Source organism: Mya arenaria, chromosome 4 (assembly GCF_026914265.1).
Source record: "Mya arenaria isolate MELC-2E11 chromosome 4, ASM2691426v1".
Lineage (NCBI taxonomy): Eukaryota > Metazoa > Mollusca > Bivalvia > Myida > Myidae > Mya > Mya arenaria.
This window is the reverse complement of record NC_069125.1, coordinates 6,778,872-6,911,927: the sequence shown is the minus strand read 5'-3', so window position 1 is coordinate 6,911,927 and position 133,056 is coordinate 6,778,872. Positions and strand designations below refer to the sequence as shown.

General features: G+C 35.6%; 8 protein-coding genes and 1 long non-coding RNA gene across 14 annotated transcripts; 5 read left to right on the top strand and 4 right to left on the bottom strand.

The window, feature by feature from the left end:
- Window positions 1-11,432: 11,432 nt before the first annotated feature.
- Window positions 11,433-26,530, top strand: LOC128230130 (DNA damage-regulated autophagy modulator protein 1-like). 4 transcript variants are annotated; one of them, XM_052942159.1, is made up of 7 exons: window positions 11,433-11,833; window positions 17,491-17,599; window positions 19,645-19,766; window positions 22,431-22,579; window positions 24,187-24,373; window positions 24,796-24,875; window positions 25,818-26,530. In XM_052942159.1, exons 2-7 carry the CDS (start codon window positions 17,529-17,531, stop codon window positions 25,995-25,997), a joined length of 789 nt encoding a protein of 262 aa, XP_052798119.1. In that variant the 5' UTR covers window positions 11,433-11,833; window positions 17,491-17,528; the 3' UTR covers window positions 25,998-26,530. The 4 variants fall into 4 exon arrangements, with proteins under 4 accessions (XP_052798119.1, XP_052798122.1, XP_052798121.1 ...); XM_052942162.1 differs by lacking the exon at window positions 11,433-11,833 and adding an exon at window positions 13,344-13,808; XM_052942161.1 differs by lacking the exon at window positions 11,433-11,833 and adding an exon at window positions 15,068-16,006.
- A 2,276-nt stretch (window positions 26,531-28,806) lies between these two features.
- Window positions 28,807-37,067, top strand: LOC128229911 (uncharacterized). Its single transcript, XM_052941815.1, has 5 exons — window positions 28,807-28,915; window positions 31,293-31,524; window positions 31,830-31,942; window positions 35,540-35,774; window positions 36,911-37,067. Exons 1-5 carry the CDS (start codon window positions 28,858-28,860, stop codon window positions 36,984-36,986), a joined length of 714 nt encoding a protein of 237 aa, XP_052797775.1. The 5' UTR covers window positions 28,807-28,857; the 3' UTR covers window positions 36,987-37,067.
- A 1,244-nt stretch (window positions 37,068-38,311) lies between these two features.
- Window positions 38,312-46,050, top strand: LOC128232424 (uncharacterized). Its single transcript, XM_052945964.1, has 2 exons — window positions 38,312-38,668; window positions 41,024-46,050. Exons 1-2 carry the CDS (start codon window positions 38,385-38,387, stop codon window positions 41,325-41,327), a joined length of 588 nt encoding a protein of 195 aa, XP_052801924.1. The 5' UTR covers window positions 38,312-38,384; the 3' UTR covers window positions 41,328-46,050.
- Window positions 46,051-49,469: 3,419 nt separating this feature from the next.
- LOC128232009 (mitochondrial ubiquitin ligase activator of nfkb 1-A-like) lies at window positions 49,470-58,530 on the bottom strand. Its single transcript, XM_052945337.1, has 4 exons — window positions 58,340-58,530; window positions 57,113-57,205; window positions 52,105-52,214; window positions 49,470-51,695 (listed from the first exon to the last, which is right to left on the bottom strand). The coding sequence occupies exons 1-4, from the start codon at window positions 58,445-58,447 to the stop codon at window positions 50,951-50,953; spliced, it is 1,056 nt and encodes a 351-aa protein (XP_052801297.1). The 5' UTR covers window positions 58,448-58,530; the 3' UTR covers window positions 49,470-50,950.
- A 4,471-nt stretch (window positions 58,531-63,001) lies between these two features.
- On the top strand, window positions 63,002-81,278 carry LOC128232361 (uncharacterized). 2 transcript variants are annotated; one of them, XM_052945870.1, is made up of 6 exons: window positions 63,002-63,162; window positions 72,218-72,472; window positions 73,091-73,238; window positions 74,132-74,277; window positions 75,042-75,221; window positions 78,519-81,278. In XM_052945870.1, the coding sequence occupies exons 2-6, from the start codon at window positions 72,280-72,282 to the stop codon at window positions 78,698-78,700; spliced, it is 849 nt and encodes a 282-aa protein (XP_052801830.1). In that variant the 5' UTR covers window positions 63,002-63,162; window positions 72,218-72,279; the 3' UTR covers window positions 78,701-81,278. The 2 variants fall into 2 exon arrangements, with proteins under 2 accessions (XP_052801830.1, XP_052801831.1); XM_052945871.1 differs by having other exon boundaries at window positions 63,002-63,261.
- LOC128229742 (beta-1,3-galactosyltransferase 1-like) lies at window positions 64,900-69,216 on the bottom strand. Its single transcript, XM_052941557.1, has 2 exons — window positions 68,976-69,216; window positions 64,900-66,255 (listed from the first exon to the last, which is right to left on the bottom strand). The coding sequence occupies exons 1-2, from the start codon at window positions 68,994-68,996 to the stop codon at window positions 65,140-65,142; spliced, it is 1,137 nt and encodes a 378-aa protein (XP_052797517.1). The 5' UTR covers window positions 68,997-69,216; the 3' UTR covers window positions 64,900-65,139.
- Window positions 81,279-84,156: 2,878 nt separating the features above from the next.
- Window positions 84,157-93,083, bottom strand: LOC128232060 (exonuclease V-like). 2 transcript variants are annotated; one of them, XM_052945399.1, is made up of 3 exons: window positions 92,952-93,083; window positions 87,605-88,336; window positions 84,157-86,555 (listed from the first exon to the last, which is right to left on the bottom strand). In XM_052945399.1, the coding sequence occupies exons 1-3, from the start codon at window positions 93,022-93,024 to the stop codon at window positions 85,816-85,818; spliced, it is 1,545 nt and encodes a 514-aa protein (XP_052801359.1). In that variant the 5' UTR covers window positions 93,025-93,083; the 3' UTR covers window positions 84,157-85,815. The 2 variants fall into 2 exon arrangements, with proteins under 2 accessions (XP_052801359.1, XP_052801360.1); XM_052945400.1 differs by having other exon boundaries at window positions 92,886-92,981.
- Window positions 93,084-102,450: 9,367 nt separating this feature from the next.
- Window positions 102,451-105,269, top strand: LOC128229938 (serine protease inhibitor Cvsi-2-like). The gene is made up of 3 exons (XM_052941857.1): window positions 102,451-102,549; window positions 103,729-103,836; window positions 105,137-105,269. Exons 1-3 carry the CDS (start codon window positions 102,507-102,509, stop codon window positions 105,232-105,234), a joined length of 249 nt encoding a protein of 82 aa, XP_052797817.1. The 5' UTR covers window positions 102,451-102,506; the 3' UTR covers window positions 105,235-105,269.
- Window positions 105,270-126,034: 20,765 nt separating this feature from the next.
- On the bottom strand, window positions 126,035-126,825 carry LOC128230559 (uncharacterized). Its single transcript, XR_008260258.1, has 2 exons — window positions 126,712-126,825; window positions 126,035-126,185 (listed from the first exon to the last, which is right to left on the bottom strand). It is a non-coding gene; the product is annotated as an uncharacterized LOC128230559 (long non-coding RNA).
- Between the last annotated feature and the right edge of the window lie 6,231 nt (window positions 126,826-133,056).

Genomic DNA, 133,056 nt, shown 5'->3' with positions numbered 1-133,056 from the left:
AAGTTCAACTAATGAGAACGAAACACCTTATGACACAATTGATGAAAATGTCGAAAGCCTTGTTTTGAGTCCTGTACAGACCGGTTTGTATTCAGCAGCTTAAATAATAATCATTAAACTGCACCTGAAATAACAAATTGATCTCGGCTAATGCTCGTTCAATGTATTTATTTTTCTGTGCGATAACACACTATGCTACTCAACTTAAAAGTCGTGCGTGTATAATATTCATCTTTTGTGTACTAAAGGTAGAAATGGTATAATATATCCATATTTTTAAGCAATCAAGAGAATAAAACTTGGTCATTCTCTGGTTAGAATAAGTTGGCCAAAATGTTTATTTATTGAATAATAGATACCCAATATATAGTTTTAACAAATCAACATAATTGTATACGTAAACTAGCCAAAACATAACATAGAACATTAAAATCAATAACTACCACTTATAACTACCGTCAACTTAGTTATTACTATTAGTAACGGGTGAATAAGCATTCAATGAAAAATGTTTAAGCTACAGTCTTATTAGGAAATGCCAACGCAGAGTCAGTCGACGTGGCTTTAGCAGAAACAGATGACAGAAGTGCCCAGTCAGGTAAATGGCGTTTACTCCATTAATTAGTTAAAGTGACACTCTAATTCAAAGTTCATACATACACATGTATAACAAACATCAATTTTGATTGATTAACCTTTTATAACTAATTACAAAATAATGCATTTATGGAAAATATTAATTACTGATAACAAGATTTTAACTGTGTATTTAATAGCAGAAAGCGAAAAAATATAAAATGATTGGTGAATGCCAAAAGATTTACTGTGGTCTACTATAGTTTTATAAGGTAGAAATACCGTGTTTTATGCTCATTTACTTCAAATTCAACTTGGTATCCTTCACAAGAACCATTGTTTTCGAGATTTATTCACCCTTTATGGAATATTAAAACAGTATTATTAATTGTGGTAAATCTTATTTGGGAGTAAGAGTGCATCTTTAATAGTATGTTGAAGAGATCCTCGGATTCACAGCTAATCAACGTATAGCAGCAACAGTCTCAGTTAGATTGAGCGTAATGCCATGTACAACATTGCCAACACCCTTTGACACCGACTCTTCAAAGAGTTATTCTATTTTTCAAGAATCCGTAAGACATATTCAGTGATCCTGGAGGATCAGCGTTGGTATTCAATATGCAAATTAAGTCAATTTCCAGGTCATGCATCATTCACTCCATTCATTGTATTGGTTGGTTATGTATCCATCGCAATCAGATACACTACACCATTCTGAGATAGAATTCATTGTTAACATTATTTTGCTTTATTCTCATTAGAACATACACACACAGAGTCAGTCAACACGAATTTAGAAGAAACGGATGATAGAAGTCAACATTCTACAAGTGTTCAGTCCGGTAATGAAGCGTCAGGTAATGAAGAGATCGCACCGTTTAATACATTAATACTCTCTTTATGAGATCCTTCAAGAAACCAACTACATTATTGTATAAAAGCAACAGTCTCAAGTTAAATGAAACTATAAATTGCGAAATTAATGCTAAGTAAAACATTGTCAACGCCACCTAGCACACACTTTTAAAAGCATTGGTCTATTTCGAAGATTCACAAATATATAACCAATGATCATTGAGACCAGATATCAGTGTTAAATTGTTTTAGCTATATGTTTATTAGGAATTACCATCGCAGAATCATTCGACTTGGCTTTAGATGAAACGTTTGATAAAAGTCGACACACTACAAGAGTTCAGTCCGGTAAAGAGGCTTCAGGTAATGAAGTGTTTGCTTAGTTTAATATACTAAGACTATCTTGAAGAGATCCTTCGGAATCACAACTACATCAACGTTTCAAAGTGGTCCATATAAACAGCCGCTTCAGAGTCTTTGACGATTTTGTTTTTGCGGCTCTTTGCGTCCATATCCCACTTGTCGGAATGACAGATTCCAGCGCTAAGTATATTGAGCGGAAAAATAACGGGCATCTGCTAGACAGACGCAAAATGGCAATGCCTTGTTGACAGAAGTCGAACTGAATTAGTATTTCATGAAAGTGTATTAAGAGAAAGGTATTTGCTAAAAACAGTGTTTGTGTAACTTTTGTGGTTTTATTTAATGCAATACAGTGTTAATTATTGTGGAGTAACACTTGAAGAATATATTTTACATTGGTCTGGATAAGTCGACTTGTAGCGTTTAGGGAAAAAATGAAAATACAAATGTTAAAAATAGTTCCCTAAGCGTTCATTATTGTAGCTTCGTTTAAAATCCACAGCCTCAATTTGATTAAATCTGTACTTTGAACGTTAGAACAGCATTGTCAACGCCCCCTAGCACCGGGCTTTAAAACGTTATTTTATTTCCAAGAATTTATCATTAAAATATAAACAATGAGCCTGGTTGACCATATAGCATTCAAAGTTAAATCGTTTTAGCTTCAGTCTTTTTAGATAATACCAACAAAGAGCTAGTCTGCTTCTCAGTCATGTTATGAATTCGTCGTCAATGTACAACATTGTAAACGTCCTCAAGCAACGGTTTCTAAAAGCGTTGGTCTATTTCTAAGAATCAATAATACATAATTATACATAATTCAGATAATGGAGACAAGATTCCATTCAGTATTAAATTTTTGTAGCTATTAACCTTTTAGGCAATACCAACGCAGAATCGGTCGACACGGCTGTAGAAGAAACGGTTGTAACAAGTACTCAGTCTGGTAATGAAGAGTTCTCTCCATGATAAGGTCCCTCTAGAACCGGCTTTTAATACATTATTCAAATTCCAAGAATAATTAACTTAAAAAACAATTATATTGGAGATAATATAACATTTAGTGTTAAATTGATTTAGCTTTATTGTTTTTAGGAAATACCCACGAAGAGTCAGTCGACACGGGTCTAGCAGAAACGGATGATGCAAGTCAACCCTCTTCCAGTGTTCTGTCCGGTAATGAGGTGTTTTTTTCTTTTAATACGCTAATACCCTCTTGAACAGATTCTTCGGAATTACAACTAAACTTAAAATTAAAATTGTACAATGAAATGTTTTACAATATAAAATATTTCTTCAGTTTCGTCCTTTGACTAGAACATGTATATTATAATATACATGTTTAAGGCGTCTGCTACAAAAAATAAAAAGTTGACGAAATTTTGTTTTCAAGAAACATCATTAAAATTGAAATGAATCACAAACTTATTGGCTGCTTCTCTGCAATAATTGTCACACCTTTAAGTAGAGCTCGTTCAGGGGTCAATATCATTATCAATCCAGGTTAAACTGCTCGAAACACGCAAATATTTATGTGCATGATTTTGCTACATACAAACCAATTATTTCACAATAATTCGAGCAGCTGGATATTATTAACAACATCAACAATTACTCCAAAATTAATAATCAGCAAAGCAAACAAATTTTCCGGTCAACAGGAATTCGCCATTCTCTCGAAATCACTCGATCACTCCGCAAAATACATTGAATCAGCATGATTTCCCACAACAGTAACAGTGATAAGTAAAGGCTTGTTTACTTCCACGTTTATGATTAGAAAACTTTGACAAGTTGATGTAATGTATTTAATTTTCTTAGTTTTTTGGTATAAACACATGTTGAAAGTTTATCCGTGACTCACTGAATGCAATATTGTTTTATGTATTCAAAAGCAATCAAATTTTTGAGTTGAAGTTTTGTGCAAAAACAGTTTGTTCTTTGAAGATCAATATGTACAGTTTTATTTAATTGTCTGTAAATTGTGTGTTCATAAAAATGGGATGCTACGAATACCTTTTTATTCCGGCATGCACTTTAATAATTATGTTATGCTGTCAAAATATTCGGGACTCAACGGGGTGCGTAGGTCAAAGGTCGTGGTGATTAGATAGGGAAAAAACGCTAAAACCTTCGTTTTAAGCATAACAGAAAAGGAAAAAAAATGTTGTTTCAGTGTTTTTCTCGTGATAACCAAAAGTTCGTATTTTCAGTCGGGATTTGCCACCCGTGAAAAAATGACTTTTGGTGCTCACCCAATAAAATAAAATCGCTATCCCACTGATATTTTTTATCCTCTACACAATATATATGACCCTGGAGAACAAGATAGCATTCATCATTAAATCGGTTCGCTATATTCTTATTAGGAAATACCAACGCAGAATCAGCCTACACGACAATAGATGGAACGGATGACGGGACTGTTCAGTCAGGTAATTAAGAGTTAGCTCACTTTACTACATTATTTCCTCTCTTGAAGAGGGATTCCGTCGGAACCACAACGATTAAAAGCAACACCGTGAGTTTGATTGTAACATTAAAAGGAATGCCCAATACAACATTGGCAACGTCCTTAGTTCCGGATAAAGAGCTATTATATGTACAATAGATCATTGAGAAAATGGACCCATTTCTTTCGGGATACACATTTTGGTATAGTCACCCTCTACATGCGGGATACACCAAAAGGTGTAGTTTTTGACATACTGGACTTTCACTTTATTTACTTTCGTTTTGGCTCTATTGTTACCGGTTGATATGTTTTCCGGTACGACCGGATGTCATACGCTGATAGATGCGCAGATAATTTTAATGCAGAAGTGATTTTAAAAATCAAAAATCGAGGTAAATTGAAGCTTTTTATTGCGATTTTGATGCGAATTTTGGATCAAATGGATGGGACTTCCGACTTGATTGACGATAGTATTATTGGGATGGTTAATGACGAAGTTTATGTGAATGTGTTTTGATACAAACATAGAAGATATAAAACATCGATAGAAGTCACAAATTATTACATTAACATGATTTGGTCGAGTTTTTGGTACTATCTCGAGGCGTTCGATTGGGCTAGGGGAGGATCACCCCAAGGTTTTCAAGTTTGAATACAAAGAATGGTGGCCCTAGAGAATAATATAACCTCAGGAAGCCAGGCCGATGCACTACTGTCTTTAATCAATAAAACTGTGATGGTGACACGATTTTTGGGACAAAAATGGTTGTGAACACAAACTGCTATGACAACCAACATCGCGATGAACATCTACCGGCCTATTTGCTCCGAAGCGGACTAAGATGATATAAAAGAGTTATTAGTGTTTATACAACACAAGTGTCAAATAAAGTCAGATGGCTTATTAGTTATTGGAAAATGCCCAGATATTCAAGGTAAACTCCCAGTAAATTTACATTTTACTGGCCGTTCCAAGGCGGAACCTAACAATCCTTGATAAACAAACCTAGTTTTTTTATATAGAATATATCCACTGTTCTGTTTGTGGAGTTTTAGGCAGTGCTGTGGATCTCAGAATGAAATGGGTACACTTTGAAACGTTGATGTAGCGTTTTGAATTTCCGAGTATTTTCCGGCATAAAACATGTTAAAAGTTCGTCCGTGAATACAGAAGTATTGGTGTATGTATTCATACGCAATCAAATTGTCAAAAGTTTTTTGAGCAATTGCAAAAACAGCTTGTTGTTTAACAATCAGTGTGTACAGTTTATGTTCATTGTCTGTTAATTGTGTGTTTTTAAAATGGGATGCTACTAATACCTGTGTATTTCAATTTAGCCCTATTTTATTCCGGCATGCACATTAATAATTCAATGATCCTGTCAAAATATAAGGCACTCACAGGGTTGTTAGGTCAGGATCCTGGAGAACCAGATAGCATTCACCATTAAATTGTTTCGCTCTATTTTAATTAGGAAATACCAACGTAGAATCAGCTCTCTCTCTCTCTCTCTCTCTCTCTCTCTCTCTCTCTCTCTCTCTCGAAAAGATTCATCGGAATCACATCAACGTTTACAAGCAACAGTCTCACTTTCTTTGAAACTATACATTAAAGGTAATGCTCAGTACTCCATTGGCAATGGTCCTAGCTACGGCCAAAGAGCTATTATATGTACAAGAATCATTAAGACATTGGACTTATCTTGAAGGACCAGATAAAAGAAGATAACTCAACTATGGAAGACGAATGTAACATATTTAGTTTTCAAATTTCACAAAAACATAATACTGCTTAGTGTTTGAATTCGATCAGTTAAAAAAGTATTATACATGTGTATGTTCTTCTTCAGGTGCACAAGAGCATTATACGAGCTTAAACGATCGCAACGGGCCTGACAGAACCTATTCGACATTGCCCCATACAGGTAATATACATAACTGTACAAGGAACTATGTGAAAATGTATACGCCTTTGAAATAAGTGTGACACAATGTGCAGTATTTTACGTTACAATATGTGCGTAATGAAATAAAAAGGTGTTGGTAGCTTCTTGCATTAACAACAGTTGTGATTTTCTTCAGGTGCACAAGAGCATTATACGAGCTTAAACAATCGCAACGGCCCTGACAGAACCTACTCGACATTGCCCCATACAGGTTATATACATAACTCTACCAGGAACGATCTGAAAATATATAATCCTTTAAAATAAGTTTGAAACAAAGTGTAGTATTTTATGTTACAATATGTGCGCAATGAAACTAAATGACTTTTAACTAGATGAAGTCCTTGGTACACGTTTTTTTAAAGTGTTGATGTTTGTCTTCAAAGTGCAAGATCGGCATAATCTAGCGAAAGAACCACATATATTAGTAATGAACCGCACACCAAGCTCAAAACCGCACAAACTAGTGAAAGAACCACATATTTTAGTTATGAAACGCACAACCAAGCTCAAAACCGCATAAACTAGTAAAAGAACCACCCAAACTAGTAAAGAACCGCATAAGCAAACAGAAGTAGCTTTATGCTAACAATATATATAAGAAATTTTACCAACCCCGATAATTATCTTTTCAGAGAATGGTACCGAAAATCCTATATCAACGATGAATAGCGCGAACTACACCGATTTGGAACTGGAGGCCAATTCGAGATTGTAGTACTATGAAAAAATACATGGACAACCCATACAGTAAAAACAATCATATATTAACAGAATAGAACAGAACATTTATTTAGATAGAAGCATACACAGCTTATGATCATCATGATAACAAGCACAACAGAATAGAAATTAACATGATTACAAACAAATAACAACAAAAGAGCAATAACATCCTGTTTAAGTTAGATTGTAATGATACCTATATAGTATCTTATCTGATTTGCCTTTATATTATAAAAGTTGATAGTAAATATAACCAGTTTGTGTAAAATGGCTTCTTTTAAGAGTTAAGAAGAGTAATAAATTTAGCAAACTCGGTCCGGTGAGATAATAACTAGGTATAATATGATCTCTATCACATATTAATACAAAATGAGACTCATCTTCAATGTAATTCAATGAGCACAATTAATCCTGTTTTGATGCACAAGGACCCATTCGACACTGAACGAAACACACAAAAATACAACACCACACACAGACCACACTAGCATCAAAACATTGAAATGTTTTTAAAAATGAGCAGCATTGAGATTTGCGCCTTGTGCCATGATTGTAAAATACTTATTATGATGATTTATTGATTTGCAATATGTTTGATGTAACGTCAAAAGGTCAGGATAACTCGTAAACCGTCACACATAAATGTGTTAATCTTTGCATATGTTTCTTATTGTTTATCTCAGTTAAATGATTTTCATATTAATGCAAGCAGTAATCAAATGCGCGTCCTCCCATATATTTCCAAAACATTAATTTTGAACGACCCTTTATATACAAAAAATAATAAAAATATTTGGATAGACGAATGTGACGTGTAACATAAACATGCGATGAAAAAGACAAAACGCGGTTAAAACCAAAATTAGCAAAATTTTAGCTGATCATTACGTCTGTTTTCCTCGGCAAATGCTATGAACCATATGCCATATGTTTTCATATGTCTTAAAAATGTACAATAACGTTATGTCTGACGTTACGACTTTTTACTATTTTTTTGCAAACAAACTTTAATTATCTTTTTGCCTTTTTAAAAGTATTATACATTATTTTTTTAAACATTAAAAATTGTACTACAAGCTCAGCATTTCGAAAGGATTTACTGACAACTATCGCCTGAACAGTACAAGCGATGTTTTAAGTAACAGTTAAGAAAAGAAATAAACAAAACCTATTGGTTTATGAATATCAGTATGGGATTTGTTCATTTTTATGATCAAAATTGTAAAGATTTGAACCACTTTTTTGGGTCTGTCATATCTTTTTCAATTGAACTACATTAACAAATAAGCAATCCTGGCGTTATTATTACAAAACGACATATTGACGTCATTTTTGGTGTTACATTTATTAGCCTAGCATTTTGACGTTACGTCTTTATGTTTTATATTGTTTTAGAGTGATTTGAACATATTTATCAGTGAAATAAAATAGAAAAAAGAATTCGCCTTCAAAAAGTCGTGTTATGCTCCCTAATTGACCGGCTATATCATTACGTCATTAATTAACAATGAGGTGCCTAACACGGAACCTTGGCGAATCAGATGTTTTAAGGTAATCGTGCCATGCTTGTTAGATGGAAGGGAAACCTAACCAGCTCATGCACAGCTTATTCCTGCATTTGATGAGCCTTTTAACAAGATCATTTTAGTCTGTGCTTGTCCTTTACCTAGAATAAGTCGGGTTCTGACAACCAAGTGTGCTTCAACAGACTTCCCTTAAGCTCTTCTTTTCAGGAATTCTATAACAAAGACAATTTTAAGGCTGTAGTGATTTTTTCACATCTGCTGGTCTTCTGAAATCAGATCAGAGGTCAAACTTTATGTCTGGCATTTTCCAAAAGGTCATCAATGAGCTAGGGATCAGACAATATAGATCACCAGCCTTTAATATTGCAAGTCAAGGTGCATTGGAAGGATCATACTGTTTTGGCAATGCGAAACATTGGGACAAGGGCGTCCATTTGCTATTATTTACAGCAAGAAAATATGAACAAAGGTATCTTGGTTTCATGCGTTTTGAGCTTGTTTTTAAATAAACTATATGTGGATCATTAATATTTCTGAAAGAGAAGTTCCAGTAAGAAAATGATTAGACTTCGGTAGATTCGCTTCAGCAGCAAATTGTCAAAGGCATGTGAAGTTGCATGGTCCGATCTCAAAATATCACAGAGCAAGGCGAAAACAGAGATATGACGAGCCTGCTTTAAAGATGAGTTTTAAACAGGGAGATACTGTCCATGCTCTTCTACCTATACCTGGCAAAATATTACTGGCTATATATCTCGGTCCATACGCTGTTGACATGAAAGTCAGTGATCTTAATTGTGTTGTTAACATTAATGTAAGGCGTAACCAAAATCAAATGTTAAAATAATACATAGACAGTTATAGCTTTGGTAATAATCCAGTGTCAGATGTAAACTCTGTCCTACAGGAAACATGTATGATTGAGTCAGAATACAAGTGTGATACAAATGATAAGTCTGATCCTGATCCAGTTCAGGTTGAACACACATTCTGAATAATTTATAAACTTGATCACAGGGAATCACCGGGGACTATCACAAAGGGATTTAACGCTTGGTAATTGATACGCCTAGTAATCTTTTACAATATTGCATATGTACTCGTTCCATGGAATTTCCTCTAACAACTCCCCAGACTTCACTGCCATAATTAAAATATGGGGGAAATAAGTTTATCAAATAATTCTAACTTATGTCTAACAGTAATCTTAGTAAATTTATACAGGTATTTATTCATTGTAAAAATTGCCTTTAAGGTTCGGCCTGCAATAAGAGGTTGTGCTTCTGAGAAAGATGTAAAATCTGTAAAAACTACTCCAATGTAATTAAACTTATTAACAATATTAATTTCGTTACCATTATAGTAGAAAGCAGTATTGACCGGAAGACATCCTCCCTTGTAAATATCATCATTTTTTGTTTTGTCAGTATTTACTACCAATTTCCAACATTCGAAATACTCTGTTAATAAATTACGACTATCTTGTAATTTAACAGCATTATTTGCAAACACAATAATATCATCTGTATGGAGTATAAGATAAAGTTTAAATAAATTATTATCAATACCATTAACACCCCTTTCACAGTAAAAAAACCTCTAGATCATATAAAAACAAAAAAGGTGATAAGCATTCGCCCTGTCTCATGCCTTGTAAAATTCATTTGCTACACTCAACTGGTTACAATAGTTTACTCTTGACTTAACCGAAGAACACATAGACTTAATAACGTTTAATATTTAACCACGAAATCCCAATTTCATAAGTTTGGACCACAAATTATCCCTGACACCATAATGAAAGGCTTTGGTAAAATAGCATCTTAGTGAATTAACGTGTGTCTACTTATTTTCCGGGGATGTCTACCTATTTCTCGGGTGTGGCATACCATTTTTCCTCTCCAATAATGGAGGAAACGCAATATACTAGTATTGCTTCAGACCAACCAAATGTAATAAAAATCTCAACTTCAAAAACTGGGAACTAATATTACCATAACCGTTTTTTTACTATCTATCCATGGTTTGTCTACTTATTTGACGTTGTTGTTGTTGTTGTTTTCATTGTGTGTCAACTTATTTCCCGGATGCGTCTTCTTATTTCCCGACTAAGCTTGCTTTCTTACCCGGGGTAGCAACAACAGCAACAACTACAGCAGCTACTTCTGCTAATAATAATAGTAATACTACTTCTAATATTGATGATAATTTAACTGCTGCTGCTGCTGTTTCTTCGTACTCATATCATTACTTATATGTTTGCTACATATTTATATATGTATAGTGCTTTCATTTTCAAACAGGGGCATAACGTTTTATAAAATTGGAGTGCGGTCACTTTTCTACATTACACCGGTCTAATACCGGGTCATATTAACCGCGGCACCTGTATATATATATACAGGAAGAACGCATTTTGTTGGCAGGTGTAAGACACTACTGGATTGCAAGTGATCCCAGTGTCGACAACATATCACGTCCTCTTCCAGCTCCTTTGGTGCTGAGGTTCTATAAGTATTAGAATGGTAAGTCAACACTATCACATACTGAAGTGGACCACCACAAAATAGGTCGGTGGATATTTTTATTATTTATATTTTTTATTTATTTTTGTAAATTTATACAACGGGTGAAGGTTGGTAATAATTATTTGTGCCATTTTCATCATTGTCACATTCATAACATGCCATTACCCCCCCCCACACACACACACACACACACACACACACATATTTTGCTAGTAATATACACGGCGTATATTGCTATTATTTTAGAAAGTTATGCTAATACTTTTCCATTCGCTCAACATTTTGCCGACATATTAAAATTACCACTAGTGATACTTAACATGACTTTGACCCTATTGCTTGGCAAACACTGTTATCTTGTAGGCCTAAGACATCTACTTTAACATACCATATCAATAATTTGAATGTCCTTCCGTGTTCGTTCGTGATAAGGTAATACGCTGTGCATGTTTGACCCAAGAAAAAGGTGAAACTTTATTATGAAATGTTTGCTTAAATTAAAACATGAAAGATTAAGGAAAACTTCAAGTCGTATGTATCATAAAGCTTTATACAGCGTATTACGAGCGAGATTGTAGAAAGGTGGTGGTCTTTATCATTGCGTAAACATTACAAAAGAACGGGTCAGTACTTGGTGAAATGACTGTTTTACTGAATTTGGGAATTTTAAAATGACATAGAGCGAAAATTGGGATAACGTCTGTCGGCAGTTTTAACCGGGTAGCACTAGACACGAGTGCACATAGCGTTTTCCATATCTATACATTTGACTTTAAGATTTTGAAATATGTAACAGTTAGTGTGTAAATAATTTGATGTGAACAGAAATATAACCAGATAGTAAAAAAATCTCAGGTATGTACTTTTTTTCTTCTTTTCTTTTTACATTATAAGAGATATTCCATTGTAAATACATACATGGACGTTCCGATCTATTCTTGAAGCAGTATAATAAATTGTAACCTGTAACCTGTATACTAGTGTTGGGAATCGGACAGAAAAATAACTATCGATAATCGGTTTATGAAACCGATCAATGATCGATTATTAATCGATTTAATCATTATTTAATTATCTTTGGCCAACAGATACAGTAAATGCATCAGTTTTAAGAACCAATGTTCCCCTACAATATTGAATGTACATTTATTTGTATAAATTACATTATTTATTCAGAACGCAACTATCCTTTAGTGTGTAAAAGATACTATTACAGAACATAAGACCACAGACGCTATTTTTTGTCTTACATTTAGTATTGTATACATCTGTAAAATAAACACAGAGAAAGATTTCAATTTCTTTTTAATAAACAGTCAGTTACAAATACATCAAGCAGTTAAACAATCTGTTTGTTTTAAAAGAACAATTTCTTTCAGAAAACTGAGAAAACCAAATTCTGACATGGTTAGAAGTAAACGGTAACATGTTTTAAAAATCACTTTTAAACCATAAACATGAAAAGTTAGGAACCAATCCTTTAGCAGTTAAATTACAAAGAAAATTTGTAATAAGTTACTGTATTGACTTACTGAGTTGAGAAGTATATGAGCAGGTAACTTCATATATTACCACCTTCACATTTTACATTAACTAGCATTAACCAGAAACAAAACATATTTTCATGACATTAATTTTACTGGTTACAAAGTCGGTAGTGGTTACGTCCCTTGTTTCTATAATCGATTTTTTAAATTTCACTATCGATTGTCGCCGACGTAGGCCTTTCCGATCAATTGTCGATTATAATCGATCATCGGCACATCACTACTGTATACCCTTATGATTATATTGTAACCTGTAACCTGTATACATTTCTGATATATTGTAACCTATAACATGTATACATTTCGGATATATTTTAACCTGTAACCTGTATACATTTCGGATATATTGTAACCTGTATATATTTCTGATATATTGTTACCTGTAACCTGTATACATTTCATATATATTGCAACCTGTAACCTGTATACATTTATGATATATTGTAGAGTAATGTCCCTTGAATTAGCAAAATAATTCTGGACATGTGTCGCTCAAGACTCCAATATGACCAAGAGTCATGAAAGCTTTAGGGATTGTGTTGGGGTGACGAAGTTGCACACCTTGGGTTTCGTTTCCCGCTGTACTTAGTAAAACCAGAGTTATGGTCCTTGAATTGGCCAAATTGGCATTGACAAGTGTCGATAAAAACATTAAACTATTTCACCTAGAATCATAAAATTGGGGGAGGGGGGGGGGGGATATTGTTCAGGTAATGAAGTTGTGCACCTGGGTTTTGTTTGCCGCTGCACATAATATTTACCGAGTTATGGCCCTTTAATAAGCAAAAATTGGCATTTGTGGACTTGAGTAGCTGAGAACAACACATTATTTCACCTAGAGTCATATAACCTTGGGGAATGTTGTCCAGGCGATGAAGTTGTGCATCTAGGGTTTTGTTTTCCGCTGCACATAGTACAAACAGAGTTTTGCCCCTTGAACAAGCAAAAAATGGCATTTTTGAACTTGTTGAACTTGTGTCGCTCATAACTTTATAATTATTAGTCAAACCCTCATGAGATCTTTCGGGAAGGTATATGATGTTAGTAAGTTGAGGAACTCATAATTTTAATGCACATTTATGGAATATTGACAAAATAATGACCCTTGCTTTTGTGACAAACATGTTCATATTTCTACTTGATTTTATATCAGCGCGTCCTTCTCTTTGGAGGGGTTACAAATGTTTGCCAATGTAGTTTTTTATCAGATTCGAACTGTTAAAACCGGTTTAATGGCGACAAACCATTGGACAAAATAAACTGAGGTTGAGATTGAGATTATGGTGAGTAAACGTAAAAAAAAGACTTAATCAATAATTACAATGTATATATTAAGCATTATTCCTGTGAACTAAATCTTAACAGTGTTTCTACTGCTTTTAGATATACCGAATTTGTATCTGATGCTGCTGTTGTTGTTGTGGCCCGGCTGTTGTTTTCATTTTTAATATGTATGTGTTTCCTTCTTGGAATATGCGCCAATGGTTAACAGATTAAAAAAAATCATCCATTACAGGGGCGGTTCCAGGATATGACCTCAAACTTGCGCCCCTCCCTCAGAACCAAAATTTATTTGGTTAAAGTGATGGCAGGGGTTTGTGGGTACTCCCCCAAGAAAATATTTACAATTTCTTGTCCGAAATGGTGCATTTTGGGCGTATTTTATTATTTTTTATCTCCTACATTAAACTAAAAAGTAAACTTGGACGATTTTAGGGGGATGCACCGTGTGCCCCCCCCCCCCCGATCCACTCGTGCATTATTACACAGTGAACAGTGTTCGCACTCGGGCTATAATAAGGTAAAGTGTATTTGTAATTTTAAAAGACATGAAATAACAAAGCGGAAAAGGTACATGATGGCACGTGTTTGTATTTTGTTATCAACGTATAAACACAATTTGTTTAAAACACTATATTATTTTGTACGTAAAGCTATTGCGTTTGTTTGAATGAAAATGACAAAACTAACATTTTGAAAAAGCCTTCTAGCAGTTGCTTGAAAACACTTGCGCAGGTTAACAGGATTTTAAAACGGCTCGAAAAAAAGAACATGTAGTATTGATTATTCAAAATAATTGGATTTTTGCACACCCAAAGTTCCTTTCATTACTAAATCAGAGAACGCTGATGCGCGCGTGTGTAGTATGGAGGGGTGGGTGGGTGGCGATAGAATTAAAAAAATATGCTTGAGTACTATCTAGATCATGTTTTACCTTTTTCATAGCACGACACTATTTCTTTTCTTGATTGACATTATCAGCAAGAAATCGAAGCACACTCTCATAATCTGAAAACTCGGATCATAATACTTAAAACAGGATTTATCTTTCAATTTTGTCAACGTATTACGCATGTCATTTTATCGACGGAAGAAATTTGTTATTTAAGTGTATACATTATGAAGCAATTAACCTACATCAAATCTAATTGTCTTCCTAGCTTATATGTAATGCCTGAAGATTTGCTTTTGATAATAAAAGTCTAATGCTTTTGCCTTATGATTGTGCTAATGATTTTACATAGAGTCGAACCCCATTTGCTCGAAATCGCTTGGCTCGAATTCCTCGTTGGCTCGAACTGAATGTAAAGGGCCGATTTCTTTATCCTGAAGGTAAATGGTTCCGCTTGACTCGATTTTTCCGAGGCTCGAGGTATTTTCGCCGGTCCCTGGGAGTTCAAGCGAACGGGTGTCGACTGCATTTCTTTATTGCAATGTTATGGGCTGCTGTATAAAAGAAATAACATTAGTAAAATGTGCATTATATTGTTATTATGTGAGGTTTATATGATAGTGAGTGATCAAACCAGGGTACGTTGACAGATATATCCCAAGGTATCACAAGGAAGCGTATATTTCATATACTGGTGATGCGTTCATGTAGTATGGAAGCGTATATGGTAAATACTAATGATGTGATCACAGAGGATGGAAGCGTATATGGTAAATACTAATGATGTGATCACAGAGGATGGAAGCGTATATGGTAAATACTAATGATGTGATCATAGACATGGAAGCGTATACAGGATATATAGCCCGGGTGTGTCGTTTCTCCGAATTGCGCTACATACAATTTTAGCCTACAGTAAAAGGACCAATTAGAACACCTCGGCCGTTATCCAACATATATGACATCGGAAATAATATAGGTCTTTAAAAATAGTCCCTCATGGTGGGGCTGAAAACTTTTATGTGTTTTCAATCTTCAAGGGACATATTTGATATTTTAGGATAGAGAATATCAAGCTGTTTTTCTTTTAATTTAAAATTTATTTCAAGTTTCTCCAAAGCGTAATTGATACACGGATCAAAAACAACACTTAAGTTCATTGTTTACGTTATGGAGTGGGTCTACTTAGCGTAATGATAACTGAGTTAATCGCCCTGAAGCCTATTTATGAGGTAAATCCCAAAGCTTGCCGGAGATGGCCGAGTTGTTACGATTATAAAAGTACCAGGAAGTAGAAGCGCGGTTAAGGTAGAATTCCTACGGTATTCATTTTTTTTTTTTTGAAGAGATGTGTTTACAATGTACATAGTTTAAAATTAAACATTATTTTGAGTTGAATTCATCAGATTTCATTTTAATGTTCAATATACTTGACAAGCGGCGGTTCCTAGATTTGGAGGTGTGGGTCGAAGGATTTGTGAACATGTGAAAATGTGCTATGGATGATTCAAGGACTGTCCCTCCCTTGTTGTTGTTGTTTTTCAATCCTAAGTCAGTTTGTTATATCTATAGAATACGGCGTACCTATAAACAAGCTCTCCAGCCGTTTCTAGTTTTTCCTAGGTTTTGGAACTGCTCCTAGTATTCCTAGATTTTCATTAGCAGCATTATGTCTGAAAGTTTCAATTTTCTGTTTTCATCGCGTTTTGAAGATTTTCTTGCAGAAAACAATGTAGAGATGTTCAGCTGAATTGCCCATGCTTCTGGCAATAGTGGTTTCGTGTCACCGATACATAGTTTGGCCTTCATCCATTCTGATTTAAGTTGGACTATGCTGTGAAGTGAAGCCAAACAAGCAAATTTACAGTCAGCTGAACACTTATATGTAAGGTAATTGGACAGTAAAGCAGTAATAAGGTAATACTTTATCTGATAATATCTGCTAGTTTTTGTCTCAGTATTTCTAGATTTTCCCTAGTTTTCTGCTTGAAAATTTCCTAGTTTTCTCCTAGTACTTTCAGATGTATTGCTGGAGAGCCTGTTTAAACCTCGGTATCGGGAATATGGCCCAAAACGGCCCTGAATCCGGCGTACAAAAACAGTGGGAGCGGGGGGAAGTGACCCCCTTTAGTTATATCACGACATATTGTAATACACCAGTCAATTGTAGCCACCCCCCCCCCCCAGGTCCAGGGTATACCGGGGATAGTGGGGGATAAGGGCCGTGTTTTTAACTTCCAGGTGGCCCCACAGTGCCGAGTAAATGCGGTGGTTTTGCTTTCACGCCGAAAATAGCGGGGAATGTATCTTACCTAGTTATCCCGGAGTACAGAGGCATTTGGTGGGGATTTATCTGCAGTTTGTTACCACAGGGCGGGGATTTTACCTGGGATTGGCTGGACCGAAATTCAAAGTCCCCGCTATTCCACGGACCGTGGAGACGTGGTTACAATCGACTGGTGCATAAAATATTTATATCGACTTGTTTACCTATTAATTGGAATCGCCGCCTTTATTTTTTCGACAAAACTAGTTTGAACAAGCTTTGTTACGGACTTGACTAAAATGTTGTCAATATCACGTTTTTAACCTTATTTGTCGTAAACAGTTGAGTTAACATTTAACCAGGAAATAAGTGAACAAATTTCTCCAATATCAGGTGTGATGTCTTTCTTCATGATAGCTAGAAATGTTTTCAGATCGAGGTATAAACGTGGAAATAAGGTCGAAGCCTAATGCAAAAGAAAATATATTCTAATGTTTCACTATAAATAATTATCACATCATAACAGTTGGTGCGTCATATCCGGAAGTGGTCTAGAGTCCCGGAATGCCTGAGAGGTTGCACAAATGGCTTCCCGTGACCATAGCCATCTACCTTCCAGTCTCCTTCATCATCACGTGAGTTGACCGGAAGTGCAAATATACAATAAATAGACAGAAGAGAATGAATAGAAAGAAGGTACTGATGGAAGGGCTCGAATAAAATGACAGGACTAGAAAGGACGTATTAAAAATGAAAAAATAACATGCTATGACAGCAAATGACATGAAAGGCCAGTAAATGGTACGATAGGACATGACAAAACATGCTTGGGTATTAGAAGAACAAAAAGGGCATGATAAAACAGGAAAGGACATGATAAGGCAGGAACGGAAACGAACGGGCAGAAAAGGTTATGCAAGTACCAGAAAGGAAATTGCAAGACTGGACTGGAAGGATAAGGTAGGGCGGGAAAAGATTCAATAGAACTTACAAGGACAAGAAAAGGCATACTAAGACAAGGAAAGAACATGCTATGGCGGGAAAAGACACTATTTGACATGGAAAGGACATGTTAGTACAGGAAATGACATAACAGGAAAGGGAAAGGACATGCTAGTACAATAAATGACATAACAGGAAAGGTAAATGACATGCTAGGACAATATATGACATAGTATGACAGGGAAAGGACATGCTAGTACAGGAAATGACATAACAGAAAAGGGAAAGGACATGCTAGTACAATAAATGACATAACAGGAAAGGTAAATGACAGGCTTGGACAATATATGACATAGTATGACAGAGAAAGACCATGCTACGACAAAATATGACATTATAGGACAGGGAAGGGGCATGCTAGAACAATAGATGTTGATAATATGATAGGGAAAGGATATGCTACGACAAAATATGATATAATAGGACAGGGAAAGGACATGCTAGGACGACATATTAGGACTGGGAAATGACATGCTAGGACGACATATTAGGACAGGGAAATGACATGCTAGGACGACATATTAGGACAGGGAAAGGACATGCTAGGACGACATATTAGGACAGGGAAAGGACATGCTAGGACGACATAACATATTAAGGCAGGGAAATGACATGCTAGGACGACATATTAGGACAGGGAAATGACATGCTAGGACGACATATTAGGACAGGGAAATGTAATATTATGACAGGAAATGGACACGCTAGTACAGGAAATGACATAATTGGACAGGGAAAGAATATGCTAGAACGACATGTTAGGACAAAGAAAATACATTGTAGAGAATAAAATGACAAAGAAGGATACAGAAAAAAAACATGCTAGGATAGGAAATGACATACTAAGACAGGGACAGGACATGGTAGGACAAGAAATGACATAATAGGATAGGGAAAGGACATGCTTGGATAGGAAATGACATTATATGAATAGGAAGAACAATTCATGTACGACTGTTAGGACAGGACAGGTAATGTACATGAAAGGACATGATCGGATAAGGCAGTTAGTGGCAGGACAAAAAGTGGCACATGTTGCCTTTTAATTTCTTTCAGGACGTTTTTATACCACGCCATATAATACAAACGATAATTCGAATAAAATCATAGTAATTCTAAGACATTTGTAATAAGCGGAATTCTTTTCTCTACACATGACTTATAATAAAACGGTATGCTGTCAGTCAATTAAGTGAAATATTATACGTAATATATGATGTTTATTTTACTATTATGTTTTACATATACATATAACACTTGCTTTATGGTGGTTAGGGAATGCTTAATGCCTCAAAGTCATGCTGCTTATTCGAATAAAACCATAAACAGATCGTCCCAAACAGCTCACTCACATGTCTGTTTAAGAGCCGCGTTTTTCTTGAATGACAAAAACGAAACATAACAACACAATTTTGAGGCATATACATTCCAGTTGGAAGGTCTGTTCTAGCATCGTTCTGGATTTAAAGTTTTACAGCGCTTTAAAATATAACTATTAACTACATGTAAAGCTTTAAATGAGCATAGCTATGACGCCCTTATATTAGCGACACGAAGACCATATCGTGATATATATGACCCCAGGTAAATCCTAACTTGCTGCAGAATGAGAAATTAAAGCGCCCAATTTCCCCGCTTTGAACTATTTATGTTAAAAACATACCAACTCTGTTTATAGATATTCAATAGCAGTGGCCAATGGAAACGTTGCGGCCGGCTTTCCGTACATTAGCGACACAGGAACCACACCACCGGAAAGTTGCGTCTTTGGGCAGCTCATGAATATTGGGGCCGTTCTTGGTAAGTGGTCTCTTACTGGAAACCCGATGGCTTGAAAGGTTCGATTATGAATACCAGTTCATTCGTTCATATCATTCGGTACATAAGAACGTTATATGTAAAAATGGTATATTTTGCGAGATATATTGCTATGGAGAAATTGTAACTAGGTTTATAAATGCCCTCTGGGAACTGTTATGAGGTTCATAAATGGCCATTGGTCAACTTTAACTATGTTTGTAAATGACCATAGGGACACTGTAACTAAGTTTATAAATGACCATGGGGAAACTGTTACTAGGTTTATAAATGGCCGTTGGGAAACGTTTACTAGGTGTAAAAATGGTCATTGGAAAACTGTAACTAGGTTAAAAAATGGCCATGGCGAAATTGTTACTAGGTTTATAAATGGCCATTGGGGAAATTTAACTAGGTTTATAAAATAAATGGTCATAGGGAAATTGTAGCCAGGTTTATAAATGGACAATGGGAAACTGTCGGTTGGTTTATAAATGGCGATGGGAATACTGTTATTATGTTTATAAATGACCATGGGGAAACTGTGACTAGGTTTATAAATGGTCATAGGGACATTGTAACTATGTTTATAAATGGCCATGGGGAAACCATTACTAGGTTTATAAATGGCCGCTGGGAAACAGTTACTTGGTGTACAAATGGCCATTGGGAAACTGTAAATAGGTTTATCAATGTCCATGGGGAAGTTGATACTAGGTTTATGAATGGCCATTTAATTAGGTTTATAAAATAAATGGAAATTGGGAAATTGTAACCAGGTTTATAAATGACCCTTATGGAACTGATAGTTGGTTTATAAATGGCCATGGGGAAACTGTAACTAGGTTTATAAATGGCCATGAGAAAACTGTAACTATGTTTAAATGGCCATGGGGAAACTGTAATAAGGTTTGTAACTGACCATTGCAAAACTGTATCTAGGTTTATATATGACCATAGGGAAACTGTAACTAGGTTTATAAATGACCATGGGGGAACCGTAACTTGGTTTATCAATGGCCATTTGGAAACTGTAACTAGGTTTATAAATGACCGTAGGGAAACTGTAACTAGGTTTATAAATGACCATAGGGAAACTGTTAATGGGTTTATAAATGGCCATCGGGAAACTGTTAGTTGGTTTATCAATGGCCATTTGGAAACTGTAACTAGGTTTATAAATGGCCGTTGGGAAACTGTTATTAACTTATTATGTTTTTAAATGGCCATTGGGAAACTGTAACTAGGTTTATAAATGGCCTTTGGGAAACTGTAACTAGATTTATAAATGACCATAGGGAAACTGTTACTGGGTTCATAAATGAACATAGGGAAACTGTAAGTTGGTTTATCAATGGCCATTTGGAAACTGTAACTAAGTTTATAAATGGCCGTTGGGAAACTGTTGTTATGTTTTTAAATGGCCATAGGGACACTGTAACTAGGTTTATAAATGGTCATGAGGAAACTGTTACTAGGTTTATATATGGCCGTTGGGAAACTGTTACTAGGCGTATACAAGGCCATTGGGAAACTGCAACTAGGTTTATAAATGGCAATGGGGAAATGGTTTCTAGCTTTATTAATGGCCATTGAGAAAATTTACTTAGTTTTATAAAATAAATGGTCATGGGGAAATTGTTACCAGGTTTATAAATGGCTATTAGGAAACTGTTAGATTGTTTATAAATGGCCATGGTTTCTGTAACTAGGTTTATAAATGACCATAGAGAAACTGTAACTAGGTTTATAAATAACCATTTCGAAACTGTTGCTAGGTTTATAAATGTTCATGGGGAAAATATTACTAGGTTTATAAATGGCCATTGGAAAACTGTAACCGGATTTATAAATGGTCATGGGGAAACTGCTACCGGTTTATAAATGGCCATGGGGAAATTGTTGATTGGTTTATAAATTGCCGTTGGAAAACTGTTACTAGGTGTAATAATGGCCATTTGGAAACTGTAACCAGGTTTATAAATGACCATGGGGAAACTGTTACTAGGTTTATAAACGGCCGCTGGGAAACAGTTACTAGGTGTATAAATGGCCATTGGGAAACTGTAAATAGGTTTATGAATGTCCATGGGGAAGTTGATACTAGGTTTATGAATGGCCATTTAACTAGGTTTATAAAATAAATGGAAATTGGAAAATTGTAAGCAGGTTTATAAATGACCATTTCAAAACTGTTACTAGGTTTATAAACGGCCATTTGGAAAATGTTACTAGGTTTATAAATGGCTATTGGGAAACCGTTAAGTTTTAGGTTTATAAATGACCATTGGGAAACTGTTACTGGGTTTATAAATTACCATGGGGAAACTGTAACTAGGTTTATAAATGACCATTGGAAAACTGTTACTAGGTATATAAGTGGCAATTGGGAAACTATAACCAGGTTCATAAATGGCCATGGGGAAACTGTAACCAGGTTTATAAATGGCCATGGGGAAATTGTTGATTGATTTATAGATGGCCATGGGAAAATTGTTACTAGGTTTATAAATGACCATGGGGAAACTGTTACTAGGTTTATAAATCGCAATGGGGAGACTTATTTATACTATAATATTGTGTACGACATCTGTTAATGCAACCCCATTTTGTTGTGTAACAGGTCTCTTAATTATTAACATAAATTGCTTCCCATGTCTTGTGCAGATGGCGTTATAATCTACATCCGGTACCGTCAAATCCAGCACTTCTACGAGGAACCACAATGTCCCAAGGGCATGAAACGCCTCAACACCACCGCCTACGTCATTGGCATTCTTACGGTCATTGGCGTTAGTGTAGTTGGAAATTTTCAGGTAAATCAACCGTCGAACACAGATCGCCGGCTCGACAGTTTTCATAAACTTTTTCGTAAATTTAAGTAGAAAGAAACATTACACATTTTTTAATTGTACCTCATGTAGCAGTGGTACATTTAATGTCGACTTCTTCTTTGGCAAATGTTAATTTAATGTGTCCGTTATTTTAAAGCTGCAGTCTCACAGATTGAACGTTTTGACAACTTTGTTCCTTTGAATGATCTAATATTTGCGAAAATGCATGGAATCCAGTGATATAAAACTGCTGACAAAAATCAGATTGCAGGTTTTAAAATGTATGTTCATAAATTGATGTTTTATGCAATTTTCTTAAAACTTTTAGCCATAAAGCATTCATTTTCAAATGTAAAAAAAAACAGCCATCTGATCTTGTGTCAGCCATCTTTTTCCACTGGTTGTTATATATTTATGCAGAAATTGGCTCATTCCAAGACAAAAAATATAACAAAATGTCAAAACGGTAAATCTGTGCAGCTTTAACCTCGACAATTCGCGTGCTTAAAACATGCCCATAATGTCAACTGTCACTTTTGTTTTCCCAGCAGACCAACGGTGCTTAAAGTATGCCCATAATGTCAACTGTCACTCTTGTTTTCCCAGCAGACCAACGGTGCTTAAAACATACCCATAATGTCAACTGTCACTTTTGTTTTCCCAGTAGACCAACGGTGCTTAAAGTATGCCCATAATGTCAACTGTCACTTTTGTTTTCCCAGCAGACCAACGGTGCTTAAAGTATGCCCATAATGTCAACTGTCACTCTTGTTTTCCCAGCAGACCAACGGTGCTTAAAACATGCCCATAATGTCAACTGTCACTTTTGTTTTCCCAGCAGACCAACGGTGCTTAAAACATGTCCATAATGTCAACTGTCACTTTTGTTTTCCCAGTAGACCAACGGTTCTTAAAACATGCCCATAATGTCAACTGTCACTTTTGTTTTATAAGCAGACCAACGGTGCTTAAAACATGCCCATAATGTCAACTGTCACTCTTGTTTTACAAGCAGACCAACGGTGCTTAAAGTATGTCCATAATGTCAACTGTCACTTTTGTTTTCCCAGCAGACCAACGGTGCTTAAAACATGCCCATAATGTCAACTGTCACTTTTGTTTTCCCAGCAGACCAACGGTGCTTAAAACATGCCCATAATGTCAACTGTCACTTTTGTTTTCCCAGTAGACCAACGGTGCTTAAAACATGCCCATTATGTCAACTGTCACTTTTGTTTTCCCAGCAGACCAACGGTGCTTAAAACATGCCCATAATGTCAACTGTCACTTTTGTTTTTCAAGCAGACCAACGGTGCTTAAAACATGTCCATTATGTCAACTGTCATTTTTTCCCCAGCAGACCAACGGTGCTTTAAATATGCCCATAATGTCAACTGTCACTTTTGTTTTCCCAGTAGACCAACGGTGCTTAAAACATGCCCATAATGTCAACTGTCACTTTTGTTTTCCCAGAAGACCAACGGTGCTTAAAACATGCCCATAATGTCAACTGTCACTCTTGTTTTCCCAGCAGACCAACTGTGCTTAAAACATGTCCATAATGTCAGCTGTCACTCTTGTTTTTCCAGGAGACCAACGTGAGAGTCGTCCATCTACTCGGTGCTTCATTGGCGTTTGTCGTCGGCTTTGTTTACTTTTTGCTTCAAACTGTCATCAGCTTTAAAGTTAAAGGTCTGAAAATATCCGGAAATACCGACAACCTTCGGCGCTTGCGGGTTTTGCTGATCGTCTTAGACATCATCTTTTTGCTGCTAGGTATCCTTTGAATTCAAGTTAGACTTTCTATATGAGTTTCGCGCATGCTTGACTTAGTAATTGGTACAAACGCGATTGTTCTTGTATTTTAAAAGTAAATCATAAAGCATATTTGTACTTTTAAAGCAAATCATAAAGTCTTTGCACATAAAAAACGGACACTTTTGCATATGTTTTTACATCAACAGTATTAAAATTATATAGTAAAGTAGTTATTACTCAAAGCCAGAACATTCTACTTATACAAAAAAGTAGAAACATTAAATAGTAAATGTAGTATTTACGGATACGTATAAACATACATTAAAGAACGTCTTACTAACGTGCTAACACAATGAGATTTAGAAACAGAATGTAATCTTTGTTTATGCTTTCTACATGTAAATATGATAACTTACACCGACTAAACTTAACACAACAAGTTGGAATATTTGCGGTACTGGTTAAAATGAAGGCGGCAGGGCAAAACATGCCAAGCAGGAAATGGTCAACAAATAACCCAGTGAGTATTTCAAATGCTGTATTTTTACAAAATATTAATACTAAAAACATACTATGAAATCATCCATTTTCGAAATGTCTGTTGATTTGTAAATTTGACAAATATATAGTGTCTAGAGTTGCATTATTTTGATTGTCGTAAACAATAATAAATCAAATACCAACTATACAGTGTCTAGAATTGCATTATTTTGATTGTCGTAAACAATAATAAATCAAGTATACAGTGTCTACAGTTGCATTATTTTGATTGTCGTAAACAATAATAAATCAAGTACCAACTATACAGGGTCTAGAGTTGCATTATTTGATTGTCGTAAACAATAATAAATCAAGTACCAACTATACAGTGTCTAGAATTGTATTATTTTGATTATCGTAAACAATAATAAATCAAGTATACAGTGTCTAGAATTGCATTATTTTGAGTGTCGTAAACAATAATAAATCAAATATACAGTGTCTAGAGTTGCATTATTTTGATTTTCGTAAACAATAATAAATCAAGTACTGGAGGCTTGTAGATCAGCGTGGTTGTGCGGGTCAATAGTTTTATAGTTTTGTTAAGATTTAGATTTCTTAAAAATGGGGCCGGTGACAATATTCCGGTTTACAAATGGACCTCAGATAAACTGGTTAAAATACATTTCATTCTGAAGAAAAAGGTATTACTTGTCGTGATGACATAATATACGCAGTACGATGGCACAGCGCAAAAGTGGCTTAACACATTATAAAAGTAGCAATTACAGAGTTATGCGATTAGCCCTCAAACAGCGCCAGATGAAGAGTTTGCCTTTGTATCAGTCGACGGCCATTGCACTGAATCTTGTGCAGGTCTATTTAGTTGAGTGGTAACACAACACATCTACTGTCATAATTGGCCTTAATCTGCTTTAAAAGTAAATTATCTTTGCAGGTAATATTATTGTTCTATTTTCAGGGTTATAGTGAACATCTAGTGACTACAATATCAGAATGGCTGGTCGCGTTCGTGTCTGTGATATATTTTTCAACATTTTACACAGAATTCAAACATTTTAGTTGGAGGCCGCCGAAAGTGGAGTACGATAATACCACCGACACCACCTTAAACGCTATAAATGTTAGCACACTTACTTGAGTCTTTCTCACATATTTTAAGTGTTGTTCACGTATAATTGTCTAATTTTGCAGTATGCTATAAACTATAAGTGTAAAGCATAATGTTCAAAACTAAAGTTTAGTTTGTACCTTGTTTAATAATAGCAAGGCTGATCATGAGGTGGAGTGTATGCATAACCTTGAAAGTTGTGTATATAATCAATGAATATTTTACATATTTTTTTATTTTACGTTTTATTTTACATAAGTTGACATGGACGTGTTTTCAAGAAATACCTAAGGTTTTGTAGTTACATGTAGAGTGCGTGATGCAATAACATTGGGAAAAGGCATGCTCTCAAATATCATTCGGGTTTCATGTTATGCTTTGTCCAATTTTTTGTCCAAACAGTTTAAAACAGAATTGACATAGTAATATTCAAAACGATTTTCTATTTAGTTCGAATATTTTGTTATATAATACCATCGTTAAACAATTGTATAAATCTGCTTTGACTTGTGTTATCATTGAAGGAGTTCATAAACCAACAACCTAAGTGTTATATGATAATAAAAAATAACAAGGTAAAGTTTGTGCATCTTTTTTTAACCTCCAACGAGCAGATCCCAGCAAATAAATGATATTAATTCAGTTAATTGTTAATTTGCATGTTATGAAATTGCTTCAGTTTTTTTCACAATTCGTTTCCTACTAAATTACTATTCATGAGCACCACAACCTATTCATTGGCACCACAACGTTCAGAAAATCGAGCGAAGTGAAGTAAGTATAACAAATAAAGTTCTAAAATGTGTAACGCGGCAACCTTTTGTCAATAAAAAAAAGCCATACATATGTTAAGAAAATGCTTAAACCTAAGGTACGAGAACAATTCTCACGAAAATCCAGATTTTTACGTTGTCAACACTAACGTCTAGCAAGTTATGCAATTCTAGACGATCAGATATTAAATTTTATTCAGAACTTTTACCTTTAGAACAACTCATGGCCATTCCTATGTGGAACTACATTCTCCATTTTTTTTAAATTTACTCGTATAAACCTCTAAAAATGAAAAACAAGAAACCATACTCACTGTTTACGTCCATATTTCACTCATTGGCACTATAACGGAAGACGCGTTGGAGCATTTTCAACACATAACAAAATGTTATGGCTCCAATGATTACCCGGCGTGAATATAGCACATGCAATATCATAATAATTTATGTTACGCAGAGAATACACTGACATTGTCAATACATACACACAAACACTTACACGCACACACGCGCACACACACACGCGCGCGCGCATGAATGCCCCCGACGATACACACACGCATGAATGCCCCCGACGATTCACACACGCATGGATGCCCCCAACGATTCACACACGCATGAATGTCCCCCGACGATACACACACGCATGAATGCTCCCGACGATTCACACACGCATGAATGCCCCCGATGATTCACACACGCTTGAATGCCCCCGACGATTCACACACGAATGAATGCCCCCGACGAATCACACAACGCGCATGAATGCCCCCGACGATTCACACACGCATGGATGCCCCCGACGATTTACACACGCTCGAATGCCCCCGACGATTCACACACGAATGAATGCCCCCCGACGATTCACACAACACGCATGAATGCCCCCGACGATTCACACACGCATGAATGCCCCCGACAATACAAACACGCATGAATGCCCCCGACGATTCACCGGCGTAGTAACTTATGGGCGCCCAAATTGTGCCAATAACAATGGGGGAGGGTGCGTTGTGTAGCTAATGTTTCCGCACTGCAGTGCCAATACGTGAGCCGATACATAAGGATGGTGTGTTGTGAAGCTATGGTTGCCGCCCTGTTGTGCCATTTAATGAAGTAGGTGTGTTGTTTAGCTCTTGTTTCCGCCCTGCAGTGTCAAAATATGAAGATGTTGTGTTCTGTAGATCTTGTTTCCTGCCTGACGTGCCAATCAATATAAAGAAGGTGTGTTATGTCGAATTATCCCGAGTTGTTTTATATTAGGCATGTATAACATTCCTTGTTTGTTTGTGTGTTTTTTTGTATACATTGTAAAGAGTTTAACTCTTTAAGCAAATAATGGTAGCAGCCCTTTAAATATTTGTATGTTCATTATCATATCAGAAACATATTATTTTATAGAAGTAAATTTGACAGAATGAAAATTAATTTCATCATAAATTAAGGCATTAACACATTTTTTCTCATATTTAGAACTGTGACTCACTGGTTTTCATAGGTGACCTTGTTCGATGCACAGATGATCTCATCTCCCTGAGTCACGTGGTTAGTACAATCAATCAGTAATATTTCCAGACATAAGTCTAGGTTGTAATGAAGGTTGAGGTTGACCATGGCGCTGTTGACATCCGAGGTTGACACGCCTCCGGTCAGACAATCCTGATGTACGGAACCATGGCAACAGCTTGGTCCATGGCAGACCGCGCGCACATGTATAACATTCCTTGTTTGTTTGTTTTTTTGTAATGACGTCTTAGAAAGTGTAATAATAATTTAATGAGAGTTTTGCGTTTTCCACGAAACTGCTACTCTTTCAGACCAAATTAATTCATATGTCGTCTGTTCGCCCTCGCTTTGGCGGCTTCTCGCTTCAATATTGCGCAAAGCCAAAACGCACAACATTCTACTTTGTCGCGTGTTTGCGAGACGTTCCCGTACATGACAGAAATCCCCTGCCAACACGAAATGGCAGAAATAAGATACCATTAAAATAGTGTTGGAACGCAAAAAAATTTAAGGCATGCCTATTTGTTTATCTCAAGTGTGTAAACTTTTCAGCTGTGGGCATCACGATCTTTGTTAATACGATAAGAGTAGTCCATGTAGGACACTTGTAAATGAAACAAGTGACCATGATCCTACAGTTAATTCTTCTAGTTACCGGTGTTTTTTATGGTAAATATACTCTTTTATGTATCAAAATAAGTTGAATTAATGCAGTCAAATAATGTAAAATTAAATTAGATTTAGCCATGTTTATCCATTGTGCGTTTAAATTAAGAAAATTAATTAATGTATTATATTACTAATATGAATAGACTAAAATATGTACACCCACAAAAAAAAACTTTTTAACACACTGTTCTCTCGCTATCGCATACTTTATTAGTATGGATAAATATATCTATCTATCTTTAATAACATTTTGATTTAGTAATCTAGCTGTCCAATGATATTAGAAATATTGTGATTTTTGTTTTGATTTTTTGTCCACTTGTGAATGTATAAATTTTGATATATGTATACTCATGGACAGAATGTCTATATTTAATTATTTATTGATAATAAACTGTCTTTGTATATACTAGTTAAGTCAAATGGCAAGCATTGATGGTCAAAGTATATCGTTATATTTTAAAATATGTCATCTATCTGATTCCGATTTCTCAAAATACATGTATCTATCTTAAAGCTGAACTCTCACAGATAAACCATTTTTGCAATTCTTTTTTTTATTTTTTGTCTTGGAAAGAGCAAATTTTTGCGTAAATATCTGCAAAAAAATGATAAAAGATCAGATCGCAGATTTTCATTTTTTCCGTTCGAAAATAAATGTTTTATGGTTACTAACGGTTTAAGAAAAATGCATAAAACATAAATTTTTGAACTTAAATATAAAAATCTTAAATAATTTTGCCGGCAGTCTTATGTAACTGTTTTCCATGGATTTTCGCAAAAATTGGCTCGTTCCAAGACAAAAAGTAACAAAGTTGTCCAAACGTTCAATCTGTGAGAGTGCAGCTTTAAAAGACTGTCAGGATTTCGTATCATTTTTGATCTAACCAATTAATTTCTAGCTCAAATTTGATTTTATAAAGCAAAACTTTGCTTATCCTGATAATCTTGAAAACAGTTCCCTTCAAAGTCTAAAACACGTTTAAAGGGAAACAAAACACATGATATACCACAACAAAATCATCAGCTCAATAAGAATGATCGAGAAATTCGAGCCAGAATTACTTTTTGTCTGTGTAAGTGTCTGTGTTTGTTAAACTTTTTATACGTACATATAACACGGTGCATATCCATATCGGTACCCTCTTTGCGAAATCTACTGAAACGGTACCCTCTTTGCGCATGCCCCCGGTCATTCTCTGCTGAAAACAAATCGGCGATGGACAACCCTCTCTCTCAATTTTTAAAGCAATGGAGAATGTTTGACTTTTCAATTTTGATCTATATATATTTCGGCGTTCTCTTTCACATATTAAACGATCAATGCAAAAATACGATAACAAAGTAAAAACATATTACTTAACTCGATACAGTGCTACGAGGGTACCCGGGAGAGAGGGTACTTGTGATATAAACAATCAATAGCAAAGAGGTATCCCGTGCCGCTGCAAAACCGAAAGTAGGGTGTTTTTATGAATTTACCGCATATTTTAGACTGTTAATTGCCATTTGTATGAATATGATATATAAATGAATACATGTAATATGTATGGGGTGTACATAATCAAACCAGTGGTTCATTTAAGCCCGCAGAACATGCAGAGGCGGTGGGCGAGGCAAGGTATATCGATATTGTGTAGCTGATTGTGGAGTTGTAGTAATTGAAAAATGGACACATTACTAAAACAGACATAGCTATAACATTCTAGTGTTCCGTGGTATACTTCTTTTGCACACGACATACCTCCTTTCATCAGTTGAATGCACATTTACTGGTTTGTTGTCCATCGCCGATTTGTTTTCAGCAGAGACGGACCGGTGCATGTGCAAAGAGGGTACCGTTTCAGTAGATTTCGCAAAGAGGGTACCGATATGGATATGCACCGTGTATAAGTTAAAAGGACAAGCCGACATATGCAAAAACGAAAACACAGACAACGCTCTTGAATATTGTATTGAAAATCCAATAAAATATTTTAACAACATTCTCCTATTATGAATTTCAACCAGGGCAGTGGCGTAGCTACATATAGGCATTGTAGACCTTGGCCTACAACATTTTTGAGATATCACAAAATTTAAATAACCCCAAAATGCAATAAAAACTAATAGCTACTCAAACACTTTGAACAACTCAAAAGTGTGTTTTATGTTATGTTTACCAAAGTTTGGTGTTTATTTTTACTACATGCAGGGTGTATTGCTTATTGCAATCATTGCAGATATAATTAAGTGTGTGTAATGTGCATATAGAAGTCCCCAATCTCACAGAGAACCATCGGGCCTACAAGTGTTTTAGGCCTAGATACGCCCTTGTCAACCAGTGTCATACTCCAATGGGTATACATTCACTCGTATTATATTTACATGTATTTAGTATCATGTGTGAACACGGCCTGCCATGGACCGAGCTGTTGCCATGGTATCGTACATCAGGACTGTCTGACCGGAGGCGTGTCAACCTCGGAGGTCAACAGCGCCATGGTCAACCTCAACCTTCATTACAACCTAGACTTATGTCTGGAAATACTACTGATTAAGTGCGCTAACCACGTGACTAAGGGAGATGAGGTCATCTGTGCATCGAACAACGTCACATATGAAAATCAGTGAGTCAAAGGTTTTAAATATGAGAAAACATGTGTTAATGGCTTTAACTTCTATATGAGAATACCCTAAATGATGAAATTAATATTCGTTCTGTCAAATTAAATCTAAAAAATAAAATGTTTAAGATATGAAAATAAACATACATGTACCAATATTTAAAGGGTTACTACCATTATTTGCTTAGAGAGGTAAATTCTTTACAAAACAGAACAAATACCGTGTTTGGTTGAAAATTATTTAACTTACTGCTTCAGCAAACTAGAATCTTATATCATTGTCAAATCATTCTAATTGTGGATTTCAGTTGTCACTTTGCTCATGCCAAATGTGAGTTTCACGTGCTCCATCAGAGAGATCTTCAAGTAATACATGCAGGACAATGTTTCGCCTCAACCACTGCTCCAACAGTCCGCACGTGTATGTTTTCTTTATGTTTCTCAACATCTTCTCCTTCAATTTGCAGGTGCATGTGACCTTTATGTCACGCAAGAACCCTTCCTTAAATTCACACTTTTATGTCACTAAACAACTCTTCATTTAATTTGCTCGTTGAAGTGATATTCAAGTCCCATAACACATCCTCCTTCAATTCGAATGAATATGGTATCCATGATTGGCCACTTCAATAACACAACTCCTCTCTGAACTAACCCGTGAAATGAACCACCATGTCCCTAGAAAATAACTCTTCCAACAACTGACATGTTAAGTGGGCTCCAAGCCATTCCACAACAACTCCTATGTGCCTCTACAACAGGTCCATCTTCACTGTCACTTGTAAGTGGCCTCTAAGTGCCTCCACAACAACTCCTCCTCAAATGGCAATTGTAAATGCCTCCGTGTCCCTCCAAAACATCTCCTCCTTAAATGACACTTGCAAGAGGCCTCCAAAGGCCTCCGCAACTCCTCCGCATAAATTAACACTTGTAAGTGGTCGCCATGACCCTACGCAACAACTCCTCCTCAAATGACTCTTGCAATAGAGTAGCCTCCGTGTCTCTCCGTTACAACACCTCAAATGGCGCTTTTAAGTGGCCTCCGTGTCACTCCAAAACAACCTATCCTTAAATGACCCTTGTAAAACGCCTCCAAGTCGCATCGTAAATACTCCTCCTTAAATGACACTTGTTAGAGGCCTCCAAGTCCCTCTGAAACAGCTCCTCCTCAATGATACATGTAAAAGGCCCGCAAGCCCATACGCAACTACTTCTCCTAAAATGGCACATGCAAAAGGCCTCAAAGTCCGTCCGCAACTACTCCTCCTCAAACAACACATGTAAAAGGCCTCCAAGTCCCTCTGCAAATACTCCTCCTCAAATGATTACATGTAAAAGGCCTCCAAGTCCTTAGGCAACTACTCCTCCTCAAATGACACATGAAAGAGGCCCCCATGTCCCTCCGCAACAACTCCTCCTCAAATGACACATGTAAAAGGCCTCCAAGTCCTTCGGCAAATACTCCCCCTCAAATGACACATGTAAGAGGCATCCAAGCCCAAACGCAAAAACTCCTCCTCAAATGACACATGTAAAAGGCCTCCAAGTCCTTCCACAAATACCCCTCCTAAAATAACACATATAAGAGGCCTTCAAGTCCCTCCACAACTACTCCTCGTCAAATGGCACTTGTAAGAGGCTTCCAAGTCCTTCCGCAAATACTCCTCCTCAAATGGCACTTGTAAAAGGCCTCCAAGTCCCTCGCAACAACTTCTCCTTAAATGACAGGTGTAGGAGGCCTCCAAATCCCTCCACAATCACTGTTCCTCAAATGACACGTGTAAGAGGCCTCCAAATCCCTCCACAACTACTTTTCCTCAAATGACACGTGTAAGAGGCTATCAAGTCCCTCCGCAACAACTTCTCCTTAAATGCAATTGTAAGAGGCTTTCAAGTTCCTCCACAACTACTCCTCCTCAAATTGCACTTGTAAGAGGCTTCCCAGTCCCTCCGCAACAACTCCTCCTTAAATGACACTTGTAAGAGACCTCCAAGTCCCTCCACAACTACTCCTCCTCAGATGACACTTGTAAGAGGCCCCTATGTCCCTCCGCAACTACTCCTCCTCAGATGACACTTGTAAGAGGCCTCCAAGTCCCTCCGCAACTACTCCTCCTCAGATGACACTTGTAAGAGGCCTCCAAGTCTCTCCGCAACTACTCCTCCTCATATGACACTTGAAAGAGGCCTCCAAGTCTCTCCGCAACTACTCCTCCTCAGATGACACTTGTAAAAGGCCTCCAAGTCTCTCCGAAACTACTTTTCCTCAGATGACACTTGTAAGAGGCCTCCAAGTCCCTCCACAATAACTCCTCCTCAGATGACACTTGTAAGAGGCCTCCAAGTCTCTCCGCAACTATTCCTCCTCAGATGACACTTGTAAGAGGCCTCCAAGTCCCTCCGCAACTACTACTCCTCAGATGACACTTGTAAGAGGCCTCCAAGTCTCCAAGTCCCTCCGCAACTACTCCTCCTCAGATGGCACTTGTAAGAGGCCTCCAAGTCTCTCCGCAACTACTTCTCATCAAATGACACTTGTAAGAGGCCTCCAAGTCTCTCCGCAACTACTACTCCTCAGATGACACTTGTAAGAGGCCTCCAAGTCTCCAAGTCTCCAAGTCTCCCCGCAACTACTCCTCTTCAGATGACACTTGTAAGAGGCCCCATATGTCCCTCCGCAACTACTCCTCCTCAGATGACACTTGTAAGAGGCCTCTAAGTCCCTCCGCAACTACTCCTCCTCAGATGACACTTGTAAGAGGCCTCCAAGTCCCTCCGCAACTACTCCTCCTCAGATGACACTTGTAAGAGGCCTCCAAGTCTCTCCGCAACTACTCCTCCTCAAATGACACTTGTAAGAGGCCTCCAAGTCTCTCCGCAACTAATCCTCCTCAGATGACACTTGTAAGAGGCCTCCAAGTCTCTCCGAAACTACTTTTCCTCAGATGACACTTGTAAGAGGCCTCCAAGTCCCTCCGCAATTACTCCTCCTCAGATTACACTTGTAAGAGGCCTCCAAGTCTCTCCGCAACTACTACTCCTCAGATGACACTTGTAAGAGGCCTCCAAGTCTCCAAGTCTCTCCGCAACTACTCCTCCTCAGATGACACTTGTAAGAGGCCTCCAAGTCTCTCCGCAACTACTTCTCATCAAATGACACTTGTAAGAGGCCTCCAAGTCTCTCCGCAACTACTCCTTCTCAGATGACATTTGAAAGAGGCCTCCAAGTCCCTCCGCAACAATCCCTCCTCAAATGACACTTGTTAGAGGCCTCCAAATCCCTCCGCAACTACTTCTCCTCAAATGACACTTGTAAGAGGCCTCCAAGTCCCTCCGCAACTACTTCTCCTCAAATGACAGGTGTAAGAGGCCCCCAAGTTCCACCGCAACAACTACTCCTCAAATGACACTTGAAAGAGGCCTCCAAGTCCCCCCATCAACTCCTCCTCAAATGACACTTGTAAGAAGCCCCCATGTCCCACCGCAACAACTCCTCCTCAAATGACACTTGCAAGAGGCCACCGAGGGCCTCCGTAACTACTCCTCCTCAAATGACACTTGTAAGAGGCCTCCAAGTCCCTCCTCAAATTCTACTTATCCTCCTTTTCATTTCCCTAAAGAAATCCTATATCGCTCGCTGTGTTATATATCTAGAGTATGCTCAATTCCAAACTACATTTCGGGTTTTAGCTGAATGATGGTCTCTGCATTCTTCCAATTACTACCCTTTTGATCGCATATATAGAACAGAAAGGGCCTTTATATAATTTAATGCTTGCGATAATCATATCTTTATTTTTGTTAAAGTGCATTCAAACTTTACATACATATAAATTTTAGTACTTTAATTAAACACGATTTCTGATATTCTCTGTCTAATACATGATGTTCAAAGATCTTCACAATCAAAAATCCTTTGCTTTTCAATCCCTTAGCGCACACTGTCCCTCACCTGCAGCCCCCTCCCCCCATCTTTTACAAACATAAATAAAAACGTGTGTTTGCAAATCATTTCTAGCTGCGCCAAGTACACCAGATTCTACCACGACAGGACTCGGAGTGACCCCCGAACCAACGACAGACAAGCACACAGCTTCAATATCACCATCGACAACAACAAGCCCAGATGGAACTACCTCTGACCCCATCAACAGCATCATAGCCAGTGTGTTTTGTCAGCACGTCGCTTCCATTGACTGCAGCGGATCTTATCAGATTATCTGTGGCACTGACGGGCAATTCTATCCTAACACGTATGTATGTTTCCTACTCACGTATTTATAAATAGATGCACACTCCAGACAATTTGCCTGTGGCGAATCAGTGGTATTATGGTACTACGACACTTGACCCAGGCGTCGCAAAATCGAACCTCCGCCCAACCATGACAGAAAATAATCTACTACCGGGAGTGAAATTGAACAAGTGTCTCATTTGACTGTGTTATATGCTGACACATATTAAAGAATCAAGATACCTTTAACCAGGGTTACATTATATTCTACCTGTGCATTTTACCCCACAGCCTAACAGAACTAAATTCCATTTGGAACTCCTCGGCCATTTTTATCGAAACAACCTCGGATGTATTTGGAAGGTTTACATACTCAAAAAGCGGTACGTTTAAGTCCGCTGCAAGTAGATCGCGTAGTTATTTTATTTAGCAGGTAAACTTTATGACTTAACCCTTGAGAATCTTAATTATGTTTGCAATAATACACTTAACTGGCAATCATTTTAAACCAAGATCAATACATACAACTCTATTACACTACAATTAATTAACGATATAATTAAAAAAACGAACTATTTCAAATGATGTACCGGCATACATCCAAGGTTGTTTTCGATAAAAATGGCCGAGGAGTTCCGAATGGACTGAATTAGGGAATTCATTATTCAATATCATTTTTTTAGTTCATTGCAATGCGGATAAAGGACGAAATACGCTTATCTACCGAAATACGAAGACTATTGCCGAAATTGCTTTGTACTAGCTTTAATTGAAGCCATTAATTGAAAACATTGTGGCTTACATATCTATGGTGGCATATAACTTTCGGAAGATAACCTGTTAACGTGCGCGAATTGGTTCGTGTTAATCACTTAATTTTTGCGATAATTGTTTAGTTTATAATCTAGTTAATATTCGCGAAACATTTTCGCAGTAAGATAAATACCCTAAGACTAAAAAGTGGTTTTAAACATTACTGGTTATCTAGTTATGATTTGCGAATTCCATTTAGTAAGTAACTTACCAACTGGTTAACTAGATAAGATTAAGTGGTTAACACGAAACAATTAGCAAACGGGTTTTCGGCAGTAATATGCCACTATACATATCATATATATTTACAAAGATTTTAATTTTAAATACTATTATTGTCAGATGCGCGTTGTCCAAGGAGAAATGCAATCAACCCTATTTGACAGTAGCAGCGGACGCAACAGGATGTGTGCCTTGATCGCAAACATGCTGGACATTTCAAGTCAAATGGTGTCTTTGAATTTGTCGTTACGTATTTGGTATTGTTTGAAAATAATAAAGTCATAAAAAAATCATTGATTTGAAAAAATATGTTTCATGTAATGTACATTAATAATAGGATAAATCAATGTCCAAGGGAAGTTTTTGTTAACATTGCCATGTACCTACATGTAGGAGTAGGATTTCTTATTGGTTCCACCAGGTACCGACTGTATATAAAATATTAGGGAGAACATTGGTGCTAACCTTCCAAAAAAATAAAAGGTTTTATCTCACTTTCTCCTAAAGCTGTTAAATGAGTATATATGATTTCAATGGTCAAACAGACAAGTTTGTATTCATGGCACTGCCGGTGTCTGGGAGCATGGTCTCAATTGATACGGATCGACTTATAGGAATGACGTCACCATTACGTGATATGTACTTCCGTTGTGTGGAAAATTCTCAATAAAAAAAAATGTTCTTATGATTGATAGACATGTTTTCACATGCTCAATACACTGTAAATCAAAACTATCATTATTCCTGAAACTTGTATACCTTAAGTATCTATTCTTGTTTGATTTATCATTAAGAGTAGAGATTAAAGCATAAACCGCTGCCCTATAGTTGAAAGGTCATTTTGGAAGATCTGTCATGGCGGACGGTGCAATTTTTAGAGTTTGTTTTTCAAGTGGAGTGATTTTTCTTAGGAATAACTTGACCCCCCTTTTTATTGGCTTAAAAGGTAATTTAAAGCTTGTACTTTAAGAATATATGTGGTTATCATAGCCTGCATTCGCTCGAAATGCCTTTAAATGTTGTCTGAAAATTATAATTTTACATTGAATTATATAGGGAATAACAATGGTGGTGTGTAACCTATAGACGCGCTGAATATCTATTGACAAACATGGGTAGCCCGATTTGTAAAAACAAAACAAAAACAAAACTGGCGCACACTACAGCTGGGTGAATGCTGTATTTTGTTATTGGTCGAAGGCTACAGCAAAAATCACATAATTATCTTCTCTTTTTTCTTGGGGTAGTGACAGAAAATGGAAACGCGCCTATATAATCTTTCCTGTAATATTTTCTTGCTTGTAATTATTCTTGATGTTTCTAGAAGTGTGCTTTATTTTTTATTGATTTAATGGATTAAATAAGTTATTGCTGGTTTCAAAACATTTCCTTTCTTACATACATGTATGTATAATTTTAAGCTTGTTTGTCATTTAAATTGAAATAAAATCATTTTCAACACGTGTTCTGACCCTTTTGAACAATGTTTACCTGCATCACTGGAGGTTAATCAAGCCGATCATTAATGTCAAAACAAAACTTAAAACTGAAGTAATTTCAATTTTTATAATATAATTATGCTTCAGAACCAAATATGAGTCGGCGGAGACATCACAGTGAAGTTGGGGTTGCACTGTTAGTGTCAAGTTTACAGAAAAAAGGCATACAACTGGTTGCCGTTGACTTTGACCAAACATTGATATCATTTCACTCTGGCGGAATGTGGAAGGACGATGTTGGAAAGCTTGTTGCTAAAGTGAGACCTGCTATAAGAGATCTAATACAGACAAGCCTTGATCGTGATATTAATGTCTGCATTGTGACATATTTTATGCAACCTTGGGTCATCAAAGATCTACTTCAAAGAATATTTCGAAGGTGCGTGCCAAGATGTTGAAGACTGTCAAAGCCTTAAGGAATAGTGGAAAAACCTTCCCATCCCTAATATGGCCCACTTATCCTAGTGAAATGAAATATTAGCCACATTGCCTGATTTTGGGCCTTCGGTCATTTGTTGGCTGTTATTATCTGATTGTTTTTTTTTAATTAAATGACATTTAAGGAAGCATTTAGTCCAAATAATTGTACGTTGACAGATTTTTTTTTAGATTTTTGATATGGCCAATCCTTCACGTACAAATTGTTTAGTATCAAAAGTGGGTAGTTGTTCCGATCAGGATTCCGGGTTAAAGCATATAGCGTCTATAAAATATCATAAAAACAAAAAATATTACCAGATAATGTTGTTTTATATTAGTTCCGTACACAAAAAAAAAATATCCAACTTATAATTATGAGTTTGACGGCTTTTCTTCATTTCATTCTGTCAAAACATAATGATATATACATGAAGGGCACCTGCAAGGCTTTAGGGCACAGTTTTAAATCGCTCGGAACATTTCGGCCATGGCCGAGTTGTTACGATTGTATAAAAGAGGTCTATCTCGAAGCTTTGTCGGAGGAGGCCGAGCTATTACGATTGTATCGAGTTGTTCCCCTTCGCATAATTGTTGTCTGTGTCAGTCAACTTTCGTTTTATTGGAAAGGTAAACAACTTGCTTTAATGCATTAAATGCGTGTTTAGTGCAAAATAACATTTCACTTGCATGGTAAAATATGAATATAACTCTTTATGATCAATTTCAACCATAAAATACTTCACTTAAAACAATTTCAATATTTTTAAAACACCCCCTGTTTTTCGCACATTCTCGTTTAGACATTAGGGATTGGAAGATTCCCGTATAACACGTCTATTATTTTAGACTAAGGAAGCATTATACTGAAAATCTCATGATGATATCACTCATATTGCGAAAGATATGTGTTTTAAAGTAAGACCATGTATTCAACATTTAGAAAACTACATTTGACGTCATGCACTTGAGATTCTTACAAAAATACATAATTGAAATGATGTGCAACATTAATGTATCAATATTACAATAAGCTTATAAATAATCTTAGTTTTTTATTAATACGGAATCTTTCTGGATCATAAATAAAGAAACATTTGATGATTCACTTTTGTATAGATAATCCATAGGGATGTTTAAGAAACAGAAAATGAATTCAGTCAAAATAAGTTGGGACGAAATCTGTGGTTGCTATGGAAACAAGAGTTAATTAATGGTCATAACTCGTCAAGAAATTGATGCATCGATGACAATCCGTTAAAGGAAAGAAGTTTAGAAGAAATTAATTTACAAAGAGAAATAATTTGTTTTGGCTTTTTTTATTGATGATTAATTCATTTGTATTAATTTTGTCCAAAGGCCTATAATAGCGCGATGCGGCTCATATAATACATCCTTGCTGGGAAAATAGCATGGCCCTGATTGAAAGACTGAATGGCGCAGATTGGTTGTCCATCTGAAATATATTGTTTACCTTTCTTGTCCAAAAAGTCTCCAGGTCTATCATCCGGGCCCTTATGTTTTTTTAAGAAGGGCTTTAAGTTCTTTATATTTTAGCCATACAAGAAGTGGGCCATATCATACTTGTACATAATGAAATTATGTAGATTCACACATGTCGGACAGATGCACTTACCAGTATTTTTCTCCACTAGGTCATGGTTGACTTTAGATAGCTATTCCCAAATAGTAAGGTATAATAAAGGGGACAATTATAAATGAAAGCAGACAATGGATGATATGTGACATTCAGGATCTTTGACAAACTTGGATCAACATGCTGGAAATGTGTTTTTTTATATCTAGAACTGGATGATCTTCTTCTTGGGGATGTAATTTTAACATGGAATTTGTACTCGCTGCTGGACCCCTAATAGTGGAGCAAAATACCTGTGCACTAATCAAGTTGAACAGGCTCGACCTGTAGTTCTAGAGTTCAGTTTTGGATAAAAATTATGCCTGTAGCATTGAATAATATATTTCAAAAGTTAATTGAAGATCTACATGTAGGAAAAAACAACATGGCTTCAATGAATGTTTACAGCAGTCCAAGTTGAGAAGGGACATGCATTTTAATCTCTCCTGTTGCATATATAATATGAGAGTCAAACCATAAATAAAGACTCAGTGAAATGGCATTGCAGATAGAGAAATTATATAAAAAAAATATACTAGTATGTAAATTGTTTAAGCGCATGCATAACAAGCAACTTCTACTTTATTTATTGTTTTTACTTTACTTTCAAATGTTCACCTGTCCATGCATAATCGTACAGGTCTGTCGCAATGTTGTCTCAGTCATAACATTTTCTTGCAGATCTGATGCAGAAAAAATCCTTGTTCAAGCAAACACGGCTTCATTCAGAGAAAAACACAACAATGAGTTTCTGGGAAAAGAGGCCCATATTGCATCTATACTGACTGAACTGTACAAGAAGGCTCACTTGAAGATTCGTCCCGAGCAAGTGATATTATTTGATGATGACAAGGACAACACAGATACTGCAGTGAGATTTGGACACATGGCTTTCCTGGTCAGAGATGATGTGTGTGAAGAACAATTTGAAGATTTTGCAAAAACCTTAGAATCAGTAGATTTACGGAAATCTTGGGTAAGATAAGGACAATGTTCAGTGATAATTATTAATATTGATAAGCTGTAATCAAAAAGTTGGAAGTAATGTTTGCTATTAACAGCAGAAAAATGAGTTGTGAATGTTGGACATTTTTTCTTATCTAACAGTTTCATTTTAGTTTTTAATTCAAAGATTTCTTCATCAAGTTTGAAGTTTGGGCTTTCAATGTCACAGGTATTGATAATAAAGGCTTTATCTTGCCAGTAAGTTCTAGTACTCATTGTTTATTATCTCTTACTATGTATTTTAACAGTTTATTGTGTTATCCTTTGTTAAAACGAGTTGTGAATATCTTTTATAAGCTATTTAGTTTTTCGAAGGAAGAATCAAGGTTATAATTGTCATTGCTTTGGTTTTAGCATTGTGCAAAAACTTAAACCATAGCCATTTCTCAAAAACATTGGAGTTTTTGTAGTGAAATTTAGCACTCATGTTGCCCAAGATGATACACATGTGAGGAGGAAGGCCCATACCTCTGGCTTTAATCATTGTTGAGTTATGCCCCTTGTTCAACTGGAAAAAAACGGACAAGTTTTGCGTTCCTCCCGCAGCACTCTTGTTTTAACTTTATCATCTGATGTTGTGAGGGTTTGTTGTTTTTATCTTGTATTTTTGTTTATAATTTGCTTGCTACTAGTTATACATGTTATTAAAAACATACATGCATTGCAATAAAGCATATTATATGTACAAGACTCCCATAATAAATTTTGTATAAACAGATTGTGTTAACAAGTAGTGTATCATATTTGTTTTTGTACATCTACATGTCGGGTTTAAGCCAGGTTTATAAATGGACAGGGTGTTAAGGGAGAAATTGCACATTGAGTCAGGCTATGAAAAACTTAAACATTATGAATTTGACAGAAAATGTTAGGAATTGTGCTTAATTACCATAAAGTAAAATTAAGTATCAACTTCCAACTATGTGAAGTTTGTTTGTATATTTTTAATCAAAATATGAGCACAAATCATAGAAAAAGAACTATTTGATCATTTTAAGCATTAAATACTATGAAGGCAGGGGTACAAATGCTGGTCTCAATGAGGGTAGAAGGTTGCTACCAAAAACAACTGGGTACAGCACCCTTCCAGAACTCTGGCTTAAACTCTACTACATGTATATTTAATATTTGTCCCTACAAGGTTTTGCTCAAGTGAAATATGTCTCATTATTTGTTGAATATTTATTGATAAGAAGCATTATTTTATAACACATCAACATGTAATTACACTAATATACATTTTGTAGATTAATAAAGATGAACACATATTCCTTTTTGAAATTGTTATGTGTTCTTTTATCACAATGCAATAACTTTAATTGTAGATTTCTTAAATGATTTACAAATCAATACATATGAATCTCATATCCAGTAATTCAAACACGAGTTGTAAAATCGTGTAATATGAGGGTTTAACCGGGTACTTTATTGTTTTTGATAACTTGTCCTATATGTAAGATTTCAAACAGGGTTTACCTACAAATAATTTTAAATGTATGCAAGTTAAATGGTTTTGCATGGTTTCTATCACATGTGTTTGTTTAGAAGGCATCTTATTTACCTTATGAAAAGTGTATACATGTAAAGTCATATTATTGTTAGTGAGTTAAGCAGTGACTGGCCTGTTATACATTCATGTTTGTCTCAATATTAAGTATCAGTCTTTCATTATTTACAATCAAGGCATTAAGAAAATGTAAACTCGCTGGTAGCAATATTTAAATTTCATTTTTTAGATAATACATAAATGTTCGATATTATATTTTGTGCAATGGGGTGGCAGTATTTTTTCGAATTTTACCTACATTGTACAACTTGGCATAATTATCATTGAAGGGACTGTACACCAGATTGACACCAAAAAAAGTTTTTTTCTGTAACTAATCTCAGGACAATTATTTAATAAAACGTTTTACTCTTTGATATCATAATTGTAAAAAAATACCAAAATGTAAAAAAAAATCGAGTCGGAGACCAGTGTCGCCAAAATTGCAGTCCAGAGTTGTATCCACTCTGTTACGAAGGCTTACCCTGAAAGGTTGGAATATTTAAGCCATATACCTAACTTGGTTATATCACGTGATAACATCGACTAGCCAATCACGCATAAGGAATGAATTCTACTGGGTAGACATACTTAGTAATCTTTTTTAATGGAAAAATACGAAAAAACTGCGAAAAATAAATTAATTGTAAACTATGTAGTACTTCAGTTAGTAAGTTTCAATGTATTGTACTCATCGATACCAAGTTTATGTCAGTTTTCGACAAAAAATTTTTTATCACTATTTCATCATCATCGGAGTACAGCCCCTTTAACCAGATAACTCATCAGTTTAATTGTGTGATTAAAATTGATTCACTATAAATCGCATGCAAAAAGCTTTGCTATTCAAAACAACACCATGTAAATGAAAGGTTCTTGTGGGTAGACTCTGTTGTAATTTTGAACAATTTAATTCCAACCACTAAACAGTAAGACGTTATTAGTATGTATTTGCTGAAGGGTTCCAGCTGTCACCATAATCTCAGCTTTAACACACCTAATGATTTGCCACACATTTTCTTCATTAATAAGGGCCATTTTACAAAACAGTGTGAGTGAGTCCCTTTAATTTATTTGGTTGAAAGTCTGTTTTTCCACTGATGAAAAGACAAGGTATTGTCGGAGCCTTTGAGTCTTTGCAGCATCAGCCTCGACGGGGCTGTTGTGCAAAAACTCATACTCATGCCCGTTTCTCAGACGCTTTAAGATATTCAATTGAAACTATGTAGACAATAATCACATGTAAAGCAATTTCCTTAGTTAACTATGGCTTTAATTATTGTGAACTGTGCCTCATAAAAAACTTAGACAAGGATTTGTGTTTGCTTTAAGGCACTCGTGTTATTGCTTTAGTTGCCATGGTAATGGATTGTTGATATTGGTGTTTGGTTGTGGATTGTCTATTTTTTTTTATATATATTTATAAGTGTTCATGTTAACCTTTGTGTTGGAATGTATTAATTTATAGGTTATTATAAGCTTATATATGGAATGATACCAATAACCTTCCAGTATTCAGATCATGATAACAAACATGGAAGATGTTAAAGCTGCACTCTCACAGAATGATTGTTTTGACAACTTATTTTATTTTTTGTTTTGGAATGAGCAAATTTTGGCGTAAATGTCTGGAAACTAGTGTTATAAGACTGCTGACATAAGAGCAGATCGCCGTTTTGATATTTACGTTTGGAAATTGATGTTTTATAGCTTAAAGCGTTACATTTTTTTTAGGAAAAATGAAAGATGGCACTTTACCAAACAATTGAGATCGGCATGTTCTATTGCCAGTTATCTTATATGACTGAATTGAAGGCACTGATGCAAAAATGAGCTGATTCCGAGACAATCAAATTTAAAAAGGTCAAAACTGCCAATTTGTGAGAATGCAACTTTAATACTATACCCATTAATGCGAATTCTGGATGTATGGTGACCCCATAATATTTTGGTATCATTTTAAAGGGTTTTTTATGTGTAAAGAAAGAATGTGTAAAGAAAGAATGTGTTAAAAAAATATGCTGAAAATACTGTTGCAATCACATTTTTTCAGACTAAGAAGATTGCAACATAATTTTAAGCAATGTCATGTCAGGATTCAGTTGAAATGAAGAAAGAAACTTCAAACAGTAATAATTCTATTTTTAGTGTATTTTCAGACCATTATTCAACATAATTTAAATCAGCAAACTATACCATTTCATCCATACAGTTAATACATACGGTCACCAGGAATCGTCCAAGTTTGGCATTAATGTGAACAGATTGCGAACTGACAAAGCTTTATTGTATATAATGCACCAGTCAATTGTAACCACGCCCCCCCCCCCCCCCCGGTCCGGGAGTATACAGGGGATAGCCGGGGAAATGGGCTGGGCTTTTACCTTTCAGGTGGCCCCGCAGTGCCGGGTGAATGCAGTGGTTTTGTCTTCGCTCAAAATATAGCGGGGAATGGGCCTAACCTAAGGTCCCTTGGGTGCGGGGGCATTTTGCGGGGATTTTACCATCAGTTCATCCCCGCTGGACCGAAAGTCAAAGTCCCCGCTATTCCCTGGACCTGGGGGGGGCCGTGGTTACAATTGACTGGTGCATAATGTATTTACCTTCAGTATGACTTTTCCAATGTTTTCAGCAAAGTTTACATTATGTAGTATATGTTGGTGATCCATTTACTTTTTTTGTCACCTGCGAAGTATGGGAGACACTTGGGTATGTCTTTGTTCAGCTGTGTCGTAGATAGTCCCTATTGAATTAAGAGAAGAATTAACTAGTAGAATAAAGGGTGCTTCCAAAAGGCATCACATTTGGTCGCAGATTTCTAGTTATTTATAAGTATAAATGCATGGTAGAAAAACAATCCAGTGCATTTGTATACTTTACACTTAATAAAAAAATTTTTTATTAAAGCAATACTTGTGATGCTAATGCAATAGTCATAATAATTTATTATAGTGATAATTGATTAACATAAAAGAGTCTTTTATTTTTTAAATAGTTAGTGCCTTCACCAAAGTTTTCTAATGTATAAACATGTATAAAGCAATTCTTTTGAAGAAAAATTCTGTATCAATGAATCTTATTTATTTTGATAACTTGTACATCCCAATAGAAACTGTTGATGTTAAATCCTGATTGTGTATTAAATGTTGATTTTGTGCACTGATTAGTCTTTATTATTTTATTTTATCACTATGTATCTCCAGCATTTTACAACTAGGGATAATTTGTTTTTTTATGCTCTGAAGGGAGAAGCATTTAGTCCCCCTTTTGTCTGTCCGTCCGTTTACCTGATTTTTTTTAAATACTGGCTGCTTGTCTGGGTCATATCTTGGAAAATACTAAATGGATTGAAATGAAACTTTAGATGCAGATATTATGACAATAAGAGGAAGTGCTTTACCAAAAAACCATCATCCTGCCCTGCATTTTTTAGTTATTTCCCCTGAAACTCCCCTTACCTAATAGCTTTTGAAAATCAAGTTTTTCTGGGCCATTATACTTGGATATTTGTGAATTTCAATTGCTGCTTTTTAGCTCACCTGAGCACAAAGTGCTCAAGGTTGAGCTATTGTGATCGGTCTATGTCCGGCCTTCGGCGTCAACAATTGGCTATATATAATCATCTTCTTCTCCTAAACCGCTTAGACAATTTTGATGAAACTTCATAGGAATGATCCTTGGTTTGTGCTTTTTCAAAATTGTTCAAAGAAATTAATTCCATGCAGAACTCTGGTTGCCATGTTAACCTAAAGAAAAATGTCAACAATAGGTTATAATCATCATCTTCTCCTAAACCCCTTGGACAATTTTGATGAAACTTCATAGGAATGATCCTTGGTTGGTGCTTTTTCAAAATTGTTCAAAAAAATGAATTCCATGCAAAACTCTGGTTGCCATGGCAACCTAAAGGAAATGTCAACAATAGGTTATAATCATCTTCTCCTAAACCGCTTGGACAATTTTGATGAAACCTGATAGGAATGATCCTTGTTTGGTTCTTTTTCAAATTTGTTCAAAGAAATTAATTCCATGCAGAACTCTGGTTGCCATGGCAACCTAAAGGAAAATGTCAACAATAGGTTATAATCATCTTCTTCTCCTAAACCCCTTGGACAATTTTGATGAAACTTCATATGAATGATCCTTGGTTGGTGCTTTTGTTCAAAGAAATTAATTCCATGCAGAACTCAGGTTGCCATGGCAACCTAAAGGACAAAATTACATAACCTTTTTTGGCAAATACTATTAGGCCTAGGGCTTAAATATTTGGTGTGTTACATTGTCTATTGGTTACCTACCATGTTTATTTATATTATACCCCTGAAGAAAAATTGGCCTCCTCAATGGGTTACAAGTTCATTATAAATACATTTTGTTAAAATTTGATAGTTATGTAAAGTTTACCCTTGAAACAAGGGCAGCAAGTCTAGCTATATGGTCTCCCTTTTTGTAGGAGATTCCACTACTTTCTATTTTTAGTAACAAGGGAATAGATTTTAAAGTCTATTAAGTCTTCAACATAGTCACTTATAAGGTAATTATTGTTCTTTTTTAAGGATCATAGATTAAAATAATTATTATACACTCTATTTCTTTGAAGAAATTTCATTTTTACTTAATGATAAATTTAATAATCAGACTTTTCCATTGAACTTCATGTATATTATTGTAAACTTCATGGAGATTATTCAAAACAACAAATCTTATCTTCTGTGTGGATAGTGAATAAGCCTTACACAGAAAAAAAAATGATTAACATTATTTGAATAATGTCCGCCCGGTTAGCTCAATCGGTAGAGCATTGGACTCTGAATCGGACAACCCAGGTTCGATTCCCGGGCGGGCCAGGTCACTTCTGTTGTGATTGGTTATGAAATCCTTTCTACGACCATTCGCACTGTACCACTGCCCATGGCATGTACAGAAGATGTCAGTTCCTTGCAGAGGTGAAGGCACCTAGTACTGGTTCTGCCCAGGATAGGTGTGCGGTGGTCGAACTGTCACTCTGGTACCCTTCAATGTGCTCACGCCGGGACCCGGAGTATAAACTACTAACACCACCACCACATTATTTGAAGGATGGTGATGTTGTCTTAGATGGAAGAAGCAATAATAGAAAATATGAATGTGTACTGCTCATTGATTTTTAGAGCTTAAGGCAGTTTATTGATTTTATTGGATGGTGCAATGTTTGTTGTTTGTGTATCTTTACTAAAAGTTATTTTAGTGTGCAAGCATTTGAACATAGTTTTGTCAGTGTACAGGCAATTGAATGAAATCCTGTCAGTGTGCAGGCAAATGAACAAGTCCTGTCAGTGGGAAGGCAACTGAAAAAAGTCCTGTCAGTGTGCAGGTATCTGTATCAAGTGCTGTCAGTGTGCAGTCAATTATCAAGTCCTGTCAGTGTGCAGGCAACTGAACAAAGTCCTGTCAGTGTGCAGGTATGAGAATCAAATTCTGTCAGTGTGCAGTCAATCATCAAGTCCTGTCAGTGTGCAGGCAACTATACAAAATCCTGTCCGTGTGCAGTCAAACACCAAGTCCTGTCAGTGTGCAGGAAACTGTGACAAGACCTGTCAGTGTGCAGGGAACTCTAACAAGTCCTGTCAGTGATTATCCTGGCAATATGTTTGACCAGTATGTTTTTCAATATTCTTTGAGAACAAATATCAGCTATATTGATTACAAAGGTTAAACTCTTTTACTCAGGTGAGCGATTTAGGGCCACCATGGCCCTCTTGTTTATTTCATTTCTTGGAATTTACTTTAGAATTTAATTCTCAATCTGCCCATATCTTTCCATTTTTAGATATTTTCCAACTTGTGTATAAAAATACTACAATCACTTACCTTCTACCAGCACATTGTGTAACAGTTTTTGCCTTATTTCATAGAAAATGGGTATATTAGGAGCATCTTCAAGCGATATTCTTCTTAAAAAAAGGGTGGTCTCCCCCCATGTCGTGGTCATTGCCGAGATATAATGACTTGTGAACATGAAATTTGTACTTTTGGACTGCAGACAAACCAAGAGTGACCTTGAAGTTTAGCCTTACCGTTATTCAACTGTAACTATAACAGTGAACATCTATTGCATAAGATCAGTGAACCTAATAAAAAATTCACCTCAAAGTCACCATGACCTTTTGATTTTAAAATCAATAGGTGTCTTCTTCTAGTCATGACCAACTGGCATACCAAGTATGAAGTTCCTGGGTGCAAACTTTCTCTAGTTATTGAGCGGAAACCATTTTTACAGCTTAAGATCATCGCCAACATCATTTTTCACCTGAAGGTTACTGCGACCTTGACTGATGACCTCCCGACATTTGACAACACTCCATCATACATGTAGTCTTATCCCTAATTGCATTGCCATAAACCAATAAAAGTATTCATTCTCATAAAAAAACAAAGGTTTAAAACTTTGATTTCGAGCCATCAAGGCCCTCTTGTTTCAGCTTTGCCCATGGGCAAGATAAGAATTTCCACCATGGCAAAATAATTTGATCTACATATCTGGGGTGGGAGAAAATGTATTCCACTAAAGTAACAAAAAGTAAGACATTCTTATTCTTATAAAACATTTACTTTTCAGTTTTCATACAAGTATTATGTGTTCATGTATGGATATGGTACTCATAAAAGACACCAAAAAAAGGCTTGAAAAGCAAGCTTCGGCTACTTCTAACAATGATTGTGCACATAATGGCTATGCAATGTATATAAAAGATAATACGAAAGGCACATCTTTGTTTGATTTAAATGTAAAATAATTTATTTGTGTGTTTCACATCTGTAGAACAACGGTCATGGTTCATCAGTTTTGTTTTTCAATTAATTTATTAATTTTTTGTTTTTCAGTTAATTTTTTATGTTATCAAGTTGATCTTAATGTCACAAACCTGATCTAACCGTATGGCAAAAACATTTTCTTGTTACCGGTAACAGTAAAAAACTGCAGTTTTTTTTTAATTTACTTGAATTTCCGTAAAAATGTGAATTTTAAAAAAAAATCATTATCAGTGGCAACACATTTCTTTGTAAATAAAAGAGTATATATATAAAAGCAATAAAAACCAAGGTTCTAAAGAATGTGAAACACTATTAAAATAATTTTCTAAATACACTAAATACATGTTTCCTTGGCAACAATCAAGCCTTGTAGCTTTGAGTTAAACATCAAAAACTTCAAAACTGGGCACTTAATAACGGGTTTTACTACAAACAAAAACAACAAGTTTTACGAAAGCTTCAGTTCCTTTTGAAATACTTATAATTAATCTATTAAAACATTTAAGTGGTGTACTTTTCGTACAATACCCAAATTTATAAATGTGTCTTGTTAACCTACACCCGACTTTTAATAAAGATTCATAATTGTATCTTGTAAAGAAGGGTAAAAACGATACAAAATTACAGTAATTTTCCTTTCAATCAACCTTCAAGATCTATAAGCGTCATTTTGAGGCTTCAAATACATGTGGCTAGATTCATGTTTCGTTCTGTCCTGTCTTTTGTCTTTTACAAGATTCAAGAAAACCAGACTTTAAACACTGTTTTGTAGGTAACATTTCCTTCAAAAGTGGAAACAAAATCACAGGAGGTAAAATAGATCTCCATCTGAAGAAGTTCATTTTCTTAAAGCTGCACTCTCACAGATTTACCATTTTTACAACTTTTTTATTTTTTGTCTTGGAAAGAGAAAATTTTTGCGAAAATATCTGCAAACCAATGATATAAGATTGCTGACAAAAGATAAGATGGCAGATTTTTATATTTCCGTTCGAAAATTAATGTTTTATGGCTTAAACCGTTAGGCGTTACTAACGGTTTAAGAAATATGCATAAAACATCAAATTTTGAACTTAATTCTAAAAACCTGCGATCTTATTTTTTGTCAGCAGTCTTATATAACTAGTTTCTATGCATTTTCGCAAAAAATGGCTCGTTTTAAGACAAAAAAAAAAAAGTTGTCAAAACGTTCAATCTGTGAGAGTGCAGCTTTATACTTAAAAGTAGTGTTTAATATCTTTAAAAAATTGAAGTTTTGACTCCTATGGGCGATACGTGGTAATATATCTCTCAACAGACTGCCGACATACTGGACATGTCAGAGGCTCTGGAAGTTCACTGACACAGTCAACACAGAGACAAATATGTCCACAGTTGAGCAGCACTATTTCACGTGGATTGGACAGACAGACAACACACAATTCAATGTCTTCATCCCTCTCTCCACCCCTCTCATCCCTCTCAGTCACCGCCCTCTGACGGAGTTCTCGCATTTCAGCCAAAGTCCGTTCTTTTGCTCTATCGGCTTGATTTTTCTTGTATGTCTTGTACAAAATATGACAAAAAATGCTAACACCAACTACACCTGTTCCTACAGCAAATACTTTTATCCAAAATGATTTACTCTCAAGTGATTTGATCACTTCAGCTTTGGATTTGGTGGTGAGTATGAAGCGGGAACCATTGATTGGCGGTTTTAAAACAAGCCTCTCATCCAAATAACGAATTTCACCAATCCCTAGTAGGAATGTATTTGTTAACAGCATTTTTTCCGTCTCATGGTACCCTAGGACCACATCTCCCGAGAGACGATCAATTGTCCTCGACAGAAATCCTCCGCCATCAGCTGGCGTAAAGACATCATGGGTACTTGTGAGGTCATCCATGAGGTAGCTGGCAGACTTCGGGTCGTCAACGTGAATATCGACTGGTTCCACACCACATAAACTCCGCAGTACAAAGGGCACAGTCTGTAGCCTGTCATGAATACTTTTCTTTACATCTGTCCTAGAACAAGAAGATTCAACAACGGTTGGACTTATCAGTAAGTCTATAGACAAACAGGTCTTATCTGATAATCACAGCTTTCAAACAGTTTTTCATACGTACATGTATTAAATTAATAATTTCTTCTTTATTTAATGTCACTTAGAACCTTTTCGCATTCACCCCTTGCAATTTTTTCATACCAGGAATTTGCAATGATCATAATAAACAGTGGTTTTTATATTGTATAAATATTATAACAAAGAAAGATGATAAGAGTAGGATTTAAAACTGTTTAATCATAATATAGTTTATCATTATTAATAAAATCAGAATAAAAGTAGGTAAAAGGGTATACCTTATTTGAAAAGAAAAACAAATCCTACATGAAGCAAATAAAATCCCACTTTTATGGCCTTATGATACTGACCAAACTCCTTGCAGCTTCATTGACTTGTGCTCCTTCAGGCCTACACTTTGTATAACACCAGAATGACCCTCCCCGTGCTTGCTGTGTAAGACCTGTCCGACTGGTGACACCTAGAAAATTATGCAATATGTATGCTTATAGTGAAGTATGCAATATGTATGCTTATAGTGAAGTATGCAATATGTATGCTCATAGTGAAGTATGCAATATATATGCTCAATGAGCATATATATTGCATACTTCACTATGAGTCATAGTGAAGTATGCAATATGTATGCTCATAGTGAAGTATGCAATATGTATGCTCATAGTGATGAATGCAATATGTATGCTCATAGTGAAGTATGCAATATGTACACTCATTGTGAAGTATGCAATATGTATGCTCAAAATGGAGTATGCAATAAGTATGCTCATAATGAAGTATGCAATATGTATGCTCATAATGGAATATGAAATATCATTATATGTATGCTCATAATGAAGTATGCAATATGTATGCTCATAATGGAATATGAAATATTGTTATATGTATGCTCATAATGAAGTATGCAATATGTATGCTCATAATGGAGTATGCAATATGTACGCTCTCAGTGAAGTATGTAATATGTATGTTCATAAGTATTGTTGTGTTTTCCATGTATATGTGTAATATATATAAATAAAGACACTTAAAGTTTTCTACATTAATATATTGGACAAGTGTATAACATGTTAGTACATCAATAGTCCGAATCATACTGCCTCTCATATATCTCTAGGGGTTCCACCTTGGAGCCCTAGCAGGACTGTTACTGATTTGCATATAGAGGCACAACATAACATCAACGGAGTATCTGCTCATAATGGCGTATGCACTATTATTTGTTTACAAAATGTTTTCCTGTTTTGGGTAAAATCATTATTTTATTGACAGCTGGACTCATTTATTGCGTCTGAAAGTCAGAATCAAGATGTTATTGAATTCGGGCACTGTTAATGATAATTAAACCTTTGGGGAGCAGGACTTTTTAACCCCAAGACTTTTAAACCCCTTCTCAAAACGAAGACTTTTCAACCCTTAGACTTTTCAACCCCCATTTTAAAGACTTTTCAACCCCCACCTGTTTGGACTTTTCAACCCCTAAATCAAAGACTTTTCAACCCCTAGTTGAAATATTTTAATAGCCATATGATATTGAAGACTTTTCAACCCTTATTTTTTGTCAGCCAGGTGTTGTCTTGTTCATTGTTTTTTGCAAGAAACTTAAATTGTTATTGAAATACAATTAAAGATTTGTTTGTCTTATTTGTTACACTTTTCTCCAAAGTATTGGATGAAATTTACACAAAGGCTTTGCATTGATTTACTAATCACTTGATGACGGCAAATGATACCTTTGATTAAATATATGAGGTTTTTTTTTGTTTATATTAAATTCGAATAACTAGAATATGAGGTACGGATAATATCCCCCCCGGATGATTGCCCCCCCGGACATTAGCCCTCCCGGATGATAGCCCTCCCGGATGATAGCCCCCCCGTCTTAGTGAAAAACGGACGATATCCCCCCCCAATATTAAAATGCATATTATAACCAGTTTATTTAAGCAAATTTGCAAAACAATTATTTTTATTATAAAATGAAACAACCCAAAGGCATAAATCAATGGAAAAAAAAATCATGAATAGTGAAAAATAAACGGAAAAAGCATGTGATTTTACAATGAAACATTTATTATTTTAAAAGTTAATTGTTTTCTCTGTTATTTGTTGACTTAGCACTTATTTAATAATCTTTGATCAGTAAGTTCTCACCTTTAATTATCATTTGCATTGACCTTTAATTATTTAATAATGTGATAATCCTTAATGCGATAATGACATTATATGTTTTATTTCTTTTGAAGATGTTTTAGTGCAATCCAGTTGATAATTACTGATTGACCTAACACATTAATTGCATAATAGTATACTATTCACATGGTGGAAACATTTTTACAAGTCAAAATCGAACTTGTAACACTAATTCCCACAACATTGGCCACCTTCATTGTACCCTTCAACAATACAATTTATATGCAGGGGGGCTATTGTCTGGGGGGGGCTATTGCCTGGGAGGGCTATCATCCGGGGGGGGGGGGGGGGGGGGGGGGGGGCATCTAGCCATTAGTTGCAAACCTCACACAATGATGTGCGTATGTATTCAATAGAGTAAAGGTTAACAGTTAATGGTTAGTGTTTTTTCAATATGCTATAATATTTGGTACATTAGCAATGGTACAGTAAAGTAAGATTTTGATGCCTGGTTTCCCCAAACAGCTGTTGTTAACAGTATTATTCTAAAGGGTAAGACATATTTGAACGAATTCACATATATTATGGACAAATTTATGACCATACTTCTTTAAATAACAAATTTGAATAATTGAAAAAGAAAGCAAATGCAAAGATGGATTTACGGAACAATCTCCTTATTTTTCTTGTAAAATGCACATAAAAACCTCAATTTGAACATTTATAAAACTTTCAATGCTTTTAAAAAAGGTCAACAGTCAGAACATTTTGTTGTAGTACCATTGCTATTTCAGTACAGATTGATTTTAGTTCTTTAACCCTTTAGCGCATGTATACATACGAGATAGGCCGACATAGCTCATTACCAGATGTATATATACGCATTTGGCCGACCGTATCCATTACTGGATGTAAACGCATGGCCCGCATATTTCAATAGGGTCATTTCAATATTTCAATTTTGCATCTTTCTTTTTGTAAACAATATCCCGGATGTTTATAAAATTAAAGTTTAACCTTTTGTGTATTGATTTTCCCTTGAAAATATCGTCTGCTAAATTGAGAAGGTGTTTATACTCCCAATCGCAGGTGTGATATCCCATTGTGACGTAATAAGACCACGAGCTAAGTACTGTACTGGATGGAATTTCCCCCAAATTCATTGATGCGTAAATCATTAAATATATTACGTCAGTTCAGTTTACCATTAAAATCAATTGAGATTATATTTACTTAAAGGTAATAGTTTGTTTACAAACAAAAGAAACAATTAGTAAATGAGAAAATGATGGGTAAATTTTCTGTGAAGCTTATATAATGTCCATCATAGTTTTGGCTGTAAAATAGGTCATGTGCAAGCGTTTTGTTTGATCTAGATCTTTTTATTCATACCGGAAAATCATTTATCGGCTTTCTTTTTTTGTAAACAATTTTATGAGGGGGTAATAAAGTTAAACAGACACCTTGGACTGGATCTCTCAGCTGGATGACACCGGATATTCCTGACATATTTCTGTGTATTTATACACAAGAACATAAATTGTCGGCTTTTTAATCCAGATGGGTCTTTTTTATGATAGGGGTAATAAAAATTAGATCGATCCCAGCATTTTATTACCCTTTGATTTAATGCAATTATGACATTTCAAAGAAATGTTACAAATCCATCTTGAAAATACATTCACAGCTGAAATAAAATAATCTAATATTTCATCATTGACACCATTTATTAGATAATTTAAATATCTATAAAAAATGAATTCACATAAAAAAGATTTGGACACAATTATTTGAAGTAACATTGATTTTAAGGTCATACTGCTGTATTCATTTTCTCATTTTCAAATATCCAGAAAAGTACCTATGCAGATAAGGACTGCTTATCAGTAAGATGGCTATTGACTGGGAGGTGTAATCTGGCCACTTGTCTATATGCTAAAGGGTTAAAATATAATCAAGAATGTATTATCTAAAAATACTGAGGTTTTGGGGTATAAATAAATTTTTTGTTTGGTTTTAAATCCGGAAAATCATACACAAAATTTATCAAGCTGCTCATAGTTAGGAATAATGGCCATCAGGGTTATTACAACCTTAATTAACTGTCATTTTCAAGTTACTATACCCTAAATTAAAGGTGTTATGAAGCCCCTTAATCCCTTAGGAATTTATGACCATGTCACACATGTTGCCCATTAATGGATGTGCGACCTTCATTCCATTCTTTAATTGCATTTATTAAAAGACAATACAATGCTTATAGCATTATTTGTATTACATATGTACCACTTTATATTAGAATGTCCTGATTTTTGGAATCTTAGAAAAAAAACATTAATAAAATCTTATGTTACACTTACGTAACATTTTATCAACACATTTTAAAAGCATTTAGCACTTAGTGATAAAAAATGTTTATTCTCTTCCGGAGATTTTTTATATTATGCCAATAATGTTGTTTATTCACTGTTTAAAAAAGGTTTCATCTTGGCTTGACATATCAAATTGTAATTCTATGTTATTCTATTTGTAATTTGACATCATTAGAAACTCAATATATAACAAATTTTTAACAACTTTGAACTCAATGTTTACTTTTGTATTTCTTAAACTTCGTTTGCTAAATCTAGATATTTTGAAATATTATGAAGAAAATTTTTTGAAGTTCAACTCTTTTTATTGTCTTTTTTAGCGATGACAAAATATGTTTTAAAAAAGTGTTTAAAAAAAACTTAAAGAAAAAGATATGCTGTTTTAATTAATTCAGGGAGCAGTACCATGCACATGATATATCGTGTGAGGATTTCCTCTGGGAGATAGGGAAGATTTATGGCTAAGTGACTAATTAGCTAAATGGTCAGTCAATCATTTTTTTTATATGTATTTCAATGTAAATATTTTATGAATTATTGTATTATCATGTGTTTCAAGTATGTATATTTTGTATGTATAACATATTTCCTGTCGTGTTATATTTTTATTCTTAATATATTCTTGATTTTTAAAAGAAATGTCAAAATAATTTTTTTACTGTTGTAGTTAGTTTCTAAAAAAGGTGAAAAATTAAGGGGTTGAAATGTCTTCGTTTATTAGGGGTTAAAAAGTCTTTTTTTAGGGAGGGTCGAAAAGTCTTAGCACTTTTAGGGGTTGAAATGACAAAGGGGTTGAAAAGTCTTTGATTTCACAAATGACAAAGGGGTTGAAAAGTCTGACAGCCAATCTTTGTACCTCTCCCTCAACACAGGCATATGGCAGGCATCTATCCACTGAAGATTTCACCGTCTCCACTAATGTCTTGTTCAACGGGTAAGTGGTAGCAGCCTGAAAAGTTAGGTATAAACAATAGTTCTTACACTTGCCAGCTCTCCTGTTTTTATTAAAATGTAATGATTGTACTTTCATTTTATTTAAATTACAGCAAAAGATGTTTCAAAAAAATTTCTGTAGCCTGATAATCATATTAATTTCACATTTTTGTGTTGTTGTATTTGTTGTGGTTTTTTTTCAACAATACGTTTAGAGATAAGAACATTCCTGTTTTGGACGTGTATTATTTTACTTTTTAGAGTAAACTTTTATACTGGTTGAGAAGCAGTTTCCGACAGTTTTTACAAGTGTTTATTGATTTATAATTATTCATACGTGTTAAAATTCCTACTAAAATTGTTCACATTTTAGATAACTACAGCTCAAGCTGCTTGATATATTTTTCACATGTGTGACGTCACATATAGTGTATCTAATGGGGGCGCCAAGAGGGTACTTATACTGTTCTGATTAGCTGTTGACGAGAAGCAGTTTCCGACAAATCAAATACGCGGCAGATTTTAGGTGCCTATTGAGTGTTTTTTTTATCCAATTATTCAATATACTAAATAGAAGACTATAATACGAGAACTATTATTTAATTTTTCAGCATTTACCAAAAATTAAACCTAAAAACTTATGCCAGTCAATCATCATTCTGGAAATCAGGCAGACACTAACTATCAATGATATTTTGTTTCATTTCTAATAAGAACTTGTGTTTGTAATCATTTTAGTGAATGTGGGTGTGAAACTAGCATGACAACAGTGTTTACAAATATGTACACAATGATCATCGTTTGTATTAGTCAATTAAGGACAACCTTGTAGCTATTCATAGATATGCAAATTAGGTTTACACGCATGCGCAATGCGCTGCGCGTGACGATCCCCCACGTGCAAGTTTGTGTACAAATTGAAAAATAAACATTAAACATTAAATAATAATAAAAGTTAATTACGTGTCTCGGTAAAAACTTCAACTTTTAATTGCCTAGTAACAATATAATTGAACTGCAATACCTTCTTTATGAAGATCAAAAGAAAGTACGCAAAAAAGCGATTTGTCGGAAACTGCTTTCCGTCGGAAACTGCTTCTCAACAAGTAATGATGAAATAAATTTAAAACCCATTTAAAAAAAATCTCACATTTATCTCATCAGCAGACTTATTTGTCCGTTTATACCAGGTGTAGAATATTGTGAAAAACAGAAGATCTACGCCTAAACCTATGACTGAACCAAAATCCGAGCCCATTTTGCAGATTGAGCACAGGACACCTGTCTTTGGAGACGTCCTCAAAATCTTCTTTCGGTTCGCTTGGTTATGCAGCAGACAACAGTTCTTGACGCTGGCTACTAAAACTCGGAACGGAACGATACACGGAAATAATGAAAAACCGTTGTTCTAGAATCATGTTCAATGTGCAGATTCGATTTCAGTTTGGCCACATTTCAGAAAAAAATGTTTTTTTGCAAGTTACACTATTTATTTGACAGTATTTATAAGATGGAGTTGAATTGCAATTGAAATGTAAACTGAAGCATACATTTACCAATACATGTTTCATCTAAATACTGTTTTTCCCTGAGTTTGCTATATTTTATTGTATTAAAAGGCCATTTGGTAAAAAAATGTTTAAGGGTTTTCAAAAGACCAAAAATAATACATGTTCTGCTTAATTGTGAAACTGCAAAACCTTTTGATTTGGATTGAGCTTGGAATCTTAGCAATTTTTGTCTCCGTTCAGAACTTTGTTAATGTTAACAACGCGATTAACTGCATCGTTGATACCTTTCAATCGTGAAATATGTCATAATGCGCTCGCATATTTAAATATAAACAAATACAGCCGAAATATTTTTCTCAAATCTTGTTAGAAATACAGCAGATAACAATTGTATTAAATGTCCAGAGCAGTTACGATTTAACTGTTAGCAATGCTTAGCACCGATGACGTTATCAACGTTGTTAACTTTGATAAAGTTCTGATCAATTTGTCCATTGTTAACAAAACTTAATAAAGTGGCATCTTATCTGGCGATATTATGTGAATTGTTGGTGAGCTCCCTAAATAGCCGTAAGTTAAGTTTTCTATTTAACCTCCAGATATATCAACACTTTTGGCGTGGACATGTTTTTTTAAATTATTTTTCTTTTCTTCATATTGTTGTTTTGTCACACATACTGTCCTTGGGGATCATCGATTTACTTTTGGTGCGATATTGTTAGGTAATCAGACGCCCCTCCTATTTCAGCTGACGACAGATTATGGTTTTACCGACCAACCTTCTTTATGCTAATTTCAAATAGTATTTCAAATGTATTTGCCAATTTGTAGGATCCCTGGCTTCATTATTGTACGCTGTTCTTGTTTTCTTGTACAGCAACCCACTGCTTATCAGCAGATCGGGCGACATATTGAGCTTAATCCTTCTCCTTCGACAAACTCTGATATCTTGAACTCCTCATTCGATTCATATGCAGCACTAACCAATAGTGGTCTGAGCATCATGACCCTGAACATACAAAGTCTGAAACCAAAACATGACATTCTAACAGTAGAAGCCCAACCGTACGATATTCTTGTTCTTACTGAAACATGGTTGTCAAATTAAATTTCAGACGAAGATGTGGAACTCCCAAATTTAAAAAAAAAACATTTCGTAATGACAGAAATGATCGTCTTGGTGGTATCGCAATTTATCTCCGAAATACTCTGTATGCAATTCAACGAAACTATCTTGAAGTGAATGGTGTCGAAGCGGTTTTGTTTAAAATACATGTATGCCAGCGCAATTTAATTTTGGATGGAATCTGTCGATCTCCAAGCTCAAACAACACGCATTAGCTTAACATGGAACATTCACTAGACCACGCTTTCAACCAGCATATTGACAACATACTTGTAGCAGGCGATTTTAATACAAACATAAGCCTGAACCCGTCAAATAAAATGTGTAAACTAAAGACTCCTTAAATTCTGAACAGCTCATTAACTCACCAACTCACTTCACCGAGCACTCTAGTTTACTTATTGACCTCATGTTCATTAAACACTCCAATAAAGTTCTGTCAAGGTTCGTCGCAGATCTTTTTGTTCCAAATCTTGTACGGCTTCACTGTCCGACTGTTGCTGTCTTGAAATTCACAAAAACTAAGCAAACTCACTTTCAGCGCCAACTATGGTTATATAACAATATGGTTATGTGTAAAATATAATGATAATAACAGATCCATCGACTGGTCGTTCATTGAAAACAATCAAAATCTAGATGCTACCGCAGACACAATCGTTCATTCAATCTTAAAGTCAGCCTCTGAGAGCGTTCCAAATAAAAACGTATTTATTCGTACAAGCGATGTCCCTTGGATAAACAAAGAGATAACAAATTACACCGAAAAGCTAAACTTTCAAACAATGCACTGACTGACTTGGGAACAATTTAGAAACTATCGCAACGAAACAACAAACATAATTCGAAAAAAAAATCAACAGGAATACGAACATAAACTAATCAACAAAATTAACTATGATAACATGACAACTAGATTATGGTTCAAATTAGCCAAACAACTTGCTCAAAAACCAAACATTTTCACCAAACGCAACTCTTATTGATGGAAAAACTAAGGCAGAGTCCGATGAAGAAAAGGCAGACCTTCTAAACTCTTACTTTATCAAACGATCAACCTTAGAAACCTAGCTGCATCCTCTTTTTACAGTTGAGAACGTTCAATCCACTTTCGTTTCATAAATATTCCAGACAAGATACAATTTCCTGTACTGATCCTAGTAGAGCCACTGGTCCTGACTCAATAAGTCCTATAGTTATCAAATATGGCAAAGACGAACTTGCTGTATCTCTCTCGAATTATTTTAACAAGTTGTTGTCAAACTCTACTTTCCCTTTTTCTGGAAGTTGGTGAACGTCTGCCCCATTTTCATAAATATGTAGACCAATATCACTTCTAAGTTGTATTGAAAAAATCTTGGGGTGCTGCATCCACAAATACTTCGTCATCACGAACATAACACTTACATCCTTCCAATCTGGTTTCAACAAATGTGATTCTAGCGTGAACCAGTTAAATTTCTTTTACAAATACGTCAGCAAAGCCTTAAATGAAGGGAAAAAGTATTTTATCTCAACAGCGTTCCGATATCTCAAATCAGCACTCATAAACAGCTTGGGGTAAACTCAGTCTCTTCAGATGGCAAATGGCAATCTCATACATCTTCAAGTATCAACAAAGCATGGCAGAGAATTGGTATTCTTAGGATATTAATGTTTGAAATTTCCCGTGCAGCCTTAGATAAAATGTATAACACTTTTATTAAATCTTTACTCGTGAATACCGATGTTTATTCTGGGACAGTTATAGTGATGAATTTAAAAAATACATCGAAGCTGTCCAACACGATCGAGGCGGCTAGAATTGTAACCCGGCAGGTGCAACCAAATTTCTGGTATTGCTCGAGCGACGTATGGCTGACATTAACTGTGATACGCTGGCGAAAAGGATACGCAAACATATCGCCTCATTCTGTTCTTTAAAATGAAAAATGGACTTTTTACAGAGTATTTAAAAAATATTATTCCTCAGCCGAGAGCTCAGCCATGTGCCCTACGAAATCGCTCAGATGTTCCAGTCATCCCTTGTAACACTCAAGCCTATGCTACTTCCATTCTGCCTCTGACTATTCGCCAGATGAATTCACTTCCTGAAGATCAGACATACATGTACCTACTCCCAGCGTTTAGATCACAACTTAACACGAAATCAAAGAAATCCCAACTCATGTATAATGTAGGAAACAGACAACATCAAATTAATCACGCTCGTCTGCGATTAGGATGTAGCTCATTAAATTATAACCTTCTCAGAAGAAATATTATCCCTTCTCCCCTTTGTATTTGTGGTGCCGTTGAAACTGTGTCACATTATTTCACTCAGTGTTCAAGGTATCAATTAATGGGTGACCGTTTTCTTTCAGTAATGATCGCCTTACCATTGATGCCAATTCAAGCTTGTTTCTAAAAGTCAAGCGATTCATTGTAGCATCAAAGCGTTGTGATGCCTATAACAGTCGACCCAGGCGCGTAGCTGACTGTACGCACATACGCTGTTGCGTAATGAAATTTTAATAGGTCGATTTTTTGTCATCCACCCCCCCCCCCCGAATTTGAAATAATACCGAATGAGGGTAAGGGGTGAAGCGCTTAATATGCTGTCCGTCAATGAACAAATTTCGATCTGCGTAATCCCAAATTGGCACTAGCTACGCGCCTGCGACCCCATTAGTGTATCGATCGCTTGCGGTTTTAAAGGTTTATTTTACTATTATTATTCCAAAACATTCAGGTTAAATTAAAAAACAACAACAAAAAAACAGTTATTATAATAATATTTTCATCATACTGTACTAGTCTAAAATAATAGACGTGTTTTACGGGATTATTCCAATCTCTAACTACGTGAAGGATTTGCCATATCAAAAATCTAAAAAAAAAATCCGTCAACGTACAATTATTTGGACTACATACGGTACACATCATACAATGACTTTCTATGCAATTCGTAACTGTACACTGAGCAATACATGGAAAGGAATTAGTATAAGCTATTACATTGCTTGTTTTCCAATCCATTTCATCTCATTATTTCTGTACTGTTATTTTTTAAATATAAATAAATATGTTTAAACTAAATGACATCACAATTTCCAGAAATGGTTAAATAGGAATTGGTACAACGTAAACTGTGTACTGTGCTCTTTGCCGAAAGGTATTGTCTGCTTCCGTCTTGTTTGCTGTCCAGAAACAAGGCCAATATTTGTTATTGAAATCTCTCAAACTTATAACGCCAACATTACTAAATCAGTACAGTAAAGCACATCAAAATTTTACATAAGAAACGCCACAGAAGGCCTGTTTTGTTCAGCATAACCTCTCTGTAAGGAAATCAAGGTGAGGGTTGTTCTACTTTCACTTTGGATTGCATGTACACTGTACTGTATACATGTACACGATGGACATTTACATTGTAAATATAAGTCTTTAATACAGGTAAATTATTCGTTTTGCTGTCTGGTTTTACAATTAACTTTATATTATTATTATTATTTGATTTTGATTTTGTTTATATATATATAATCAGGGACAAACACATACATGTATGAATGACAAGTCCATGATATTATAATGTAAATCTAGTTTAGCCTTGCCTTTCGTCAGCAGTTGTATGCATGATTCATTGATTGTCAGCTTGCACTGGAGTGAAGACAAACGGTAACTTTATTTATTTTGATTTTATTTCTGTTATAAATATGCATTTTTGTCATGGAAATATATAATAGTTATATGTTCCTGTACACTTTCACGATTGGGCATTTGACATTGAAACATTATTACATAATATCACGGACCTATAAACATTGTTTATAGGTCCATGATAATATAAAAGTGATTTAGGTAATATGATGTGTGGTATTATTCATTTTTATCATCCATATCATGTCTTAGTACTATAAATTAATAAGAATATTTTTACCTAATTTATAATTATATACATCCAATCCTAGACTCTGCTTTTCAACATGTGACTGTACATTATATTTCAATATCGGGGCATATGTGCAAACAAATATCCCATATTTTTCCAAATCGTACAACTCAAACTTCCCGATGTCAAACCAATAATACAGACCACAATGGGTGAAAAGGTTCAGAATGAAAATCGAGATGGGCAGATGCTCTCAGGGCTTCTAAAAGTTTGGAACCTCAATCGGTCTGGGCGCGCATCGAACTTACTCATTTACATTTGTAGTGTATTTTAAGAATTTGGCCATAATTTGAAGGTTCTCTGAAGATAATCATTTCAATCACGCAGCGGTCATGAAAATTTATATGTAATGTAGAAAATAACCAAAAACACAATATAAACATAGGTTGTAATAAACCATAATTATGATTGTATAAAACAAATAACACATCTTCTCTTGTCTACAAAGCCCAGATTTTAATGCGTTGGAAATAAATTTTTAATGCGTTGGAAATAAATTGACACATTTAAAACCAATTTCAACCAACTTCTTGACAATTTATGTATTATAAAGAATGGAGATGACCTCTGCATTGTTCACAAGATGTCAGCCAAAATGGATGGTTCAAGTGGCAATAATAGGCCTTTTAAAAAAAATAATAAAAAAAATGGAAAAATATAAAAAAATAAGTAGGAGCTGGTCAGTTACTTTTCCTATTTGAGACGGTTTAACTTAAACTTATTGAGAATCCTGCCACTGATTGTAAACTGTTTATTTGAACAATTGAATTTTGCTGACAACTTCAGTAGAAAAACACGCCAGTAGACAACTATATTTAGACGTTGTTGCAATGATCTACATTGTCCTAAACTGACCTACATTGTCATTTGGCATTTCGTATCCTGAATCCCAGGATGTGACTCAAACATTTTTAGAGGACGGAATTTATTTTCATAGTAACAGATATAAAATTATGCATAAAATTATTTTTTAAATGTATTTTATAGTGTAACTATAAATGAAATTAAAAAAACTTCTACAATTTGTTCATTTGTTTTGCAAAATAAAGATCTTACATTTTGCGATATATATTCTTGTATTTAGATTTTTCTGTTTATAATCGAAGAAAATGAGTTGGTGTTTTTGTACCTTAACCTTGGTGTTGTTGTTGGCATTTCTGTGAAAAAACATTTAACTTAACTATAACTAAAAAAAATGTAAAGATATTAATTATTTATTGGTACACATGTTTACATATACAATACGTATGTACACATGTTTCCAAAAAGGCAAAAAACTCTGGCTTTGGTAATAATTGCATATTTCTAACAAGGCAAAAAACTGGCTTTGGTAATAATTGAGCACTCAGGCCCTTGTTTGACTGAAAAAAAGACTTTAGCCTTCACTTTACAGCAATATGGTGTTTCTTTCTAGTTTCCAGTCTCTTGTTTTTGTAATCAGAAAATGAACAGAATTTAGTAAAATTATTGCAAGCATCCCAGTACTCGTCCTTAAGCGAATCTGTAACCTTGTTAGCTGTAATTCTTCTTTCCTTAACAAACTGACACGGCTGTTGTTGCTTTTGTAGCCAGTATGTAAAACCAAAATTGTTTAAGTGTTTGGCACCTATAGAATTAATGAGTATTCCAGTGATAAATGCGTCTTCAATGGGAATATATGGAAAATATTCTGAGTGTGTAACTAGGTTTTGGATGATATTTCCTGATAAGACATATGAGTTTCCAGCGGCGTAGCTTGGATAATAGTCCAGTGGGTAGCTTTCAAAAGGAACTTTCCACCTTCCTCTTCTTTGAACTGGACTACTGTTGGAATAAATATGTCCGTAGACGGTGCCCTTTCTTTCAGGCGGATTGCTTTTCAAGAACTTCACCAGTAACGGAATATTTACAAAAGCATCCTCATCGATTTTAAGAACAAACTTTGCCTTTTTACAAAACTGCATCATCCACTTTAATGCACTGAGGATTTTTAGAGTCAAGTTAGGATATGATTCTTCAAAATCAGCCTGCACAATATCACCGTACAGATCACTTTCCTTCTTCAGCATTATATCTGTATTTTTTTCTTCAGCTTTTCCCATCATGAAAATGAGTTGTATGTAGCCATCTTTGAAAGAACCAGTCTGTTTTTTTGCATTTGGTCTCCCATGTACTTTTGAATAGGATCCATAGGTGTTTCTAATGCTGTTACGTTCTGACCTATCAGCCGGCATGCTTGGAACTATAATTAGTAGAAACGGAACTTCATTTGCACACACTTGTTCACCTTTGATAGTAAAATTTGTCGTAATAATATTAACTTTGTTCCAGTTAAACTTGTAATATTTATAGGTTGCCAGGTTTTTCTTTAAACTGGAAACAAAGGCTGTGTTCTCTTCTTGTAGAAAAGTTGTGACCAGGAAAAGTATGAGGATACATGGGAAAGAAATAAATGTTAACTTTCTGTTAAAGTTGAACAGTGCCTTTCTTCGGATTGTTTTTTGAATAGCCTGGAATCTCTGAAAAAGAAGTACTAGATGTTTACATTAAGGTTTAATTTTTGTTCTAAAGGCAAAAAAAAATTTGTAATAAATTTATTATATGTGATGTCAAACCTTAATAAATCAGGCCACAAATGAAAATGACAAAACGAAAGATTCACCACGCTGTTGTTTTAAATGTTACATTATTTTTTTCTTGCATACAGGACGTGTGTTTCCGGTCATGTGACTGGAGCTGGAAAAATCCTTCTTACACCCCCATGTAAGATGAGTCACGCACAACAACGTGCCACTTCTTATTTCTTTTATTGTATCGTTTATGAAAAGTATATTATGCAATTTCAATAAAGCGCAATCAAAAATATAAGTATGCAATACTTTTAATTTAAATTGAAAATAAATAATTGTAAAAGCGCAATTTTAGAGGAACTATTTGATGTCAATAGAGATTTAAACTTTCTGCACTTTATGAAGTCAGTACACAACGTCACACGCCCTTTTTGGTGAAACGTACAAAAGTGTGATTTCTACGTCAATATTGACACAAGTTCATAATTTAAGGTACATGTATGCAAGAAAAAATATCAATCATGTTTTTCCAGTCCGGATCGAAAAAATGCAAGCCTCGTTACCGCATTACGCACGTTCCCTCGGATCGGATTTTTCTATCTGTACCAGAAACACTTGATAGATACTTATAATCTTTATTATCTCTTGAATTGAAAGTAACTATTTAACCACTGTCATGTTAAGTTTATAGCATGTTGAAAAAAGCACATATTATTATAAAACATTATTTTCCCCAGTGGCCTGTTTTTTGCAGATCGCACTATTGTTGAAAAGCAAACTGTTAATTACAAATTGCATAAAAAACTATTCACCAAAACTGTTGTATTCGGCTTTCACATAAAAACTACTGCCAATAACATTTTTAAGTACTCAGTATTTATGAAATGTTTAGAGCTTTTTACATTTCTGAAAACTGAAGTAAAAAAATAAATAAAAAAAATACTATATAATTTTATTGTCATGCGTCATGCATAGAACTTAAATATATTGTTTAATTTCTTCATTTCATCAAATTATGAGGTATTTATTACAATGCAGTTTGCAAAAGCAAACATATGTTTGCAAACGAATGCATAATTATTGGATTAATTTAAAACTGAATATTGATGTTTAACAATTAAATGATATTCTTACCATCATAGTTAATGAAATTGTTTTTCAAATCCTACTGCTAAATCAGTGGTCGAAATTAACACAAGCCCGCAAGCCCTGCACTGGTAAAATGTCTTTTGGGCTTGCTCAAATTCTGAATTTTATATAGCATGGCTTGTTCAAAAGTTTGATGCCAAGCAATAGTATAAGAATTCGGGCTTGTTCATCTGAAAGTCTAATTTCAATGACTGCTAAATAAGTAATTATTAAGTAACATTGATAAATCTATTACATTATACAATTCAAATAGAAATTTAAGCTAATAATATTCTAGTATAAATTCATGTGAAAGTCAGTTTCATTCAAATTATTGACATTTGAAGGTAATTGGAAATCTATCAATGCCAGTTCATTAATGTTTAATGAAACTGACCACAAGAATTATGTGAGGCCATTGTTATTTTGATAGTTTGGGTAATAGATACATTCAATATTAATTCTAACTTAAGGCCAACAATAATTAAATGCTAGATTTTCATCCATTTTTTTTTAAAGTATGTGACACTCTTATTCAAAATCGATACATACACATCTATAACAAACATTAATTTTGAGTGATAAACCTTCAACTACTTACAAAATAATGCATTTATGGAAAATATTAATTACTTATGACAAGCTTATAACCGTGAATTTAATAGCTGAAAATGCAAAAAAAAATACCCAGTAAATGATTGGTAAATGCTGAAAGATTTTCTGTGATCAACATATACTATTGTCTCATAAGGTAGAAAATCCGTGTTTTCTGCATATTTCTTTCAAATTAAACACAGTAGCCTTTATAAGAACCATTGTTTTCGACATTTTTTTTCTTTTTTGGTAAATTAAAACAATTGTATTAAATATGTAGATCCCATTTGGGAGTAATAATGCATCTTTACTGGGGCGGGTTATAACATCTTATTATTTTTTTAAGATTGACCGTGTTTCACTGTAGAATATGTGGTCTGATGATGCTCTTTCTTATATATTGCATAAGGGACCAGAAACATGTGTTTCCAGACGAACCACAAACACCATGCATCGTAACAATTCTTCGTTTTTACATGTGAATGTTTACATCAACACCGTTCCAAGGATAGAACCGGTCTCAGATACCCAAATACAGACCCCAGTTCAACCTTTTTATTGGAGTAAATAGAATACAAGTGGCAGTGAAAAAAGAGGGGGCAGCAGGCAGTGATGAAAATCTAGCAATTAATTTATAGTCGCCTAAACTTAACTGTATTATTAAAATAAAAAAAAGGGTCTAAAGGTTTTACAATGTTACAAATATTGTCCAATAGTTGATTAGAATTGGCTTTTATATCGCTTCTTAAGATATGAATTACATGTAGAAATATACCTTAAGCAAATGCATATTTGAAGGTTTCTCCCATTTTGTAAGTCAAATATAATTGATAATACTAACAATCCGGTGATTATCTGAAGTGGTCTTATTTATAGATAGGAATTGATATGACTTTGTAAAAAAAATTCATCATTGCAGCTACATTATTTAATAACAAAACACTTACCTTTAACATTTTAGAAATCATCACTTGAAATTTTAAGACAATTACAATTTATTTTGTGTATTCAAATATATTATTTACTTACATGAAAGTGTAATTTTGTAACATTAAAGCTAAGTATTCTTATGTTCCATTGTAATAAATAGACTGATAAGAACATATGGTAAATATCTGGGACTTCAGATAAATTAACTCTTATATTACATAATCCGTGTATAAGTCTTCCAAGACTTTTGACCAATTAAAGGGACTAGACACCAGATGGTTCCAAAATCAGTAAATACGGTATTTCCTTAAAACAAGCCTAGAATTGTTAGAGCTAGTGTAAGGCCGGTATAAACTTTACATGATGGAAATAATATTCTGTCACTGTTGCTGTCTCCGTTTAAAAATAGCACATACTGGTATTAGTTTCCCAGTTTAAAGTGTGTATATTTAGCATGTGATTAATATAGCATATATATAATTATGCATAATTGCCTAATCAAATCTGCCTTTTTCAATAATCTTATCTTATCATTGAGGTAAACTAAAGACTGGTTCCATTTGTTTCTTAACGTGAAATATTTGTCTATCCAAAACAAGAGGGTTTTTACAGTTAGGTATTGATTGGTCAGTCTTGTACGAGGATTACATGATATAGAGGTATTGATTGGTCAGTCTTGTACGAGGATTACATGATATAGAGGTATTGATTGGTCAGTCTTGTACGAGGATTACATGATATAGAGGTATTGATTGGTCAGTCTTGTACGAGGATTACATGATATAGAGGTATTGATTGGTCAGTCTTGTACGAGGATTACATGTTATAGAGGTATTGATTGGTCAGTCTTGTACGAGGATTACATGATATAGAGGTATTGATTGGTCAGTCTTGTACGAGGATTACATGATATAGAGGTATTGATTGGTCAGTCTTGTACGATGATTACATGATATAGAGGTATTGATTGGTCAGTCTTGTACGAGGATTACATGATATAGAGGTATTGATTGGTCAGTCTTGTACGAGGATTACATGATATAGAGGAATTGATTGGTCAGTCTTGTACGAGGATTACATGATATAGAGGTATTGATTGGTCAGTCTTGTACGAGGATTACATGATATAGAGGTATTGATTGGTCAGTCTTGTACGAGGATTACATGATATAGAGGTATTGATTGGTCAGTCTTGTACGAGGATTACATGATATAGAGGTATTGATTGGTCAGTCTTGTACGAGGATTACATGATATAGAGGTATTGATTGGTCAGTCTTGTACGAGGATTACATGATATAGAGGTATTGATTGGTCAGTCTTGTACGAGGATTACATGATATAGAGGTATTGATTGGTCAGTCTTGTACGAGGATTACATGATATAGGTGCAGATAATATGTGGTCATTCTACCAGTCGACTTCATGCTGTATACATCATTAATTTATTATCTATATTGTACAATGTGTATTCGATAAAATTGATATGAGAATGCAGCTCAGTATTCATACTTTGTGAGCTATTACACTTGGCATATGAGCACAGCTAGGCCGCCTCGGGTTTATTTCCGAGGCTGGTCGGTTGCACAGTACAGGACTTTTTTATCAAGTGCTTGCTTCAGTGCTATAGATAGTGAACATGTTTTACACACGGTATCTTGACATGTGTTTCTTTGTTCGTATCATGACATGTGTTTCTTTGTTCGTATCATGACATGTGTTTCTTTGTTCGTATCATGACATGTGTTTATTTGTTTGTATCATGACATGTGTTTCTTTGTTCGTATCATGACATGTGTTTCTTTGTTCGTATCATGACATGTATTTCTTTGTTCATATCATGCCATGTATTACTTTGCCGACTGCACTTCATCACTTAATAAACTGCTCATCTGGTATTGCTTATAATTAATGTTTTGTTTTGTTTTTAAATAAAAAGACTATGTCATTAAAGCATTATGAAAAACATGTATTGCAATAATTATTATAAACTCTCACTTATCATTGTATATGTTCATAATTTTTTCTCCTTATTTCGTCAAATTTGTATCACTTTGATACAGTTTAATGTTGAAACTGTGTTAAAACCAGTATTTTGATAAAATGTATCTAGTAATTAAATACATGAGTGCTTGCAGATATTGTCAACCGTGCACTATCACTTAATGTATTTGAAGATCAGTCACACGGGTGCTGAAAATGTAACTTAAACATCCATATACCCGGATCTATCTACCCACACCATGGTTAACATTACAATAACTATTTGTCAAAATTGAGTAGAAGGGTAGAAATTTGTCTGGCAAGATGGTTTAAAACAAATTTATATGAAAATTTTGTTGTTGGAGTTTATGTGATAAAGTTTCATTGCAAATTGGTGATTGTAAATAATTAATTATCTGTGTTCACATACTGTTTTAAAAGTTTTTTAATTCAATTTCCTAGTTCTTTGGGTTTTGTAAGCTGCACTATCACAGATATACCATTTTTACAACTTTTTTATTTGTTGTCTTTAAAGGAGCAAATTTTTGCGTAAATATCAGCAAACCAATGATAAAACACTGCTGACAAAAGATCAGATCGCAAATTTTCATATTTCTGTTTCGAAAATGAATGTTTTATGGCTTAAACAGTTACTTATGGTTTAAGAATAATGCATAAACATCCATTTTTGAGCTTAAATATAAAAATCTGCATTCTAATTTTTTGTCAGCAGTCTTATATGACTGGTTTCCATGGATTTTCGCATAAAGTTTTTTTAAGGGGTAGGGGGTGCCTTTTTTTTTTTTTTTTCTTATTTGACACGAACACGATCGTAACAAATTCTCCTTTTTTACATGTGAATGTTATACATCGACACTAAAGGTATTAATTGCCGTTCCCGGACAGTGCAGAACAAATACGTAAACACAGACCCTAGTTTAACAATTCTATTTGTATCAATAAAGTTTATGGGGCGGCAAAAAAGAGGGCTGGGCGGTGATGAAAATCTAGCAATTAATTTATAGTTGCCTAAAAGTTATCTTGCTGATAGATAGAAAAAGGGAACAACAGTTACTACTTTACTCAATGCATTTTTTTATTGTTTTATTTCTATATTAACAACATTTTTTCATGTTTTTTTTCTGATAGTTATTACAGATAAATCAACCAACTTCAATCGGGACTGCTAATACTCCCAGTTTTCGCTTCTTTGATTCCTACCACAGTGACAAAGGGTATTGAAGGAGCTTGACTAAATATTGTTTTTCTATTTCAGATAACTAAAACAACAAAATAGAATAACTTATCTGTCTCATCTTTCAACACGAACCTTCCAAAATGACTGAGGCTCGTGAAAACTTGCGCGCAATCACGTATCTGAGTCCGAGCCTTCCGGTTGAGTTGTTTGAGACCATTCTAGAATACCTGGAGGAGGTGACAGGGAGGGATGGGTACCTGACGTATGAGTCACGCTGGTCAGGGCCTCCCAAAGACAGGGTTGACCCGTTCACCAGCAACCTCGCTGATATTGGTGGGTAACACATGGTTTATGCTAGATAAACTGACTTCTTCTCTCTATAACAGCTAACTAATGTACATTATACTTCTAGAATAATCAAGTTCACTTTTTGCTCAATTTCTATTTTTAGCTGCCTAGATTTTTCGAAAAGAAAAGTATAGGAATTGTCATTTCCTTAATGATGGCATTGATGTGCAAAAACCTTAAAGTTTGCCATAATTCAAAACATTTACTTGAAACTTAGTACATATGTTCCTGGTGACAGTAGACACATGTATAACAAGTTTCAAAATTCTTACTTTGATAAATAATTGTTTATCATTTTATGTACCTTAAGCATCTTTGAAGAATCGGGCAACATTTCTAGCCTTGGCCATTATTTTCAAGATTATTCTAAAGAAACTCGATACATGTCACCAGTGATAATAAGCACAAATGTTTTAAGGCTGATAACTCTGATATTACCAGTAATACTTTGTGAGTATAATGCCCCCTGATCATCCATACAGTATTAAAAGTTTTAAACATAAACCACCACCAATGTTCATTCAGTAATAAGTTGTTTGTTTTCAATTGCATTCAGTACATTATCATTATATACCAAATTGCTATGAATTTGTAAATTCCCAGGATTCATGTCGAGCACTGACTTCCTGCGTATGGCCAAAGATGGGAACAAGAGTGTAGTGTTGTGTGGTGCAGGAGCGGTGTTTAACCACAAGAAAAACACAGGCCGGCCTGTCTACTACTCCGATGTTATTATCAATGCCAGAAACAAGTAAGATTTATAGGTGTATATTTGATATTTCTCAGGAAGTGCTAGTGTGTGTAATTAATTTGCAACTCCCATCTACGGCATAAACACATAACATGTAGGAATCAATCTTTAAAACTGCTGCACTGTGAGTCAACAGTTCACATAATTGTCTATAAATTTTGGAATAAAATACAAAGTGATCCCTACATTTTGAGATTTTTCCTACATTTTGAGTTGATTCCTACATTTTGAGATTTTCCCTACATTTTGAGTTGATTCCTACATTTTGAGATTTTCCCTACATTTTGAGTCGATTCCTACATTTTGAGATTTTCCCTACATTTTGAGTTGATTCCTACATTTTGAGATTTTCCCTACATTTTGAGTTGATTCCTACATTTTGAGATTTTCCCTACATTTTGAGTCGATTCCTACATGCTATGATGATCCCTACATTTCAACAACATCGATACAAACAAGTCAATAAATATTCTTGCAACAACGCGATATTTTTCTGAACCAATGACAGTTGTTACTGTTGTCCATTAATGTAGTTGGTCGCCAATGTTAATTTTGATTGAAAGTGCTTAGTTTGCTTCTTTTCTTCACAATTTCTATTGTAACTTTCCTGGAAAGAAAAAAAATGAACAGAAAATACTGTTTATGCATGAGCCAGATTAGAAGTGTGTGGTCATTTTGATGGTTAAAACAATTAAAACTTAGTTGATATGGAATATATTTATATATCAGTATTAAAAAGGCCGACAACAAAACTAAGTTAAAATTTCTTCCTTTTAATACTTTTTTATTTATTTTTTTTATTTTCATTTCCACATCTGTGAATGTGTAGCTTGAAATAAAAACATTGAAAAATAGTGATTATCAGTGGATTTGATATTGAATCTGTCAACCAGGTCGAAGTACAAGGAACTGCACGATCTTCGTGGCCACATTCTCGGGTTTACAGACAAGAGCTCGCTGTCGTCTTGTGTGTCTGTCCTCGACTATCTCAAGAAACAGGGCGCTGATGCATCCTTCTTCAGCGACACTTACTTGTCTGGTAAATGTTTTGAAATGTTCTCATATGAATAATTTACCGAATCCAGGAGTAATATGCAACCTAATACAGAATTGTGTACTTATTTCAATGTAACAGTACAGTTCATGTTTCAAACTACCGGTAGACATTGATACCTAATAACTTGATTAAAAGTCAAGATTTCCTATATCTGAACTTGACCATATTAAAACACATACATTCAAAATACTTTCATGAAACTTAGCACACACTGATAAATACGCATACACATAGGCACACTGAAAATATAGGCACCAATATCTGAAATGTGAAAAAAGCTTGCCTTACAGAGATTTTTGACATTTACTGAAAAATTTCAAACATAAGAAGTCTTTCACAAGTTGAGGCTTTCATGAATACTTGATGAATTAATCAGTTCTGTTTTTGTCAGTTACAGTGGTGGAAATAAGCAGAAGCCTTAAAACCCTGTGTTGGTAATATAAGTATCTATCATGTGTTTCCGGTGCGGATCGAAAAATCTGACCCGAAGGCACGCGCGTAAGCTGGGAACGAGGCTTGCCGAGTTGCCGGCCACGCAGCGTGCCTGAGGGTCGGATTTTTCGATCCAGACCGGAAACACATGATTGTTAATTTTTCTTGCATATCTAAAATTTGGGGGTGTAAGCACTGGTCACATGACCGGAAACACACGTCCGATATGCAAGAAAACACTTTCCAGGCTTGCTCAAATTCTAATTTTTTCAATGACATCGTGTGTTTAGATCATTTATACCACATATTTGCAGGATCTCATATAGGATTGATCAAGAGTGTGCTGGATGGTCGTGTGGATGTAGCAGCCGTCGACTCTAACGCTCTCCATGGATTTCTTACTCAACACCCAAACCACGTGGACGATGTTCATGTCATAAACTCCTTCGGACCTCTACCAACATATCCTATTGTATTAAGCGCCAAAATGTCTGGTATGCTTATATCTTTATTTCAAAGCTTTGAATTGTACCGTACTTCAAGTTCAATATTTCAAGTCTCTGAAATGTGTGCAGAATTCAATATTTCATGGTTTTAAATCATATTTAGAATTCATTATTTCATGGTTTGAAATTGTATTTAAGATTCAATATTTCTTGGTTTGAAATTGTATTTAGGATTTAATATTCATCGTTTGAAATTGATTTAGGATTCAGTATTCAATCATCATGTTTGAAATTGTATTAAGGAATAGATATATTTCATGGTTTGAACTTGTAATTAGGATTGCCATTTTTCTATTGCCAATAAGCAATTGGTGATGTGTGTAAGTGTTTTGCATCTGATTATAAATTCAATTCAAAAGGTAAAGCAAAATAGTTCTGATGTTGGAATTCAGAGTTATCTCCCTTTGACTTAAGCGTCCGCGTCCCATTTTCGCTTGTCCGGGGTATATCTCCTAAACTATTAGTGGTATCAACTTGAAACTTCATATGTAGATAGATCTAATTGAGGGCAAGTGCAGTGCACAAGAACTGTTACTCTTGCTTCCATATTTTTAGAGTTTTGCCCTTTGTTATTTTTCATGCTTAAAGTTTTGTCCGGGGCATATCTTGTAGAATATAAGAGTTATCAACTTGAAACTTCATATGTAGATAGATCTCATGGAGGGCAAGTGCAGTGCACAATAACAGTAACTCTTGCTTTCATAGTTTTAAAATTATTGCCCTTTGTTAATTTTCATGCATAAAGTTTTGCATAAAGTTTTGTCCGGGGCATATCTTGAAGAATATAAGAGGTTGTACGGGGCATATCTTGAAGAATATAAGAGGTATCAACTTGAAACTTCATAGCTAGACAGATCTCATTGAGGGCAAGTGCAGTGCACAATAACAGTAACTCTTGCTTTCTTAGTTTTAAAGTTATTGCCCTTTGTTAATTTTCATGCTTAAAGTTTTGTCCGGGGCATATCTTGAAGAATATAAGAGGTATCAACTTGAAACTTCATAGCTTGATATATCTCATTGAGGGCAAGTGCAGTGCACAATAACAGAAACTCTTGCTTTCTTAGTTTTAAAGTTATTGCCCTTTGTTAATTTTCATGCTTAAAGTTTTGTCCGTGGCATATCTTGAAGAATATAAGAGGTATCAACTTGAAACTTCATAGCTAGATAGATCTCATTGAGGGCAAGTGCAGTGCACAAGAACTGTTACTCTTGCTGCCATATTTTTAGAGTTAAGTTATTGCCCTTTGTTAATTTTCTTGCTTAGGTTTTGTCCGTGGCATATCTCGTAAACTATAGGAGGTTTCAACCTGTAACTTATTCCGTAGGTATATCTGATTGAGGGTTCAAATGCCACCTACACTTGAAAGTTAAATGGCAACATCATTATCTATAAATGAATAAAATGCCAATCTAACAGCTATAATGTCGACAGTAAATAATTCGTCAGGCGACACATCCGACTCGCGGGGTTCTAGTTCATTTTTAGCTCTACTGGCCAAAGGCCAGAAAAGCTTATGCGATGGTAATGTGTACGTAGTATGTGCATCCGTGCGTCCGTGCGTCTGTAAACAATTGCTTGTGAACACGATACAGTCTTCAGTTTTGATTTTATCTCGATGAAACTTGTACAGTATCTAGATATCCATTAGAGCTCGGTTCCTTTCGAAAACCAGCCTGATAGTATAAAAAAATGCTATTGTGTAAACAATTGGTTGTGAACACGATACAGTCTTCAGTTTTGATTATATCTCGATGAAACTTGTACAGTATCTAGATATCCATTAGAGCTTGGTTCCTTTCGAAAACCAGCAAGATCCGCCCATGAATGCCTAGATTATGGGCCATGAAAGTTTTAAAGAAATGCTTTCTATTTTTAGCCAGGTCTGCATGAGCGAATTCTATTTTTAGCCAAGTTTACATGTATATGTTAATTCAAGTCTAGAGTTAAGGGAGACAATTTGCAAGTCTAGGATTTTGAGAGACAATTTGCTTTTTGCTTCTGCAGTTGATTTTGTGAATTACTCTGCCTTGTTCTTGTTGAAAGCCCAAAGGCCATTTTTTAGCTTTAAGTTCTGTAGTTTGCGCATTCATCTTAACAAAATTGATTGTGAATGTTTAAGTTATGCACCTGGTGTCATTACTGGCCACACCCAGGGTTCACAGGTTTGGTAAACATAAATCTGGAAAGGTTTGAAAATCTTTTTGTGTGTTCGTGCATCCATCTCAGCACAATTGATTGTGAATGTTTGTTCAAATTGATCAATGTTGTCCTAGGATGCCCTTGACTTTGACCTTTTGACCAACTTTTTTTAACTTTTAAAACTACAGAAAATTTTACTACGAGTACAGTTTTTAAAGCATTTTTTTTTGTCAAGATGACTTTTACTTGGCACATATTAAAATAGTTCATGCAACTAATCTGCTTACAATACTTTCTGGGCTCAGATGTTGAACGTGCTACGTTTTCAGGTAACCCAAACACAAAACATAAACTATATGTCTGTTGCCTTTTACCCATACATACATGCTCTGGATTGATATGACCACAAAAGCCATGCCAGTAGAGCATAGGCCCTTTTGGGCCTCTTGTTCAATGGTTATTTTAATATGTTAAGCTATTCGATGTATAATTATGTCAGTTTTGAATGCCAGTGATGACCACATAATGACATATTATTAATATTTAGCTACCATGTTAATGGGTGTTATGTGTAGTGTGCAATTGGCCGGCTTCCATCCAAATCTCAGTTGAAATAAACATCAGAATAAACTGCAATAACTTTTTCTTAATATATTTAACATTTTATAAATCAGGAAGCACTTCCATTTCGAGTGATACCAACATTTTATGGCATTTATCATATTCTCCATTATGGCACAATAAAATGACAAGCATTTTTAACTCTTTACCTTAAATGCATCCTTTAGAAATAAACTTAAATGCACAAGTAAAACGACGGCGTCAGGTCAAAATGTCGATGCTGCATTTTTTCCGGTTTCGGAATTTTTACGTCATTTGAATTATAAAGGTGATAAATAGTCCAATGAGATAATGGTGTTGTATCATGTGATCAAAATGTCGAACAATGATTGGACAACTCACAGAGAAACAGAATTGCTGAATCTTTCAAAATTGTAACTTTGGCATTTTGTAAACAAACCATGTGTGATGAAATTGCCAAGAAAATTTTAAAAAACGCTGCTACTGAAAACTTGAGTTTTTGTAGCTTCTGTGTTTTGAAGTGAGGCCAATAATAACGATTTCTTATGCAAATTTTCTTCCAGAGGATCTTCAAGCTAAGATCACAAAGGCGCTGTTGGATGTTTCAAAGAACACAACATGGAGCAGACGTCTTGCACAGTACAACGTCACTGGCTTCGTACAGACAGACAGTTCACTTTACGATTTAGAGACCGACCTTGTTACAGGAATCGGCAAACTAACCATGTCTTCAACTTATTATTGATTGTGTAGTTATGTTATTGCCATGAAATTTTTAAGCAACACCAAGTACACATGTAGCTTGAATTTGCTTATGATCTGAAAATAAAGACAATCGATATTTTATTAATCTCTCAGCTTATCTAGGTAATTTTCTATTTTATTGAACATCTAGTTCTATAGAATTTTCTACTAATGTGTTATTTTTCTTAGTTACTGACAGATAGCACACCACTTGAATGAAGAAAAGTTAAAGGAATTATTTTACTATTATTTTTGTATCCTTATTGTTACGGGATAAATTTGGTTGTGAAATGTCATCCGTTACCTATCAGAACTATTGATTTCTTTAACAAAATAAGGTAGTAAAAACATACAAAATGGGCATTATACAGTTTGTTTTATACTCCTAAAAGAAGGCATTTAGTTTTCTGTCGTTTTGTCCGTCAGTTATTGTATCAAGTCGCAGCTGCAACTTTTATTCGATTTACTATCCCTTTTCACACAAATTTACAGCAGCATATTTGGAAGGTATTTCACACATAGGATTTGTGCTTTGCCTTCAAAATCAAGGTCTGTCTTTGGTCAGTTGGCCATTACTCTGACAAGGAAACTTTGGGGGCATTCGTTACTTTCCTATGATAGCTCTTGTTAATATAAATCATTAAACATTCCTTTATAATTGTTAAATTTACCTCATTTGTCTGTCTTTTGAAGACTTCCTTGTTCCCCTATTCCACCCTGCTAAAGCTTTAAATGGAGTTATATCATTGTCAGCCTTGATCAACTGTGAACGGGAGAAAAGTGTTTGGACGAACATTCATTGCTCTAGATTTCTTTTCCATTGTGTGTTTTTCTTTGTAGACCTTATTTTGAATTTTAAACAAAAGTTGTACAAGGCGTAAAAAAATGTTTGTTTCTGGTTTCCTGACTAAACCTTTTTTTTTTTTACCCGGCCCAAGAATAATTTTTTTCATTCGTTTGATATTTTTCTTTTAAAATCTAAAAATTAAGTGTTTTTGCTTTCAACAATACCAGTGATACTAATACTTATTGTATAGATGTTTTTAAGCAGCTAGTTATTGGTAACTGACAAATCTCGAGAAACAATTTTGCCTAATCAAAAAAAAAAGAAAAAACGACCCCTATCTTTTTTAGCATGAACTGGAAACAAACATATTATTTATTTACGCCTTGGTAATTGGGCATATTTCCTTACCTCAGTAAGCTTGTCATGTATGTTATAAGAATATTTTAAGTAATCAAAATAGGCATGGTTTGACACTCTGTATGGGGACTCCAAGGTTTTTGAGTAACGGGTATTTAAGGGCTTCTCGGCCATAGACGCCACTGACAATATAGGGTTATTAAAGAATTATGTAATTGTAACATACACATTCATTGAAAGAAAAGTTGTCTCCCCTGCATCATGCATATTCATTTGATTTTGTCAGTCAATTGTCACACTAATTTAAGAAATATAACAGAATTAAGTACCGTGCTTGCCGATCATGCAGTAGTGCCTAACATTTGTTAGATGGGTTTTTGGTGCATGTTATTGATGTAGTGTTTGTTGTTGTCTGTTTTTGATGTGCCGAGTAAGTCATATATATATGTTATGTTTATACACAAGGTAAATTTTCTCAGTTGGGTCAGAACGCACCGATTTATTTTCGATCAGCAAGAAGAATATTATCATTTTTTTATATTCCATCACTTTCGTGATCCTTAATAAGAGTTATAATGAAAAACTCGGAATTTACTTCATTTGCGTCTATTATCAATAATAACAACAACTGGCGCAAGATATATATCACTTTATAAATAAAGTATTCGAAAAATATATTTAAAAATGAATACATAATGACAGGCAAACATATAGACAATCATACAATAAATATAGGCAAACTTTGAATTTATTTATATATTAACAATGTTATTGAATTTGCCACTAATATGTATGATGTTTTTATCAGATAAAGGTTGAACACCGAAAAGTTAAGATATAGAAGTTTAAAAAAAAAAAATACCCTGTGTTTGTGTGATTTTCATATATTTAAAGTTGTGTATTAATTAAACGGAAGTTATCATGTATGTCGGTGCATGCTATTTTTATAATTATATATATTATGAATTTGATACACATACATTATACAGTTGTTAACCATTAAACTTATTTACTGAACTTCTGCAAGAAATGTACTTTCTCGATAATTGGGCCAGTATTTGTTAGGGCAACAATGATAATAAACAATGTATTTTAATAGAAATATATCCCTTTTTTCTGCATAAAACTTATTACAACATTTTGCGTAAATAACTAAACTATATGGTATAATTTGAATATTTGTGGAAAAATGCCAAATCAGTTTTGTCGACTTGTTTATTACAGAGATAATTATTGGAATTTTTGTGGATTTGTTTATCAAAGAGATATTATTAGAAGTTTTGTTAAGTTGCAAAAAGCATATCTTTGTTATTTTTGAGGTGTAATCAATTAATTGAATGTACCGGGTAGGTGTGAAATGTGGCTATTAACTATTGTTATCCAAATATATTGATCAAATAAATTTTAACTTAAAACTGTCTTTGTCTATCATATGTACACATGTGTAGATTTATTAATATAATCATGTTGTAGCTGTGCTGTTGCTGATAGTCCAGCAACATTTTACGAAAGTTATTTAGTCAAAACCTCTCTAGTAAAGAATTATAGATATTATTATTTAATGAATGTACCAGTATGTTTCCTGAGTGCCCAAAAAATTCTCGGAACAACTGTATATCCCTCTTACAGGGTTGTGAAGACAGACTGAAATTCATAATCCTGAAAATTCAGTTTGTAGTACGAGACATCCAATTCCAAGCATGGATAAGGAGTGATGAAAGCTTTTCAATTCAAGACCCTGATCCATACTATTTTCAATGAATATGACCAGCAAAAAACAAACTGGGAAATTTTGGACCTGGTTTACCTAAAATCCAGTATTCTTGCTCACTGTACAGGCATTTCCAATGTATTTCAATGAATTTGGCCATGCTAGGAAGTAATGTGCCACTTAAAATTTTGTAAATTGTCTAGTTTATTTTATGACATTTCAATAGGACGTGATTTAATATATATATATGATTATCTAACACCCGCCCACCTCTAAGGTCAAGGTCACACAGTGTTTATTCACAATGGAATGCTGCATAGACGGAGATAGAGTATAGGTTGTCGCGTCCAGGCTGTAACTTTCTCTTGTATGGACAGATTTTAAAATGACTTGCCACATGTGTTCGATATACCAAGACGACGTGTCGCATTTAAGACCCGCGTCCCTACCTCTAAGGTCAAGGTCACTCCTAGTGTTTATTCACAATGGAATGCTACATATGAGGACATAGAGTATAGGTTGTCGTGTCCGGGCTGTAACTTTCTCTTGTATGGACATATTTTTAAATGACTTGCCACTTGTGTTTGACATACCAAGACCATGTGTCGTGTGCAAGACCCGTGTCCCTACCTCTTAGGTCAAGGTCACACTTAGGTGTTTATTAACAATGGAATGCTGCATATAAGGACATAGAGTATAGGTTGTCATGTCCGGGCTGTAACTTTTTTCGTATATGGACAGATTTTAAAATAACTTGCCACATGTGTTCGACATACCAAGACGACGTGTCACGTGCAATACCCATGTCCCTACCTCTAAGGTCAAGGTCACACTTAGGTGTTTATTAACAATGGAATGCTGGTGGTATTTTTTTTATGTTCTAAGGCAATTTAAAATAACTTGCCATATGTATTTGGCACGTAAAGGGAATGTCACATTTGCAAGACCAACTCTGTATTGTTGTCAAGCATACAACAGAAATATGCCACGGTACTATGATTTCAGGTCATTTTCATGTCATAAACAAGACCTCATTAATGACCTGATTGCTTTGAGCACTGATAGAATTGTTTTAACAGAAACCCTGATTTCACTGACTTTGAAGCTCATTTATACATTTTGCGAATCTGACAAGCTCAGTGTAAGTGATGGAGGAGGTGGAGTTGCTGTACTTGTTAAAAAAAATGCATTTACTCAGTGTACCAAGTCAGCTTCTTATTCAGACCATTTACTACAAACCCTTACGTGTCAACTTGTAATGACATCAAAGGACACAATTTATGTGATAGCAGTGAACAACTCACCCACATCAGGAAAGAAGAATGTGCACCTGGAAACTGTCCTGCTAGATCAAATAAACCAGATACAGATCAAAGAAAGTCAACCATCAATTGTTATTACTGGTGATTTCAACCAAAATGCGATAGCCCGTCCAATGCCTCGAATATGCCAGGCGCTCATAGAAAAAGGATTTCACCAGTATTCTCACTCACTGACCCATGTATTAGGTTCTTGTCTTGACCATATCTGTATCTCAGGGTTAGTTAGCAGAAGACCAACAACAACACTGACATACTACAGTGACCATGCATGGGTCTCATGTGGTGTTTCAAAACATCAATGACAGGTAATCAGTGTTTTTATAATTATTTCACTTGTTCATAAGCATTCTTTGCTTTATATTATTATGAAATGCTGCATATATGTACATAGATGTCATAACCCGGCTGTAATTTTGTCATGCGTATGACAGATTTACAACAAAAACTTGGCACATGTGTTTGGCATATGAAGATTGTGTGTTGTATGCAAGTTCCACATGCATACATCAAAGGTCAGTGTTTGATCTTTAATTTTCATGTACTGACCTTGTTCATAGGTCAATATCACATTCAGGGGCATTTGTCACATACTGTGACAGCTCTTGTTTAATTATGATATCATATTATATAATAATTGAACCTGAACGTAGGTATCATCATCCATCCAGTATTTTATATATATATATAAATGTTGTAATAACCAATTATCTTTTACAGTAAATCATACGTAGCAAGGGGAGTAACATCTGCAATACTGTAAAAAAATTGTATTTGTAAGAATGGCCTCCCTTGACTTGTTTTATGATATTTTGCCTATGACAACCAGCTTATGCATGAGCTCTCATGTCAGATTTTTCCATCTAGACAAAAATAACGTAAAAGAAGTTATTGTTTCACAATTTTTGTACAATAAACTAGTCCAATAGAGATGCAAGGCATCAAATTAGGTTACAGTCTTATTTTGTGGAAAGTTTAAGATGCTTATGAAAACCCAAAGATGTGCCCATTTAACAAACAGATACGCTTTAATAGTTTGATTTCCATCAACTTTTAACCGCATTTTGCCTATTATTATTATATAACCTTTATCCCTTCAAACACAAATCTGGTATTCAGAGAAGTTACAGATCTTAAGAACTATTTTTATTTTTATATAAAGTAACTTCTGTTTTTACTCCCTTTCCATATAGGCAATTATTGGCTGTAATGCAAAATCTGGCACGCCATTAACTGTACAGTACAAAGATTAAAAAATGCCTTTTATGCTGATTATTGTCTGCATTACACGTAAAATGCGTGGAAATAAGATTAACAGCAGAGATTACGTTACATAATTGAACCATTAGATATATATTTTTTTATATAAAATATATATTAAAGAAATATTACATGCCCCTGAGGGTCATATTATATCATAAGGACGCGGTCCATTCATTCTTGGGGACTGACTGACCAGTTCTTATCAAGTTATATGGCCCGAAGTTGTCTGTTATATTTCTTATATTAAACCAAACAATATATATATATATCCATTCGCTATTTTTAAAGTGCTTTTGATGTGTTTTATTGCACAAAGCAAATAATATTTACTTGCGACAGTTTTCACCGTTGTGGCAGAAACCTACATTTAAACCTACATTTTAATTATACATTTCAATTACATCGGAACTTGTTTAGAAACAGCCCTCCACATAACATTTTTTGTTTAAACTTTTTCTCTTTTTTTTAGTCATTCAAGTGTTGTAAAACAAATCTCGAATACACCTGAATATAAACTTTTGAGCCAGACTGAGAGTAATACAAGTGCAAATGTCTAATAATCAAATAATTTGTACTGCAGCCCAAACGAGAATTTATTCAGATTGCTCCTTACTTTTTAACTAATACCAGTTTAGCAATATAATGTACATTGCTTCTATTACATGTAACTTGCTTTTACATTTACTATATCTATTTGTACAACGCCATTGAATATGTATTTATGTAAAAACAGGCGTTTTATCAAATTAAAATGTTTCATGTTTCAAACGAGAATGAAGAATTTAATTAACAATTTAATATATTAAATTTATACTAACAATACGTGATTCCTACAGTATATAAAAGGTACATCATACAAAAGTACTAATAATATTTATCAACGATAACGATGAAATGTTCATAATTATGTTTAAAAGAGTACCGAAAATAATATTTACATTATAAAAATGCAGACTGCTTGAATATCTTTGAACAGTTTAGAAAACATTATCATTTTTAACAACTCCATCAAGAAATAGATATTTTAAAATATTATTTTTATATGTAAAGTCATAGCAAAATAATGAGTCCTGTAGAGTAATAATAAACACTCATCCTTGTGCAAATAATCGAGCCTTTTAGGCAAGCAATCCTAGATTTGTTAAAATATTTTATGAAAATAAATCTCATACACTCGAAACTTGCTATGTCGAACTCTGTTATCTCAATGTTCCAGTTATGTCAAACTTTTTTCCGATATTTTTGGTTCAGTTAAACATTGTTTGTTTTTAGAATGTTGCGAAGTTTCGTTATCTCGAGGACTAATTTTTATGCTGACGTCACATATGTACACTCACTCACTGTCATAACACTTAAACAGTATATACGTAAAAGAACAAAATGTTACAATCTGCATATACAATCAGTTTAAACAAAGTCGTCCAATAAAATCATTCTATGATAGCACCAAGTTTGAAAAATAATATAGTCTTAACAAACAGACAGTTAAAATTGATGGTCTCCATAGCTCGTTGTAAGATCTTTGTGCTCCAGCAAATGAAAATTTAGGATGTTTAATTGCAGATGTATCATATGAGTCACAAGGGTGGTAAGAATTGCACAGACAGATGGACAACCAGGATGACTTCTGAATACAAAGCATGCTTGGTATTCCATTTAACTTAATCTGATACCCAAAATCAAACTATATTCTTTTTCGAGTACTCTTCAGCCTTCTTTTTCCTCCAATCACAGATGTCTGCAAAGTCACATGACTGACATTTCCATGCATCTTCAATGTCAACACCTGTCGAACATCGTTCACCCCGCCAAAACTTCAGGTACTCTTTGTACAGTTTTTCTAGCTCTTCATCACTGTATGACTCTCTACACATTCCGATTGTGCCTTTTGAGTCCTGGTGAACATATTCGACACCGATTTCCTGAATACAGGTTAAACATTGAACCTTTGAGAACAACACATCCATTAATTCTGACAAATCTTTACTTGTCAAGAAGTTGATAGTTACTTGTTTGACAACATCATCTCCGAAAGTTTTCTTCAAATCCAAACGAAGGTGTTTTGCGACTGTTTCCTTTGCAAGGTTACCTTTCACTAAATCATCAAAAAGTTTCTTATATAACATAACCTGCAGCCTATGTTGAACACACTGTGCTTTCGATGGCATACTTTTTCGCTTCCTTGTCTTTAGCTCCCAAAGTTCCATCAGATACATTTCCGGATCAAACCGTAGCTCATCAATAAGGCCAACAATAAAAACACCTTCATTGAATGGAGCGCCAAATATTGGTATTTCCCTGGCAACGGTTCCGCCGTTTAGAAATCCCTGTAGGGAGTTGATGAGATTGAGGACTTTAATCCCCCAGATGTCCTCGTTAGACGTCACTCGAACATTGACAACATCATGCACAGCAAGCTCTGAAAGATAAAAAACCCATATATTATTACTATTGTTTGCAAATAAACAAGGTCATCTGCATGTCAATCAGTGAAACAAAGATCACAATGCTATTTTGCATTTTGTAGTTGAAGAAACAGTCTCACCTCAGCAGCAACAAATCTTCAAAGGGTTTGTCACCGCATTATTCATGCAAACATAATTTAAAGTTACAATTTAATTGGCTGATTAAAGTGAAACCAATGCAAAAAACAGTATTTGTATGAATGGTTTGCCAGGTCATGAGCCTGCTTTTTCAGAATGCCCCAGTCATTTTCTCTTTTCTTTGATGTATGAAGTCGACTTACAGGCCATTGATGTTGCACTTAAATCAAAATCAACTTCTTTTTTTTTTAAAACAAGATTTGGAAATTTCCTTTACACATTTGAGAAAAAAGTACCGTAGTGGTGTTTTTTTTTTGCTTTCGTAAAACGGCCTACGGTAATTTCATATGCTTATTGGTCTGAAAAAAAACAACACATTGTACAATGATACAACCTGAGTACTGATGATATCCGAATGTTGGTTAAGCAAGCCTGCAGACAATTGTATAAAACTGGTTAAGATTTAGCCTTAAGTCTTTGGTTTGGTTAAGGTTGGCCAAAATATTTATTGATAGCTAAGACCAATAACAAATCCTACTCCCAGTTGATACATGTAGGTCAATATTTATCCAAAAATTAATATTAACAGATTATTTAAATTTGCCAACTAGCCTATAGATTACATGTGGGCAACTTATCAAAGTTTTATACAATTTCCTGCTGTAGTCCGCTTTAAGGCCAACACAACAAAAATTAACTGAATTAAGGGCCATAACTCGGCACTAAATTGGCCAAACAACACACTAAACCCAAGGTGCACAATTTCACATGCTGCGTGACCTTGCTAGAAATTTTCATCACTCCGGTAAGTTTTGGATAGAAGAAAAAATAGACAAACGGACAAAGGAAAAAGGCAATTCTATTATGCCTCACTCCTTCTTTAAGAGGGGTAAACAAAAAGTTTTAAGCTGACATGCAAGCAGACCTCTTTCCAGGTGCAAGTTCGTTCCCTCTGTCATCACAGGCTTTTCCTCGACAAGTCCTGGCACAGTAAAGGAGTAGTACAACTGCTGTTCGCACCAATTTTGTCGTGTCAGATCAGAAACCCACAAATACCCTGGGCGAAAACTGGATAATGGACTTTCCAGAGTTTTCTCCAGTGTTGCTACTACAGAGAGATCATTTTCAGTAAATTCTTCAGCAAAGTCTGTTTCACATGATTCCTTTTCATTATCTTTCAAACAGGAAGAAGTTATGGCTATATGTGAACCTTTACTACATGTAACCAGTGCTTCTGACTCAGCATCTTTTTCATGAATAATATTGTTTGAACAGGCAGTTGTAGCTGTTTTAGCTGCATCATCTTTAGTGTTTTCACTTTCAACCGATTTTTTCAATCTCTTAGGTCTTGTTGTGCATTCAACAAAAATATCTGATGATATTTCAGATTGATCAACAAGTTGAAATTGATCTACATTTTTAGCTGAGACCATTTCACTGGTTTTGTTCTTGCAATGTTGTTTTAAGGGTTTGAATCCCACTATTTTCTCCAGGTTGTCAGGCAGACCATCATCCTCAAGTTCTGAACAAAGATCATCCTTCCCCCTTTTGCGCTTGACTAAAGTTGAAATCAGTTGAACCGAACCCTCTGCATTACTTGTATCACTTGCAGCAATCTCGGTTCCATTTTTCAACACCTCTTCAACATCTTGTTCATCTGAAAAGTTTAAAACTATTTTATAATATGTCCTTAATGTTTTTTTCAACTTTTTAAACTCTATCTACCTTTTTTTTTATTTATAATCATCTAGGTCAATAATATAAGATACAAGCCGGTATTTATATTGCTTGCAGTAATTGTATTTATATAATGTAAAAAAAATCAAACATATAGCTGATGGTTTAAATTGATTTCACATATTTCAACTATCATTGCATGTTTTAAGACCTGTAAAAAGGTGGAAAGGGTAGGGGAGGGGGAGCCCCCGTCCTCTCTTTGTTTACTCCTTGTAACAAATTCAAATGCATTGTTTACGGTTACTTTCTTTTGTTTTGCAGCTCACCATAAAATCCACTTTCAATTCCTACTATGATTTACATGGGGTATATTGTTGTACATGGTCATGCTTTTGTACCACCTCCAAAATGTTTCACTAGCTGAATGAGGTACATTCAAAATTATTTTACTGCCTGTGCCTAAGCACAATATAAGTAAAAAACTTGGGGAAAAAATAACCGGGTTATTTTACTTATAAAATATTGTTTTTTTTGCTTTTACTGATGTTAATAAAATAAATACAGGCTATTTCTAAAACATGCAAGACAGCATTTGAAAAGCATGTACGAATTTTGTTTACAACCCTTATGATCAGGGCTTCTAAAACTTTGGAACCTCATCGGTCCAGGCGCTGGTTGAGCCAGTCACCCCCATTTTAAACAAGAGGCCCATGAGGGCTTATGCTCTACTGGCAAGGCTCTTGTGGTCATTTTCAATCCAGAGCATGTATGTATTGGTAACAGGCAATAAACATTTTGTGTTTGGGTTAGCTGAAAATGTTGCGCGTTCAACATCTGAGGACAGAAAGTGCTGTAAGCAGATAAGTTGCATGAACTATTTTAATATGTGCCAAGTCAAGGTCATCTGAGGAAAAAAAAAATATTTGTTTTCAAAACTGTACTCATGGTCAAAATTTCACTGCTGTAGCTTCAAAATTAAGAGAGTAGGTCTAAAGGTCACAGTCAAGGTCATCCGAGAACAACATTGATACTTGTTTGCAATACTGTACACATGGTCTAAATTTTATTGCATTAGCTTCAAAAATAAGAAAGGTCAAGAGGTCACAAACAAGGTCGTCAAAGTACAAAATAAATATTTGTTTACAAAACAGTACACAAGATCCAAACTTCATTGCTGTAGCTTCAAAAATACGAAAGTAGGTCAAAAGGTCACAGTCAAGGTCATCTGAGGACAACATTGATGCTCGTTTGCACAACTGTACACATGGTCCAAATTTTATTGTTGTAGCTTCAAAAATAAGAAAGTAGGTCAAAAGGTCACAGTCAAGGTCATCTGAGGACAACATTGATGCTCGTTTGCAAATCTGTACACATGGTCCAAATGTCATTGCTGTAGCTTTAAAAATAAAAAAGTAGGTCAAAAGGGGTGGGGCAAGCTTTGGCCCCAGGGGCATAATCTCAACTGTTTTGCTAGACGGTCATCATATGATGCTCCACAACAAATATCAAAGGTATGAGCCATGTGGTTTGAAACAAGAGTATTTTGAAAAAAAATACTTAAATAAGTCTCTAGGAAACTTGTGACCCCCAAGGCAGGTCCAGTATTGACCCCAGGGGCATAATTTGAACAACCATGGTAACGTACCACTAAATTATACCTTGTTCAAAATACCAAGGGTCTGCCTAGCGGTTTCAGACAAATTTCAGACAAAAAGATTTTCAAACATTTCCCAATTTAAGTATACCAAACCTGTGAACCGGGGGCGTGGCCAGTAATGACCCCAGGGGCATAATGTGAACAAACATTCACAAGCAATTGTGTTTAGATGGATGCACGAACGACAGACACTTCTGGTCTTTGACCAATAGAGCTAAAAATGGCCTTTGGCCAATAGAGCTAAAGATCAACCAACCCCTTTAAACTGTAATTTTGATCTCTTTCAACAAAGGCAAGGGAGAGTACAACATAAAACCAACTGCACAACCAAAAAACAAGTTGTCTCTCTTCAATCCTAGACTTTGCTATACATGTAGACTTGGCTAAAAAAAAGCATTTTTTTATAATTTCAAGGGCCATAATCTCCTTTCGAAAGGAACGGAGCTCTGATGGATATCTAAATAGTATTTAGTAAATACTGTACAAGTTTCATCTAGATACAATCAAAACTGAAGACTGTATCGTGTTCACAAGCAATTGTTTACAGACACACTGACGCACGGCTGCACATACGACGTACACATTACCATCGCATAATGGCCAGTAGAGCTAAAAAACAAAAACACACACACACACCGGGCCCCATAAATCCATTATTTTACCCCAATAACATTCTTAAACAATTTTCCCGGAAATTTATGTGTTGGTAAGCAACGGTTGCGGTTACAATACACTATATATCAATTCCTTGTGAAAAGAATGTGGTTGTTGAATGCGAATAAAGTTTATAATAAAGCATTTTGATGTGGGTTTTTTTCAATTTCATAGTAGTTCGAAAGGCGAACGATATCAAAAATATTTGCATTACTCATTACTTAGTTTAATAGCAAAATTTAAGCTTTTAAAACAAGAATTGTCAGCATTTTTTGGCTGCTTCTGATGTTATTTTTCAAACAATTTTTAACCAGCAATGGTACTTTATTACAATTTAACAGTTTGGTAATCAACAAACAGTTTCATGCTATGATCGGAGACATTAGCTTTTGGGATTTCTGGACACGGGAACCTTGTCTATTTTTTGTAGTGTGTGTGGGTTAGAACAAGCTGCCTGGTTTGCTCAGTTGGTTAGAGCGCCGTGCTAGTGTTCCGGCGGTCGTGGGGTCAAGCCCCACACCGGGTGCACTTTTCCTTGCAGGTTAATTTACTTTACTGGTGGCAGCGGTAAACACCAGGAGTGCTTCCGTTGGCCTTAAACGTTAAAGAGGGGAGGAGTGTAGTGTGTGTGGGCTAGAATCAGCCGCCAGGTTAGCTCAGTTGGTAAGAGCGCAGTGATAGTTTTCCGGCGGTCATGGGGTCAAGCCCAACACCGGGCGCACTTATCCTCCCAGGTTTACTTTACTGGTGGCAGCGGTAAACGGCAGGAGTGCCTCCGTCAGTCTTAAAGGTTAATGGGGGGAAAAGTCAGGGCTTTTTCTGCCCATTTTGGGAAACTAAAGACCCTAGACATTTTGGGAAATTTGTGTGTCGTGAAAATTCCGAAATTGGGAAATTTTACAGTTAAAAGAAAAAGCTGTCGAGTCTCCTGCGAATTAGGAAATGATTTAATATTAGTTTTTTTTCCCTTTAAAAGACCCTCAATGGCTGAAATATCAATAACATATTTCAGATCTCTGAATGTGATGAAAATCAATGATTTCTGAGTTCAATTACCAAAAAAACTTCACATCACATAATTTATTAGGATGTTGAAAATGAACCAGTACAGGTAAAAAGAATTTCAAAAAATAAAATAAATTTTTTTTTTTTTTTTTGGATTGGGATTTTTTTCTGAAGATTGGGAAAAATATCTTATATTTTGCTTTGGGAATGGGTCCAATAGACAGACCCACAATATAGAAAAAGCCCTGGGAGTGTAGTGTGTGTGGGCTTAGAACCAGTCGCCCGGTTAGCTCAGTTGGTTAGAGAGCCTAGTCCAAATAATTGTACGTTGACAGATTCTTTTTACGATTATTGCTATGGCAAATCCTTCACGTAGAAATTGTTTTGTACAAAGTGGGTAGTTCTTCTGATCGGGATTCCGGGTTAAAGCATATTGCGTCTATAAAATATCATAAAAACAAGATATATTACCAGATTATGTTATTTTATATTAGTTCCAAACACAAAAAATAAATATCCAACGAATAATTATGAGTTTGACGGCTTTTCTTTATTTCATTCTGTCAAAACATAACGATATATACATGAAGGGCACCTGCAAGGCTTCAGGGCACAATTTTAAAACAATCGGAACATTTGGGCCATGGCTGAAGTGTTATGATTGTATTAACAGGAGTGCCTCTGTCATTCATTAAGATTAATGGGGGGAGGAGTGTAGTGTGTGTGGGCTAGAACCAGCCGCCCTGTTAGCTCAGTTGGTTAGAGTGCCATGCTAGTGTTCCAGCGGTCGTGGCTTCGAGCCCCACATTGGGAGCACTTTTCCTCCCAGGTTTACTTTACTGGTGGCAGCGGTAAACGGCAGGAGTGCCTCCGTCGACATTAAGGTTAATGGGGGAGGAGTGTAGTGTGTGTGGGCTAGAACCTGCCGCCCGGTTAGCTCAGTTGGTTAGAGCGCCATGCTAGTGTTCCGGTGGATGTCGGTTCGAGCCCCACACTGGGCGCACTTTTCCTCCCAGGTTTACTTTATTTTATATATATATATATAATATTTTTTCAAGTTATACTCTTAGAAATTCATTGAAATGTCATTTTATTAATAAAGTTATTTTTTTGTTAATTTTTTAACAATATCAAAGGACTGAAGGGCTATATTTTAGTGATTAAGCTATGTGACGGACTTATCAATATCATCTTATGTGGACTACAGACGTACAGTACTTGGGCAAGACCCGTGTTTACTTTAGTACGTTACGGTAAGACTTCTTCTATTAGGTCTTACACTTTTCAACTTCTTTGCAAAGCAAAAAATCATCGCCATCACTCCAACTTTCATCCACAGAGATCATTCTCATAGTGAATTTTATCTGTGTTTTGAAAGGTCGATTTTGAAACGATTTGCCGCGCTATCGAGTGTTATGAAAATATTGTCTTAGTAAATTGGCAAAATATCGGCTAAACGTAACTATTATCCGCTGATACTGGAAGTAAGATGTATATTGGTCCCAGGCTGATATGACTAATGGATTGTGGGTTCTGGTTAATTTCTATCCATTCTGTGAGATGCGTTCATAAAAAAAAGCATGTTAATAAACATTTCATCATATTTAAATATACGTGTTTTATTCTTATACATCTTTTTTGTCTTGTTTGAAAACAGATGATAATCAACTATTAATAAACACATTAGAATAACAATTAAGTACCGTGTCATAGGGTTTTGGCAAGCTTTTGAATAGGACAGGGTGCTACAGAAAATGGACAGGGTGCTGTTATGTTTTGATCATAGAAACCTCAAGTCCTCCTTGCAATTTTTTAACCACATGAAATATCGGTTCTGGGGGACGGGCGCATGTTACTTAAGGCTTCCACCTTAGTTACGCCCCTCTGACGACAATTCCTGGACCCGCCCCTGAAGTGCTGTGATTAACAGACCAGTTTGGTCTTATCCAGTTACAGCAAGTTGTGCACATTTGATTGGCGATTGTATGACACTGAACACAAACTTTCATGTTTGCTTAATACAGATATATATAGTGTGGATAAATGCATGGATGATAGTATAAACATAATTACATCAGGCACTGTTCTACAAAATCATGTATTAGTTTACACATCTTTCAGTCATTGGGCAGTATGTCATCATTCTGTATTATACTATATAATCCTTATAAGAGCAGATTATGCGCTTCAATGAGAAGCCAACTGAGGGTGAAGATGTATCCATCGTATAGTTTGAACAGGATAATATTGGCGAAATGTTTTTCGAGCTTTTTGTGGAGGGAAACATCATCAGCAAATGTGATTTTTTCGGATCTACGGACATGTTTAATCGGAGCAATTGCCTGTTATTGTTGTTGTTGTTGTTTTCGCAGTATTTTATTACTGAAGAAAATCTTTTCGTTTAAGGCATGTATGATCGAAATGCAAAACACGTGTTGGTTCATGGTATTGTAACGTGCGACGTCAAACAAACAACAACAGACCCCCGGTTCAGGGAAATGCGTGCTCGACCCTGAAGAGGTCCACTGGTCTTTATATACAGTAAATTCTTAATACACACAGAGCCCGGGCTTTGCTTATTTACATATTACCAACCATACGTACTATGAACGTTCTTCCGTCCATAACGGAATGTTATACTATGAATGCATATCCGCCGCCTACAGCGGACCGTTACATTACTTGCATGGTTGGTTTCAATGTAATTCTACTTATCATTCACGGCATGAGCTATTATGTGTGGATTAGCACTTCATGCGGAAAATAATACTTATCTGGAAATCGTGTTTAACTTAAAGTGCTTTCAAGGTGAGTTACATAAATACATCAACATAAATAAAAGGCACCGTTGAGGAGAAGTGCACTGCACGGGATCCATAACTCTGACTGCAGTAATTTTGAAATTATAGGCCTTTCACGGTTGTTGTTTTTAATAAAAAAAATGTTCGGAGCATAAATCAAGTCTTTGAGGTGTTGACTTTTATGTTTAAACGTTTGGCTACTGAGCTTGTTTATGTAATTTTACATATGAATATTCAAATTGTATTGTTTTATTTTTTAATCAGTCAATTTTAGTTTTATTAATACTAATACTTAGAACAGAACAAAATGTTTATTTAACTTAAGCATACGTATAACTCAACTTTTGTAAAAAAAAAACACAGACGCGCTAATGAATAACATGCAACGAGTTGTTGGGATTTCCTGGGTGATATACTAAGCAGTATAATTGTGATGATAATTTCTCATATATATGTCTTTTTATTGGTTTAAAACATAGTCAATGTTCATATCTACTGGGGTTTTTTTTGCAAGCATCTATTGGATAACATGTTTTATTTGGGCGCATGGCAAGAAGGAGAGAGGTTTGTGATTGTACCTCCAAAACTGCTTTTCGCTATAGCCAAATAGTTTTTGCTTTTCGTAATAAAAACACAAACATTATATATTTCTATAGTATATGAGCCTCATGTGTGGGTATGTATATACCCTGTGGATAGAATATACATTTAAAGACTTCCGTTTCAAAGACAAACATGGTGAATTTATACATAAACATATTTTTGGACCCAAAACGTAATCTGCTTTTCGCTTATATATAATAAACATTTTTTTTTACATTCTTGGTATTAGAATTAGATTTTTGAGAAAAATAAAAAATGTTAATTTTATCACTCAGTTACCGAGTAAAGTGTATTTTCACCTAAGCCTCCGCTTTGTTTTGTAAAAATCGATATGAAATGACGAACTTGCAGCGATAATCATATCTGAATCAAGATGACTTTTGCTTCTTGTAATAACCGAATGTGACGACACAAACCACGTGATATCTCCACACTGGTTGCCACACTGGTTGTATAACTTGAGAAAATACTTCATAATACGAATGTGTCGCTAAATAATTAGTGGAACTCTGCCTAGCTATCCATGAAGTGACAACTTCAAGGCATTTGTACAACGTTTGGCGTTTAGAACCCTCTGTAAAATTGTTTACACGAATCTTATCTAGTTATGCAGTTGTTATGTTACTTACTAAGTGGAACTCGCAAACCATAACTAGATAACCTGTTAGCGCCTGAATCTGGAATGCATTTACAGGTAACTGGTAACACGAATCTTATCTAGTTAACCATTTAGTAAGTTACTTACTTAGTGGAATTCGCAAATCATAACAAGACAACCAGTTACTGCTAAAAGCAAAAAATGCATTTATAGATAAGTGGTAACACGAATCTTATCTAGTCAACCAGTTAACCCATTATGTGGAATTTGCAAACCATAACTAGTTAACCTGTTAATGTTGTACAGCTAAAAAAGTAAATGGTGGCAGTTCTGGGCACTTTTTAGCCAGTTTTTAGTCAAAAGATATTTATCTTACCATAAAAGTTTCGCGACATGATAACTAGTTATTTATCGCGAAAATTTAGTGGTTAAAACGAAACAATTCGCGGACGTTAACAGGTTAACTTACGGCAGTTATATGCCACCATACTAAAAGCTAGTAAACTAATTACACTGCAATTTTCTAGTTACGATAGTGATTGTGAGGACAAAACTTTACAAGTTTATGAGCAAAACATTTTATTTTATTTTAAAAGAGAAAACTCGACCATCTCCGGCAATTCTGTTGGATATTGGCCGAGGTGTTGCAATTTGGGCCTTCACAAATCCCCTGTGCCTGTTTGTAAATATCACGTTGTCCAGTTGGTGTATACCGCGTTATAAATGCGTCATAAATACTACGTAGGAAGGCACTATTTTGCTTCGAATGAAGACTTTAAACAAAAATAACTTTACTAATTTTTACCACTTTAAATGAAACATAGCGCAGTCTACGCCGTTTACAAAGCCCCACATTCTATATTTTACCAGAGTTTGATTGAGAGTTTAGTTTTTTTAAACACTTCGTCTAAACTATTCGCAAAACCGCTGCCTGATGTCAAAACATTATTTTGGAAACAGGTTTGTCAAAGTGTTTAAAGAAACTAATCATCTAATCAAACTCCAGTAATAAAACCGAGACGGGACTGTTTAAGCGGCATAAACTTCCCTTTGTTTCATTTAAACTCATGTAGAAAAAGAAAGCTTATCTTTGTTTTAAGTCTTCATTTTAAGCAAAATATTGCCTTTCGGCGTTGCATATATATATGACGTAATTTATCACGTGGTATGAGCACACTGTTATCGGTTCTTCATCGAGGACCACAAAAGAATGAACGTTTAGATTGTCCCAGATTTGTCTTTGCTTTGCCAATGTAGTAGCCCCTAGAGGACTTATATAAAAAAATATATATTATGCTGGCTCGGACAAGGACAAACTAAAGGCCATTTTTAATGATTAAGATTGTGTTGCACTTCATCATAACATCCTGCATTTTAAAAAACTTTTACGGTGTCAGACATCCAACAAATCTTTTTGTGACATGTAAAAGAAACGCTTTTTATAAGGAAATTAATGAGCTCTATTTAAATAAATATTTTAGAAATGTGACAAGAAAAATCTCTAATTTGTCGAAAGGCGTACTAAGTAACGCAATTGAAAATTTAATTATTTTTCGCTTGAATTTACAAAATTCTGCTCAAAAGAGTACTTTCAAGTAGCTGTTCGGTGTTTGATCATATAAGTACGTTAAACCTGAACGTCAACGTAGTTCAAAAGCAATGCCAACATGAAATCTATGTGCGAGTCCCAGTTAGATAATACCGACTTTGAAGCGTTATATAGGTAATTTTCTCTGCCTTAAATGCACTGCAATGGAGAAGACATTCAGTCTAGGTCAGATAAGCGGCCTGTAGTTTATTAATTATGCCCTCCTTTCAGCTTAGTCTCAATTTCGAGCTGCGAGTTTCACATTCAAAACAAATCTGGTTTATTGCGAAATCTGTATTCGACCTTTTTGAACTGACGATTAACTTATACTTACAAACAACAAACAAACAAAACAAACAGTTTATTTGCTAGAAGGCCACCAGCACATGCAAACATCACACAATACATACATGAAAACTACGTGTGCAAATTTGTGAGCATGGGTTAAATAATAGTATCTGTCAAAACATATAAAAAGTACATTTTGATACAATGACATTGATAACTTATAAATACAATACGATATTTTAACAGTCAAAACTTGTAACAAGTATGTTATGTTTATTCATGGAAAAGTGAATTTCTCTTTTCAAGAGCTGAGTATAAATAGTGTGCAGTTTTTTCACAACATTTTCAATGTTACAAGACATCAATATATTAAACTTTATTATATTTGGGTTCTCATAATATTTTCTTTCTATATATTCTTGTCTAATAGTATCATATAAAGGGCACACCAAAAGAAAATGATATTCTGTCTCTACAACATCTTTACAATGAGGACACAACCTTAACTGTCTTTTAACATTCGTATAACGGCCACGTTCAATTGCTAGCGTATGAGCTGAAGCTCGAAAACGAGCATACACGTTCCGAAACTTTACATACGCTTTGAACAGTCTCAAAATTGAATTTAAAGCCGATATAAGCTTGCAATTTGGCACTATTTATACAACTGCTACGCCATGACTGAACATATTGATCTTTAAGTCGCTGTAAGAATGTTGCCATAAAGCATTTTTATTGGTAAAACACTGGGCTTCCCAAACATAACCAAAGCCATTTGAAAATAAATGTTTTCTTAAGTGGGTTACCCAATTCACATAACCAACAGTATCCAAAGATTTCAACATCGCATAACATTTTTACACATATCTATGTTTTGGCATACTTAAAATCTAAAATACTTAAGCCAATAGCATATAACACGCTTACAAGAAAATATATACAACGGGAATCGACCACAGTCTCCTAAAATTGGAGCATTACATGTAAAGATGGGTACAAAAAGAAACCTTTTACAGGCATAGTTGTGCACTCTTTCAACACCTTCATATCTATGTAATCCCAAAATTTCGGACCCGTACAGTAATATAGGTACAACTTTTGCGTCAACAATTTTAAAATAACTATGTTTTTATAAAGGCATTAAATTATACAGGGAATTCAATAATGATACAAGGACCCGTTTGCCTTTAATTGCCATGCTGTCGGCCATTTTATTCAGAGACAGAGTAGAAGTAAAATAGACCCCAACATAGTTAAAACCGTTTACACATTCAATATGTTCATTGTTATAATACCAATGTTCGTACCTAGAAAGACAACCGCCATTTTTAAAAACAAGAATCTTTGTTTTGATAACATTAACAGTTAGTTTCCAATTTTCACAATATTCATACAACAGGTTAAGTTTGTAGACCTACAATTGTATCAGACATAAGTGCTACATCATCAGCAAATAAAATCATGAATATTTCAATAATATCAGGTGACATCCTTGACGCAATCCTAGAGGGCAAATTATACTCTCACTTAGTTCATAACCATTCTTGATTCGACTTTTAACAGACACATATATAGCTTTTTTGCATTAAAAGTTTACCTTTAATTCTGCGATTAAGCAATGACATATAACTTACTACGGTTAACATAGTCAAACGACTTTTTAAAATCGACAAAAGCAACATACAATTTACCACGTTTTTTACAGGTATTTCGATATAACAGCATTTAAAATAAATGCATTATCCATTGTGGAGTAATTTGCTTTAAAATCCGCCTGTGATTCAGTTATTTTGTCAAACGCGTCACAATAAAAAGTCAAACGCTTGCTCAAAATGTAAATGTATATTTTACTAAATACGTCAATTAAGGATATCCCCCTATAAATATCGGGAACACCTCTAGCTCCTTTCTTGTGTATGGGTATCATCAGTGTTGATGTCCATTGTTCAGGAAAGTCGCCTGATGAGTATATACGATTGAAAATTCTACGTACATATGATACTATTTGATTAATACTGTATTTAAAGTGATTTGCAGTTAGTATGCCCGCTGTAGCCTTATTAGATTTTAACGATCTGATGGCATCAAATGTATCATCGTCTGTAATTTCCATGTTCAATATTGATGATTCGACATCACTCTCTATGACTAATTGTACAGTTGTTCCTGTTAATTCTACGTCCGGCAATTCTGGATTAAACAACTCTTTAAAATGATTAAACCACTGCTCTGTGGAAATTTGTGATTTATAAGTACTATTACGTTGTGTTAAGTCTTTAAGTATTTTCCAAAAGTCGCTTTGACTTTTTGAAACATCGACCAGTTTTTGCACATATAATTCATTGTAAGATCTTCTTTTGGTTTTACATGTATTTTTATATCGTTCTTTCGCTGTTAAATAAATTTTGAGATCATGTTTATTTTTTCCACGTTTCCAAAAGAGCAAAAATGTCAAAACTAGTAATATAAGCAAAACTATCAGGTCGTTTAAAAAGATTAACATTGCCACCAATATTCCATACTAAATACGAAATATGTGAATGAAAACTAGGGCCTCGGCCAAATTCCTAGTCGACCGGTAAGGTTTCCGTCGGGTTTTCGTGGTCTGTGGACTGTGTCTCTTCGCCGTTAGTCTAAGGGGCACACTCCATGGGCTGCTGTATCCGACGACGTGCCCCAATATATACACGATCACCGGATAGCGATTCTTTAGGTCTAGATTCGCGTTGGTATAAAACACCATTCTTAAAATAGCCTATGATACCCTTAATGCTCAGTTCCTTCAACTTTTGCAGTTGAAAACGTGGAAGATCATTTGATACCCGAATCCCCTTAGAACGCAAATGGTCCCTGTTGTAGAATATTGGCACTTTACATCGGTCATTACAAAATTTTATCAATACCATTCTCGGTTAAGAAGCAGTGTATTTGCCAATTCGTTTTATCGCAATGATATCATCATCATTAAAAGCGGAGTTAGGAGATACTACATTATGTATTTCTCTTCCATATTTATCTTTTGTATGTTCTGTGAGTTCATTCTCCTCATCTGGACTACCAAAAATTCTTAGCGAATGTTTTACATTTTCAGTTTGTAATTCCATCATGTGCAATCTTTTACTCATATCGTGAATATCTGTACTATCGCGATCATGTTAAAAAGAGATAGTTTCTAGTTCAGACTGATGTACTGCTGGTCGTTAGCCAATACTACTCTTTCTGTAGTTTTGGAATTTGCCAGCCGTTGACTGAGATTTTAATCTCATTTAGTTTGTGCTTTTAGAATACAACCTACATTGTTCGCCAATGAAATTGCAGAAAGGCAACCATTAAGTCGTAGACTTAATCATCAAGAATTTCAACTTTCGCAATATATCCGATACACACTCCCTGTGTCAGGTTTTGCGTTGACAATGTTTAAGCGAATGAGGTTTTCATCTAAGTCAGTTCGATGACATGAAGAGAATTATTAATAACTTAAGAAGGACTCGTTCGCTACGCTCACTCCGCCCATTCTTAATAATTAATAATTCACTTCATGTCATCTAATTATTACTAGGTTTGCAGCCAATCAGAGGCTCTAAATTTTTAAAATGTTTAGTTTCTTTTTTTGTGAAGAATCGCTTCTTATTGCTGAAGACAACTCTTCGTGATAAGGTAAATTGCTATAACTGCGCATGCGCATATAGCCATGCCTGCTGTTTGCATATGCAAAGGCACGAGCTCCCTCCGAATAGGTTTTCAGTTGAAGTTTTGCAAAATCGCACACAATCCGTACGAACATCGTTGACTCTTGCGTGCATCGTACGGATATTTTGATTTCTAGAGCACTCGGGAACTCGGTGAAAATGTTTCGCCAGGGTCCCGAGTTATCGCCGAGCTCACAATCGGGAGTTGTTCGGAAGGGCACAGGTAGAGTTCGTGCGGATTTGGGACACCTCGTGAAAGCTTGCACGACTATTGCAGGGGAGTCACATGATGTCCGTACGGAATATTGCACCGGGTGGGGAACCTGCTATGCCCACAAGGGGCCATCGGGGCGTAACAGTCGCCTTACGAGCTTTGAGAACTTCATGTGGTAAAACAACGAGCTCATGCTACCAGAAGGTACGATTGTACGGAGACCGTACGGATTTTAAAAGCTGGTGGAATCGTACCAATACGATTTTATCAATCGCAATGACATCGTACGAATATGTGACCGAGTAATCGTCCTTATATGTTCTGTGTCAGATTTTTTCCATATCGATGAAATTGAAAATATTGTGTAGTTTGTTTGTACATGAATTGCTGTGAAAAAGTTGAGCATATAAATTTGTCTTTATTTTCTGTATTAAGTTTTGGCATGAGTGTAAATAAAAATAACTTGGACATCAGTTTAAATATATATATATATTCAACTTGGACATCAGTTTATATATATATATATATATATATATATATATATATATATATATATATATATATATATATATATATATATAACTGATGTCCAAGTTGAATATATATAGATATTGCATTGCTTTATGCTTTATATTGTTGTGCAGGTTCTTGATATTTGACAAAAAGTTTGAATCAATAGCTTATTCCAATAGATATAAACACGATTTAAAGTCAGTCAGTGTTATGTGCTATGGTTTCCGTCTGTAAATATATTTGATGAAACTATATTCAGAAAGACTTGGTCATGAATGTGTTTGATTTTAATTTAAAAAAACAATAGGCGCAGCTATCTCCAAACTTGTATGTGTATTTTAATCTGAAAGGCACATGAATTGTAAACCTATCTCTGTCACATTTTAAATTAGGAAATACGATGTCACCCTTTGAGAACATGTAAGACACGATTGCGGCGATGTGAACACGACATATGCCCGTAACTTATGATTATATAAATGGTCCTCACTGTACTGAACATCAATAAGTTGTATTCATCTGATTGACTAGTGTGAAACCATGAGAACATTCCTTGTCCTTGCCGTCCTTGCTGGGCTTATTGGTAAGTTTCGAATATTGTTTTCATTATGATTGTCGTTAGTAAATTGATGAAAAATGATCTTCATAGGTAAATTAAACTGCAAAATGGATAAAAAATGAGAGTTTATAGATTCAAGTTTAAATGCGTTATAGGGCTTCAAATTTATTACAAATAAATATTACGAGTTTATTTGCGATAAGTGTTTTGTACACTTATTAGCCTTATATGCCTTTTTGTACATCCGAAAGGTTACAAAACACATAGTGTTCACGCACGTGTTATTATATGTGTTCTAGTATGTACTTGTATGTGAACTGGAACACGTCTACGAAGTATATGCAGATAAGTCTAAAATTCGTTTGCGAAATTTCACTTTAAATGTGTACTTGTAGCCTTTTCTGATTCTCGAATGAATCCCTTTCCTTGTGCTGTCGTACAATTTGGAACCTCTCGGCCATTTTTATCGAAAACAACCTCGGATGTATTTGGACGGTTTGCATACTCAAAAAGTGGTACATTTAAGTCCGCTGCAAGTAAATCGCATAGTACTTTTATTTAGCAGTTAAACTTTATGATTTATCTCTTGGGAATCTTAATTTTGTTTGCTATAATACACTTCACTGGTAATCAATTTAAACTTAGATAAATAAATACAACTCTAAAACACTATATTTAATTAATGATATAATTTAAAAAATACGAACTACTTTAACCGATGTATGCCAGCTTACATCCGAGGTTGCGTTCGATAAAAATGGCCGAGGAGCTCCGAATGGCTGTCGTACACTGGTACATGCCATTCTTAACTTGGACAATGTACATATAACTGAATGACGTATTGCACAAAAAGTAGAGTTAAGAAAAGGAAACCTGAAAAGCAACCGGAATAAAGACATGGCTATGTTGCAGACGATATATCAACATTATTATTATTTTTTTAAATTTTTTAATTTACTCACTCACTCACTCACTCACTCACTCACTCACTCACTCACTCACTCACTCACTCACTCACTCACTCACTCACTCACTCACTCAATCACTCAATCACTCACTCACTCACTCACTCATTCAATCACTCATTCATTTAATCACTCATTTATTTATTTATATTTTTCAAGAAAGGTTGTGCGTTGTAAAAACAACGTTTATTTTAACGTTAGGATGTAAATGTGATTGAAATGTTGTTTATGACTTCAGCCGTCGCATTTGGAGAGTCCTGTGGGCCATCACAGTGCGTGCACACACAATGTGACGCAACCTCCCAGCTACACTGCGTGGATGGTTTGTGCACATGCACCGTTCAGGGTAAATACAGAAATTTAAAAACCTCGGAAATTGAATTGTTATAATATAAAATTGGATTATAATTTTCACATAGGTAAAAGTGTAGAACCAGTGTGTTTTATTTGATACTACCCGCTGCATTAAGGCAAAAATTTGCTCTTTCCAAGACAAAAAATAAAAAAAGTTGTAAAAGTGGTGTATCTGTGAGAGTGCAGCTACAAAAAACATAAGTATTTTGTAACCATGTCGTTTTGAGAAGAAACATTATTTTAATAGGATGATGTGAGTACGCTTTTGTTCCAAAACCTAAAATGATGCGGTAAATAACTAGTATATTGTAACCTATATCATCGAAAGTCCTTACCTCATTATGTCATTCGGAGCTCCTCGGCCATTTTTTCAAAAACAACCTCGGATGTATATGGACGGTTTACATACTTAAAAAGTGCTACGTTTAAGTCCGCTGGAAATAGATCGCGTAGTAATCTTAATTAGTAGTTAAAATTTATGACTTAACTCTTGGGAATCGTAATTATGTTTGCAATAATACACTTCACTGGCAATCAATTTAAACTGAGAGCAATGAATACAACTCTTAAACACTACATTTAATTAATGCTTTTATTAAAAAAAATACGGACTACTTCAATAGATGTACCGGCATACATCCGAGGTTGTTTTTGAAAAAATGGCCGAGGGGTTCCGAATGCTCATTATGTTTCACTCAAAACTTGGTAGAACACATCTTGTCTAAATAAAGTTGCTGTCAATAGCTGAGTAACACAACCTCATTCCTGAAGTTGATTTATTCATTAAAACTGATTTGCGTCTGTAAAACTCTAACAGGGTCATGAGTATGATTTTATAAACATATCTTCATTTCATTTGTTAAAAATAGCACAAAGAGATTAGAGATCTACACATGTATAAGCTATTGTTATTTATTTATAACGAATAAATAGAGTAAAACGGTATAATTATAAGTATGTACCACATAATAAAAAAAAACACTATTGGCCACTTTTATTGCACAAGATGTTTTCAATTTGATGCAAACTGGATATCGTTAAACTATACATCATCCTATCTGCCATTCAGTAATCTTCTGCTGCTGTTGTGTTTCTTAGTTTTCTGTTTTATCAAACCACAAACATCGCTTTATCTACATTTAAAAGATACTAAATTATCTTGTTTCAGAAACTGATTTTTATTTGAAGTTTCCTTATACAAAGAGAATACGTATTATTAGACATAAAATTAAGATATCAATATGAACAAAATAAGAATATGCGTTAATACGTAAATGTTTCCTTTATTTCAGGGTCCAGCACTTGTTCCGCCAAAGATGATTGTCCACACTGTGACAACAATCGACACCGCCATTGCATTGACGGAACTTGTCATTGTGAGCGATTCTAAAGGAACTATGGATAATAAAATAAAACATAAAATTATTGCGCTCAGGAAAAACAAAGACAAATGTAAAAAATAAATTTAATTTGGCCGAAATAATGGGCTGCTAGATTGTAAATGAAATTAACATAGATATAAAGTTTTGTCAAAAGCAGCCAAAAATCCTCAAAGCAAGGATACACTACATCAGAAAGCATAATAAAGTGAAAAAAAACATAATATAATATTCAATATCCTTAAATAAAAGAGGGAAGAAAAGGGGTAACTATGTAAGCAAAGATAAAATTGAGAACTTGTTCGACAAAAAGAAAGAAAAGAATCGGGCGGGAGGGAGGGAGAAAACACGTCCGAACCGGATTAAAACTAGAGAACAAGTGAGAAAGGCGCCAAAATAAAGAAGGGCGGACAATTAAACATTCGGCGCTAAGAAAGAATTCCCTCCCTTGATAATTATTAAATTTTCTCAAAATTAGTTAAATTATTGCGCTCAGGAAAAACAAAGACAAATGTAAAATATAAATTTAATTTGGCCGAAATAATGGGCTGCTAGATTGTAAATGAAATTAACATAGATATAAAGTTTTGTCAAAAGCAGCCAAAAATCCTCCCAAAAAACGGCCAAAACCTGAACTTAAATACCAGAATCTAAGTTAGGAAGCCAAAGCGACAAGCCGTGCCGCGTCAGTCATGCTAGAAAATGAAAATCTAAGGTAGCGTAGGTAACAGTCGGATTTCCAGTTACCAAACAATTGAATAAGTTCCCCCGGCACACCGCATTTAAAATAGAAGGAAGCTCCTCCGCGTCTGAATGAGTGCATGGTGTATTCGTGAGCGTGAGCAATCGGAAGTTGCGTCATAATACGTCGAAACATACGATCAACGCAGCTCGCGTCAAGCGGGATCACCTCCCCAACGGAAACTGTACCAAACAACGGTTCTGAGGGTGCCAAGGGAACTAACCTACACATGTTTTGAAACGCTTTTACTGGACATAAAGAAGAAGAGTCATTTTTATACAACGGAATAACTACGTTGTTGTCCCCGAATTGATTAGTTTTAGCATACTTAAGTAAAACAACAATGCCAAAATCTGTCACTGACACATCGTTTCTACACAGGTATTTAGACTTATCAAACTTAACACTAGAATCAGGAACTATGCTTGATTTCCTGCACATCATGTAAAATGCAAACAAAAATAAGCACCATATCGTAGCATGAAAAGGAATAGCAAAATCTAGAACATCATAAATTTGCTTCAAAATATCTGGCGTTATGGGCGGAGCCTGCTTTGGGGAATGAAATAGTAACTTTCCTAGCCCTCTGTAAGTGAGTTGCAAAGAAATGTTGGAAATATCAGGGAAAACTTCTCCTCGCAAGACATGATAAATACGAGCCCCGTTAAAATAGTTTTTAATACTTTGGAGAGATTTCATGCTACGGCTTAAAAATTGGGCATATAAACAAAGTGTTTCAATATTGACAGGACAGTCTTGCAAAGAATAAAATACACAAAATAACAGAAATGAGCGAATTTGAGTCTTTAAGTTCTTGTAGGTCCCGTGCGAATAAGCAGACCGTTGGGTATGAACTAACTGTTGGCGAAGAAGATTAAGCCCCATACTATTGTTCGATCCTTCATCTGTTAAAAGAAGAAACGCATCTTAAAAGCACGGCTTATTTATACAAATTTTAACAAACTAAGAGGTACCAATGACAATTAAACCATTATAAGTCCGTGGAGGTATTAAGAAATAAAAATAAAGATAAATGTCGAAATGATCAAAATTCATGAAATAAATACTATTGCGAACACTTAGGCACATTAAATGTAGAATTACCAATACATGCATTCAAATGGTCAAATGGGTTACACACAGGTTACAAAATTTACTCAAAAACAAAACCCATGTAGAAATATATGTTAATAATAGTGTATCGACCAATCAATGAATATCACGAAAGTATAACAATATGTTCACCAATCGTTTTCTAAGATAAACACTGAATCATCCACATTTATCTCCGTATATCCATTCAGAAGCGCCTCGTGCGCAAATAGTTCTGCATAAGAACGATCTAAATGCCAGCGACTGAGTAAGTCTGCAAGTCTGTTGCTGGCCGAGGACAGATGCACTGCTCGAAGCTCGAACTCGCGAGAGCATGCCAAGTATGCTACCTCGCGAAGGCACTTCTGTAAGATTGGATCCTTGGTTCTCCCAGAATTCAAAACAGAGCAAACTGCTTGATTGTCACAAAATATGGATATTTTCATCCCCTGCCATTTCACAGACCACAACTTTAAAGCGACTACAACACTGATACACTCAAACTGAGCTATATTTGAGCACGCTTCAAGCACACATTTGGGAAACGTTTTATGAAAGAATTCACCACACTGATTAATAGCTCCACATCCAGAAAGACAAGCATCTGATGAGAACACTTGATCAACAGTAGACCATTGACTGGTTTTAATCATGGACACACCATTATAGATATGAACAAAACTTATCCACCACTTGATATCTTTCCTAAATTCATTACCCAACTTCACTTTTTGATCATTATTTTTCGAACCACGTAGCAGCACTAATATACGCGATATGAACACACGGCTAGGTTTCACACATTTGCCAATAAACTGAAGTTTTCCAAGAAGTGACTGCAAATCCCTTTTTGAGGCCGATCTCTTCTTCATCCATCTTGGAAGTAGAGAACGAATTTCCTCCAAGCGCTCCGGAGTAATCCGTAACTCCAAACGATCTGAATCCAGAAGTACACCGAGAAAAACCATGATGGGCGAGGGTTCACAGGCCTTCTTAACGTTCTCCTGCACACCAACACGTTGCAACGTATCCGACAAAGCACGGAAAGAGTGATGCGCACGAGAGGGTACGTCAGCACCACCGAAATCATCTAAATAATTTACACACAGTACATTTTGCAAAGATACAATATAACAGATCATGGATGTTACTCGCTGACATATAAAAGCTGCAGAACGTAATCCAAACGGAAGTGCACAGTCTATGTAAATCTTACCGCGCCAACTTATAGATAGAAAATGAATATCACCGGGGTCAACGCGAATCTGGCGATATGCACGTGATAAGTCTGTTTTAAACATCAAAGCACCAGGGCCCTGACACAAAATGATATCCACTAAGGAATCAACGGTTGGAAATTTAAGTTTTATGTCCTCTCCTAAGTACATGTTTTTTAATATTCCACTGTTTACTGAAGTAAATTCTGGCCAGCTCAAATCAACAAACACTCTGCGGCTCGATTCATCTTTCTCAACAGTATTCAACGGCGAAAAAGCCAAGTCACAGCAAAGAGGATTCTTTTGAAATGGACCAACCATAGCAAAATGGCCTAATTCAGTGTCAATTAATTTATCAACATCCAGCGGGAAATTGGTAGCTCCTTTGTGATTTATACTGTCCGATACTGGTGAAATGTCCTTACAATATCCAATAGGAAACCCATATTCAAGAAAATCACATATTTCATAATCATGATAATCTATTAGAACTGACCGCAAAAAGGAAATATTCCAGTTTGTCTTCAACGGTATCCTAACACCTTTGTAATTCGGTACACCTGAATTAAACACAATATCATGAAGCTTTAAAATATCTTGAAATTTATGGTTCACTGAACAATTGATATCGCCACGAGCATTAAGATCACAAGCAACATTTACGTGAGAGTGCATAGACGAACATGATCTCTCTGGGACGAACGACGAAGACGTCGGAGACATACAATCGCTAGACGCAATGCGATTTGACTGTTCAACACACATATAATCCGGATATGACGAAAACGTATCTGACGAAGCTGAGGACGGTTCACAACCCTGAACACGAAAAGAATTATGACATAGCTCAATACATTCAGTTCTTGATGTTTGATGATACAGTAGTCAGGCTTGTTTATGGGGACATGACGCAGAGCTCTCTGGATGGTCTCGTAGTTCCCGATCCTTCAAAAAGCACGTGGCGCAAACGTGCTTCACTGTACGTATCTCCGAACCTATCCACGCAGAGTGTGGGGATGTCTTGGAGCACTCGCCCTTTTGGAACTTAGAGCAAAACCATGTGCGTTTACCTGGCGTTACGTTCGAGGTTGATGATGATCCAGCCGTTGTTCGAAGACTAGCACTGGTACTACTTCGATCTAACAGGAGATTTAAGCTCTCTATGTCCGAAAAACTGTCATTCCAAGATCTATTGCCACGTTCTATATCAATAAGCACCTCTTGGTGAATGTTCAAAATACATGTCCACTGATACACATGAGCAAAACACATTAGAGATTTCAAATGTACCACTCTACGCTTGATTTCCGCGAGCGAATCCCTCGTGCCCGTGGTGAATAAATGTGAGATTATCGCACAATAGCCGGCTACAAACTGGGTCATAGAGAGATCATTATATTCAATTTCTGATTGTTGGCAAAGTTGACTCGGAACAAAGGAATGAGGCCAGAGTTGAGTTTTTTTAACTTGAATGTCTGCACATTTATTGACTTTACCAGACTTAATTTTCTGAGAACTTTGCGAGTGATGGATACCTTCTAAGGAATCGCTGATCTCTGTAGGCATTTTTATATCCGCCTTCCGGTTAAGCACATCAGAAGCTCGCAGATCATGAATTGTGTCGGGGCCTCTCGGGCCAAACTCTGGGAAGGCTGACTTGCTGCTATCTGCTATGTCGACGTCATCAAGTTGGCGTCGTAGCTCCTCGATCTCTTTACGCAGTCTTCGAGTCTCAGCCGACTGACGACGGTCTTCAACCAGCTGTTGAAGCCGCGCACGCTCACGCAAAAGTTCATCACGTAAATTAACATCAGAAAACACACGTCCGAACCGGATTAAAACTAGAGAACAAGTGAGAAAGGCGCCAAAATAAAGAAGGGCGGACAATTAAACATTCGGCGCTAAGAAAGAGTTCCCTCCCTTGATAATTATTAAATTTTCTCAAAATTAGTTAAACTAAAAACTATATGCTTTCTGTGTTCTGTATTTCAATGATGGTTCGCTATCTACGCATGCGCGCATTTTGTCGAATCAGTTACTATTTATAGAAACCCATTTGCAAATTTAGGTTACATACCCATAAGATATAATTTTATGGATCAAAACCTATTTATTTTTAGAAAGGAATTTAAAGTATACTGAGCTTTAAGACGGGGGATACTTTTCTTATCATTAATTGTTAAATGTATAGACATAAATGGGTTGTACACTATGATAATATTAAATATATATCAACCTAAGCAAAATATAAAAACTTCCGCCTAGAAGTATGACGACCATATGGTATAAGTCACAGTCGCGTGTTAACACAAGCGGTTCCAAGTGGAGTGGGGGCATCCGCCGCCCCCCGCCTAAATCGTCCAAGTTTACTTTCTTATTCAATATGTGAAAACAAAACTAATAAAATACGCCCAAAATGCACCATTCGGACCAAAAATAAATAAAATTTTATTGGGGGAATACCCCAAAAAACCCTGCCCAAAATAGTTACACTCCTTATTTACACCCCCTCTAACGTCAAACCCTGGACTCGCCCCTGGTCCAAAGGAACGTAATTTAAGGCCCTATGGTACTCGAGAACCATAGCACTCCGGCTAGCCGATAACCTTGAAACCAAACTGTCCATTGAGCTCAAAATCCTCCATTTTCACGCCCTTACACATGAATCATTTATATAATGCATTCCTATAAGCATAGAATGCGATTTGACCATATTCAATTATACCATTTACTATCAAATTTCAGAAGTGAACAATGTTTGCCTATTTAAAATGTGAACAAAGGCCAATTTATGTAACATTAAAAATTGGCTCTCCGAACCAATGTTTCGATAAATACATTGTGGCACATGTTAATGTATCGACGGAAACAGTGTGAGACAGAAATGTCCGAAAGGCGTTTTATCACAACAGCTGATAGTCATTTTTCCTTGGACGTATGTACATGAAACTCATTAAAGTAATCTTACTGAAGACGGAAACCAAATCCAGCTAGAAGCACACGACACGTGGCTCCCATCTTACGCGCACTTGTCTCTATCAAGTATGCGGAGACGGATACCAAACCAATCGGAAGACCCTTCTACCTCCGTTATGGGCTGTGCCATATCTTTACAAAAGGTCAAATCGCTAAATTTAATGCAAGCAAAATGTGCGAACCACACGGTTTTTTTATGTACTTAGGTGAGAGTGTATCCTTAACCTCTTATACCACCGGAACACCTCGGCTGTTTCCATCGAAAACAACCTCGGTAACTAGTTACTAGTGTAACGTGCGACGTTAAACAAACACCAACTAGATCCCTTCAGAGAAAAGCATGATCGACCCTGGAGGGGTCCGCTGGTCTTTATATACAGTTAATTCTCAATCCACACAGAGCAAAGGATTTGCTAATTTGCATATTACCAACCAAGTAAACATACGTACTATGAACGTACTTCCGTCGCCTACAGCGACCGTTACACTAGTTATGTTGACATGTTGTATGCCTGAAAAAGTAGTCCGTAAAACTAATAATACTATTATTGATCAAGTGAAGTGTTTTAACGTGAAAGCTGTTTTGCTAATTTCAAATTGATTCCCAATGATATGTATTGTTGCATTAATATTTCAGACTCCTAAGAGTAAAGTCCTCATATTTAAATGCTATATTGACTACGCGATCTTTTGGCAGCGTTGTTAAATGTAAAACTCTAATATTGTAAACTTTCCACATACATCATTTTTTGTCTTTTCGATAGAATATGGCCGAGGTGTTCCAATTGCAGTTCCTCTTAGGTTTAACTTTAGTTATTTGACAAATAGCATACAAACATACATACGTTATATGTATAGAAATGAAATACATCACAATATGTTCGAGGATTAGAAAACAAGAAATAACTTATATTAATTCTGCTCCTCTACTTAGTGCATAAGAAACAGATGAGACATGGTATTTGCTACGTTGACAATGATTATAATTGATAGATTTTGTCTTATTAATATTATCTAACAATGATAAAAAAATGAAAATTGTTGGTCGCACACCGATTATGGGATAGGCGTGATCAGCCCGACACGCCAGGGAGGGTTGGTCTTCGTGTATTGTTTGTTGCTGCTCATTGGTAACCGAACCGCCTAGAGGCAGTTATGTACGACTGTACAAGTGAAAATATTACTTAGTTATGTTCAAATAAAAGAGTTTCGTTTCCATAGAGGAGATTTTGATAAATGGGTGCACATGGCATATTGCTCAAGAAGCGGCGTCGAATGTCTACAAGCAGTGGACAATAAAGTAAGAAGTGTTCGGCAGTTTCGACGGATCCGCAACGACACAAAGGGGAATCGACTATTGATCTTCGATGGAGGTCATAGTTAAGTGAGCTGCAGCCAAGTCTTAATCTAGTGTGTAATATTTGTCCAGTGCGTGATTCAAAGCTGAATATTGGTTTGGCCTTGGACATGTTTGGATTTAGAGATTTCTTAAACGATATCAAAGACGGCAGATTTCTGATGTTGTATAGAAGTTTATTTCATTCACATATAGTTGCTGGAAGGAAAGAGTTTTGGTAAAGTTGTGTTCTTACTATAATAGTTGGGATGTTGTTGGCAGTTCGAAGATTGTATCGTGTTTGTTCTTGTGCGGCAATAAGATCTGTTAGATATTTAGGAGAAAGTGAGTTGTATATTTTGTAAAAGGTAATAAGCTTGTGTTTTCTACGCCTGTCTGCTAGGGACTCAGATTTTAGTTCAGCGAGCATTGAGTTGATATTACAGTATTTAGTTGCACCTGAACTTATACGAGCAGCCTCATTTTGCATAGACTCTTTATCAGATTTTTGCTGATTTGTGCAGTTGTCCCATAAGATGTCACCATACCCCAAAAGCGGTCGAATAAAAGACATGTACATTTTTTCTAAAGTGGGACGATTAAGGTGATACTTTAAGGACCTAAGCAGACCGATACGTTGCCAAGCTTTTCCCAACATTAGAGTGATGTGCTGTGTCCATTTGGCATCGTTTGAGAGTGTTATATCGAGATGTTTTTGTTACTCGACTTGTTCTATTGGAATATGGTTCATGTAAAGTTGTGGATGTACAGGCTTATTGTGTTTTCTAGAAAATATCATAGACTTAGACTTGTCTGGATTGAAGGAAACAAGCCATGTTCGGGACCAGGCGTAGACGGTTTAAAGATCTATGTTAAGTATAGTGCTAGCTGTGTCGGGATGGTCGACCACGATGTATAAACTTGTATCGTCAGCAAATAAGCGAATATTGGCATTGATGTCCGTTGTGATGTCGTTTATATAAACGAGAAATAGAAGTGGGCCGAGAATTGACTCCTGGGGGACACCGGCGTTGACAGAAGACCAAGATGACGAGAAACCAGCATATAACACACGCTGTTGGCGAAATGATAGATAGGAAGAGAACCAACGAAGCAAAGAGCCAGAAATACCAAGAGCAGATAGTTTGTGGAGGAGACTTCGATGCCAAACCCAATCAAACGCTTTAAAAATATCACAGAAGACTGCACGAACTTCTTTGCCATCGTCAAGCGCTTTGCAGACGTCATTGTATAAGAATGTAAGCTGGTTGATTATATAGTCACCCTTGATAAAGCCTGATTGGAGAGTGGATAACAGTTTGTTACTAACGAGATAGTTATAAAGAACCTTATGGATACAGCGCTCCATCAGTTTTCAAAGACAGCTGAGCAACGAAATAGGCCGGTAGTTGGCTGGATTAGACGGGTCTCCTTTTTTAAAGATCGGAGAAACGTTTGCAAGTTTCCATGACGACGGAAAAACAGATTGACGAATTAGTTTACTAAAGTATATTAATAAGGGCGTAGCAAGCACAGGTGCACCTTCTCGTATAAGTCTGGGACTGACTAGATCGGGTCCACAAGCCTTTGAAGGGTCGAAAGAGGTAATCGCGTCTTAGACATCTTGAGGAGAGATGACGATGTCTGATAAGACTGATGTAGCATTTCGTACGTGAGGGAGCGGTTGAGTGTTTTCATCTGGAAGTGTTGATTGTTTACAGAAATAGTTGTTAAGCATTTCAGTTTTCTCTTGATCTGTTGACGCAGTGCGATCATTTTCTATTAATGTTGGTAAAATTGCATTTGTTTGTTTATTTGTAAGGTTTTTTACTAGTTTAAACTATTTTAAGATGAGATATTGCTACTATTAACTTGTTTTCATGTTCTTCTTTTGCCTTTCGAATTGAGTATATGACTTTATTTCTGGACCTCCTAAAATTTGACCAGGCTGTATTAGTGTTTTGCCGTTTAGCTAATTTGTGTATTATTTTATTTTTATTTGTTTGCGAATCATATTGTTTATCCAAGGGATGTCATTAGGTCTTATTGTTACATTTTTTTAAAGATAACTTTCTTAATATTTGGAGAATTTTTGTGAAATAAGGGCCATAAACCCCGCATTTAAGAGCTCTTTCCACGGTAATAAAGAACTTTCTCTAATATCCTAAAGTTTTCCTGTAAATCTTGACCAACTGATTTCTCAGAGTTGAAATCTAAGGCAAAGTACGCGGCTTTTGACAAATCTATCGCTTTACTTCATGTTAGCCGTAAATAATTCATACACAATTCTTATTTTAAGCAAATTTGATCTATTTTTTTTGCCAGAATATTTGCAAACGTGATTGCTGCACCTATTAAAAGACATGTACTGTCACAAGTTCGCGAGAAATGCTGGCAATGTCAGTACTTGAATATAATTTATAAAAAAACACTATATTACTGCCACGCAATGAGTGTTTGATCGTGTAATCAGCATCATAAAACTAAACGACCCTGTCCACTGAAACACGGACAGACGACGGCAAATCTTAACCTCTACACGAGGGGAGTCATAATAAAAGTATAACTCTTAGTATATTCTTATTTTTCTGCGAAAAAATAAAGCTAAAAACTAACCTGTGTCTGTGTAAACACTTCCCCGCAAAAACAATGGCAATTGACCAGAATGTCTTCTATCGTGGTCTAGTAGATGTTGTTTTTGTTGTGTTTTTTTTGAAATGCTATTCCGCATTCTTTGCATAAAGTCGGAGTCTTCATATTCTGAAATGAAACAAATGTCACAAAATCATAAGTCTATCAAATCAGCTAGCAATCGAAGACATTAAAAGTACAAGAACACTTTTCTTTCTCAAAATTGACAAAATGAAGAGTTATTAAGCAGTAATGTGTTACTGTTTACCATGCATAATGAATACAAACACGTTTTACATATACGTTACGAAAAAGAAGTGGAACACCCTTTACAAGAACTTCAAGCCCTTTTATTATGTCAATTGCGAATATATTGTTAAAATACGGGATTGAATTTTAGTGTGATAACACATGTTTCCATGATTCATGAAAATGAGCCCATCATTTAGGCGACTCCGTCGGTCTAACTGTTAAAACGCATTCATTCTTCCATTGCCACTCCATTACAATGCGTTTTTTCAAACATGGAGCAATGTTCAATAATGAATTTGAAGAATATAAATAATAAATAAATGTATGATAACTCGTTTTAGCACCAGTCAGTGAAATAATGAGTATATACGCTGAAGGTTGTAAACGACAGTGTACTTTATCAAACCTAAAATGTCCGTGTACTTTATCAATTTGGTTTTAGTTTGGTTTTCGCCTTTGAAATAGCTATAAGAAGTTCAACAATACACGCTGAAAACTTTAAAATATATCAAATTTGCTTAAAATAAGAATTGTGTATGAATTATTTACGGCTAACATGAAGTAAAGCGATAGATTTGTCAAAAGCCGCGTACTTTGCCTTAGATTTCAACTCTGAGAAACCAGTTGGTCAAGATTTTCAGGAAACCTTTAGAATATTAGAGAAGTTTTTTAATACCGTGAATAGAGCTCTTAAATGCGGGGTTTATGGTCTTTATTTCACAAACATTCTCCAAATATTAAGAAAGTTATCTTTAAAAACCTTACCTGGATCGAGACTTGTTGACATTTATTGCCGTGCACTTTACCAAAAAAAGTCACGTGGGTTCTCCACTGTGGTAGAGCTGCTGAGATAATTGTATCTGATATACTGGATGCTGTCTAATCGATGTTGTTTGAGTTGAGAATGGTTTCCCAGTTTGTTGCTTGCAATTTATTTTGGAATTCGCCATAGTTACCCTTGTCGTAAAGCCATATGTGACGTTTATAATTGCTTGTTTTGAATTTTGTGAATTTAAGTTCGCAGACTATTGGGCAGTGATATCTTGTTAGAGCTGTGTGATAGGATCTGATACGAAGCTTGAGATTACATTATGTGCATGCTTTACGATAAATACATCGATAATACTGTTTGAATGTTCTGTGAAATGAGTGGGATTATCTATAAATTGATGTGCATTGTACGAATTAATAAGATTTGAAAGTTTGTTGGATGGAATTGATTGGTTAATATTGAAATCTCCTGCGATAAGAATGTCGTCGGCAGCTTGGTTAAATGCTTGGTCAAAGCTGTGTTCCATAAGGTTCCAATGGTTATTGTTAGAGTTGGGGGGAGGGGGCGATAGAATCCACCAACAAATAGTTTTTTCCTATTAATGTTAATTTCTATCCATATGGCCTCTATACCGTTAACAGACAGGTCAGTCCTTTCGGTCGCTGTGATACCATCACGAACGTAAATTGCGACCCCGCCTCCAGGCCTACCTACTCTGTCACAACGGAACGGATGGCTAAAATCGGCAATTTTTATATTTTCGCTGGAAATCTCAGGGGAAAGCCAGGTTTCAGAAAATATAAGAATGTCATAGTTTTGAAGTTCGACCTCTATGAGTTCAAGTTTTGATCGTAGACTCTGAATATTGAGATGCACAACGCTGAGCCCACTGTTGATTAAGTCGCTGTAAAAAGATGAAAGAAATGAATTATCTAGGTCGTCCTAAGTGGAAGTTGGTCCTGGATTTGGATGAATAACTCCGGATATAGAAAGTAAACGAGAAGATAGAAACAAAGCTGTTGGACGGTTAACAAGTGACCGACAACGCAGAACAGAAACAATAGGAAACGTCATTACGGAGGATAGAACGTGTTACTTGAGACTGAATCGGGCGTTGTCGGGAGCAGACAACAAATTATACAAAGAACCCAATAACGAACCAGGCGGCCAACACCACATCCATGTGCGACAAAAACCGTTATTGCATACTTAGCCAAGTTGAACAACATTCTGGTAAGATTAATCAAAATCTTGCATGCTTTTTTATACTTTTTGAAAACGTTTGTTCTCATAGATGTTCTTATAGAATGTGTTAATAAATATATTTTGTCAATATGTCAAAGAAAACTAATTCTAGAGCGAATAAATAGACTTAAGTAATCGTTAAAAAACGTCAATAAATTGTACCGAAATATATTTTTGGCTGTAGAATAGTTTTCCCTTGGAATCTTGACCAAAGGCGTTTATCAACATATCCTATGATAGAATATGCTTTTAAAAGGTGTCAAAACATATATGATTTTAATGACTTAATGCTATGTGGTTAAATGAGTTGAGACTAAGATTGAGATTTGACTTAAGTATTTTCGTGGTATTGGAGCCAGAGGCTTGATTGTTGAAACATCTTGAAAGTTATAACAATAAAGAAATATAACAATTGAAAGTTAACACCTCCGGTAAACTATGTTTAAAGCAATTCAGGTGCTTCTGTAATGCGGACCCAGGCCCAACTGCTCGAAAGTTCTTATAAGTAGTGTAACGGTCCGCTGAAGGCGGCGGATGTCCGTTATATACGGAAGTACGTTCATAGTACGTATGTTTACTTGGTTGGTAATATGCAAATAAGCAAAGCCCGGGCTCTGTGTGGATTGAGAATTTACTGTATATAAAGACCAGCGGACCCCTTCATGGTCGAACATGCTTTTTCTCTGAAGGGATCTGTTGGCCATGTTGAGGTCGCACGTTACAGTAGCTTATTTCCTTACGCCTACTTTCTTACTTTATCTTGATTAAATACTTAATCACAAATAGTGATACCTGTCATGATAACCATCAAAAATAGATTGTCTTTAAAATGAATGTAAATAACACAAATAATACCGTAAACAAAATTAGTGAGCTAAGCTTCGTATAAGGGACTTGCTCGTGGTTTGGAAACTGCACTTTTTTATTACGAAATAAAGTGTGGCAAATCAAAATAAGCGTTGAAGGGGCTGTCTCACATATGATAAAATAGCGAAAAATAAAAGAAAATTGTCGAAAACTGACATAAACTTGGCATCGATGTGTACAATGCATTGAAACGTAAAAACTGAAGTACCACATAGTTTACAATTTATTTAAGTTTAGCAATTATTTGGTATTTTTCCAATTAGTTCGTAAAAAAAGTACTGGGTATGTCATTCCTTATGCGTGATCGGCTAGTCGGTGTTATCACGTGATATTACCGAGGTAGGCGTGCTGTGTCCATTGTACATGTATTATTGAAATAAATGCATGAATTTGTGTATCATGCAACATGAATCAGGTAGAATCTGAGCACTACTATCTTCTCGTATGCCCAAAATAAAGGGAACTTAGATAAGCCAGACAATTGTTATAATCACGCAGATTTGTTGATATATTTACTAACACACGCATACTAAATAGTATAGGATGTTATAACATTTCAACCATTAATTAGCTCCAGAACACGTGTTTGTATAGTTTACCATTAATCGAATTATTTGTTTACATGCTGCGGCCCTGTAATCATATCGTATCTAATTGTTTTGTATCTGCTTAAGACATGGTGAGTAAACTATAGCGTATTCCTATCCTATCTCAATCAACTGCATTATAATGATAATTACTAGCAACCATTGCTTTAAAACTAATCACAATCAAAGTACTAGGGTACAGTTGGAATCATGTTGCATGGAGGCAGATTGAAAGGTTTCCATGGTATCGATAATATTTCAAGCGTTATGAAATGTTCATTAATATTATTTTTATTATTCAATAAGACCAATTTGGCTAAAACATAAACATGACTGTTCTCGGATTAAACGAGCACAAGCTAACACGCATACACTAAAATACTTTGATGAAGTAGAGATAATTTATTCAAATGCAGATTGACCAATCGTGACCAAAATGACCAACTGAAACATGCTGCTATGGAATTTGGACGACTTATACATCTCACGCCCTCTTAAATCCCCCATTTGGCACAGCTGTCGATTTCAAGACAATAAAAACAACAACAGCAACAACAGCAAAATATATTCAATTGTTCATGTCACAGTGACGCGTTGTTGTTGTTTTTGTTTATAATCAAATGCGTTGCTTGAACGTATATTACATTCACGATCTACCGAGGCTACTTCTGATTCTGTTCTGATATATTAGCTAGGATGTCCTGATATCAGTTCGTTCAACATTTCAATTAAAAGGTGTAAAGTTACTTTGTTTGTTTTTTAAATATAAATTTAAATAACTGTTCAATGTATTGAACTTCAATGTATAACAAAATATTTTCATTGTAACACGGTAGGAAATTCAAACTGCGGACTTACTCGACCAAAACATATTCACTTTAAATTACGTTTTTACTTTGAGTTCACTGATAAAGCAGAAAATACAGAAAACAAGATAACATTGTTAATATCATAAAAGAGTTATCGAAAAACTTAATCGAGCTCAATTCAGGCCGCTCATCAAGCTTTCTTCAGTTTGTTAATTGTCGACAATGGTCTCAATGGTGTACTCGTATGGTCGTGATATTTGTTATGGTCAGAAGCTCTGCTGCCATTGTATGGTCGTGATAATTGTTATGGTCAGAATCTCTCCTGACATTGTATGGTCGTGATATTTGTTATGTTCAGAAGCTTCCCTGCCATTTTATGGTCGTGACATTTGTTATGGTCAGAAGGTCTCCTGCCATTGCATGGTCGTGAAATTTGTGATGGTCAGAAGCTCCCCTGCCATAGTTTGGTCGTGATATTTATTATGGTCGGAAGCTCTCCTGCCATTGTTTGGTCGTGATATTTGTTATGGTCAGAAGCTCCCCTGCCATTGTATGGTCGTGATATTTGTTATGGCCAGAAGCTCTCCTGTCATTGTATGGTCGTGATATTTGTTATGGTCTAAAGCTCTTCTGACATTGTATGGTGGTGATATCTGTTATGGTCAGAAGCTCCCCTTCCATTGTATGGTGGTGATATTTGTTTTGGTCAGAACCTCTCCTGCCATTGTATGGTCGCAATATTTGTTATGGTCAGAAGCTCTCCTGCCATTGTATGGTCGTGATATTTGTTATGGTCAGAAGCTCTCCTACCATTGTATGGACAATATATTTGTTTTGGCCAAAACCACTCCTGCCATTGTATGATCGCGATATTTGTTTTGGTCAGAACCTCTCCTGCCATTGTATGGTCGCAATATTTGCTATGGCCAGAAACTCTCCTGTCATTGTATGGTCGTGATATTTGTAATGGTCAGAAGCTCCCCTGCCATTGTATGGTCGTGATATTTTTTATGGTCAGAAACTCCCCTGTTATTGTATGGTCGCGATATTTATTATGGTCAGAAGCTCCCATGCCAGTGTATGGTCGTGGTATCAGTTATGGTCAAAAGCTCTCCTGGCATTTTTATGGTCTGAAGCTCCCATGCTACTGTCAGGTCGCGATATTTGTTATGGTCAGAAGCTCCCCTGCCTTTGTATGGTGGTGATATTTGTTATGGTCAGAAGCTCCCCTGCCATTGTATGGTCGTGATATTTGTCATGGTAAGAAGCTCCCCTGCAATTGTATGGTCGTGATATTTATTATGGTCAGAAGCTCTCCTGCTATTGTATGGTCGTGATATTTATTATGGTCAGAAGCTCTCCTGCCATTGCATGGTGGTGATATTTGTTATGCTCAGAAGCTTTCCTACCATTGTATGGTCGTGATATTTGTAATGGTCAGAAGCTCCCCTACCATTGTATGGTCGTGATATTTGTTATGGTCAGAAGCTCCCCTGCCATTGTATGGTCGTGATATTTGTTATGGTCAGAAGCTCCCCTGCCATTGTATGGTCGTGATATTTGTTATGGTCAGAAGCTCCCCTGCCATTGTTTGGTGGTAATATTTGTTGTGGTCAGAAACTCTCCTGTCATTGTATGGTGGCGATATTTATTATGGCCAGAACCTCTCCTGCCATTGTATGGTCGCAATATTTGCTATGGCCAGAAACTCTCCTGTCATTGTATGGTCGTGATATTTGTAATGGTCAGAAGCTCCCCTGCCATTGTATGGTCGTGATATTTTTTATGGTCAGAAACTCCCCTGTTATTGTATGGTCGCGATATTTATTATGGTCAGAAGCTCCCATGCCAGTGTATGGTCGTGGTATCAGTTATGGTCAAAAGCTCTCCTGGCATTTTTATGGTCTGAAGCTCCCATGCTACTGTCAGGTCGCGATATTTGTTATGGTCAGAAGCTCCCCTGCCTTTGTATGGTGGTGATATTTGTTATGGTCAGAAGCTCCCCTGCCATTGTATGGTCGTGATATTTGTCATGGTCAGAAGCTCCCCTGCAATTGTATGGTCGTGATATTTATTATGGTCAGAAGCTCTCCTGCTTTTGTATGGTCGTGATATTTATTATGGTCAGAAGCTCTCCTGCCATTGCATGGTGGTGATATTTGTTATGCTCAGAAGCTTTCCTACCATTGTATGGTCGTGATATTTGTAATGGTCAGAAGCTCCCCTACCATTGTATGGTCGTGATATTTGTTATGGTCAGAAGCTCCCCTGCCATTGTATGGTCGTGATATTTGTTATGGTCAGAAGCTCCCCTGCCATTGTATGGTCGTGATATTTGTTATGGTCAGAAGCTCCCCTGCCATTGTTTGGTGGTAATATTTGTTGTGGTCAGAAACTCTCCTGTCATTGTATGGTGGCGATATTTATTATGGCCAGAACCTCTCCTGCCATTGTATGGTCGCAATATTTGCTATGGCCAGAAACTCTCCTGTCATTGTATGGTCGTGATATTTGTAATGGTCAGAAGCTCCCCTGCCATTGTATGGTCGTGATATTTTTTATGGTCAGAAACTCCCCTGTTATTGTATGGTCGCGATATTTTTTATGGTCAGAAGCTCCCATGCCAGTGTATGGTCGTGGTATCAGTTATGGTCAAAAGCTCTCCTGGCATTTTTATGGTCTGAAGCTCCCATGCTACTGTCAGGTCGCGATATTTGTTATGGTCAGAAGCTCCCTTGCCTTTGTATGGTGGTGATATTTGTTATGGTCAGAAGCTCCCCTGCCATTGTATGGTCGTGATATTTGTCATGGTAAGAAGCTCTCCTGCCATTGTATGATCCTGATATTTATTATGGTCAGAAGCTCTTCTGCTATTGTATGGTCGTGATATTTATTATGGTCAGAAGCTCTCCTGCCATTGTATGGTGGTGATATTTGTTATGCTCAGAAGCTTTCCTACCATTGTATGGTCGTGATATTTGTAATGGTCAGAAGCTCCCCTACCATTGTATGGTCGTGATATTTGTTATGGTCAGAAGCTCCCCTGCCATTGTATGGTCGTGATATTTGTTATGGTCAGAAGCTCCCCTGCCATTGTATGGTCGTGATATTTGTTATGGTCAGAAGCTCCCCTGCCATTGTTTGGTGGTAATATTTGTTGTGGTCAGAAACTCTCCTGTCATTGTATGGTGGCGATATTTATTATGGCCAGAAGCTCTCCTGGCATTGTATGGTGGCAATATTTGTTGTGGTCAGAAACTCTCCTGTCATTGTATGGTGGCGATATTTATTATGGCCAGAAGCTCTCCTGCCATTGTATGGTGGTGATATTTGTTATGGTTAGAAGGTCTCCTGGCATTGTATGGTGGCAATATTTGTTATTGCCAGAAGCTCTCCTGCCATTGTATGGTCATGATACAGAAGGAAATTTCTACTAGCGAAATGAAAGCAGTATAAAGAGTTACTTTATTGTTCATGTACTGTTAGTTTGAAAAGTATTTATTCTAAAATATTATTTTATTAAAGTTGATATTTTATATTTCATTTTAGCGTTTAGTTGCAAGCCACAAGCAAATTGGCTTACTCCTTTCAAGGTCGATCATTAAAGTCTCAACGAATGTTCTTAAGAACTCAGTTCCTGTTGGTCAAACGTCATTTCAAGGCGTGCTGAAGTGCTGACCGATTTGCTAACGATATAGAAATAAAGGGATATTACTGACCAATTGCTGACCATAAAGGTAAAAAGGAAATTCTTACAAGTAAAAGTCGTATGTAGAATTATCTAACGTTTTATTATGCACTTTTAGTTTGTTAAATATTAATATTATAATGAGATTTTATTAATGTTCATATTTTTATATTTTATAAGACCGTTTAGTTACACGCAACAAGCAAACTGGCTTTCGACCTTAAATGTCGATCATTTAAGGAATGAATTGCGGGGTTGATGTCATCAACTCATTCCTTATATTTACACCAATAGTTCATTATTTCATTCAAAAATTGTTACAAAAATACTTAATTTCATTTAATAAAACCTTTCAGTAATCCTTTCTTACCCATTCTGTAAACAGAACGACCCGACTGTAAGCGGAAACATTTTTTCAAATGACGTCACAATAACGCGGGAAAAGATCAACTACTTGAAATCACTTTTAAACGTAAAATTGAAACATTTATGGCAACAATAAATTTAAAACATAATAAATCAACACTTTCTAGAATGTTGATTTATATTTTACGGGACCTGCTGACACAATACAAACAATAACAAGATCAATAGTTTTCAAATATATTGTTATGCGATGAATTGCGATCCGAACATGTCCGAAGATGTTGCGTTCATCGATTATTAAACGCAACTGCGGTAAGGCAATTCATTTTAGGAATGGAAGTTGAGGTGTAAATATTATAATCTAAACGCATGATTACAATAACTCATTTTCTGTTGGTCATATTTACACGCCCATCATCAATACATTCTATAATACAGCGCAAAGCGTTTTGTTATCTTTTTAGGGGTTAAAACATTTCTGTATTGGGAAATGACACGTTTAAAATCGAACATTGCAATACTCTGTAATACTGTGCATGGTTATAATATTCCTTTCAAAAAACTGCTTATTCCTTAGAAATATACTCATTTCAAAAGGCTCAGGAGTTACTCTATTAGATGTCAAACATTAAAACCATTCGGACACTAGTCATTCGCTGGTTTTCCACGGCCGAGTATCTTTTTTAAAGATACTTAGATACCTGTATACAAATTATAAGCTATTTTTGGATCATTAAGTCCAATGAGTTAAACATAATAACATACCGAAAATGCATCAACCTGTCATGTGTAGCTTTAAACAATCTCTGTGGATTATTTCAACACTAAACACAGGTTCTAACACTGGTATATATTTTGGTCTGAAAGCGTTTTTTTGCCAATTTCTAAATGGAGCATACGTGTAGCCATGAGAAACGAACGCTTGAATTCATAGCAAGATGACGTGAATTAAAATCTTAATGTTTAAGAATGGGTGGAGTGAGCGTAGCGCTTCTTAATAGTTAAGATTTTAATTCAGGTCATCTAACTGACTTAGAATACAACCTCATTCGATGACACATTGTCAACACAAAATCTGACGCAATGATAGTGTATAGGATGAGTGGCAGTGGGCAGACCTTTACACATAAAGTTGAAATTCGTAATGATTCGGCTGATGGAATAGATAAGCCATATTTTCATGCAATAATGCTTTCTTCGGTTGGGCATTTTACTCTGTGTATGTTAAGAGTGAAACACAGTTTATGCGTCCCATGCAGAACAATCATCGGACAGGCATGTGTTATGCACGAGTCGGCCACGGTAACTGCTCGGTGGTCATAACAACAATATGATGTCAAAGCGGTGTCCAATCCCTCGGAACTCCTGAAGCTTAACATACTTAAGTCGCTTATTTCAAATGGCCAAAATAATACTAAAATTTGATATAAATAAATGAAAAAAAATATTGTGGTTTTCATTATGAACATGTCTATTCAAATTTTATGATATTTGATTAAGGGAGGTTCTAGGTTAATCAAGCGTTTATTTTTTTATTATAATTGATTGTTTTTGCTCTACTTGTACCAATCGGAACACCTCGGCCATTACCCAATATGATTGTTTTATCTCGAAGCTTGTCGGAGATGGCCGAGTTGTTACGATTGTACTTGTACTTGAAAGTGGTTTTGTACATTAAAATACATGTACACAAAAAGACAACACACACTATATACGTTAGAACTGAAGTCATTGGATGAGAGTATACAACCTACATGTGGCTGACATGTTGAATGTGTCTACGTGAGCGTGTTTAAATGTTTTGTTGGTACAAGTTAAATAGAGTTTTATACTTTTTCTGTTATTCTGCTTTCTAAATATCTATATATATGGAGTTTCTGCGACATGTAAATCGCTTCAGTTGTCGTCTTGGCCAGTAAAAGGGACAAAATGTAAGTTTTTTATTTCACCATGTTCAGTAAGGCTTACACTCGCTGACGAAAGCTAACGTTTGCGACTTTGTTCCCCACAGCGATGGTCCTTCACAACAATAAAATAGAGTCAAACACCCGTTTTATCATTAATGGGTCACTAACTGTGTCATCCACATCTGGCAATTGGTCACGTTTGCGATGTGGTTCCCCACAGGGATGGTCCTTCACAACAATACAAATAGAGGCAAACACCCGTTTTATCATTATTGGTTCACTGACTGTGTCAACCGCATCTGGCATTTGGTCAATAAAACAGGATTAACGGAATTCATTTTATTTCCTTATGTTTACATCAAATAGTGATTGGTTTAACGGCCTCCGCCGAATCCGCATCTGCAGTGTCCGTCAATGCAAGGTGGAGTTCTTCCGTTGTCAAAGCTGCAGTCAGTCGCAGCTGTACACCCACTACCTGAAAAAGGTAAGAGTGGTGGCTGTATTTATACCTCAACCAGTGTTCACACGTCAGTCTAGTTCAAGTTATCGAGTGAGTTCAAGAAAAAGCTAGGGATGTTTTATTTTTTTTATTTTAATCATTGAGTTAATCTGGGCTTGATCCTTGTGCCTTTCGACAGGCACATCGGCTTGTACATTGGTTTCGATTGTATCATTAATCTAGGTTTGTTCAAACGGTGCTATGTATTATCACTAAGAATTGAAAAGACAAACTATCTAGGAATCAATGGTGACAAGAAAAACTAGCCATGAGACAACGATGACAAGTTGTCCAAGGGCACGTTTTTCATCAATGAAGACCACTAACAACGAGCATGAACATGTTGTGCAGTATACATTAGCGATCTGCACATTTTTTTTTTCGAGAATAATGTTGCCATATCAACCCATATCCAAATATTGTCCTGACCTTAAAAAGTAGCACTAATTTCTTAAAGTCATTTAATTTCCATGAAGTCAATTAACAATATTTGTCTACAAACCTGTGTCTTGCAAGCACGTGCAGGTTCCCCTCACACAGTGTATGTTCCATCCAGTGCCAGTACAAGTCTCGTGTGTACAAGATGCCGTATTAGAGCACGTTTCACTGGCAACAAGTGCTAGAAAAAAAGGAGAGCAAAATCTGTCAAAATAACATGACAAATGCCCCCGAATTGTTCAATTGCCGCGATTATACCCAATCCATTTCTACGTATGACATTGATATTTGAGACATCTTTTCACGATCTAATTCCAAGTTAAAGCTAATAAACGATAGTAACGGGCGGACGGACGCACGGACAGTACGACTACTATATATACCATTTGTGAGCACACACAGACGGACTCTCATCACCTTGATAAAATTATTATATAAGTCGTGTTTCAATGCGTAGGGTAGTTAATATGTACTCTCACATATCCAGGGTGTATTTATTGGACAAAGAAAATAAACAGCTATCGGATTTAAATACGCCAGACATGATATTGTATTATCACGCTTCAAAGTAGTCTGCGTGGGCTTGGAAAGTTCAATGACAACTACGTAACTTCCGGTGTGCTAAACTGCGATTTCGTGTTATGTATTAGGATTTTACTTCCAGATTTGATCTGTTCTAAATTCACATCTCAAAATTACGGGAATTTTATCAACCGTGGTATAGCGGTATAGTGGTGACAGATAATTGTCGTGGCATAGTGGTGACAGATATATACCGAAGCATAGTAGTGACAGATAATTGCCGTGGCATAGTGGTGACAGATATCTACCGAAGCATAGTAGTGACAGATAATTGCCGTGGCATAGTGGTGACAGATATCTACCGAAGCATAGTAGTGACAGATAATTGCCGTGGCATAGTGGTGACAGATATATACCGAAGCATAGTAGTGACAGATAATTGCCGTGGCATAGTGGTGACAGATATATACCGTGGCGTAGTGGTGACAGATATCGATCGTGACATAGCGGTGACAGATATCCACCGTGACATATTGGTGACAGATATCCACCGTGACATAGTGGTGACATACCTTCTATTGTTTGTCTCGTTATAACAAGAAATGTTAAAATGCAAATAAAATGTTTCTTATCATAAATAGTGTTAAAAGTTTTAAAACTAAGATACAGACAGCAACAAAAGTTGATATATGCTCAAATATTATCTTTGAAGTCCTAGAATTTAAAAATCGTCGCTTACGCATTTCAGCAAAATGCTGTAGCGTGATTGGTTGATTCGCATAATCACGGAAACCAGAATAATTATTTAATACTTTAATTGTATTTTTCTGTAATTTCGGAATCAAAGAGTAAAATATTTATAAGATTAACGTGTTTTCAAATGCATTTTCGGGGAAAACAATTGTTGATCCAAACTCATGAGCGAGTCCCTTTATTCGCGTTTTAACGAGTTGCTAAGTCTTTTAAACGAGAAACGGAAGTCACTTTAACGAGATAAAAGATAACACGTATGTCTCCTGTATGCCACCGTTGATATCACACTTTAAATGACAATAAAAACGATGAGACCAAATTGAGCGAAATGGTTATCTTAGTCGGTAAGATGTTTATCCCCACGTTGTGATACCCACAAAACGTCTTGCGGCTTCTTATATAGGCTCGAAACTGGAAGCATGGCTGATCCTACCAAATATGGATGACCCAAGATAACCCAGACGACAAATTAGCATCAATTAGCCATGAAATGTGAAGTATTAAGAACATTGAGATTTTAAAATCAAGCAACTAATATAATTTATTATCAATGATGCTACGTACTAAATATTAATATTATCTTACTAGACGCTAAAGTTTAATACTTAGCGAATAATATAACTCCAAGAATTTACATAATTCATTGATAAGGCTTTTGTGATTCATGGCTGGCTTATTTGTGTTCTTTTGTTTGTCTCGTGTCGTTTAGGCCATTAATTTCTGCTACTAAACAGGGTTCACATTATGTTATAGTCAGAAGTTCTCCTGCCATTGGATGGTCTCAAGATTTGTATGGTCAGAATCTCTGCTGCCAATGTATGGTCGCATTTTTCATCATAGTCAGAAGCTCTTTTGCCATCGATGGTCGTGATATTTGTTATGGTCAGAAATTTTCCTGTCGTTGAGTGATCGTGATATTTGTTATGGTCAGAAACTTTCCTGTCGTTGAGTGATCGTGATATTTGTTATGGTCAGAAGCTTTCCTGTCATTGTATGGTGGTGATATTTGTTATGGTCAGAAACTTTCCTGTCGTTGAGTGATCGTGATATTTGTTATGGTCGGAAACTCCTGCGATTGTATGGGCGCGATATTTGTTATGGTCAGAAGCTCTCCTGCCATTGTACGGTCACGATATTTGTGATGATCTGAAGCTCTCCTGCCATTGTATTGTGGTCTCCCTTGTATCTCCCTCCATAAATTGTTAACCTAATGATCACAGATTAAAGACAGCGTTGATAACTTTTGTGAAATTCTTATCTAAACATTAACGAAACTGCCAGTTAATACATTTCTTAATAATCTATTATTGCGTCTTATCTGAGACCGAAGAACTTAATCTGAATGTCCCTTAACTCTTACATTAAACATAGTTCCCATATCGCAGTGGTGGTTTAACTTCCCTCCCAGATCGAGATATGTATGTAACTGGAGATGTTTGTGTTTTATCTGTTTGTTCACTCAGAGTTTCGCTGGATTGTTGAAAAGGAACAGTGGCACTTTTTTCACTTTTTTTGTTTGATTTTTCAGGCTCACAAAAATCAATGTTCGGAATTTGTAAATGCCTTCGATTTCTTGTATATGTTCCATTTTCTCTCTCTACAACGTATGATCTTCTTTCTTCCTTGTTTTTCCCATTTCTTCTCATTATTTAACCGCAGCTTCGGCTTGAGAATTTCCTTGCAGACATCTTGGGGATGCAAATGAATGTTTCACATTATGTCTTTCCATAAACTTTGTGATCTTATCAGATGTGAAGGGTGTACCTTTATCGGTCACCAGCTCTGAGGCGTCGCTTAAATATGAGAACATGTTTGACATTTTTCACATTACGTTATCACTTGTTGCTATCGGTAAGTATCCAATCTCAAGATAACGGGAATAATAATCCATTACTAACAGAAACTGTTTATTATCAACTTCGCAAATATCTGCGGCAATTTTCTCCCATGACCCATTAGGCAAAGGCATTGATTTCAATGGTTTACGTACTTGTGTTGGTTTATTTTATTGGCAAGTTTGACAGTTTTGAATTAATTTCACAATGTCTTTGGATATTCCTGGCCACCAAACTGTCAGGCCAGGTAGGTTCTTACTTTTAGTAATTCCCATGTGACTTGTATGCAATTGTAGTAAAATTTCTGAGTGTACTGTGTCTGGTACAACAATTCTACTCCTGAACAACAGTAAACCTTTGGCCACAGAATAGTCATTTCTTGCTGGAAAGTATAGTTTTATTACCTGTGTAAGTAAGTTTTCCTTTTACCGCCATCCTTGCTTTATACGTAATAACCTTTCGTTGTCATCATTTTCTTATGACTCTTTTAATTGCTGTAGTCGCATGTCACTTAAAGGAATATTTTCAGTGACCATTTCTATATATATATATATTCACTTCATTCTCAGAAGTTTGATCAAACTCATTCAATGGAGACCTAGAAAGGGTACCTGACAACAATTTTCTTGCCCGATATATAACTGCATATAGGATTAAACTTTCTCATTCGCATGAGAAGCCTCTGACATCTTAAAGGTGCTTGGTTAATGTCCTGATTGTTAATAAGCGATATCAGCGGTGTGTGATCTGTCAATAGGACAAATGAATCTAGCCCTATAAGATAATTTTAGAAATTTTCCCATGCCCATACCGAGGCGGTTGTTTCTTCCTCAATTTCTTTTCTGCATCGGACAACGTTCTCGAACAATACGCTACCGGCTTTAGATTCGAACCTTCTTTAACGAACAGTGTTCCACCTAATCCGTAACTACTGCTATCAGCGCTAACAACTAAAAGTTTCGATCTGTCAAAAAGTCGATCGGTTAACAACAAATCTTTAATAGTTTGAAATGCTTTTTCCTGCCCCATTGCCAAACAGATTTTGACTTCAACAATTCAGTCATCGGGTTCATGACTGTAGACAAATTTGGAGTGTCTGCCTAGATAATTAATCATCCCTATCACCCGTCTCAATTCCGTGACATTGATTGGCGCACTAAGGTCTTTTAGCTACTGCTTGGACCTTTTTGGGATTAACACTGACCCCTTTATCACTATTTATATGGCCAAAATATTCAATTTTGGTCTATCTGAACATACATTTGTTTCCCCTAGAATCAATCCTTACTCACTCTATCTTACTAATTCGATCTTGTACTAAGACGAAAAACAACATGTATAGTATACAAATGTTTAATTTGTTGTAAGCGTCATGGCCAATCAACTGTACATACACAAACATTTTCACATATTTCAACATATACGATCATAATAAACAACACATTTTCAATGAAATTATTCAAAAAGCATTGATATATCTATGTAACAACACAACTTTTGTAAAACATAAAGACAAAATTTTGTATATCATAATGTATACTGATTTCAAGAATATAATGATGAGTTCCGATGTTTGATATGAATGAACCCGTTAAGTTTTTTGAAATAAAAACGTCGGACATGCTTGTACACAGCTTGATGACCATGCGCTGAATGAATCAATCAATATTGCACAGTAAACACGTGCTCGATAGAGCGCGAAATCATAGCGCCCCCAGGCGTATCGTTTCGGAACGATACAAGGGGAAACAATTTTCTCCTAATTCTTTTCAATCAAACGTAGAAAATTATATTTTATTTAATTTTAGTCCCGAATTTTTTATCCTTACTCATATTCCTATCATGCTCCTGTACGTCTTTACCATAAACGACAATGTCATCCACAATGGCATCAACACCTGGCAGACCATCTAAAAGCTTAGACATTTTTCTTTGAAATATTTCTGGAGCATACGTGATCCCAAACGGAACACGTTTGAACGCATATCGACCGAATGGCGTAATAAATGTCGTCAATCGCGAGCTATTGTCATCAAGCAATAACTGATAGAAACCATTCGCTGCATCTAACTTTGACAAGACTGTCATGTTATCAACTTTTAGCGAAACGTCGTCAAGATTTGGTATGATATAGCGTTCGCGTTTTACGGATTTGTTAAGCTTTTTTTAAATCGACACATATTCTTACATTTTCATTCGGCTTAACTGCTGATACCATCGGTGTACACCAGTCTGTCGGTTCCGTTACTTTCTCTATGACAACGTCATTTAGCATGTCATTTAAGGCTTTTTCACACTTTGGTAATAGTGGAAATGGTACGCGGCGCGCTGTTTTTGGTCCTTATTTTGGTTATTTTCGTTGTCGCTTGTATAATCCATATTTGATACTATATATGTAATTCACTAACACGTTTGCAGCACCACACTGCAAAATGATTAAATTTCCCACACTTCCGGCATTTCTGGGACTTCGCTGGGCATTTTCCCGACGAACACCGTGAACACCATGGTATTGTGAAAGCTTCATCACGTCGTTGACGTCGATATCATTGTTTGGATCTCGGCTGGCCACGCACGCCACTAGACTTAAATTTGGCTCCTTTAAGCTCATCCAATTCGGCAGGTCCAGTCGATTGTGCTCGAACCTGTTCCTTTACCAGTCTTCCCATTGTGACGGCTTTTTCCAATGTTAGATCGCCTTCTAGAAGCATTTTCTCTGACAACTGTTTGTCGAAAATTACGACAACTATGCCATCACGGATTTGTTCTAATTTTACGGCAACGTTGAACTCGCAGCTCTCAGCTAACTCGTTAAGACTCCTGACGAAAGTTTCGACCGATTCGCCTTGTTTGTTTTCGAGAATAAAACGTTGCTTTTTCATGAATAGTGTTTTTTTTTCGATCTGAAATGTTCGTTGAATTTTCCCAACATGGTCAAAATTATCCGGCGGATAAAGGTTGTTCATCTTGTAATCCGTGAAAATTTAATTCGGTGGTGCAGAAAAACAAATTCAGTAGGACTGAATATAATTCTTTTTTATCTATGTATGTCCGTTCTCACTAGAAGTGGAATTTACTTTTGACACCATGTTATGAAATTGGGTGGTCAGTGTATATAAACACAATTCAATGTTTTATACTTATCACCAATTAGCCACTCCCCCAGCAAATTCAAATATTCAAATTGACAGTTGGATTTTTTCCCAAAGTCATGTTTCTAGTGGTATTTCAAAAACAAATTAAGCATTTTTTATTTGTGTAACCTTTATTCTACATGCCTGCAAAGTTTCATGTCTAAA

Excerpts from the sequence above, each read along its gene's own strand:
- LOC128229938 (XM_052941857.1), top strand. The coding sequence starts at position 102,507 with ATGAGAACATTCCTTGTCCTTGCCGTCCTTGCTGGGCTTATTG. Across the intron at positions 102,550-103,728 it reads CGTCCTTGCTGGGCTTATTG|CCGTCGCATTTGGAGAGTCC; the intron begins GTAAGTTTCGAA and ends TTATGACTTCAG. Across the intron at positions 103,837-105,136 it reads GTGCACATGCACCGTTCAGG|GGTCCAGCACTTGTTCCGCC; the intron begins GTAAATACAGAA and ends CCTTTATTTCAG.
- LOC128229742 (XM_052941557.1), bottom strand. The coding sequence starts at position 68,996 with ATGATTTCTAAAATGTTAAAG. Across the intron at positions 66,256-68,975 it reads TGATTTCTAAAATGTTAAAG|AGATTCCAGGCTATTCAAAA; the intron begins GTAAGTGTTTTG and ends CTTCTTTTTCAG.
- LOC128232060 (XM_052945399.1), bottom strand. The coding sequence starts at position 93,024 with ATGAGAATGATCTCTGTGGATGAAAGTTGGAGTGATGGCGATGATTTT. Across the intron at positions 88,337-92,951 it reads TTGCAAAGAAGTTGAAAAGT|ATGAACAAGATGTTGAAGAG; the intron begins GTAAGACCTAAT and ends TAAACTTTTCAG. Across the intron at positions 86,556-87,604 it reads GAACTTGCACCTGGAAAGAG|AGCTTGCTGTGCATGATGTT; the intron begins GTCTGCTTGCAT and ends TTTATCTTTCAG.
- LOC128232009 (XM_052945337.1), bottom strand. The coding sequence starts at position 58,447 with ATGGGCTCGGATTTTGGTTCAGTCATAGGTTTAGGCGTAGATCTTCTG. Across the intron at positions 57,206-58,339 it reads AGTCTGCTGATGAGATAAAT|GCTGCTACCACTTACCCGTT; the intron begins GTGAGATTTTTT and ends CTAACTTTTCAG. Across the intron at positions 52,215-57,112 it reads ATGCCTGTGTTGAGGGAGAG|GTGTCACCAGTCGGACAGGT; the intron begins GTACAAAGATTG and ends ATAATTTTCTAG.
- LOC128232361 (XM_052945870.1), top strand. The coding sequence starts at position 72,280 with ATGACTGAGGCTCGTGAAAACTTGCGCGCAATCACGTATCTGAGTCCG. Across the intron at positions 73,239-74,131 it reads ATTATCAATGCCAGAAACAA|GTCGAAGTACAAGGAACTGC; the intron begins GTAAGATTTATA and ends TCTGTCAACCAG. Across the intron at positions 75,222-78,518 it reads ATTAAGCGCCAAAATGTCTG|AGGATCTTCAAGCTAAGATC; the intron begins GTATGCTTATAT and ends ATTTTCTTCCAG.
- LOC128232424 (XM_052945964.1), top strand. The coding sequence starts at position 38,385 with ATGAGTCGGCGGAGACATCACAGTGAAGTTGGGGTTGCACTGTTAGTG. Across the intron at positions 38,669-41,023 it reads CTTCAAAGAATATTTCGAAG|ATCTGATGCAGAAAAAATCC; the intron begins GTGCGTGCCAAG and ends ATTTTCTTGCAG.
- LOC128230130 (XM_052942159.1), top strand. The coding sequence starts at position 17,529 with ATGCCTGAGAGGTTGCACAAATGGCTTCCCGTGACCATAGCCATCTAC. Across the intron at positions 19,767-22,430 it reads GAATATTGGGGCCGTTCTTG|ATGGCGTTATAATCTACATC; the intron begins GTAAGTGGTCTC and ends TGTCTTGTGCAG. Across the intron at positions 24,374-24,795 it reads CATCATCTTTTTGCTGCTAG|TTGGAATATTTGCGGTACTG; the intron begins GTATCCTTTGAA and ends TAACACAACAAG.
- LOC128229911 (XM_052941815.1), top strand. The coding sequence starts at position 28,858 with ATGAAACAAGTGACCATGATCCTACAGTTAATTCTTCTAGTTACCGGT. Across the intron at positions 28,916-31,292 it reads AGTTACCGGTGTTTTTTATG|TATCATGTGTGAACACGGCC; the intron begins GTAAATATACTC and ends ACATGTATTTAG. Across the intron at positions 31,525-31,829 it reads AACGTCACATATGAAAATCA|TTGTCACTTTGCTCATGCCA; the intron begins GTGAGTCAAAGG and ends TGTGGATTTCAG.